At 51.7% G+C, this 112,505-nt stretch overlaps 3 protein-coding genes across 3 annotated transcripts; 2 read left to right on the forward strand and 1 right to left on the reverse strand.

The window, feature by feature from the left end:
* Positions 1–11,066: 11,066 nt before the first annotated feature.
* MIS18A (MIS18 kinetochore protein A) lies at positions 11,067–22,746 on the forward strand. The gene is made up of 5 exons (XM_038766285.1): positions 11,067–11,631; positions 16,612–16,678; positions 18,331–18,453; positions 20,984–21,083; positions 22,214–22,746. The coding sequence occupies exons 1-5, from the start codon at positions 11,289–11,291 to the stop codon at positions 22,280–22,282; spliced, it is 702 nt and encodes a 233-aa protein (XP_038622213.1). The 5' UTR covers positions 11,067–11,288; the 3' UTR covers positions 22,283–22,746.
* Positions 22,747–35,270: 12,524 nt separating this feature from the next.
* Positions 35,271–84,161, forward strand: SCAF4 (SR-related CTD associated factor 4). The gene is made up of 20 exons (XM_038766218.1): positions 35,271–35,398; positions 53,258–53,341; positions 53,833–53,877; positions 54,643–54,804; positions 56,979–57,114; positions 58,571–58,710; positions 60,531–60,704; positions 61,221–61,321; positions 62,422–62,530; positions 64,009–64,176; positions 64,631–64,716; positions 65,353–65,543; positions 67,179–67,279; positions 67,876–67,989; positions 71,488–71,644; positions 72,756–72,913; positions 74,251–74,413; positions 74,715–74,801; positions 75,025–75,159; positions 82,944–84,161. The coding sequence occupies exons 1-20, from the start codon at positions 35,369–35,371 to the stop codon at positions 83,894–83,896; spliced, it is 3,294 nt and encodes a 1,097-aa protein (XP_038622146.1). The 5' UTR covers positions 35,271–35,368; the 3' UTR covers positions 83,897–84,161.
* Positions 84,162–86,710: 2,549 nt separating this feature from the next.
* SOD1 (superoxide dismutase 1) lies at positions 86,711–93,909 on the reverse strand. Its single transcript, XM_038766284.1, has 5 exons — positions 93,804–93,909; positions 88,597–88,690; positions 88,024–88,093; positions 87,735–87,852; positions 86,711–86,957 (listed from the first exon to the last, which is right to left on the reverse strand). The coding sequence occupies exons 1-5, from the start codon at positions 93,876–93,878 to the stop codon at positions 86,850–86,852; spliced, it is 465 nt and encodes a 154-aa protein (XP_038622212.1). The 5' UTR covers positions 93,879–93,909; the 3' UTR covers positions 86,711–86,849.
* Positions 93,910–112,505: the final 18,596 nt, after the last annotated feature.

The raw sequence follows: 112,505 nt of genomic DNA on the forward strand, positions 1-112,505 counted from the left end.
TGCTCTGCACACAGTAAGCGCTCAATAAATACGATTGAATGAATGGATGCCGGGGGTCCGAGCCCAGGCCAGCCTCTCTGTGGAACCGAAGCCCAGTGGCCCCGCTTAATCAAGGCTGAGGGGATTCTGGCCATGTAGACCCCACAAACAACTCGGCCCTCCAGCTCGCCCCAAACTGTGCGGGACATGGATTGTGTCCAAACTGATTAACTTGTATCAGAGAAGTTGTTAGGGAAGCTGCGTGGCTGGGAGTCAGAGGTCGTGGGTTCTAATCCCGGCTCCACCGCTTATCAGCTGTGTGACTTTGGGCAAGTCACTTGACTTCTCAGTGCCTCAGTGACCTCATCTGTAGGAGGCCTTCCCAGACTGAGCCCCTTCCTTCATCTCCCCCTCGTCCCCCTTTCCATCCCCCTCATCTTACCTCCCTCCCTTCCCCACAGCACCTGTATATATGTATATATGTTTGTACATATTTATTACTCTATTTATTTTACCTGTACATATCTATTCTATTTATTTTATTTTGTTAGTACGTTTGGTTTTGTTCTCCGTCTCCCCCTTTTAGACTGTGAGCCCACTGTTGGGTAGGGACTGTCTCTATATGTTGCCAACTTGGACTTCCCAAGCGCTTAGTACAGTGCTCTGCACACAGTAAGCACTCAATAAATACGATTGATTGATTGATATTGATCTGTAAAATGGGGATTAAGAATCTGATCCCCACGTGGAACAACCTGATTACCTTGTATCTACCCCAGCGCTTAGAACGGTGCTCGGCACATAGTAAGTGCTTAACAAATTCACTCATTCAATCGTATTTATTGAGTGCTTACTGTGTGCAGAGCACTGTAGTAAGCGCTTGGGAAGTACCAGTTGGCAATTTATAGAGGCGGTCCCCACCCAACAGTGGGCTCACAGTCTAGAAGGGACTAGAAATGCCATCGTTGTTTATTATTTATTGTATCTACCTCAGTGCTTAATGCAGTGCCTGGACACAGTAAGCGCTTAACAAATGCCATTAAAAAAAAAATCGGGCAGGCCTACTGCTTAGAGGGAAGCATCAGGCTCCAGAAGTCTCTTTACTAGCTAGTTTACACTAAAACCCCCTTACGACAAAGTAGCCCACGGGCTCTGGACGTCCCCTGAGCAATTTCATACATTTTTGAACCCCCACATACGATAGCCAAGTCCCCTAAAGTCCACCCCTCAAGGGTGTTATCAGAGGTTTTACCATGTTCACGTTCATTCTAGTCTTGTTTCACCTCTGCAGTTTGTCAGTCCTCGGATTTTCTTTTTTCTCCCTGTGCCAACTGCGCTGACATTGAAGTCCTTTATCAAGGCTAGCCGACTTGTCCGGGCCAGAAATGATTTAGGCAAATGGGGTAAGCCAACTGCCCTTTTTGCTCGTTTGTTTTCCCTGTGGGGCTTGGAGGAGCGGGGGTGGTGGGGGAGTGCTCAGGGAACCCTGGGTGGGCTGGCCAATTTCACGTTCTCATTGGCGTGGCTGCCCTAGAAGCCGCAACCTCCTGTCCTTCGGCCCATTTTCTGGGAATCCTCGCTGAGGCGGCGATTCCGTTAGCCTTCAGGGTGTGTTCATGAAAGTAAATAATAATAATAATAATAATGATGGCATTTGTTAAGTACTTACTATGTGCAAAGCACTGTTCTAAGCACTGGGGAGGATACAAGGTGATTAATTTGTCCCACGTGGGCTGCCCGGAGTTTGAGCAGGCCACAAAATGGCAGCCGAGAGCCGCCTTCCTTCTCTGAGTCACGCCTGCAATCTCTTGCGAACAATGTCCCCAGGCCGAGCCCGCCTTCAGGGAGGCCTTTGGCAGTTCCATCAGGAGGGACTCGTCAGGGGAATGTCACTTCTGGCCCTGGCGCTCTGATCCTCACGGCCCTTGGAGCGAGAAAGACCCGAGCCTTGCCAATAGGAAGTGGACATCTTCCTTACTTGGCTCCCGTCAAGCGCTGGGCCTGCAGTCTCTTCCTGGAGAGGATGCCGAACGCCTGGCCCTTTGGGGGCAGAAGGATTTGACTCCCATCCCCGCTGGCCCTCCCCAAGCGGTGACTTCCCTCAGACACGGCTTCGTAGAAACACCAGTTGTGAAATCAAAGAATCCCAAGAGCTAGAAGGATCCTCGGGAGTCACCTGGTCTTCATCATCATCATCAATCGTATTTATTGAGCGCTTACTGTGTGCAGAGCACTGTACTAAGCGCTTGGGAAGTACAAGTTGGCAACATATAGAGACAGTCCCTACCCAACAGTGGGCTGGTCCAACCTCCTGCCCCCAGGCAGGTGAATGCCTAAGCCACCCTGAGCGAGGAGCAGGGAATCATTTCCTCCGTTTTAAGGCTTCCAGGACCCCAAGGGTCAAGTCCTCATCTCTGCCAACCTTCCCCTCCCATTGTCACCATCTCTTCTAACTCGTCGTGGCCCAGTGGCCCGTGGGCCAGCATTTTCCTCTGAAAATCCTCACTGCCGCCGAGTCACCCCCTCCTCTCCAGGCCGGATGAGCCCTATTCCTCGGCCTTCCTCGTGGCATCCGTTTTCCACACCTCCTGTCCATTCCGTGCCAATTCTGCCCTTTCTCTCACGTTCCTTTGTACTCAACAAACATGCCACTAGACAAAGGAAAAAATGCTCCTGGCCTCCCACAGGCATTAGGAGGCCTGGGCAAAATCGCCAAGCCACTCCCTGTACTCGGTGCTGTGGGGAGGGACTGAAGAACAAGGGCAGGCCCCTGCTCCATCTCCCTCCAGACCCGGCCCTGGGCCCTCCAGTACTCTTTCCCGTCTTAAAACGCAACTTCATAGACATTTACTCCCTTCTCCCGGGAAGGGAGTGGCTGTTTCGAACACAGAACGAGTCCCGAGAAGCTTGGGGCACCGTGCTGTGGGATCAACCCCAATTTCTGCCCTTCCCGTGTCAGCCCTGCTTTGCTCACGCAGAGGCAGGGTGTCTGCCGGGGCAGAAGGGGCTGCTGCCGATCCGTGGAGGGGGTCCCTTTCCGATCATTCATTCATTTGGCCGTATTTATTGAGTGCCTACTGTGTGCCGAGCTCTTGAGAGAGTACAATACAACAATAAACGGACAGAGTCCCTGCCGAGAATAAGCTTACAATCTAGAGACGAGTTTACGGTCTAGGGCGCTTACAACCTGCGACCTTCCTTGTCACCCGGTGTGACATTCCTTGCTCTCCCGGAGTCACCCGGTGTCCCAACATCGGCCCTTTCCAGGAAAGGATCTGCCTTTCCAGGCAGAGGAGGGGGCCCAATCTACGTCCTCTTCTCACCAGGGCAACGGGCCTCTTTTCAACCTCTATCCAAAGGCTGGCCTTGCTAGGAAGTGTCCCTGAGCCGCCACTTCAGATGATTAACGTCTGTCGGTGTCTCCGTTCTCGGAGGTCGTGAGCTACATATGGGCAGGGAACGTGTCGTATGCTCCTGTGGTACAGTCCCAAGGGTCTACACCGCGGGAACGTGTCTACCGACTCTGTTGTATTATACTCTCCCCGGTGATCAATTCATTCATTCATTCATTCAATCGTATTTATTGAGCGCTTACTGCGTACAAGTCGGCAACATATAGAGATGGTCCCTACTCAACAACGGGCCCACATACAGTCCTTTGCAAGCAGTAAGTGCTCAATGAATGCCACTGACTGGATCGATTGATCGATATAGTGCAGCATGGAATTGCACTCAATAGCTGTTCAAAATCAATCGTATTTATTGAGCGCTTACTGTGTGCAGAGCACTGTACTAAGCACTTGGGAAGTACAAGTTGGCAACATATAGAGACAGTCCCTACCCAACAGTGGGCTCACAGTCTAAAAGTTCAAAAATACCATTACTACTCTTACTATTGTGCCAGGCCCGAGATAAAGCTCCAGGAAGCAGCGTGGCTCAGTGGAAAGAGCCCGGGTTTTGGAGTCAGAGGTCATGGGTTCAAATCCCGGCTCTGCCAATTGTCAGCTGTGTGACTTTGGGCAAGTCACTTAACTTCTCTGGGCCTCAGTGACCTCATCTGTAAAATGGGGATTAAGACTGAGCCCCCCGTGGGACAACCTGATCACCTTGTAACCTCCCCAGCGCTTAGAACAGCGCTTTGCACATAGTAAGCGCTTAACAAATACCATCATTATTATTATTGCGTGGCTTAGTGGAAAGAGCACGGGCTTTGGAGTCAGAGGTCATGGGTTTGAATCCCAGCTCCGCCACATGTCTACTGTGTGACCTTGGGCAAGTCACTTAACTTCTCTGAGCCTCAGTAACCTCATCTGTAAAATGGGGATTAAGACTGTGAGCCCCACATGGGACAACCTCATCACCTTGTATCCCCCCCCCAGAGCTTAGAACAGTACTTTGCACATAGTAAGCGCTTAACAAATACCATTATTATTATTATTATTATAAATGCCATTATTATTATTATAAAGCCGAACCAACTTGTTCCTGTCCCCCACCGTCCCTCGCACCCCCAAAGTTTTTGCCCTCTGCTTCTGCAGGGGACTCCATCCCTCCTCATCCTCTTTAACCAAACCACATCGCGACTCTTCTTTAAGATACATCTGAAAGTCTTCCCAGAAACACTAAATCCTTCTGCTCACTCCAGCCTCCCCTTGCCCTTACGTATTATTTCTGTTTCTCTAATTTAAGGTTAGAGTAGCAGTGATAGCATTTTATTTACAGAGCACCTGCTGAATGCAGTGCAGTGAATTGAATGCTCGGGAGCGGCAACAGAAACATAATACATTTCCTGTTCAGCAGGAATTAGACAAAGCAATATCAAGTATGCGTAGATTGAAGGCCTTTCCAGACTGAGCCCCCTCCTTCCCCTCCCCATCCCCCCCGCCGTACCTCCTTCCCGTCCCCACAGCACCTGTATATATGGATCTATGTTTGTACGGATTTATTACTCTTTTTTTATTTTATTTGTACATATTTATTTATTTTATTTTGTTAATATGTTTTGTTTTGTTCTCTGTCTCCCCCTTCTAGACCGTGAGCCCACTGTTGGGTAGGGACCGTCTCTATATGTTGCCAACTTGGACTTCCCAAGTGCTTAGTACAGTGCTCTGCACACAGTAAGCGCTCAATAAATACGATTGAATGAATGAATGAATGAATGAATGGAGCCCCCTCCTTCCTCTCCCCCTCCTTCCCCTCCCCATCCCCCCCCACCTTACCTCCTTCCCTTCCCCACAGCACCTGTATAATATGGATACATGTTTGTACGGATTTATTACTCTATTTATTTTATTTGTACATATTTATTTTATTTTGTTAAATAATTTTGTTTTGTTCTCTGTCTCCCTCTTCTAGACTGTGAGCCCACTGTTGGGTAGGGACCGTCTCTATCTGTTGCCAACTTGGACTTCCCAAGCGCTTAGTCCAGTGCTCTGCACCCAGTAAGTGCTCAAAAACCATCTCTATATGCTGCCAACTTGTACTTCCCAAGCGCTTAGTACAGTGTTCTGCACACCGTAAGCGCTCAATAAATACGATTGAATGAATGAATGAATAAATAAATACGATTGAATGAATGAATGAATTCACCAGTTCAGCAGACAGCTGAAGGGGGGCTGTATTGTCATATATTATTATATGGTACTCTCCCAAGCGCTTAGTACAGTGTTCTGGCACACAGTAAGGGCTCAATAAATGTGATTGATTGAATGAATGAATGAATAAATGAATGAATCATCAATCGTATTTATTGAGCGCTTACTGTGTGCAGAGCACTGTACTAAGCGCTTATAACGAATGAATGAATAAGAATGAGGAAGGTTGGTAGAAGAAGGTAAGATTCAGGGCTGCTCGGCAAGGCTCTTTCATTCATTCATTCATTCAATTGTATTTATTGAGCGCTTACTGTTTGCAGAGCACTGGACTAAGCGCTTGGGAAGTCCAAGTTGGCAACATAGAGAGACGGTCCCTACCCAACAGTGGGCTCACAGTCTAGAAGGGGGAGACAGACAACAAAAGAGAGAACTCTTCTTTATAGCTGTAAGTTTCTATTACAGGTACTTTCAGATAAGACTGTGAGCCCACTGTTGGGTAGGGACTGTCTCTATATGTTGCCAATTTGTACTTCCCAAGCGCTTAGTACAGTGCTCTGCACACAGTAAGCGCTCAATAAATACGATTGATGATGATTAATGCTATGTGTGAGTGTTTTTATCTGCTTTGTCTCCCCCAGGTGACTTTAAAGCACTCAATCCCTTTGCCCCTTCCTACCTCGCTTTGCTTACTCTCCTACTACAACCACCCCCCGACCCCGGCTGCCATACTTTGGTCCTTTAATAATAATAATGATTATTATTATTATTGCGGTATTCGTTAAGCGCTTAGAGAAGCAGCGTGGCTCGGTGGAAGGAGCACGGCCTTGGGAGTCAGAGGTCAAGGGTTCATATCCCAGCTCCGCCAACTGTCAGCTGTGTGACTTTGGGCAAGTCACTTCACTTCTCTGGGCCTCAGTTACCTCATCTGTAAAATGGGGATTAAGACTGTGAGCCCCCCGTGGGACCACCTGATTACCTTGTAACCTCCCCAGCGCTTAGAACAGTGCTTGGCACATGCTAGGTGCTTAATAAATGCCATCATTACTATGTGCCAGGCACTGTACTAAGCACTGTGGCTCAGTGGAAAGAGCCCGGGCTTTGGAGACTGTGGTCATGGGTTCAAATCCCGGCTCCGCCACTAGTCGGCTGTGTGACTTTGGGGAGGTCACTTGACTTCTCTGTGCTTCAGTTGCCTCATCTGTAAAATGGGGGTTGGCTGTGAGCCCCTGTGGGACAACCTGATCACCTTGTAACCTCCCCAGCGCTTGGAACAGTGCTTTGCACGTAGTAAGTGCTTAACAAATGCCATCGTTATTATTATTATTATAAGCAAATCGGGTTTGAGGCAGTCTCTGTCCCACATGGGGCTCACAGTCTCAATCCCCATTTTACAGAAGAGGGAACTGAGGCCTAGAGAAGTGAAATGACCTGCCCAAGGTCACACACTAGACAAGTGGCGGAGCTGGGATTAGAACCCGTGACCTTCTGATTCCCAGCCCGGGCTCTAGCCACTACGCCATGTCACTCCTTTAATGCCAACCTCCTCACTTTACTTCAATCAATCAATCAATCAATCAATCAATCGTATTTATTGAGCACTTACTGTGTGCAGAGCACTGTACTAAGCGCTTGAATCTCATCTATCTCACCACCAACCCCTTGGCCACGACCTGCCTCTGGCCTGGCACGCCGACCTCCTCAAATCCAAGAGACAATTACTCTTTGCCGTGTGGCTCAGTGGAAAGAGCGCAGTATTGGGAGGCAGAGATCATGGGTTCGGATCCCTCCCCCCCATATGCCTGCTGTGTGACCTTGGGCAAGTCACTTAACTTCTCTGCGCCTCAGTTCCCTCATCCGTAAAATGGGGATTAAGACTGTGAGCCCCACGTGGGACAACCTCATCACCTTGTATTCCCCCCATTTTAGAACAGTGCTTTGCACATAGTAAGCACTTAACAAATACCAACATTATTATTATTATTTGCCCTTCAAAGCATTATTGAAGGCCCATCTCCTCCAAGAGGCCTTCCCTGTCTAAGTCTTCCTTTTCTCTTCTCCTTCTACCTTCTGCGTCGCCCTGACTTGATCCCTTCTTTCACACACCCTGCCCAGCGCCACAGCACTTATGTCCGTATATGTAATTTATTTATTTTAATGTCTGTTTCCTCCTCTAGACGGTAAGCTTTTGTGGGCATGGAATGTGTCTGCTTACCGTTCTAGTGTACTCTCCCAAGTGCTCAGTACAGTTTCGTGCACACAGTAATTGCTCAATAAATACGACTGAATGAATGAGAAGGTTTCTGTCCAAACATTATCACCTGGCCCACTCTGGGACAAGGGAGGAGAGCGGGGGACCGGCGCCCGCTCTAGACTTGTTGGGCTCGTTGTGGGCAGGGATTGTCACTCTTTATTGCAGTATTGTAGTCTTCTAGACTGTGAGCCCACTGTTGGGTAGGGACTGTCTCTATATATTGCCATCTTGTACTTCCCAAGCGCTTAGTAGAGTGCTCTGCACACAGTCAGCGCTCAATAAATATGATTGATTGATTATTGTACTTTCCCAAGAGCTTAGTAATAATGATGGCAATAATGAAGCAGCGTGGCTCAGTGGAAAGAGCCCGGGCTTTGGAGTCAGAGGTCAATCAATCAATCAATCAATCGTATTTATTGAGCGCTTACTGTGTGCAGAGCACTGGACTAAGCACTTGGGAAGTACAAGTTGGCAACACATAGAGACAGTCCCTACACAACAGTGGGCTCACAGTCTAAAAGGGGGAGCCGTGGGTTCAAATCCCGGCTCCGCCACTTGGCAGCTGTGTGACTTTGGGCAAGTCACTTCACTTCTCTGGGCCTCAGTTCCCTCATTTGTAAAATGGGGATGAAGACTGTGAGCCCCTCGTGGGACAACCTGATTGCCTTGTATCTACCCCAGCGCTTAAAACAGTGCTTTGCACGTACTGGGCGCTTAACAAATACCATTATTATTATTATTATTATGGCAGTTATTAAGCGCTTACTATGTGCAAAGCACTGTTGTAGTACAGAGCTCTGCTCCCACTATGGGGTTAATAAACTTTTCCTTCTCCTTCTCCTCCCCGATAGCCCACAGGAGGGCGCTGCAGGACCAGCCGTCCTCTCGCCGCTCGTCTGCGCAGGCGCCGAGCGCGAGCGCGGGGCCGCCGAGTCAGCGCGGGCGGTGTTCGTCTGCGCAGGCGCGGAGCCGCCGAGAAAGCCCGGTGGTGGCGTTCGTCTGCGCAGGCGCCGAGGCGCGAGCGCGGGGGCCGCCGAGAAAGCCCGGGCGCCTTTCGTCTGCGCAGGCGCGGAGCCGCCGAGAAAGTTACGCGACCCCCCGAGCAGGCCCTGCTGAGAGCTCACCTCCTCCAGGAGGCCTTCCCAGACTGAACCCCTTCCTTCCTCTCCCCCTCGTCCCCCTCTCCATCCCCCCATCTTACCTCCATCCCTTCCCCACAGCACCTGTGTATCATCATCATCATCAATCGTATTTATTGAGCGCTTACTGTGTGCAGAGCACTGTACTAAGCGCTTGGGAAGTACAAGTTGGCAACATATAGAGACGGTCCCTACCCAACAGTGGGCTCACAGTCTAAAAGGGGGAGACAGAGAACAAAACCGAACATACTAACAAAATAAAATAAATAGAATAGATATGTACAAGTAAAATAAATGAATAAATAAATAAATAAATAAATAAATAAATAGAGAAATAAATAAATGAATAGAGTAATAAATATGTACAAACATATATACATATATACAGGTGCTGTGGGGAAGGGAAGGAGGTAAGATGGGGGATGGAAAGGGGGATGAGGGGGAGAGGAAGGAAGGGGCTCAGTCTGGGAAGGCCTCCTGGAGGAGGTGAGCTCTCAGTAGGGCCTTGAAGGGAGGAAGAGAGCTAGCTTGGCGGAGGGGCAGAGGGAGGGCATTCCAGGCCCGGGGGATAACGTGGGCCGGGGGTCGATGGCGGGACAGGCGAGAACGAGGTACGGTGAGGAGATTAGCGGCAGAGGAGCGAAGGGTGCGGGCTGGGCTGAAGAAGGAGAGAAGGGAGGTGAGGTCGGAGGGGGCGAGGGGATGGACAGCCTTGAATCCCAGGGTGAGGAGTTTCTGCCTGATGCGCAGATTGATTGGTAGCCACTGGAGATTTTTGAGGAGGGGAGTAATATGCCCAGAGCGTTTCTGGACAAAGATAATCCGGGCAGCAGCATGAAGTATGGATTGAAGTGGAGAGAGACACGAGGATGGGAGATCAGAGAGAAGGCTGGTGCAGTAGTCCAGACGGGATAGGATGAAAGCTTGAATGAGCAGGGTAGCGGTTTGGATGGAGAGGAAAGGGCAGATCTTGGCAATGTTGCGGAGCTGAGACCGGCAGGTTTTGGTGACGGCTTGGATGTGAGGGGTGAATGAGAGAGCCGAGTCCAGGATGACACCAAGGTTGCGGGCTTGTGAGACGGGAAGGATGGTAGTGCCGTCAACAGAGATGGGAAAGTCAGGGAGAGGGCAGGGTTTGGGAGGGAAGACAAGGAGTTCCGTCTTGGACATGTTGAGTTTTAGGTGGCGGGCAGACATCCAAATGGAGATGTCCTGAAGGCAGGAGGAGATGCGAGCCTAGAGGGAGGGGGAGAGAGCAGGGGCAGAGATGTAGATCTGGGTGTCATCAGCGTAGAGATGATAGTTGAAGCCGTGGGAGCGAATGAGGTCACCAAGGGAGTGCGTGTGGATCGAGAACAGAAGGGGACCAAGCACTGAACCTTGGGGAACCCCCACAGTAAGAGGATGGGAGGGGGAGGAGGAGCCTGCAAAAGGGACTGAGAATGAACGACCGGAGATATAAGAGGAGAACCGGGAGAGGACGGAGTCTGTGAAGCCAAGGTCAGATAGCGTGTTGAGGAGAAGGGGGTGGTCCACAGTGTCGAACGCAGCTGAGAGGTATATATGTATATATGCTTGTACGGATTTATTACTCTATTGATTTATTTTACTTGTACCTATCTATTCTATTTATTTTATTTTGTCAGTATGTTTGGTTTTGTTCTCGTCTCCCCCTTCTAGACTGTGAGCCCGCCGTTGGGTAGGGACTGTCTCTAGATGTTGCCAGCTTGTACTTCCCAAGCGCTTAGTACAGTGCTCTGCACACAGTAAGAGCTCAATAAATACGACTGATTGATTGATTGATTGATTGACTGAAAGCCCGGGCGGCGTTCGTCTGCGCAGGCGCCGAGGCGCGGGGGTGGGGCCGCCGAGGAAGCCCGGGCGGTGGCGTTTATCTGCGCAGGCGCCGAGGCAGTCCGGGCGGTGTTCGTTTGCGCAGGCGCCGAGGCGCGAGCGCGGGGGCCGCTGAGAAAGCTCGTGCGGCGTTTGTCTGCGCAGGCGCGGCGCCGCCGAGAAAGCCCGGGCGGTGTTCGTCTGCGCAGGCGCCGAGGCCGTCCGGGCGGCGTTCGTCTGCGCAGGCGCCGAGCAAGCCCGGGCGGCGTTCGTCTGCGCAGGCGCCGAGGCGCGAGCGCGGAATCAGCCGAGAAAGCCCGGGCGGTGGCGTCCGTCTGCGCAGGCGCCGAGCCGCCGAGAAAGCCCGGGTGGCGTTCGTCTGCGCCGGCGCCGAGGCGCGAGCGCGGAGTCAGCCGAGAAAGCCCGGGCGGTGGCGTCCGTCTGCGCAGGCGCGGTGAAGAGGGGCGGCCGGTTTGGAGCGGTTTGAAGGGGATGGCGGGAGCGCCGAGCCTCAGGTCGCTTCGTGGCGGCGGCGGGGAGGAGGATGAGGAGAACGGAGAGGAGGCGGTGGGGGCGACCGCGCTGGAGGAGGCGCTGGCCCTCCTGGAGGACAGCTGCCACCTGCTGAGGGGGCAAGGCTGGGAGGCCCACCTAAGGGCGAAGGAGGAGGGAGGCGGCGGAGGCGGCGGAGGCGGAGGCGGCGGAGGCGGCGGCGGGGACGGGGCGGCCCCCGAGCTGCCCATGGTGTTCCTCTGCGCCCGCTGCAAGAGGCCCGTCGGCGACTCCCTCGCCTGGGTGGCCAGCGACGAGGAGGGCAGCGGCATCCTCCTACGCTGTCAGTAATCATCATCATCATCATCATAGTAACCATGGCATTTATTAAGCGCTCACGCTGTGCACAGCACTGTTCTAAGCGCTGGGGAGGTTACAAGGCGATGAGGTGGTCCCACGGGGGGCTCACAGTCTCCCTTTTTTCCAGATGAGGGAACTGAGGCCCAGAGAAGTGAAGCGACTCGCCCAAAGTCCCACAGCTGACAGTTGGCGGCGCCGGGATTTGAACCCATGACCTCGGACTCCAAAGCCCGGGCTCTTTCCACTGAGCCACGCTGCTTCTCTAATAATAATGATGGCATTTATTAAGCGCTTACTCTGTGCCAAGCGCTGTTCTAAGCGCTGGGGAGGTTACAAGGCGATCAGGTGGTCCCACGGGGGGCTCACAGTCTTCGTCCCCATTTTACAGAAGAGGGAACTGAGGCACAGAGAAGTGAAGTGACTCGCCCAAAGTCACCCAGCTGACAATTGGCGGAGCCGGGATTTGAACCCATGACCTCTGACTCCAAAGCCCGGGCTCTTTCCACTGAGCCACGCTTCTTCTCTAATAATAATAATGGCATTTATTAAGCGCTTACTATGTGCACAGCGCCGTTCTAAGCGCTGGGGAGGTTACAAGGCGATCAGGTGGTCCCACGGGGGGCTCACAGTCTCCATCCCCATTTTTCCAGATGAGGTCACTGAGGCCCAGAGAAGTGAAGTGACTCGCCCAAAGTCCCACAGCTGACAGTTGGCGGCGCCGGGATTTGAACCCATGACCTTGGACTCCAAAGTCCGGGCTCTTTCCACTGAGCCACGCTGCTTCTCTAATAATAATAATGGCATTTATTAAGCGCTTACTCTGTGCCAAGCGCTGTTCTAAGCGCTGGGGAGGTTACAAGGCGATCAGGTGGTCCCACAGGGGGGCTCACAGTCTTCATCCCCATTTTACAGAAGAGGTAACTGAGGCGCAGAGAAGTGAAGTGACTCGCCCAAAGTCACCCAGCTGACAATTGGCGGAGCCGGGATTTGAACCCATGACCTCTGACTCCAAAGCCCGGGCTCTTTCCACTGAGCCACGCTGCTTCTCTAATAATAATAATGGCATTTATTAAGCGCTTACTATGTGCACAGCGCCGTTCTAAGCGCTGGGGAGGTTACAAGGCGATCAGGTGGTCCCACGGGGGGCTCACAGTCTCCCTTTTTTCCAGATGAGGGAACTGAGGCCCAGAGAACTGAAGCGACTGGCCCAAAGTCCCACAGCTGACAGTTGGCAGAGCCGGGATTTGAACCCATGACCTCGGACTCCAAAGCCCGGGCTCTTTCCACTGAGCCACGCTGCTTCTCTAATAATAATGATGGCATTTATTAAGCGCTTACTATGTGCACAGCGCTGTTCTAAGCGCTGGGGAGGTTACAGGGCGATCAGGTGGTCCCACGGGGGGCTCACAGTTTTAATCCCCATTTTACAGAAGAGGGAACTGAGGCACAGAGAAGTGAAGTGACTCGCCCAAAGTCACCCGGCTGACAGTTGGCGGCGCCGGGTTTTGAACTCATGACCTCGGACTCCAAAGCCCGGGCTCTTTCCACTGAGCCACGCTGCTTCTCTAATAATAATAATGGCATTTATTAAGCGCTTACTCTGTGCAAAGCGCTGTTCTAAGCGCTGGGGAGGTTACAAGGCGATCAGGTGGTCCCACAGGGGGGCTCACAGTCTTCATCCCCATTTTACAGAAGAGGGAACTGAGGCCCAGAGAAGTGAAGCGACTGGCCCAAAGTCCCACGGCTGACAGTTGGCGGAGCCGGGATTTGAACCCATGACCTCCGACTCCAAAGCCCAGGCTCTTTTCCACTGAGCCACGCTGCTTCTCTAATACGCATTCATTCATTCCATCGCATTGGCTGAGCGCTCACTGCGTACTGAGCGCCGGGGAAGTCCTTTTAAGCGCTCGCCCCGTGATGATGATGGTATTTGTGAAGCGCTTACTATAATAATAATAATAGTGGCATTTGTTAAGCGCTTACTATGTGCAAAGCACTGTTCTAAGCGCCGGGGGTGGGGGTTACAAGGTAATCAGGTTGTCCCAGGGGGGGCTCACAGTCTTAATCCCCATTTTACAGATGAGGGAACTGAGGCCCAGAGAAGTGAAGTGAGTTGCCCAAAGTCACACAGCTGAGACTTGGCAGAGCTGGGATTTGAACCCATGACCCCTGACTCCAAAGCCCGGGCACTCTCCATCGAGCCACGCTGCTTCTCTGATGTCAGCAAGCCTTGACCGACACCCAGAGACATTGGGGCGGCACTTGATTAGAAGCAGCGTGGCTCAGTGGAAAGAGCCCGGGCTTTGGAGTCAGAGTTCATGGGTTCAAATCCCGGCTCCGCCAATTGTCAGCTGCGTTGCTTTGGGTAAGTCACTTCGCTTTTCTGTGCCTCAGTTACCTCATCTGTAAAATGGGGATTAAGACTGTGAGCCCCATGTGGAACAACCCGATCACCTTGGAATCGCCCCAGCACTTAGAACAGTGCTTTGCACATAGTAAGCGCTTAATAAATACCATCATTATTATTATTAATTGAGACTATTTAACACTTATTTTGGGCAGAACCCTATTCTTAATTCCCAATCCTTTAGAATTCCCAAGAAGTCTAAGGAACTCTGTGCCAAGTACTGTGCAGAATGCTAGAGCGTAGATGATAGAATAATCAGGTCGGACGCAGACCCTGGCCCCTCAGGGGTCATGATTTTTTTTTTAATGGCATTTGTTAAGCGCTTACTATGTGCAAAGCACTGTTCTAAGCGCTGATCCCAGATGCCCCATGATCTCAGAGGGCAGGCGGGTGAAGGGGTATCTTATCCCCATTTGACAGATGAGCAAAATGACGGCCCTAGCAGTGAAGAGACTTGTCCAGGGTCTCACATAGGCGGACGGGAGGGCTGGGATTCGAACCTAGGTTACACCAAACTCAAGGTGCATTAAAGCATTCACGTGAGAGAACTTAGAAAGTCAGTTGATTCTTGTGGGAGCACTACTGCTGGCCTGGAGCCCTGCTGATCCCTCCCTCAGGGCCGGCCCGTAGCTCCGGGAAGCCGGGGGTTACCGCCACCGTCCCAAGCCAAACTGCAGCTTGGTTCCCCCCCCACCTCAACAGTGGGAGCAGGTGAACTGCCCTGAGATAGGGAAGGAAGTCGTGGGTTGGGAAAGGAGACAGGGATCGGGGGAGAAGCAGCAGAAGTTGTCTTCCAGTCCTGGCCTGTCCTGAATTGTTTAAAAATAAGAGGGAAAATACAAAGCTCTGGCAACCAACCACCTCTGTTCTGCTGACTCAGTGATTCATAAGACTCAACTTCATAAGATTCATAAGATAAGATATTTCATAAGATAAGATTTTTTTACTCTATTTATTTATTTAATTTATTTGTACGTATCTATTCTATTTATTTTATTTTGTTAGTATGGTTTTGGTCTCTGTCTCCCCCTTTTAGACTGTGAGCCCACCGTTGGATAGGGACTGTCTCTATATGTTGCCAATTTGTACTTCCCAAGCGCTTAGTACAGTGCTCTGCACATAGTAAGCACTCAATAAATACGATTGATGATGATGATGATAAGATTCAAGGTTTTCTCACAAATGCAGCTCCAATGGTCCGTGCCAAGATTCACTGTACACGGGGCGTGCTCAGCTATCATAGGTCGTGCCTTTACGTGTGGGAACCTGGGGACAACCCGACTGGGTCCGTGAGCCTGGCTGTGTCTGGGAGTGGACATCAGGAGTCAGAGGCACTGGGTTCTAATCCCGACACTGCCGTGTGACCTTAACATCTGTGTGCCTCGGTTACCTCGTTTGTAAAATGGCGATTAAGTCCTCCTTTCAACTTAGAGTGTGAGTCCCATCTGGGACAGGGACTGCCCAACCGAAATATCTTGTATCAACCCCAGCACAAAGTGTGGTGCCTGGCACATAGTAAGCACTTAAGTACCATTAAAAAAAAAAAAGTACATGTTTGTGGGCGGCTCTGAGGCTATTGCAAGACTCGGGCCCAAGGCTACTCTGGCTTTCGCAGCGGGAGATTCAGATGTCGTTGCCGGCTGGTTTGGATTCGAACGGGCTTTTGGTCCAGAAACCAGGCCCGAGCTGTCTTTGTCCAGGGCAGGGTTCACTTTGAAACAGGAGGGGGGTCTTAAGCAGGACACCTGGGTGATGTCGTTACCGGCTGGTTTGGATTCGAACGGGCTTTTGGTCCAGGAAGCAGGCCCGAGCTGTCTTTGTCCAGGGCAGGGTTCACTTTGAAACAGGAGGGGGGTCTTAAGTAGGACCAGGAACCAGGCCCGAGCCGTCTTTGTCCAGGGCAGGGTTCACTTTGAAACAGGATGGGGGTCTTAAGTAGGACACCTGGGTGATGTTGTTGCCGGCTGGTTTGGATTCGAACGGGCTTTTGGTCCAGGAAGCAGTCCCAAGCTGTCTTTGTCCAGGGCAGGGTTCACTTTGAAACAGGTGGGGGGTCTTAAGTAGGACACCTGGGTGATGTTTGACAGGGGAGCGCCTGAGCAGGTGTCCGGGCGGAGCAGGGGGGCCTGTTGGACGGGGACCTCGAGTCACCGACATAGAGGGGTACGTCTTGGAGCGGGTTCCAGAGGTGGCCGTCTCCCCCCACCGCACCCCGGCAGCAGCTCTGACAGAGTCTGTGGGGCTGGAAACTGTCCATTGCTGACCCTGGAAAAGGAGCCTCACTTTCCAGCCCGTGGACCGAGCAGTTCCAATTGGCAGATCTCTCAAGGAGCTTCAAGTGCTGTAAATTACTGCTCAGGACACATCACAATTTTTTTTTTTAATGGCACCTGTTAAGCATCTACTACGTGCCACGCACACAAGCTTAAAGTTTGGACACGGTCCCTGTCCCACATGGGGCTCACAGTCTTAATCCCCATTTCCCAGGTGAGGTAAGTGAGGCACAGAGAAGTGAAGTGTCTTGCCTGAGGTCACTTCCAACTCTTTCTCTCTTAGGTGTCTCCCCAAATGTGTCTGTGGACAAGGAGCAAAAGCTCTCTAGTCGCGCAAACGAATATGGTTGGTAAGTAACTCTGTAGAAAATGAGACGATCTTAACATCATAGTAATTGTGGTATTTGTTAAGCATTTACTCTGTGCCAGGCACTGTACTAAGCACTAGGGTGGAAACAAGCAAAACACAGTTCTGACCCTGACTGAGGTCATGTGGTCAGCCAAAATGGAACAGTCAGCCAAACAGTGGTATTTATTGAGCGCTTCTTGTGTGCAGAGCACAGTACTGTCACATCCAAGGAGGTATTACTTGTATATATCTATTCTATTTATTTAATTTTGTTAATATGTTTGGTTTTGTTTTCTGTCTCCCCCTTCTAGACTGTGAGCCCACTGTTGGGCAGGGACTGTCTCTATATGTTGCCAACTTGTACTTCCCAAGCGCTTAGTACAGTGCTGTGCACACAGTAAGCGCTCAATAAATACGATTGATTGATTACTGTGTGCTTGGGAGGGTACAATGCAATTGTGTAGACAGACACCTTTAATAGAATATTGTAACTGTAAATTATTCAGCTGCAGATGGTTGAACATCAAGCCTAGAGGTGAGCAGCAAGCTGGGAGAACCTGATGGTTTTTGTCAGTGACTCTTGACTGCCCTCAGATTTTTGGGTGGGCAGGCACCTTGTTGCCCAGTTTGTCTGGGCTTTTCTGGGGTCCTGTAGGCCCAGCCTCGCCTCAAGAAAGCCGCTGTCCGGTGGCCACGCAGCTGAGCGCCGCAGCACTCGTGCTCTCTTGTTGTGGTTGGGTTTTTTAATTGTATTTCAGTGCTAGGGTAGATTCGTGTTTATCAAGTGGTGCACAGTCCCTGTATCACATGGGGCTCACACTCCAAGTTCCACATCTGTGGATGGCCACCGGTGCTGGGTGCCAGGAGGCTTTCTAGCGTCGCCATCCGTCCACGGCTGCTGAGTCTCTCCTGCGTTCCCCCGGGCTCTGCTGAGCCTCTCTCGCGGGCCCAGGGACCCCGCGGGAAGACCCGGGACCCGTTTTGGGGGTGCTGGCCTATTGCTCCGATGCAGAATTGCCATTTGAAAACAAAAAAGACCCTTCTCACTCAATCAGTGGTATTTACTGAGCGCTTACAGGTGCAGAGCACTCTGCTAAGTGCTTGGGAGAGGCCAATACAGCAGAGTCGGTAGCCACGATCCCTGCCCACAACAAGCTCACATTCTAGAGTGTTCTACTAGAGCGCAGTCACTCTCCCCGTGGAAAGTGACACATGGAGAAGTTGATTGTTTTTGATCTTGTCCTGCCTCTGGGTATGGAGTCTGGCCCTTAAGTGTCCCTTAAGGAGAGTGATTTGAGGAATAAATACACCCTCCAAGCCCCCATGAGACCCCAGGGCAGCAACCGGGCAGCCCCCTCAAGAGCCCCTACAGACCGAGCCCCCCAGGGCACCCCAACACTTACGTGGAGCGGCCCCTCTAAATCCCGTGAGGTTCCCGCCTTCACCTGTGTAAGCCCCATGGGCTGACTTTGTTCCACTTCATCTGACCACGCAACCTCCGCCAGGGTCAGCTCTGTGTTTGTAGGAATTTTGGTGTGGGGAAAGTGTGATCTGTGGTGCCGCAGGTCGTTTTCCGGCCTCGCCCCGTTGCTGGCGACGTACAGGACTCGGTCCCTCAAGGGTGTCCGCCGGCTGTCGTCTTGTCTCCCGTAGCTTGATCGAGACTCTGTTCTGCGTCGGCTGCTCCCTGAACCTCGGCAGCATCTTCAGGTGCACGCCCCGACACCTCGACTTCAAGCGCGACTTATTCTGCCTGAGCGTCGATGCCATCGAGAGGTAAGTTGGCTTTGTCTCAGGCTAATAACTGCGGCATCTATTAATCGCTTACCACGTACCGGACGCCGTTCCGAGTGCCGGGGTGGATACAGGCCAATTGGGCTGGATACACAGTCCCTGTTGGACGTGGTTTCAGTCTTAACCCCCATTTTACAGCTGAGGTAACCGAGGCCCAGAGAAGTGAAGTGACTTACCCAAGGTGGTTCACCAGACAGCGGTGGAGTCGAAATTAGAACCCAGGTCCTTCTGACTTCCAGGGCCATGCTTGATCCATTAGGCCACGCTGCCATGCTAAGCGAAATGGGGTTTTACAGACAGAGAGGGCCTGCGGGATGCCCAAAGGAGAAAACCGCTGCGCTTTATGAGCAGTTCTTGGCCATTTTCTCTTAAATATTCATTCAGGGCAGCCAATTCAGTCTTGCCTGTTTCCTCCACGACCCGAAAGACTCATATAATTCCCCCTTTTAGACTGTGAGCCCACTGTTGGGTAGGGACTGTCTCTATATGTTGCCAATTTGTACTTCCCAAGCGCTTAGTACAGTGCTCTGCACATAGTAAGCGCTCAATAAATACGATTGATGATGATGATGATGATGATGATATAATTGGGGAAGTTGGCAAACGCGTGACATTTACACCGACTACTAGGGAAGATTACGGAAAGCCTTCCATCATTTTCCACTTTGGGTCCTGTTCACTGTGATTATCTTGTATTCATTCGATCGTAGTTATTGAGCGCTTACTGTGTGCGGAGCACTGTACTGGGCGCTTGGGAAGTACAAGTTGGCATCATCTTGAGACGGTCCCTACCCAACAACGGGCTCACGGTCTAGAAGGGGGAGACAGACAACAAAACAAAACGTGTTGTATCTTGTATCTACCCCAGCGCTTAGTACAGTGCCAGGCTTATAGTAGCGCTCGACAGATACCATGCAGAAAGAATAAATAGACGCACTGGGTAGTAGCCAACAGAAGGAATTGCAGTCAGCCGTTGAAGAACGTGGAGATGAAGGACTCGCTGTGGTACGCGAGTGAGTATCCCTGTGAGTATACAGTACTACAGTGTTGTTGTATTGTACTTTCCCAAGCACTTAGTCCAGTGCTCTGTACACAGTAAGGGCTTAATAAAATATGACTGAGTGAATGAATGAATTATATTTATTTTATTTGTACATATTTATTCTATTTTATTTTGTTAATATGTTTTGACTGAATGAATGAATTATATTTATTTATTTTATTTGTACATATTCTATTTTATTTTGTTAATATGTTTTGTTTTGTTCTCTGTCTCCCCCTTCTAGACTGTGAGCCCACTGTTGGGTAGGGACCGTCTCTCTACGTTGCCAACTTGTACTTCCCAAGCGCTTAGTACAGTGCTCTGCACACAGTAAGCGTTCAATAAATACGATTGAATGAATGAATGAATGAATAAACGAATACTCCCTTGGTGGCTTCCACATGCATGCACTTGACCAGACCACATCTTCTGTGGTCCCCGGAATTAGAACCCGGGTCCCCTGGCTTTCAGGTTCATGCTCTGTCCCTTAGGCCACGCAGCTTCTTGGTGAGCTTGCCGAGAACCACCGGGGATGAGGCGCTTCTCGTCCGTCCGAGGAAGCAGTGATAGGGCTGCCTCCGCCGCCTGTCTGCTGTGTGACCCTGGGCAAGTCACTTAATTCCTCTGTGCCTCAGTTCCCTCATCTGTAAAATGGGACTTAAGAATGTGAGCCCCACATGGGACAACTTGATTACCTTGTAACTACCCCGGTGCTTAGAACAGTGCTCGGCACAGAGTAAGCGCTTAACAAATACCATAATTATTATCATTATGGGCCCCAAACTCATTCGAGGGGCTGGCAGTTGATGACCGGTACCTCACAATCAATCAATCAATCAATCGTATTTATTGAGCGCTTACTATGTGCAGAGCACTGTACTAAGCGCTTGGGAAGTACAAATTGGCAACATATAGAGACAGTCCCTACCCAACAGTGGGCTCACAGTCTAAAAGGGGGAGACAGAGAACAGAACCAAATATACCAACAGAATAAAATAAATAGGATAGAAATGTACAAGTAAAATAAATAAATAAATAAATAAATGAATAGAGTAATAAATATGTACAACCATATATACATATATACAGGTGCTGTGGGGAAGGGAAGGAGGTAAGATGGGGGGATGGAGAGGGGGACGAGGGGGAGAGGAAGGAAGGGGCTCAGTCTGGGAAGGCCTCCTGGAGGAGGTGAGCTCTCAGCAGGGGTCGCCGGGGTTGCCTTCGCGACTCGCTGATGAAACTCTTGCATTTGGCACAAGTCGTGATGTTCGGGCCGATGGAAATTGTCTGTTTCCAGGATTGGGTTTCATGGTGTTTTGGCGTCGGAGCGCCTGCCTGCTCAGGGGGTCCCCGAGAGCTGATGCAGGAGGGTCTCCCCTACCCCCCCACTCCTCTCCGACATAAAACAGGAGGTCCAAGGTGTTCTTTGAGAACCCCCGGTCGTGGGCTCTGTCCCTTCGTGTCTTGCAGTTACATTCTGGGTTCCTCGGAGAAGCCAGCGGTGCCCGAGACAGACGGGCCTTTATTGACTCTGCAGAGCCGGGCTGTATTGGAAGAAGCTCTGGAACGGGTAAATAGGCATTTTATTTTATTTTATTTTTTTATAATGGTATTTGTTAAGCGCTTACTATGTGCAAAGCACTGTTCTAAGCGCTGGGGAGGTTTCAAGGTGATCAGGTTGTCCCATGGGGGGCTCGCAGTTTTGTAATCCCCACTGTACAGATGCGGTAACGGAGGCACAGAGAAGTGAAGTGACTTCCCCAAGGTCACCCAGCTGACAGTTGGTGGAGATGGGATTTGAACCCATGACCTCTGACCCCAAAGCCCGCTCTTTCGCACTGCTTCTCATTTAGCTCCACGCACTCCACAGGCGAGCACGCGTCACACTGGCCGGGGCCACCCGAAGATTCCCGGCTTCTGCAAAGTGCCCTTTGTGACCCACATCAGATTTGAACAAAGTTGTGGTGACCGTGACTTTCAAGGCAGGCGTTGAGGAAAAGCCACAGTCGTCTTGGCAAGGTGCTGGCCCCTGGAGTCAGTTGACGGCTGCCGAGCGGGAGGAGGCAGTGGAGGGGATCGACCGCTCGGTCGTATTTATTGAGAGCTCACTATGTGCGGAGCACTGTACTGAGCACTTGGGAGAGAGAGTACAGCGGAACAGTTGGTAGACGTGTTCCCTGCCCACAACAAGCTTACAGTCCAGGTGGGGTGGAAGTGCGTTGGCCCAGGGCGAGGCTTGTAGCCCGTGGAGATTGGCGGGACCCAAAGGAGGTCGGGCGGCTGCTGACACCCGCCAGGAGCTGGGCTGTATTCCTCTTTGGCCGGGAGACCCCGTGTAGCAATAGAAGCAGTGCGGCCTAGTGACTAGAGCACAGGCCTGAGAGTCAAAAAGTCATGGGTTCGCATACCGGCTCCACCACTTGTCTCCTCTGTGACCTTGGGCAAGTCACTTAACTTCCTTGTGCCTCAGTTCCCGCCTCTGTAAAGTGGGGATTAAGACTGTGAGCCCTATTTGGGACAGGAACCGTGTCCAACCCAATTATCTTGTATCTAGTTTAGCGCTTAGAACAGTGCTTGCTAGTAAGCGCTTAACAAATACCACAATTATCATTATTATTATTACAAAGTGGGGCCTGCTGGAGGGCGGTGGGCTGGCCGGACTGCCCACGGCTGACGGGCCTCCTTCCGTTGTGTTCACAGGCAGCCGTGGTCCTGAAGGAGATGGGGATGAGGCTGTCCGTGGTGGAGTCGAAACTTGCTTCTTTATAGCCAGCGGAGAGGACACCCTCCCTCTTCTCCTTGCCCTGTGCCCTCCCGGGGATTGTCGGGCTTGGGGGGGTTGCATCCTCTACTGGGCGACGGTGCCACCCGACTCCCTTCTCGGGCCGCCCGGTTTAAGCGTCGGGCTCGGACAGGGCCGGAGGGACGCTGTTGGAGACGGGGCTGCCGAGTCAGATGTGAAATTTGTTTCTCGGCCAGTTATGTCGGGAGAGAATTCCCTGTCTTCTAAACTCTTTGTTCGACATGCTTTAGTCCCCCGCCCGCCCGAAGGAAAGAACTGAAAATGTGGAGAAGTTTAGGATTTGAGGGTTGTTTGTCCCCTCTAGGAAACTGTTTTCTTCAACTGTTCCTTTGTTCCCCTGGTGCCGTTGGCTAGTCTCTCTTAGGGCTTATTTGCCCCAGAGCCCTGAGGGCCGGGAGGAGAGGGCTGAGAGGGGAGCGTCCAGGGCCTGGGGGGCCAGGAGGAGAGCACTGGGGGGCACTCGGACCAAAGCATTTGCCTCTGTCTCCCCTGGCCCCCGTTCTTTCTGGCGCTATGCCAGGATCACTGGCATTTCAGTTAGTGGGGAGATGTGGGGGGGGCCTTTGGGTTTTTTTTTCCCCTATTAGCTGCTTTCGTAAAGAATATTAAAGCTAAGAATTTCTGGAAAGACTCGTATTTGAATTATTAAAATACAATTTGTGTCTGTCATGTCTCATGTCACTGACCCTGGGATACTAGCAGACGCATCTGATCTTCAGGTTAGAATGACATTGTATTTTCCTTCCCTCTTTGTAAAAAAAAAAAATGAAAACAAAGGAAACCATATAACAATCAGGCAACTTCTTTTTCTTTTCTTTTGTTCCTGAAAGTCGTCTCTTCCTGCCCCTCTTCTCTTTCCGTGACCCTCAACCTTTACATTGTTTCATTACTCTGTGCATCTTTCCCTTCCTCTCCTTTTTAGGGTCTCCAAAATATCCTGACCCAGTCCTCTTTTGTCTCTTGTCTTCGCCTGGCCGCCCTCTCTCCCTCTTCCCTTTGTCTGCCCTCGCTGTGGCTTCCCAGGCTCCCTTTGTCCCCAGCCCTCTCCCCCTCTCTTTCTCCTCTTCCCTCCATGCTGCCTCCCCTGAGCCCGGGCTCTGCTGGAATCCGGTGCTTCGGATATCTGGAGGTGTATCGCTCCCGATGGTCCCGGAGAAAGGACAGCACATCTTTCTCCAGAGCAAATCACCCAAGTAGGCAGTTGCGTGCCAGCGTCTGCTTGTTGGGAGGAGACAAACCTTTCTCGGTGCCGGTTCACATGAAGTTCTGTTGGGTTTTATGATTTTGTTGTTAAATGAGCCATTTGGGCCCACTCTTGGACGCTGGTGTCCCCTGTAAGGCCGTGGTGAGAGCAGAAGGAGTGCAGTTTAAACGGGTTTCATATCGGAAGCCCCTAAGGAGACCTAGGAGGAAGAGACCCATAGAGCCCAGTCCCATCCCTGGACTGCTGGCTGACCTCGGGCAAGTCCCTAAACTTCTCTGGGCCTCAGATATCCTATGTAAAATAATAACAGTAGTAATAATGGTATTTAAGTACTTATTACGTGCCAGGCACTGTCCTAAACCCGGAGGTAGATAATAATAATAATAATAATAATGATGGCATTTGTTAAGCGCTTACTATGTGCAAGGCACTGTTCTAAGCGCTGGGGGGATACAAGGTGATCAGGTTGTCCCACGTGGGGCTCACAGTCTTAATCCCCATTTTACAGATGGGGTAACTGAGGCTCAGAGAAGTTAAGTGACTTGCCCAAGGTCACACAGCAGACATGTGGCGGAGTCGGAATTCGAACCCATGACCAATGACTCCAAAGCCCGGGCTCTTTCCACTGAGCCACGCTGCTTCTCTGTTAGCCACGCTGCTTCTCTGTAGATCCAAGGTAATTGAGTTGGATTCAGTCCCTGTCCCATTTTGGGCTCACAATCCTAATCTCCATTTTACAGATGAGGTAACTGAGGCACAGAGAAGTTAAGTGACTTGCCCAAGGGCACACGGCAAACCAACGGCGGAGCCAGGATTAGAACCCATCCCAGGCTTGGGCTCAATCCACTAGGCCGAGCTGCTCACTAATGGCGAAAACAGGAATGTTGCGGGAGATGGTGAAATCCCTGATACGAGCGGACTTGGCCGAAGTAAGTGATCAGTGGAGTCAAGGTGGGATGGGTCCATTCCACAAGCCCTCTCCCTTCCCTGTGGCTACCAGGATTGGGTCTTTTGAGCCTTCGCTCGGCCCTTCTCCCCACATGGAGAAAGGAGTGGCTGAGCAGGCCTAATTTATTTCAGAAGTCGGCGGACCCCTTTGTGGCCATGCTGGGGAACGGACGGAAGCTGATGACGCCGTGAAGTTGCGGGCTCTCTTCTTCACTTATCCAGACGGGCTCGTCTCTGTCCCCCCATCGACATCGGTACGGGAGACCACAGAGAAACTGTTGCCCCGTGGAGATAGGAGCGTCCTTGGGCCAGGTTCTCCGTCCAAATTGGAATTCCAGCGGCCAGTTCCTTGCGGCACGGAGCCCGTGGGAAGGCCGGGGCCACCAGTCCTCTGGGGCGCTGTAGACGGGACGGGACAGGACAGGCGAACAATAGTCCGTGTCCAAGGAGAGCGAGTCAAAAGGGGCAATACGAATCCCTCAAGGGCCCGCAAGCCCGAGGACTGTTCGAAACCGGGGTGGAGGGGGGATGCGAGGTAGGTAGGGAGGCCTGGAGGGGAGCCGGGAAGGCTATTCCAACTCAGAGACGCTATTCCTTGGCATTCCGGGCAGCTCGCTTCCTGCACTCAGCCCCACCTCGGCCCACCCCATGTGCCGTCCCAAGGAAACCCCCGCAGGAGGAGGGGCGACCGACGGAAGGGAAGATCTGCCGCAGGGGGATGGATCCTTTGAGTAGCAGCTTGGCTCCGTGGAAAGATCCCGGGCTTGGGAGCCAGAGGTTGTGGGTTCTGGTCCCGCCTCCCCCATGTGTCACCTTGGGCATCTCACTTCTCTGAGCCTCAGTGACCTGTCTATACGTATATCTGTTTGTACATATTTATTACTCTATTTTATTTATTTTATTTTGTTAATATGTTTTGTTTTGCTGTCTGTCACCTGTGTAAATGTATATATGTTTGTATTTATTACTCTATTTTATTTGTACATATTTTATTTTGGGCATCTCACTTCTCTGAGCCTCAGTGACCTGTCTATACGTATATATGTTTGTACATATTTATTACTCCATTTATTTTACTTATATATTTATTCTATTTATTTTATTTTGTTAATATCTTTTGTTTTGCTGTCTGTCACCTGTGTAAATGCATATATGTTTGTATGTATTTATTACTCATCTATTTTATTTGTACATATTTATTTTATTTTGGGCATCTCACTTCTCTGGGCCTCAGTGACCTGTCTATACGTATATCTGTTTGTACATATTTATTACTCTATTTATCTTACTTGTACATATTTATTCTATTTTATTTTGTTAATATGTTTTGGTTTGCTGTCTGTCACCTGTGTAAATGTATATATGTTTGTATGTATTTATTACTCTATTCACCCGTAATCGGCGGAGGGCCGGCGGTTCAGTCTCCTTCCCGTCCGGTCGCGACCTCTTCGGCTCGCGAAGCCTCTGCGGAAATCATTTCCCTGCTGCGTAAGCACAGACCATCCAACCCCCCTGACTCTTCCCTGTGTATAGGTACCTCACCGTACCTCGTTCTCGCCTGTCCCGCCATCGACCCCCGGCCCACGTCATCCCCCGGGCCTGGAATGCCCCCAATCCCTCTGCCCATCCGCCAAGCTAGCTCTCTTCCTCCCTTCAAGGCCCTGCTGAGAGCTCACCTCCTCCAGGAGGCCTTCCCAGACTCAGCCCCTTCCTTCCTCTCCCCCTCGTCCCCCTCTCCATCCCCCCATCTTACCTCCTTCCCTTCCCCACAGCACCTGTATATATGTATATATGTTTGTACATATTTATTACTCTATTTATTTTACTTGTACATATCTATTCTATTTATTTTATTTTGTTAGTATGTTTGGTTTTGTTCTCTGTCTCCCCCTCTTAGACTGTGAGCCCACTGTTGGGTAGGGACTGTCTCTATATGTTGCCAATTTGTACTTCCCAAGCGCTTAGTACAGTGCTCTGCACATAGTAAGCGCTCAATAAATAAGATTGATGATGATATATGTATATATGTTTGTACATATTTATTACTCTATTTATTTTACTTGTACATATCTATTCTATTTATTTTATTTTGTTAATGTGTTTTGTTGTCTGTCTCCCCCTTCTAGACTGTGAGCCCACTGTTGGGTTGGGACCGTCTCTATATGTTGCCAACTTGTACTTCCCAAGCGCTTATTACTGTGCTCTGCACACAGTAAGCACTCAATAAATATGATTGATTGATTGATTGATTCCCTCTCCATCCCTAACTCTTCCCCAGTGACCCAGCACGGACCCTCCCACACCCGACTCTCCCCTCACCATCACTGCCTCTCCCCCAGTGACCCAGCGTGGACCATTCACCAGTGGGTCTATCACAGCACTCTGGATCTCAATCAATCAATCGCATTTATTGAGCGCTTACTGTGTGCAGAGCACTGTACTAAGAGCTTGGGAAGTACAAGTTGGCAACATATAGAGCAGTCCCTACCCAACAGTGGGCTCACAGTCTAGAAGGGGGAGGCAGAACAAAACCAAACATACTAACAAAATAAAATAAATAGAATAGATATGTACAAGTAAAATAAATAAATAAATTGAGTAATAAATATGTACAAACATATATATACAATATATACAGGTGCTGTGGGGAAGGGAAGGAGGTAAGATGGGGGGGATGGAGAGGAGGACGAGGGGGAGAGGAAGGGGAACGGAGTTCATATGCTCACCCCTCCCTATACTTTCTCCCCTGGGAGAGAACACGTGGCGTATCTGAACAGTAGCTTGAAGGGACCCGGGGTCTCGTCTAACTTGCCCGTCGTACAGTAAGGAGAAGTAATTTTAAACATCGCTACCCTGTTTTCACCTCGGATTTCTCCAGGTCCTCTCTTCCAGTGAACTCAAGGCACTGTCCCATCCCCATCCTTCATGTCTGGATGGTAGGGATAGGCCAGGATGACTATCCCTGCTATACAGATGGGGAAACTGAGGCCCAATCAATCATACTTAGCGCTTACTGGGCGCAGAACACCGTACTGAGTGCTTGGGAGAGGACAATACAATAGAGATGGTAGACATAATCTCTGCCCACAAGAAGCTTGTGGTCTAGAGGGAGACAGATGTGAAAATGATTTACAGATAGGGGAAAGGGCAGGGAATAAGGATCTATCTGTACAGAAGTGGGTCTGGGGGTGGGGTGAATATCAAAACGCTTAAGGCACCCCTCCCAAATGCAGAGGCGATGCAGAAGGGAGGGCAAGTAGGGGAAAAGAGGACTTAGGCAGGGAAAGCTTCTTGGAAGAGTTGTGATTTTATTAGGACTTTGAAGGTGCAGAGATTTGGCAGTGTGTCTGATACGAAGGGGGAGAGAGTTCCAAATCCAAGGGAGTTTATATGTGGGCAAGGGGTTGGGAGAGAGATAGATGAGATCGAGGTATAGAGAGGAAATTGGTGTTAGGGGAGAGAACTGTGTGGACTGGGTTGTACTAGGAGATCGGCAAGGTAAGGTAGGTGGCGGAGAGCCGATTGAATGCCTTCAAGTCGATGTTGAGGAGTTTGTTTGCCGCCGGTGGGCAACCGCTGGAGGGTTTTGAGGATTAGAGAGATGTGGACTGGACATTTTTTTAAGAAAAATGATCAGGGCGGCAGAGTGAAGTATGGACTGGAGTGGGGAGAGAAAGGATGGCCTAATGGAAAGAGCACAGACGTAAGAATCGCCCCGATTTGCTCCCTTTATTCACCCCTCCCTCAGCCCCATGGCCCTTATAATAACAATGATGGCATTTATTAAGCACTTAATATGTGCACAGCACTGTTCTAAGCGCTGGGGAGGTTACAAGGTGATCAGGTTGTCCCACGGGGGACTCAGTCTTAATCCCCATTTTGCAGATGAGGTAAGTGAGGCCCAGAGAAGCGAAGTGACTTGCCCAAAGTCACACAGCTGACAATTGGCGGAGCTGGGATTTGAACCCGTGACCTCTGACTCCAAAGCCCGGGCTCTTTCCACTGAGTCACGCTGCTTCTCTATGTCCATATTTATGTCCACATTTGTAATTTATTCATTTCTATTCATGTCCATCTCCCCTTCTAGACTGTGAGCCCACTGTTGGGTAGGGACCGTCTCTATATGTTGCCAACTTGTACTTCCCAAGCGCTTAGTCCAGTGCTCTGCACACAGTAAGCGCTCAATAAATACGATTGATTGATTGATCGAGGGCTGAAGGTGGCGGGTCGGGATGGGGCTCTTCTCCCGGGCAGGTTGGCCAGCTGCACTGTGCCAGCTGCCCTTGGCTTAGGCGGTGGATGCCGGGAGAGCCCCCTCACCTCGGCAGCCCCCGCCACCGGGCCAATAATAATAATCATCATCATCATCATCAATTGTATTTATTGAGCGCTTACTGTGTGCAGAGCACTGTACTAAGCGCTTGGGAAGTACAAATTGGCAACATATAGAGACGGTCCCTACCCAACAGTGGGCTCACAGTCTAAAAGGGGGAGACAGAGAACAAAACCAAACATACTAACAAAATAAAATAAATAGGATAGATATGTACAAGTAAAATAAATAAATAAATAAATAGAGTAATAAATATGTACAAACATATATACATAATGGCATTTGTTAAGCGCTTACTATGTGCAAAGCGCTGTTCTAAGCGCTGGGGGGGGATACAATGTGATCAAGTTGTCCCACGTGGGGCTCACAGTCTTAATCCCCATTATTACAGATGAGGGAACTGAGGCTCAGAGAAGTTAAGTGACTTGCCCAAGGTCACACAGCAGACTTGTGGTGGAGCCGGGATTCAAACCCATGACCTCTGACTCCAAAGCCCGGGCTCTTTCCACTGAACCACGAGATTGCCTCGAAGGTTGCCCCTCTTGGGGGAGATCGGGGGTCCCGGCACCGAGGGTCCCCGGAGGGTCGGCCGGCGGGATGAGTGGAGGCTGCCGTGGGAATCGGCACCGGGCTCGCCTCACTGGGGTGGTGCTGGCGTGGGAAGAGAGGGTGGAAACTTTTAGACTGTGAGCCCACTGTTGGGTAGGGACCGTCTCTATGTGTTGCCAACTTGGACTTCCCAAGCGCTTAGTACAGTGCTCTGCACACAGTAAGCGCTCAATAAATACGATTGATTGATTGATTGATTGATTGGAGGGCCACTTCCTGGGTCTCCACCCGAGGGTGGGAGCCAACTCAGCATCTCCTTTATGGAAGAGGCCAAACTCTATCCCCGGGGAATGGCGGGCAGAGCCCAGCCAGGCCCCGGGCAGCGTTTATCTTAGTGCAGAAGCGCTTGTTGCCCTCCTCTTTGTACTGCTGGGCATCCCGCAGCTGCCTCTTCATGGCGCTTCGGATGTCCCGGGGACCCTGTGGAAACGGAGAAAGTCGGGGAAGTCGAGATGGCTGCACCTGAGGGACTGGAGAAAAAGCAGTCCCTTTGGGCCAGGGAATTGTCAAGCTGCTTCTCTTTTGCCCAGTGTGGTGGTTTTTACGGGTTCATCTTCCCCTTCCCGCAGCTCTTCTCACTTTAAAAATAATAATAATAATGATGATGATGGCATTTGTTGATCGCTTGCTATGTACGAAGCACTGTTCTAAGCGCTGGGGGGGGATACCTCCTTCCCCTCCCCACAGCACCTGTATATATGTATATATGTTTGTATGCATTTATTACTCTATTTATTTATTTGTACATATTTATTTTATTTGGTTAATATGTCTTGTTTTGTTGTCTGTCTCCCCCTTCTAGACTGTGAGCCCGCTGTTGGGTAAGGACCGTCTCTATATGTTGCTGACTTGTACTTCCCAAGCGCTTAGTACAGCGCTTTGCACACAGTAAGCGCTTAGTCCAGTGCTCTGCACACAGTAAGCGCTCAATAAATACGATTGAATGAATCACCCGGGGAGCGTGGGCATCATGGGAGTCTGCCAGGGCTGGACCGAGTGAGGTGGGCAGAGCGGAGAGGGTGGGCGGACAGCTGGGCAGCTGCCCAGAACCCTGTTCTCAGTGAACTGCCAATTAACCACGACTGATGCGTCACAATGCAAACCAGCGCTGCCCCCGCCTGCAATCAATCAATCAATCGTATTTATTGAGCGCTTACTGTGTGCAGAGCACTGTACTAAGCGCTTGGGAAGTCCAAGTTGGCAACATATAGAGACAGTCCCTACCCAACAGTGGGCTCACAGTCTAAAAGCCTGCAGGGAGCCCAGGCCCGGGCAGCGCCCACCCCCGCCCTCCCTAGCCCCCCTCCCCAAAGGTCGAAACCCTGGGCATTTCTTCTCCTGCTCTTCCGCAGGAAGGATTGATTGATTCCGCTCCTCTCCCCTCCCTGAGATTCATTCATTCAATCGTATTTATTGAGCGCTTACTGTGTGCAGAGCACTGGACTAAGCGCTTGGGAAGTCCAGGTTGGCAACAGATAGAGACGGTCCCTACCCAACAGCGGGCTCACAGTCTAGAAGGGGGAGACAGACAACAAAACAAAACGTAGTAACAAAATAAAAGAAATAGAATATGTAAATATGTACAAGTAAAATAAATAGAGTCATAAATCTGTACCAACCTCTATACAGGTGCTGTGGGGAGGGGAAGGAGGTAGGGCGGGGGGGATGGGGAGAGGAAGGAGGGGGCTGAGTGTGGGAAGGCCTCCTGGAGGAGGCGAGCTCTCAGTATTCATTCATTCAATCGTATTTATTGAGCGCTTACTGTGTGCAGAACAATGTACTAAGCGCTTGGGAAGTACAACTTGGCAACATATAGAGACAGTCCCTAACCAACAACAGGTTCTAATCCCGGCTTCACCACATACCAGCTGTGTGACCTTGGGCAGATCACTTAGCTTCTCTGTGCCTCAGTTTCCTCATCCACAAAGTGGGGATTCAATCAATGCATTTTCTCCATCCTCCTTAGACTGTGAGCCCCATGTGGGACCTGATTATCTTGTATCTATCTCAGTGTTTAGTACAATGCTTGGCACATACTAGGCGCTTAAGAAACATCACAATTATTATTGCCGCTGATTGACTGCTTGGAGTTAGAATTGGGTTGAAAAGACACAATTTCTCTCTGGAATTCTGAACGGAAACATCTTCCTCACATCTTTACTGAGACGGGTTTGCCCAAGATAGAAGGATTGAGACTTCTGTTCAGTCCCAGGGGAGGGAGAAAGCAGAAGGGTTGATCATCTCACATGTCTGTCTAATTGCTTCCGTTACACTATCGCTTAGCTGGTCTCTCCGGACACCGATACCTTAGGGCCTTTGGAGATTGAGTATCGGTGTCCCAGTGTGTGATGATCCCTGGGGGTTGCAGAGCAAGGCCCTGGACATGGAGGGGGGAGACGTGCGCTTTCCCTGCCCTAGAGAAACGGACCTGATAGAGAAACTGGGAATGAGAGTAGGGAGAGAAGTGATTCAAAAAGCTGGAGACTAGATATAATTGCTAAAGTCAAGCGGGTAAATCAGTAACACGTAAATGCCAGTGTAGATGAGACGGCATGACAGGGAAGGAGGGGCATTAATCAGGGAAGGCCTCCTGAAGGACCAGGCTTTTTAGGAGGCTTTGAAGGATGGGAGAGGGGTGGTTTGGTGGCTCTTAAGGGGGAAAGAATTCCAGGCAGAGGGAAAGTTGGGAGCACTGATCAAAAACTCCTTACCATCGGCTTTAATCAATCAATCAATCAATCGTATTTATTGAGCGCTTACTGTGTGCAGAACACTGTACCAACCTCTTGGGAAGTACAAGTTGGCAACATATAGAGACAGTCCCTACCCAACAGTGGGCTCACAGTCTTTAAGGCACTCAATCACCTTGCCCCTTCCTAATTGACCTCACTGATTTCTGATTCCAACCCAGCCTGCACACTTTGCTCTTCTAAGGCCACCTACTCGCTGTACCTCAATCTCATCTATTCATTCATTCATTCAATCGTATTTATTGAGCGCTTTCTGTGTGCACAGCACTGTACAAAGCGCTTGGAAAGAACAATTCAGCAATAGAGAGAGTCCCTACCCAACAACGGGCTCACAGCAAATCGGGTTGGACACGGTCCCTGTCCCACGTGGGGCTCGCAGTCTCAATCCCCAGTTTACAGGTGAGGAAACTGAGGCGAAGTGAAGCACCTTGCCCAAGGTCACACAGTAGACAAGTGGCAGATGTGAGATTCAAACCCATACCATGCTGCTTCCTTTCGCTGCCCGCCTTCTGCCAATCCTCAACGCCACTGACCCCCTGTTCCACCCCAACTCACCCACTCACCAACTTGGACATACGCTCAATCTTATCTCTAGCCACTGCCTTATCTCTACCTTCTCTAATTCTGAAATCCCTCTGACCACAACCTCCTCGCTTTCCTTCTCTCCCACGCACCTCCTCCCCGTAAATCTGTACTCTTCCCCCGCCAAGAGACCTCCGATTTTTTGACCTCATCCAATTTTCTTAACTCATCATGCCCCATTTACCCTCCATACCCATCTACCGTCCCTCGATGATCAAATTAACGCTCTCGACAGCACCCTCTCTACTGTACTCAACTCACTCACTCCCCTCATCGATCTTGTGAGCCTGTGCTAGACTGTGAGCCCACTGTTGGGTAGGGACTGTCTCTATATGTTGCCAACTTGTACTTCCCAAGCGCTTAGTACAGTGCTCTGCACATAGTAAGTGCTCAATAAATACGATTGATGATGATGATGATGATCTTGTCCTCTAGCCCAAAGCCCTGGATCACCGCCACAATCTGCCTCCTCTGCTCTTGTGCACGAGCCGCAGAGAGCTGCTGGAGGAAATCTAGATATCAGGCCCAATTTGTCCACTTCAAGTTTATCCTAGCATGCTTTAACTATGCCCTCTCCTCTGCCCAGCAAAATCATTTCTCCACTCCTATGGACACACCCCTGCCCCTCGCCCTCACCAGTTGTTCTAGCCAATTAACTCCCTCCTCAAACCCCCTGCCCCCAGCGCTTAGAACAGTGCTTTGCACATAGTGAGCGCTTAACAAATGCCATCATTATTATTATTATCCCTTGCCCCCAGTGACCTGGCCACCTACTTTCTTGAGAAAATTGACATTATCAGGTGTGATCTCCCTAAAATCTCCCCTGCCCCTCCCCAGTTCCTCTGCGCTCCTGTCCCTTCTTTGAGTCTCCCATCTTTCCCAGCAATATCTCTAGAGGAGATCTCCTACCTTCTCTCAAAATCCACCCCTTCCACCTGCACATCCAACCCTATTCTTTTTCCTCAAAAATCTCCGGTGGCTACCAATCAATCTGCGCATCAGGCAGAAACTCCTCACCCTGGGCTTCGAGGCTGTCCATCCCCTCGCCCCCTCCTACCTCACCTCCCTTCTCTCCTTCTTCATCCCGGCCCGCACCCTCCGCTCCTCCACCGCTAATCTCCTCACCGTACCTCGTTCTCGCCTGTCCCGCCATCGACCCCCGGCCCACGTCCTCCCCTGGGCCCGGAATGCCCCCAATCCCTCTGCCCATCCGCCAAGCTCGCTCTCTTCCTCCCTTCAAGGCCCTACTGAGAGCTCACCTCCTCCAGGAGGCCTTCCCACACTGAGCCCTTCCTTCCTCTCCCCCTCGTCCCCCTCTCCATCCCCCCACCTTACCTCCTTCCCTTCCCCACAGCACCTGTATATATGTATATACGTTTGTACATATTTATTACTCTATTTATTCATTTTACTTGTACATATCTATTCTATTTATTTTATTTTGTTAGTATGTTTGGTTTTGTTCTCTGTCTCCCCCCTTTCAGACTGTGAGCCCACTGTGGGGTAGGGACTGTCTCTAGATGTTGCCAATTTGTACTTCCCAAGCGCTTAGTACAGTGCTCTGCACACAGTAAGCGCTCAATAAATACGATGGATGACCACCTGATCACTTGGTAACCTCCCCAGCGCTCAGACCAGTGCTTTGCACAGAGTGAGCGCTTACCAAATACCATCATTATTATTATTATTATTAGTCTAGAAGGGGGGAGAGCAGTCTTCGAGACTGTGGTGGGCCACCGTTGCCACGTGACCCGCGCCGCTGGCGGGCGGGAGGGGGCGCGCATGCGCGCGCGCGGGGGGGGGGGCAGGCCGGGGCGCGCGGCGGCGAGCATGCGCGCTGGGGGGAAGGCCGGGGCGCGCGGGAGGGGGGGCAGGCCGGGGCGCGAGGAGGCGCGCCTGTGCGTGCGGGGGGGGGGCAGGCCGGGGCGCGCGGAGGCGCGCATGCGCGCTGGGGGGCAGGCTGGGGCGCGCGGCGGCGCGCGTGTGCGCTGGTGGGGGCAGGCCGGGGCGCGCGGCGGAGCGCCTGTGTGTGTGTGTGGGGGGGGGGCGCGCATGCGCACTGGGGGGCAGGCCGGGGCGCGCGGCGGCGCGCCTGTGCGTGTGGGGGGGGCATGCCGGGGCGCGCGGCGGCGCGCATGCGCGCTGGTGGGGGCAGGCCGGGGCGCGCATGCGTGCTGGGGGGGAGCCGGGGCGCGCGGCGGCGCGCATGCGCGCTGGGGGGCAGGCCGGGGCGCGCGGCGGCGCGCATGCGCGCTGGTGGGGGCAGGCCGGGGCGCGCGGCGGGCCGGAAGCGGCCGGGAGGGCTGGGCGATCCCAGGGTGCCCCGCGCGGCGTGGACTGGGCCGCCGCCATCGCGCCTGAGGGGACGGGACGGACCGGGATCGGGACGGGACGGGACGGGAGACGACCGGGAGGGAAGGAAGGGAGGGAGGGAGGGAGGGAGGCCCGACCGCCGTGTGCGACGGGGCCGGGACAGCCGGACCAACGGCGCCGCACGACGGACATGTTAGCGGCCTCCTCCTCCTCCTCCTCCTCCTCCGTCACCTCCCACTGAGGACCCGCCGCCGCCCCCCGCCCCGCGAGGCCTATGTGACCGGCGGCGCCGCCGGGACAGCCCAGCGCCATCATGGACGCCGTCAACGCTTTCAACCAGGAGGTGAGGCCCGGCCGGCCGACCGACCGCCCGCCCACGGGGCCTTCCCCGCCTCCTCCTCCTCCTCCTCCTCCATTCATTCAGTCGTATTGACCGAGCGCGTGGGGAAGTCCAAGTCGGCCCCATCAATCAATCAATCGTATTTATTGAGCGCTTACGGTGTTTATTTATTTTACTTGTACATATCTATTCTATTTATTTCATTTTGTTAGTGTGTTTGGTTTTGTCTCCCCCTTTTAGACGGTGAGCCCGCTGTTGGGTAGGGACCGGCTCTAGATGTCGCCAGTTTGCCCTTCCCAAGCGCTTAGTCCAGTGCTCTGCACACAGTAAGCGCCCAATCAATACGATTGATGATGATGGTGATAAAGAGCACTGGACTAAGCGCTTGGGAAGTCCAAGTCGGCCATATCCGTCCCCACCCAACGGCGGGCTCACAGTCTCGAAGGGGAGACAGAGAACAAAACCAAACATATTAACAAAATAAATAGAGTAGATACGTACAAGTAAAATAGAGTAATAAATACGAACAATCAATCAATCGTATTTATTGAGCGCTTACGGTGTGCAGAGCACTGGACTAAGCGCTTGGGAAGGCCAAGTTGGCCACATCTAGAGACGGTCCCCACCCAACGGTGGGCTCACAGTCTAGAAGGGGGAGACAGAACAAAACCAAACATATTAATAAAGTAAATAGAGTAGATATGTACAAGTAAAATAGAGTAATAAATACGAACAATCAATCAGTCAATCGTATTTATTGAGCGCTTACGGTGTGCAGAGCAGTGGACTAAGTGCTTGGGAAGTCCAAGTTGGCCACATCTAGAGACGGTCCCTACCCAACGGCGGGCTCACAGACTCGAAGGGGGAGACAGAGAACAAAACCAAACATATTAACAAAGTAAAATAAATAGAGTAGATATGTACACGTAAAATAAATAGAGTAATAAATACGAACAATCAATCAATCGTATTTATTGAACGCTTACGGTGTGCAGAGCACTGGACTAAGCGCTTGGGAAGTCCAAGTTGGCCACATCTAGAGACGGTCCCTACCCAACGGTGGGCTCACAGTCTAGAAGGGGGAGACAGAGAACAAAACCAAACATATTAGCAAAATAAAATAGAGTAGATATGTACAAGTAAAGTAAATAGAGCAATAAATACGAACAATCAATCAATCAATCGTATTTATTGAGCGCTTACTGTGTGCAGAGCAGTGGACTAAGCGCTTGGGGACTGTCTATGTGTTGCCGACTTGGCCTTCCCAAGCGCTTAGTGCAGTGCTCTGCACACAGCGCTCAATAAATACGATTGATTGATTGGGAAGTACAAGTTGGCAACATAGAGAGACAGTCCCTACCCAGCAGTGGGTTCACAGTCTAAAAGGGCCCATATAGACACCCCGCCTGGAGGCCAATCCAGTCGGGCTCCCGGGAGGAGGAGGCTCCTCCTCCGTCTAGACTGTGAGCCCACTGTTGGGAAGGGACCGTCTCTATATGTTGCCAACTTGGACTTCCTAAGCGCTTAGTACAGTGCTCTGCACATTCGTACAGAATTGAATGGTACATTCAATACGATTGAATGCGCTTAGTCCGGTGCCCTGCCCACGGTAAGCGCTCAGTAAATACGATTGAATGCGCCTAGTCCAGTGCCCTGCCCACGGTAAGCGCTCAGTAAATACGATTGAATGCGCTTAGGCCAGTGCTCTGCACATGGTAAGCGCTCAACAAATACGATTGAATTTTAGACTGTGAGCCCACTGTTGGGTAGGGACTGTCTCTGTATGTTGCCAACTTGTACTTCCCAAGCGCGTAGTACAGTGCTCCGCACACAGTAAGCGCTCAATAAATACGATTGATGATGATGAATGCGCTTAGGCCCGTGCTCTGCACACGGTAAGCGCTCAATAAATCCGATTGAATGCGCTTAGGCCAGTGCTCTGCACACGGTAAGCGCTCAGTAAATACGAATAAATGATTGAACTTGGACTTCCCAAGCGCCTAGTCCAGTGCTGTGCACACAGTAAGCGCCCAATAAATGCGATTGAATGAATGAGAAGGCCTCCCGGCCTGGGCCCGGGAGCTTCCAGGGGCGGCTCCCACCGGCCCTTCCCCCTCCCCCGCCCCTCCCCCTCCTCAGGAACCCCGGTGGGCGGGAGCCGGACAGGCATTCATTCATTCATTCAATCGTATTTATTGAGCGCTTACTGTGTGCAGAGCGCTGGACTAAGCGCTCGGGAAGTCCAAGTCGGCAGCATCTAGAGACGGTCCCTACCCAACAGCGGGCTCGCAGTCGAGAAGGGGGAGACAGAGAACGAAACAAAACATATTAACCAAATAAAATAAATAGAATAAATATGTACAAATAAATAAATAAAGTAATAAATACGTACGAACGTATGGGCATATATACAGGTGCTGTGGGGAGGGGAAGGGGGGGCTCAGTCTGGGAAGGCCTCCTGGAGGAGGTGAGCTTTCAGTAGGGCTTTGAAGGGAGGACGAGAGCTAGAGACAGACAGACAGACAGCCGCGGCCTGCCTGCTTTTCTCTGTGTGTGTGTGTATGGGTATATGTTTGTACATATTTATTACTCTATTTATTTTACTTGTACATATTTATTCTGTTTATTTTCCTTGTACTTATTTATTCTATTTATTTTACTTTGTTAATTTGCTTTGTTAATAATGGCATTTATTAAGCGCTTACTACGTGCCAAGCACTGTTCTAAGCCCTGGAGGAGGTTAGAAGGTGATGAAGTTGTCCCCCGGGGGGGCGGGGGGCCTCCCAGCCTTCACCCCCATTTTCCAGATGAGGGAACTGAGGCCCAGAGAAGTGAAGTGACTCGCCCAAAGTCACCCAGCTGACAATTGGCGGAACCGGGATCTGAACCCATGACCTCCGACTCGAAAGCCCGGGCTCCTTCCACGGGGCCACGCCGCTTTTGTTGTCCGTCTCCCCCTTCTAGACTGGGAGCCCGCTGCTGGGTCTCTAGATGTTGCCGACTTGGACTTCCCAAGCGCTTAGTACGGTGCTGTGCACACAGTAAGCGCTCAATAAATACGATTGAATGAATGTGTGTGTGCGCGCGCGCCCGGAGGGACCCTGCTCCCTCCCCATTCCTAATGATGATACTAATAACGATGGTATTTGCTAAGCGCTTACTCTGTGCGAAGCACTGCCCCGGGGCTCACGGCCTTCATCCCCATTTTCCAGATGAGGTCCCCGAGGGTCAGAGAAGGGAAGCGAGTTTCCCAAGGTGACCGGGCAGACATGTGGGGGAGGCGGGAGGAGAACCCGCGAGCTCGGCCTTCGCAGCCCGGCCTGTTTCAATCAATCAATCAATCAATCAATCGTATTTATTGAGCGCTTACTGTGTGCAGAGCACTGTACTAAGCGCTTGGGAAGTACAAGTTGCGGCGGAGCCCCGAGGCCCGGCGGTTTTCGGGAGGGCCCACAAGGGGGTCCCGGCACGGAGGAGGGCATTGAGGCACGGCGGGGGGGGGGGGGGGGGGGGGGGGGCGGTGTCGGGATTAGAACCCACGGCCCCCTGCTCCTAAACCACACTGCCGGACCTTACCCGCGGCCCCCTTGGACTCGGAGCGAAGGGGGCGGGGGGCACAGCCATCCCCCCATCCTGCCCCCCCCGTGCCCCGCCCATCCCGTAGGAACAGCAGCGTGGCTCAGTGGAAAGAGCCCGGGTTTTGGAGTCAGAGGTCGTGGGTTCAAATCCCGGCTCCGCCAATTGTCGGCTGGGTGACTTTGGGCAAGTCAGTTCACTTCTCTGGGCCTCAGTTACCTCATCTCTAAAATAGGGATTAAGTCTGTGAGACCCATGTGGGATAACTTAATTACTTTGTCTCTACCCCAGCGCTTAGAACAGTGCTTTGCACATAGTAAGCACTTAATAAATTCCATCATTTTTTTTTTAATGGGGATTAAGCCTGTGAGCCCCCCCAATGGGACAACCTGATCCCCTTGTAACCTCCCCAGCGCTTAGAACAGTGCTTTGCACATAGTAAGCGCTCAATAAATGCCATTATTATTATCCCGTGCCACTGCGCCACCCGGGACCCACTTTGCCCAGGTCAGACGGCCCCAAGTGACCCCCGAGAGCCCGGCCGGGGGTGGGTGGGGGTGGGGGGCATCCTCCCCGCTCCAGCCACCAGGCCCGGGGGCCTTCACGGGTCACCGTGCCTTCCCAACCCACCCGAGGGCCCCGGGCCCCTGGACTGGACCATCATACCATTGTTCCACTGGCTCCCCCTTAGTCCCTCGGGCAGGGACGCTTTGGTTTAATAATAATAGTGATGGCATTTATTAAGCGCTTACTATGTGCCAAGCACTGTTCTAAGCACTGGGGCAGGATACAAGGTGGTCAGGTTGTCCCCAGTGGGGCTCCCAGTCTTCACCCCCATTTTACAGATGAGGTAACTGAGGCACAGAGAAGTGAAGTGACTTGCCCAAAGCCACACAGCTAAGTGGCAGAATCGGAATTAGAACCCATGACCTCTGGTTCCCGAGCCCGTGCTCTTTCCACTGAGCCACGCTGCTTCTCTGGTTTCAGATGCCCCGCTTCGGTTCCAAGCAACTGCACACCGAAGGGGGTTTGGATCACCCCACACGGTTTTGCCGTTGGGTTTCCCCACCCCTTTTAGAAAGGGTTCCGTCCGATCCGTACCCACCCCCCACCCCACAAAAGATGAGGATTTAGAGGTAGGTACAGCTTGGCTCACGGAACACTTCTTCCAGTAATTTCTCACAGAGCCAAATCCACAGGGGCCGAAAAAGCTCCCTCTGTAGCTCCGAACCATCGCACAGTGCGGCCAGTTACTTCTACGTTCTTTGATAATCATCATCATCATCAATCGTATTTATTGAGCGCTTACTATGTGCAGAGCACTGTACTAAGCGCTTGGGAAGTACAAATTGGCAACATATAGAGACAGCCCCTACCCAACAGTGGGCTCACAGTCTAAAATGATAATGACCGCTTCCTAACTCTGTCCTGGGAGCAGATCGTCTCTTACAGTCGACGAGTAGTGTAATAGTCGGTAATTTAATATTTAAGTAAGGGCTCCGGACCCTTTTAAAGCTGATGGCACCGTCCGGGCCAAATCCAGCCCATGAAAGAGCGACCCAGTAAGGGGTTGGGGAATATCTGAAACGCCGCTCCGAAAGAGACTAGACCCGAACGTGGCCGGTTAGAGGTAATGCCTAACCTGTCTTCTGTTACTTGTAGGCCATCGTCTAAAACTAGTTTTAAATGCATCCCTGAAGGAATAAAACTTTACAAGTTGCTTAACTGGACTGTTTCCAACCCCTGTTTCTGTGAGGATGTGGATTTGGATGGGGCGTATCAATTGCATTTATTCAGCTAGCATATCAGTCGCATTTAATGAGCTCTACCGTGTGCAGACCACTGTGCTAAGTGCTTTGGAGAGCAGTGTAGCAGATTTCGTAGTCAAATTGGTGGCCCAGAGCGAGCTTTGAACTTAAATGGTGAATTCTTCCTGTAGTCTTTTTGAAATTGACGTTTGAGTGTTGCAACCCTCTTGTTCGATCCCACTGAAAAGTCTACATCGGAATTTTGTACTTTGAAGATAGCGAATTAAACTTGTTATGAACTTGCTTAGGTAGTGATTTTTAAACCCTATTTCCTTGAAATACTCAAGGAAATCTTAAAACATTGAGCTGTGAATTACATTTCATATTTTTAGAGGCTTAGAGGACATTTAGTCTGTAAATTAGACTGGAGGAATTAGTAAAGAACATGACCGTAAAATCCATAAACCACTCTCAGGGGCACATAAAAGTTAACTTTTAAGTGTATTTCAGGATTGTACCAAAGGAAAAATGGAGTTTAATCCTAGTGGGGCCCCATTTTGAAAATGTTTGAAATTAGAAACCCAAAATATTGGTTAGAAACTTGGGCAGTGTGAACATTTTTGTTGCATGTTGTTTCTGTCATATGCTGGGGGTCCTAGATAGGCCCAAGCAAGCTCATTTTGGGGTCCTGCGGCTTTCTCTGCAAATTTTGCTATCAGTCATCACACCTAAAAAAAAAATACCATTTAGGTCATTTAAAGTTGAATAAGTCTTGTACCCTTCAAGAATCTAGCGTTAAGAGTAATGGTCCGTTAGAATTTACCAGTGAAAGTCACTTGGTTATAAAGCGGCCCGGGGAACGGGTATTTTACCCAGCATAAAATATTTTAAGACTTTCTAGAAGCGTTCCGACGTTTCACTGTAAATCGGGTTTTATTTAACCTCTTCATTACCCTGTTAATTGATCTCCGTGTGCCGGCATTATCCCCATAAAGTGAGCTAATGCGCTTCACCACCACTTTAGATTTTTCCCTCCCACTTCTGGAAGCCAGAGAGGAGCGTCCTTTCCCTTAGCCGCCTCGGGCTCAGGGCTCTCCGGTGAGCCGAAAACGGCGCCGGGCTCTGACTTGGGGGTCTGGTTGGCCTCCGGGGCTCGCGGGCACCCGTCTCCGAATGGAGGGGATTAGCGGGGAAGTTGGTCCTTGAGATCGGCGGTCACTCACCCAGTGCGATTTTCAAGTCTCCATGGGTCCGTGTTGTGATGTGCTCCTGTCATCCTAGAAACAGAGTGCCCATTAGAGAGAGCGGCGTCGGGAGCCGCAAAGGCACTGCCTCACATGGGGAGAGGAAGAGGGCGAGCACAGTCTCCGCTCCCCTCCTCCTTACCTGTGTAAGAGTGCAAAAAGCGCCAAAAAGTTTTTTCCGCCCGGCCCACCATTGGCGTCGGGTCCGGCTTCCAGAAGGTGGGCATCCCCGAGAAGGGACGGATGCGGAGAAGGTGGGACCGGGCAACAGACAGCCTGGGAGTCTAGCCTGGCCGTAGACTGTGGGACGAAGCTCACCTACAATGTTGCTCCCTTTCATCCAAGGAAATGTTATTTCCTTCACTACCACGAAGGATGCATTCCTTACTGGAAATCCTGCCGGGCGCTTCCTTTCTGTTGGCTTGGCCGAGGAGTTGACTTGAGCCATCCGTTCCGAGTCAGCTTGAAGGTGTCCAGGGAACCTTCTATAGGCCTCCAAATGCGTGAAGCGGGTTTCCTTACAGACCGTTCCTTTTGCGTGTTTTAAATTCATTCATTCAGTCGTATTTATTGAGCGCTTACTGTGTGCAGAGCACTGTACTGAGCGCTTGGGAAGTACAAGTCGGCAACATGTAGAGACGGTCCCTACCCAACAGCGGGCTCACAGTCTAGAAGGGGGAGACAGACAACAAAACAAAACATGGAGACGGGCGTCAAAATCGTCAGAACAAATAGAATTATAGCTGTAGACTTACCATAGCTAACCCTTGAGTCCTGCAGTTCGTGTTCATCATTTAGTCTGTTCACAGTGCTTAAGTTTTCAAGCAGCGATGCCCCGGGCCTCTTTTTGGTAGAGTTGAAAACGATAACAAGTGGCACTGAATCGAAAGCCCCAGCATAGCAGGAAGAAACAGGTGGGTAATGGAGGTGACTAGTGGGACAGGGTCCATGCTAGCTTAAGTTTTGCAGCAGCACAGTGCCTTTGAGTAGATAAGTAATGCAAATGGGGCTCCCGCCCTCTCTCCCAAACCCTCCCGCCTTAAAGGGAAAGCTTTGTCCCCAACTAAATTTGTAACGGGGTCGGACCTTTGACCATGTTAGCAGAACAGCCGGCCTCTAATAGGGACGAGTCGCTCCACGGTTCGTTTACCGGTATGAGACGGTCATTTCTAGGTTTACCGTAGCAAGATTTCACACTTCCACGTAAAGCCTCATTCCACTCTAGATTTTAAAAGAGGATTTTCGTTAGAAACTGGCAAAAACGAATTCCAGAATGGGCCCAAAGCCCTACTGTAAGGGATCTGGGCGTAGGTCGTGTCAGCGCTAGAGGTTAGTCTCCGGGAGCAGGTGTTGTTTGCTCCCGGTTGGGTCGGGGCCCGTGTAAGGAGGAGGCCGGGGGGCGAGACTGCCAAAACAGAGCCCTGAAGTGGAGAGACCCAAGTGCGAAGCTATATTCGTATGTCCGGGATTTCCTTTGGTAGCTTGCCTAACCCTCGGAGTGCCGAGCTGGCCAAGTGGAGGGTTTCATCTCTGCTTTGTTTCTCAGCTAAGGAGGGGAGTAGCAAGGTTTATCGGGCTCGCTTCAAAGTTATTGAGACGAAGTCCTGTAGAAGAGCAAAATGTCCATCGCTCTGTGGACTTGGAAAAGGTTTCCCTTTTCCTTGGCTTTTCTTTATTCTTAAGAAAATGAGCCAAGGAAACAGTCCCCTTGAATAATTATTGCTCAGGAAGCGCGTCACCTCTGCTCCTCTTCTCTGCTTTCAGGTGGATTGCAATGAGGTTGAGAGCTGGGGTTTTATAGAGGAACTTTATATAAAAGGATTATGATTGCCCTTGCGGGAAGTGGAATGTGTTCCATCGCCTGTGGGATTTTTAACCTGAGAAACACAGGGCGAAAGTTCAGAGTGTCCGGGAAGAAGTTAGGCTTAGGTTAAGGCTGGTATTCTCAGTGACTTAATGCGATGGAGGCTAAGGTTGGCAGCTCTGGAAATACGGTCCCGTGGGCCAGGAGATGGGGAAATGAAGCAGCTCTTGGTGGGGGAAGGAGTTGATCGAAAGGCGCTGGCTTGAGTATTTGTTGCAGGGTGCTCCCCGCACGCCCGGAGTAGGACGAGCCGGCAGAAGGAGGGAAAGCTCTTCCCGCCACGTGCATCTGTCCGGATGCAGTGTGACGTGCCCTCGGAGATGGCATGGTTGTGAGCGTGTACAACCCGGGGCCGCTGCCCTGCCAGAACAGAGTCTCCGGCCTCGTCGGAGATCCGGGTGTTGTCGCTTTGGGTTGGCCCGGATTTTTGGCTGTGGGTTTTTTGGGTTTTTACCCCATTTGGCCCTGATTTCTCCTGAACGCAGGTTAAAACTTGATTTTTTTTTTTTTAATGACACTGTTAACTATCGGGTTGTTTTTCTTAATGCTCACCCTGCCAAAATAGGCTTCCGTCGACCGGCGGAATCTGTGCTCGTGCTGCCATGGTAAACTAAGTTGAGCTACTGTGTTTGCGGGAGCTCTGCTGTCTCCAATAGATGCGATCTGTGTTCTGAAATGGGACACCCAGGGGGTTTGGCCACTTAAAAAGGTGTCCTGCAGTTTTTTTTTCCGGGAAGGTTTTCCTTCCCACTTGGGCAAGAGCGTGAGGTTTCCTGGGGAACTGGCCCTGCGGGTCAGTGTTTGAGTACTCTGTGTGTGAGTGAGTGAGTGTGTGTGTGTGTTATTTTGGGTGTGTGTCCATCGGTCCATCTGTCCCCAGGCCTGTCACGAATGTAGATGGAGCCCCCACCTCCAAACCAAGAAATGGACATTGTTCAAATTGACATCGGATTGGGGGGGTAGTCTGGGGGTGGAGATCCAGGCCCTGAAGCTGCTTCTACACCGTTACTGGTGCTAAGGGGCAGTCTTTGCATGGCTGGTGTTTCTGTCACTCCCAACTACCAGAAAGGAGTGCTGTCACTGGGGGAGGGAGGGATGTGCCCCATGCACAGTATTAAAAAACCCCCACAAAAAACCAAACACCCCACTTTCTTTACATATATCCAGCAATTACCCATATATGTATGCACTTGAGCTCCATTCCTCCTTCCTCCCCTGAGAAGTTAGGAGCAGGGTTTATTAAAAAAACCCAAACCATGGCTTTTGCTTTAATGAACCTTTTTGAATATTTGGTTTACACTGAGTGTATTATGATTGTTAGAGGGTCTGCAATTTAGCTATGGTCTTTCCTAAACTGATGGTCTGGAACTATTGGGACCCAGAAGAGAGATTCCGTTACGCGTGGACCCGTTGCCCGACGGCTTTAAGGTCTCGAACCACGTGTCCTGCGGTGTCGTTGATTCGAGTCAGATTACCGAATGGCGGCTGTGCGGTTGGCAAGAAATATTAATTAGACAGGCTCTCGGAGTGGGTCCGCATTTATCCTTCATTTACCTCGTCACTGCACGCTAGCGTCTGTCACTCGGTTTATCGGTCACCACATTCGAGCCTGTCGGTACCCTGCTTGAGTCTGCTCCTCTATTTGGGAAGAACTTGTAGCTCTCACCCTCCGCCGTGTGACATGACTTTTCATGGGTTATCTGATCTGCGAAAGAGTAATCCTTAATTTAGTTACGTACCGTTCGTCCCCTCCTGGTACCTTCCACCTACCCCTCTCTGCACGATCGGAAAAGCACGAGGACGTAAAGGTGACCGCATGATCCGGGCAACCTGGGGACGTTCCCAGCTGTATTTGTTGACCGAGCCCAGCGTCCGTAAGCCCTTCCCCCACCTTAGATCCCAGTTACCAGAGATACACCAGTTTCCCTCTCGTGTCCTCATCCCGTCCTTTCCCCTGTTCTCAGTTGCTTTCCTGCGCCCCCACCCTCCTCCTTCTCTTCCTCCTGTCTCCCTGATCTCCCCGTCCCCACAACTCCTGCGCTCCAGCACTTTGATTTCTTTTTTAAAGTTAACCATGGTGACGGCAGCGGCTGCCTCCTCAAGCACAGCTGCCGCCATCCTTTTCCTTCGCTCCTGCAGATCTGCGCACCCCTCTTCCCCCCCCGCCCCGACTAAGCTGCTGGACAGATGGGGCACAGAGACCCACCGGGGTGGGATCGGCGGGAGTAGAGCGATTCCGTCTCCTCCCGAGCCAGCTCCTCCTGTCCCTCTGTCCGTGTCCCTGTTGCCAGAGCAAAGTTAGTCAAAGACAAACAACTCGAGGATGTGGAGGATCTGGGGAGACGGTAAGGGGGCACAGCGAAGCCGCTGGGAACCGATGAGGTGGGGAGGGGAGTTTGCCATGTATTTTTACTTCAGTCGATGGTACCTACTGAACATTTATTATGTGCAGAGCACTATACTAAGAGCACGGGAAAGTACGGAACCACAGAGTAGGTGGACGCGATGGCTGTCCACATGGAGCTAACAATCTACAGCGGGAGACAGACAGACGGCGATGTGCGTGGGCAGGCGGGCTTCATTATGCAGCCATTCACACAGCTCCCCCTCACCTGAAATGGGACACGGTTGTGCCGGGGGTGTACGTTTTACTTAAAATCTTGTCCAGTTGAGTTTAGGTCAGTGGCCTGGTTTCATCTGTGTCCGGGGCCCGCCGATATGCCCGGGTGTTGGCGTTCGGTAATGAAGTTCAATAAACTGATACGGATAATCCCGTGTGCGCTGTAGAATTAGATGCTGTGTCTGCCCCGGGGGTCTCCCCTAGAATGAGTCTACACAGAACCATATCAATTCCCTCAGCAGGGTTCAAGGGAATAGACAGTGAGTTCACGTCCTCACAGACAGGGAAAAAAATCTCACCGAGATGATACGATACTTCAGAGATCTTAATACGTCTTCCGCCATCCAGGAAGAAATCCCACCAAGGGTAGAAAACTCGCTAGCAGGTGTGAAGCCTTGGCTTTTCTCTCAACTTCTGGAGTCGTTCGCCGCCAAAGATCGACTGAGCCGTGGAGAGTGATAAAACTCCTGGGTCTGGTGGCTTACTTGCTGAGAATTAGAAGAAGGGAGTTGTGCCGCTCAGATATCCACGTAGGCTTCTCCTAACTTTGTAGCTGGGGGAGCCGACTTTTCATTTTGAGTCTGGGTGGGGCCTTGAGGAATCGAGAGAAACAAAGAAGGGGAGAAGGAAGAGGTCGGGGTCAGGGAGAGGATGGGGAGAGGTGGTTTTTGAGGCCACGTCTCTTCTGTTGTTTTCTCGTGACGAGTGCCCGCTACGGTGCTCTGAAGACAGCCACTCCGAGAGTTGGCATCCCCCCTCTGCCGTGATTCCGTCTTCCGGCACCTCTGCTGTTTTTCCTCGCCAGGCCGTGGGGCCGGCCCAGCGGCTCCTCCGGCTTTTGGACCGGGAACCCTCGAGGACCCGCCGTCCGAAGTCGGTCCGCTGTCCTCCTTGAGCGGCGTCCCCGAGGACACGGCGGCCAAGCCGGAGCCGAGCCACCCCGGGCCGAAGGTTGGGTGGCGGGAAGTCTCTCCGTCTCGGCCTCCCTGGCCCGAGTTGGCACCGCCAAGGCGCCACCGCGAGAGACGCGATGAGACGGCCTGGAGACGACACTGACACCCCTCAGCTCTCTACCGTGGGCGAGATCGTAGCCCGAGCCCTGGGCCGAGTACTGAGCAGCGATCACCGTGAGGTCCGGAACCCCTCGGGTGTTTTACACCGCTGAGGGGCACTGCTGAAGTTCTCCCTGCTGCACGTCACAATCCAGGAGCAGTGCAGGGAACAATGCTTCCCACGCCAAGTCTGTCTCTGAATCCTGCCTGTTTTCCTCCACATATTTCCCAGGTCCGCCCACCACCCTGCTTCCAGCGCTTGCCATCTCCCACATTAACTTTCTCCCGAATCTCCCCGTCTCCAGCCTCTCCCTTCTTGGCTCTCCTCTCAGGTGTGCAGCTTACCTGCCGAAAAGAGCACATGCAACTGCGCTTGTCAGAACTCTCTGGTGGCTGCTTGATTTTGGGCCTGCGATTATTTGATTGGGTTCAAGCCACCCCACTGCCTTCCTTTTCTTCTCTGCTCTTTACTGCTCCTCCGCATGCAAGAAGGGCGATAAACGGCGATGAACATCTGCGGAGCCCTGGCCAAGGTGGCCAACGGAGGCCCGGAGAAAGCCGAGCGACTGCGTCGGCTTGTGCTGGGTAATCCTCACGCCCCAGAGGTGGATGGATTTCCCTTGGTGATTGGCCTGCCAAAAGCTGGCCCCAAATAGTGGTTCCCGGGTGGTGCATTGCCCGATGATGCCAGGCCAAGCAGGAAAACCTATTGGATAAGGCCTGTGTCATTCGACCCCACCACTCTTGCCACCCTGGAAGCTCACAAATGGGTGTCGTCCTCAACTCTCATGTTCGTTCTGCCACCACATCTTGCCGGTTCTCCCTTCACAACGTGTCCTGGATCAGCTGCTTCCCCTCTGCCCAAACCGCCACTTCCCCCGTACTGGCTCTGGTCTTGCCTTAGCTAGACTTTTGTGTTAGCCTCTTTTTCCAGCCTCCCTCCACCACCCCGACCCCTCTGCTATTAACTATGCCACACACTGCTGCACAGATTGTCTTACTGAAAAATTGCTCGGCCCTCATCTCTCCTTTCAACAAAACCCTCTGCTGACTGTTCTTGTTACCCTACGTCAAAAAAAAGCCCAACAACCACCCCCCCAAAACAAGCAAAAAACCTCAACAAAGCAAACAACCCCCCCCCCCCCCAACCTTTCTCAGATTCCACCGTCTGTCCCATTTGCTGTGTTTGCACCCCTCAAGCCAACCTGTTAGGTGTACCTCATTTTTGACTGTCCTGTCTCCATCGTTTCGTTTTTACTGTTCACCTGGCTTAAACCCCCCTCATACCCCATTAGGTCACAGCTCTCCCTCCCCTCCTTCAAATCCCTTCTAACATTCTACCTTCTCTGACAACCTTTTCCCAATCAACCAGTCGCGTTAGTGAGTGCTTACCGTGTGCAGAACACTGTACCGAGTTCATTCAGTCATTTATTGAGCATTTACTGTGCACAGAGTGCTGCACTGAGCGCTTGGGAGAGCACCAAACAACAGTACACGGACACATTCCCTGCCCACAACGAGCTTACAGTCTAGAGAGGGGGAGAAAGACATTTAAAGAATTTACAGCTATGTACATAAGTGCTGTGGGGCTGGGAGAGTACAATATCACACAATTGGAAGACACATTCCCTTCCCACAACAGTAGTTTCCCCGTAGTCTAGAGCGGGAGAGAGACGTGAATATAAATGAATAAATTACAGATATGGCCATGAGTGTTGCGTGGGGGTCGGGGCGGGTGAATAAAGAGTGCAAATCCAAATGAGTGGGAGAAGAGGACATGAGGGCTTAATTGGGAAAGGCCTCTTGGAAGAGATGCACTTTTAATTAGGTTTTGAAAATGGGGAGAGAGGTGCTCTGTTGGATGTGAAGGGGGAGGGCATTCCAGGCCAGAGGCAGGATGTGGTCAAGGCGAGATAGAAGAGATCGAGTGAGAAGAGACTGAGACCAGTAAGTAGAGTGGAATTAGAGGAGCAAAGAATGCAGGCTGGTTTGCAGTAAGAGGAGGGGGCGAGGTGATTGAGTGCTTTAAACCAACGGTCAGGGGTTTCAGTTTGATGCAGTGGTGGATGCTCAACCACCGGAGGTTCTGGACCAGTGGGGAGACATGGATCGAACGTTTGTGTAGAGAAATGATGAGGCCAGCGGAGTGAATTATGGACTAGAGTGGCGAGAGACGGGAGGCAGGGACGTCAGCAAGGAGGCTGATGCAGTAATCAAGGTGGGGTAGCATGAGTGCTTGGATTAATGCGATAACAGTTTGGATGGGGGAGGAAATGGCGGATTTTAGCAGTGTTGTGAAGGCTGAACCAACAGGATTTAGTGGTTATGTGAGTCGAATGAGAGATGATTTGGGGATAATGCCAAGGTTTTGGACTTGTGAGATAGGGAGGGTGGTGGTGCTGTCTACAGGGAGGGGAAAATCAGGGCGAGGACAGGACTCGAGTGGGAAGATGAGGAGCTTTGTTTTGGACATTTTGAGTTGGAAGGGTTGGCGGGACCTCCAAGTAGAGGTGTCCTGAAAGTGGAAGGAAATATGGGACTGCAGAGAAGGAGAGTGATGAGGGTTGGAGATGTAGAATTGGGAATCTTCCTCAAAGAGATTTCCCAGCACCCTGAACCTTGGCCTTTCAGCCATTTGTAATAATAATAATAATAATAGCATTTATTAAGCGCTTACTATGTGCAAGGCACTGTTCTAAGCGCTAGGGAGGTTACAAGGTGATCAGGTTGTCCCATGGGGGGGTCACAGTCTTCATCCCCATTTTACAGATGAGGTAACTGAGGCCCAGAGAAGTGAAGTGACTTGCCCAAAGGCACACAGTTGACAAGTGGTGGAGCTGGGATTTGAACCCATGACCTCTGACTCCAAAGCCCAGGCTCTTTCCACTGAGCCACGCTGCTTCTCCAAGCAGCACTTGTAGCACTTAAGAACTTGTTTACACCCTCCTTAGCAAAATAAGTTGCTTATTTGCCACATTGTTGTCACATTCACAGTTTAAAATGTCACGTGCCGTGACGTTCACGCACTTTTTCATTGGTGCCGTGCAAGATTATCCCCTTCCCAGAGACAAAGAAAAATGGCCCAGATTTGGAGGTGAACTTGGTTTTTGGTCCAGTCTGTTTGGACAGTGCATCTGCAGTAAACTTGCCCCTCAGTTCCTGGAGGTTTCCTCAGCGGGACAGAGAGGCACAATCATTCATTCAGTCGTATTTATTGAGCGCTTACTGTGTGCAGAGCACTGTACTAAGCTCTTGGGAAGTCCAAGTTGGCAACATCTAGAGACTGTCCTTACCCAACAGTGGGCTCACAGTCTAGAAGGGAACAGAGAAGAAAACATAGTAACAAAATAAAATAAATAGAATAAATATGTACAAATAAAATAGAGTAATAAATACGTACAAACATATATACATACGTACATGTCCTTCTTTTCCGTCTTCCTATCTGCAAATAACTCAGCACCCATCTTCCCTGCTCAACTATAAACTCCGTAAGGGCAAGGATCATGCCTAATTGGTTGTGCTCTCCCTAGTGCTTTGAATTTTGCTTCGTTAATTGTGCTCTCCCTGGTGCTTATTAATAGTGCTCTGCACTCAATGGATTGATTGAGAGCTCTCAATCATTCACTCATTCAATCGTGATTATTGAGCGCTTACTGCGTGCAGGGCACTGTACTAAGCGCTTGGAAAGTACAATTCGGCAACAAATAGAGACAATCCCTACCCAACAACAGGCTCACAGTCTACAAGGGGTAAAAATGAAGCACTTACTATGTGCCAAGCACCCTTCCAAGTCCTGGGGGAGAGACAAGGTTATCGGGTACAATCATTAGTCACGTCCTTTGATCTGCCGGATGCCTGCGACAGTGTGGTTTCCTGGGTATCTTGGGTTGTGCGTTTAATTTATCCGGGCTCTTCCCAACGTGGCACCGGGCACCCGGCACCCTCACCGTCACCCATCCGGGTCGCCCGCCCACGGGTCTGGGGAAGGGTGGGAGTGTCCGTCTCCAACTTTCCTCGTGGTAGCCGCCTCTAGCCGTCTCGGGGGTTTCGAAAACTCCTCATCTCCACGCTTGCCGAAACTGCTCATTATGGCTTTTGGGTAGGAAAAGAGTCCGTGTTGAGCGAATGGGGTGAGTGGACACACCAAAAAAGGAGCCCCGAGGGATCACAAAAACGCTTCAGAAGACGTGGTTTAAGCTGAACGACTGAAGATCAGTCCCCCAGACTCTCATTTTTTACAAGCCTTAGTGGAGGTCACATTGATCAATCTGAAAAATTGTAATCCACTAGTCCCTAGTATTAATCAAGATCCTGAACAGAATGGGATGTAGCGCATCCAGCTTCCTTTTACGGGGGATATATATCTTCGTGCCTATCTCCCCAGGTACCTGCCTGTCCATATCCAACCATGTCCTCTGACTTGAAAGCACTCACCCCCCCTAAATCTGCCTTGCCTTAAATTTCTCAGAGTCGGGAGTTACTGTTCTCAGTCAATCGTATTTATTGAGCGCTTACTGTGTGCAGAGCACTGTACTAAGCGCTTAGTACAGCAACAGAGAGGCCCGAATGGCCCCATGGAGGTTTGCCGGTCACTGATGTCAGCCTTTAGTTTCTTTAGCGGCCATATGCCACTTTGGAAAAAAAGGTTGCTCTGAGACTAGACTGTCCCTTTTGGTTTTCTACCCCAATCAGGCTTCCAATTGATAACGGAGGGTCAGGGGCCCTCTTTCTCCAGGTTTCTGATGATGGTGAACAAAATTTGTAATAATAATAATAATAATTAGGGTACTTGCTAAGCATTTACCATGTTCCAAGTGCTGGGGTAGAAACTAGATAATGAGGTTGGTTACAGACCCCCGCCCCACCTGGGCTCTAATCTGAGAAGTGGGGAACAGAGGGGCTTAATCCCCATTTTACTGCAGGTGAGGAAACAGGCCTAGAGAAGGTAAATGACTTAGCCAAGGTCACCCAGCAGGCAAATGGCAGAGCCAGAATTAGGACCCAGGTCCCCCGCCTCTCAGGCCCGGGCCCTTCCCACTAGGCTGCCAGGCTGCTTCTCCAATTCTTCTAGGTAGCGTGTCTTCGTACAGGGTGAAATCCTCCGGCAGACCATAAAATGTGCTTTTGGTTTTTAGAGATGGCTTTTGTAAAAAAAAAATAAAAAAGAAAGAAAGAAAAAAAAGAAAAAAAAAGGAAAGAAAGAAAAATTGTCCATTTTGGAGCCGTCAGTAGCTAGTGTGAGGCTCCTGTCATGATTACTGCCGTGGTCTCTGTGGAGGGCATGGAAGTGTAAATCTTCGGAAGAGCGTGCCCCATCAGGAATTGTGGGTTGGGAACAAGTGGACTTAAACATTGGATTGTTCCTAGGCTTTTGGACTCCCACATGTGGCCAGTAGTTCAACAGGTGGTAGCAGCTTTTCACTCTCTAGTTGCATTCTGGTTCCTGCTCAGACAAGTTAGGACACATCCATGCAGAGAAACCATCAGGGAAGGAGGGTTTTCCATCGTTGTGGCAGTTTTCAGGATGGTCATCGCTCCTTAGGAGGTCTCTCCACTTGGGCCTGGCAGCCGCTTTTGGTGGCTCACCCTCTCCCCTCTGTCTTTGGCAGTGGACCCACTGCTCTGGGCTACAGGTTCAAGTCCTCCCGGATGTTGTCGGTGTTGAGACTGTGTTGCGTCGTGCCCATCCAAAGCAACAGAGATGTCATCGCACTAACTCTGTGTCTGTTTTATTTTCGTTCTTTTTTTTTATTAGCTGTTTTCTCTCATGGATATGAAGCCCCCCATTTCTCGAGCAAAGATGATTCTGATTACAAAAGCTGCCATTAAAGCGATTAAGGTAAGAGTCAAGTAGCGATAGTTACTGTAGCAATTACTACATGTCACGCGCTGGGTTAAGTGCAAGATGATCAGGCTGGAGAAATCAAGTGACTTGCCCAAGGGCACCCAGCAGGCAAGTGGCAGAACCAGGCAATAGCCCCGAGGCCCCCTGACTTCCAAGCCCATACTATCTATTTCCACTCTGTTGTGCGACTTTTGAAAAGTATTATAGTTTAGTTTTCGGTATTTTACTTAGTAGGTGTGGTGGGCTTTTTTTGTCTGACAAGCTAGAGTTTTTAACCTGCCGCAAGTGGTTTTGTCAGTTATATATGATGCATTTAAGTAGCAATTAAAATTATATAATAACAATAATAATGGTATTTGTTAAGCACTTACTGTGTGCAAAGCACTGTTCTGAGTGCTGGGGTATACATATTGCTTATACAATAGAATGGTTTTTGTTTATTCATTAAACTGATGAGTTCAGTGATGAGTGCTATATCTTTTCAGCTTTACAAGCACGTAGTCCAGATTGTGGAAAAGTTCATCAAAAAGGTAACTGCACCTTTTCTAGTCAGTATTATTTGCTTTATAATTCAATGGTATGGGATATAATCCAAATGAAACTACATTTGTGTGTATATATCACCATCCACGCACACATTTTTGAAGTTCACGAGTTTTGGAAAAAAAAGCACATATTGGAGTTTTTTTAGCTTTGTATTTTACAAATTGGGCCGCGTGACCGCCCCGATCATTTTATTTTGATTAACAAGTCCCAGGTTACAGTGCTTGGCCCTCAGAGGGGAGTCAGAAAGGGTTGTCCCCCATCACCACCCAAAAAAAAAAGTATGTGGAGGCTTTCATTTATTTTTCGCTTACGGGAGAAGTTACGGATTGGGATGTCACGAGCTGTCATTCTTATGGGACTCATGTACCCCTCTGTATTCCTGTTGTTGGAGCACTGGGGAAGACTTGTGTTTCTAACCGAAAATGAGCACATGGCGACAAATTGACTCTGTCCTTGTCAGAGGCTCACTGACTGACCCAAAGCCGTTGTGCTCCCCGCCAAGCGTAACGTGGCCCCCTCGACACTTAGGGACAGATCCTTTTACTCTGCCATTATCCCCGTCTGTAATTTAGTTCACTGTCTGCCTTCCCTTCTAGACTGTCAGGTCCGTGGTAGACTCTCACCTACAAGATCTATTGTGGTGTTTTGTGCACATAGTAAGGGCTCAGTGAATACTACTGACTTGATCAGAGAAAATAAGCTTCTGGTCTTGTGTGTTTTCTCACGCTGTAACTCCCTTGTTATTTTAGTGTAAACCAGAATACAAGGTTCCAGGATTGTATGTAATTGACTCCATTGTGCGTCAGTCCCGTCACCAGTTTGGAACGGATAAGGATGTGTTTGGGCCAAGATTCTCTAAAAACATAACTGCCACATTCCAGTATTTATATCTCTGCCCTTCTGAAGATAAGGTATGTTCTCCATTTTCAGTATTTTACAGAAATTTGTCAGTGACATGAATTGGGAAGTGGATGTCTTACAGGAGGGCAAAAACGGAGGACCTTCTGGTTGAGTGAATGCTCCTCAACGTCTCTGTTTCTACCTACTATTTCATGCCTTAAATCTGTTTAGGTTGGGGGCTCAAGAGGAAGTTTATTTCTCTGGGAAACGAGAAAAAAAAATCTTTTCACTATTGGGTTAGGAAGGAGCAGCAAGAAAAGCAAAGTCTTGTAGTGTTTCCGTCCTCTCGAATAATTGTGTTAACTAGTTGGCTGGCATTGTCCAAACTGGACCCGCACAGCTTCCAGCGGATGTCTCCCTGGATCAGTAACCGACCTTCTTGTCCATTTCTTTCTCCTTGACTTCATCTGACAGTACTAGTAGTAGTAAGAATCATTATGTGGTGTTTACTGAGCGCAGAGCACCGTGCTCTGTGCTGGTTAAGTTTACAGGTGTGGCAATTAGGCGCAGTCCCTGATCCTCACAATCTAAGAGGATAAGCCTGGAGACGGGACTAGAGACAGAGTCGTGAAGAGAGTGGAAGCCAAATAGTAAGCCCACCTAAAGAGAAGTTAACACGGTTCTAATGGATAGAGCATGAGTCTGGGAGTCGGAAGGATCTGAGTTCTAATTCCGGCTCTGCCGCTTGTGTGCGGTCTGACCTCGGGCAGTCACTTCACTTCTCTGTGCCACAGAGCCTGGGAGCTGGTTTTAGCTTTCATTTTTCTCCATCCCTCCAGGATCAGGCCCAGGGAATCCTCTTTTCCCCTCAGAACGTTTGGGGAAATCTTCCTACTATGTGTCAAGCATCGTTCTAAGCGCTGGGGTACACATCAAGCTAATTAGGTTGGACTCAGTCCCGCATGGGGGCTCAGAGTTTGTCAGAGGAAGAACATTTTATAGTTGAGGAAATTGAGTCCCAGAGAAGGTGTGACTTGACCGAGGTCCCACAGCAAGCGATTGGTAGAGTTGGGATTAGAAACGAGGGCCTCTCAGGCCGGTTCTCTTTCTCTCTCTCTATTCTTACCTTTGCCCCTGTTGAATCCGGGACCTACACTTCCATCTGTGGCTCCCTCGGTCCGGGCTAGCCCTGCGGCTCTTACCACCTGAAGCCTAAAACCTCAGTTGGACCAAAGAAAACCCGAACGGCCGAACGATCTTCCCCTTGATGACTTTCTTCGCCCCACCTTCTCATCCCCTGCGGCACTCATCTGTCGACTCTTTTTTCCCGAGTCGGTTTGAACTCCGGTTGTCTTCTCTGAAGCCCAACGGCCAGATCCCCGGGCATCACAAAATTGGATCCAGGCCCCCTTCTTGGCGATCAGCCAGATCGCTCCCTTCATTTCAGAATGGCAGTGGGTTACTGAGGTCATCTTCCTCACCGGCCCTTAGTAGTACGGGGGGACAGCGTCTACCGATGGTATTTAGGAAACATTTGCCCTGTGCCCAGCACTGGGGTAGGAGCAAGATCCTCCAGTCGGACACGGTCTCTGTCCCTTAGGAGAGCTCACAGCGCAAGACGCAGGAAGAGCAGGGATCTTCTGCCCATTTTACAGATGGGGGGAACCGAGTCACAGGGAAATTAAGTGACTTGACCCCGTTCACACAGCAAGTAGGTTAGGGAGCCGGGATTAGAACCCAGATGTTTCGACCCCGAGGCCCTCTGCCCTGTCCACTAGACCTCGCTGCAAGAGCTGTGGAAGGACAGGGAGAGGCCCCATGTTTTCGACTGAGAGTGTTGAAGGGGATTGTGGCTCCCGTCCACCCCAGGGCTGGAGCTCTCCATTCGCTTTTCTGGTAGATGTTGATATTTTCATGTGTGTGGGGGATGGCGGTGGGGGCGGGTGCTGGTGGGAGTGCTTGGCTGGTCAAAGATTTTTACTAGAGCGCGCTGCTTTTCTCCCAAATGCACGCTTAAATACTATCAATGGTATTTACTGTCACTGTGTGCAGAGCACTGTCCTAAGTGCTTGGGAGCATAAAGTAGAACACTACTATATATCATGAAGTGAAACATTGATCTAGCAGCTCAGTTAACATTCGATGGGTTTGTTAGATTTCGGCGTTTTAAATTTGGAATGCATTGAAACGTTATTCTTTTCGATGAGTATTGTCCAGGAATGTAATTTCTCCCTTATTTCGACAGAGTAAAATAGTTCGCGTCTTGAACCTTTGGCAGAAGAATGGAGTGTTTAAAATTGAGATTATTCAGCCACTTCTGGACATGGCAGCGGGAGCTAGCAGTGCGGCTCCAGTGGCTGAAAACGCCACCAACAATGAAGGTAGTTCTCCGGTCTTAATCTGTACATTTAGCTGGCGGGTTTGAGCAAAGGGCAGCACCGTTCGTGAAATACTCTTTCCGAGCCAGAACAAATGAGCCTGAAATGGCCAAGCCTGGAGATTTCTATCAGAAGCACGAGCTAGTGGCTGAAATGGGGTTGTGAGCCAGAGGCTTAATGATTTCTTTGCAGAAGCAGGGAGACCAGGGAAGTGTCGTCAGTCAAAGCTTGCGCCTTTGACCGAGCAACGTTGTAGAGCTGGGAGCCGTCAGCTTCTCCCGCCTGTGGGTTTCTAGTTTTCTTCCCACCTGGATGAGCCATTCCCGGGCTGAGGGTATGACCGTGACCCCGCAGCAGTCACTCGTGCATTCATTGTCAGTCAGTCTTATTTGAGCGCTTACTGTCCGCGGTGCACGGTATTAAGCGCTTGGGAGAATACACTGTAACAATAAACGGACACATCCCCGGTCGTTGGGAATGGTGCGGAGCCGCCTTGTTCGACTGGCCGCCTCCTGCCACCTCCCATCGTCGAGCAAGGTATGAGGTTCCCACAGCGGCGAGAGAGGACGCCGGGATACCCGCCTACCTTTGTCTGACAGATGTTCCGGCCAAGTGTAACCAGCTTGGAGCACAGAGGAAATGGGACCCAGTGGAATGGCCAGATTGGCACCAATTTTCCCCGCCTTGCCCCTCCTTGGGGCCATGAGCACAGAAGGACTAGATGAGGCATTAGCAGGCGGCAGGGGTGTGGGGAAACATGCCAGAGTCCATGCCTTTATTAATAATAATATTAATAATAGTAACGGTATTAAGCGCTTACTGTGTGCAAAGAACTGTTCTAAGCTGGCTGGGGAGGTTACAAGGTGATCAGGTGTCCCACGGGGGGCTCACAGTTTTAATCCCCATTTTCCAGATGAGGTAACTGAGGCCCAGAGAAGTGAAGTGACTTGCCCAAAGTCACACAGCTGACAGTTGGCAGAGCCGGAATTTGAACCCATGACCTCTGACTCCACTTTCCACTGAGCCACGCTGTTTCAGCCGTTGGTCTCTGAGACATTTTCCCCGGGGCCAAAGCTCTCCATCCGTCACTTTCTTCCTCGGCTTCCTTCGCCCCTACCCCAGCAGAGGCACACGATGGATGGGGAGAGGACTGGGGGCCGGGGGCCGGAGCTCCCCGGGGCCAGGTTGGGGTGCAGAGTCTGGCGCTGCGGGAAAAGCCCTAATCTGTGGCTCTTGTACGGCGGGGCCGTCATTGCCCCTGGAGTTAAGGAAACTGTGAATGGAGAGGATAAGATGGGCTCCTTTGGAGGAGACGGTAGGTTGACGTGGGGCTGCGGGGGGCGGGGAGGGTAAGGGGCGCCTGAGTGGAGCAGGCTGGTCAAGGCAGCCCTCACGTATCCCTGTCGGGGCCGTGGACCTTCTTTTGAAAGCGGTGATCTCTAACTTGGTTTCCCCGTAGGGTCACCGCCACCACCGATCAAAGTTTCTTCAGAGCCTCCTCCGGTCACTACAAATTCGGTACCTAACGTGCCACAGTTACCTAGTTCTGATGCCTTTGCAGCCGTGGCCCAGCTGTTCCAGTCAACTCAAGGGCAGCAGGTAAGTTAATTCGAAACAGAAATGTTGGGGTTAAACCGTTTCTAGGGTTCAGTGATCCCCTGGACCTGTATCACCGTATAGGGCAGAAACCTGGGTTTGGACCACCCCCTTCTCAATCTGAAGGTGTGACTCTGTGGTAGGGTTAGTCCACGGCTTAGTAGTGTGTCCTGGGCTTATAATTCATTCAGTCAGTCAGTCGTATTTATTGAGCGCTTACTGTCTGCAGAGCACTGCACTAAGCGCTTGGGAAGTACAAGTTGGCAACATATAGAGACGGTCCCTACCCAACAACGGGCTCATGGTCTAGAAGGGGGAGACAGACAACAAAACAGAACATGTGGACAGGTGTCAGTCGTCAGAACAAATAGAATTAAAGCCAAGTTCATTCATTCATTCAGTGGTATTTATTGAGTGCTTACTGTGTGCAGAGCACTGTACTAAGCTCTTGGGAAGTACAAGCTGGCGACATATAGAGATCGTCCCTACCCGACAGTGGGCCCACAGTCTAGAAGGGGGAAACAGACAACAAAACAAAGCATGTGGACACGTGTCAAGTCATCAGAATAAATAGAATTAAAGCTAAATGCTTTAACAAAATAAATAGAATAGTAAATATGTACAAGTAAAATAAATAGAGTAATAATTCTGTGCAAACATATATACAGGTGCTGTGGGGAGCGGAAGGAGATAGGGTGAGGGGGATGGGGAGGAGGAGAGGAAAAGGGGGGCTCAGTCTGGGAAGGCCTCTTGCAGGAGGTGAGTTCTCAGTAGGGCCTTGTAGGGAGGAAGAGAGCGAGCTTGGCGGATATGTGGAGGGAGGGCATTCCGGGCCCGGGGGAGGACGTGGGCCGGGGGTCGACAGCGGGACGGGCGAAAACGAGGTACGGTGACGAGGTTAGCAGCAGAGGAGCGGAGGGTGTGGGCTGGGCTGGAGAAGGAGAGAAGGGAGGTGAGGTAGGAGGGAATTACAATGCCTGGCACATAGTAAGCGTTTAACAAAGGCCATAAAAAAAAGAAGAAAGGGGTGGGGAGGAAAGGTTTTGGGACTACAAGCAGGCCAAGACCCTGAGCTTCCGAACCTGAGGGTGGCATGAGGAGAGAAAGGGAAAAGGACCCCCTTAATAATCTCCAGGGAGCATTTTGCCCTTTTTCAGAATAAACCCTCCCTCCATCAAACAGCCAAGTGTTTTTTGAGTTGACTTTGTTGGAAATCTGTGGGCACACGGAAGATATCACTGAGAAAAATCGCTTCCTCCCTGCCCAGTCCTCAGCTAGTCCTTGCCGCTCCTCTCCTTCACTTGTCTGCTGTGTGACAGTGGACAAGCTACTTGACTTCTCTGTGCCTCAGTTCCCTTATGTGTAAAATGGGGATTAAGACTGGGAGGCCCATATGGGACAGGAACAGTGTCCAACCCGATTTGCTTGTATGTACCCTTGCACTCAGTACAGTTCCTGGCAAATGGTAAGTGCTAAACAAATACCACAGTTAGTATTCCCCACTCACGAGGGAACCCAAGGGCCTGCCAGTTCTGAATTCAAATTTCTGTGAAGATGCCCCCCCCTCCAAATCCAATGGGACATTTCCCCTTGCTTTCAATTAGTACCGTTCTTTCATTTCTCTTTATCGGTAAATCAGCTGTTGAAATGGAACAGTGCAACAGAATGTAACTTCCCTCTATACTTTAAGTTCCCTGTGGTCTGGGAACTGGCCTCCTCGCTTGGTTATATCATACTTGCCCGAGTGCTTAGTACAGTGCTCTGTACCCAGTAAGCGCTCGTTAAATGCGATTTATTGATGGACTCTCTCCGTCTTGGGTAAGCTTCAGCAGATTCTTCAGACGTTTCAGCAACCCCCAAAGCCCCAATCTCCGGCCATCGATAGTTCTGTAATGGCTCAGGTCCAAGCTATAACCGCTCAATTGAAGACCGCCACAGCTCAGCCGGAACCCAGAGCTGCTTTCCCCCAACCTGAACAGAAAACTACATTTGATAAGGTGGGTGTTGTCTACCTTCCTCACTTGAGTACCCATCTGCTGCCATGGCACTTGCGATCTTAGACTTTTCTCTCTCCTCTCTGTCTCGATCCCCTCCCGTTCCCTGTCATTCCCACCATTCCTTCTCTTGGCTCCCCCAACCCTGACCACCTGTCCTCCCCACGACATTCTGGAGTCTCCATGTCTCAGAGTCTGTAACGATTGGTGTCAGCGTGGGTCTTCCTGGATTTAACGATGTTGTACGTTTGCATTCCTTTCCCCACAAATCGGTGCCAGAGAAGTAAATCCCCATTATTCTTTGGTACAAGTGGAGTCTGTCTCGATTGAAAAAATCATTTTCTGGCCCGAGATCCGCTTCGGGAGCCCCTCTGCTAAAGACCTTCTAGATCCCTGCCTCTGCTAAAGCTGATGTCTGCCAGGATACTTGTCGAATCCACACAATTTCCCCAGAGTTTTCAAAGAATAAGTTAGTATGAAGGAGTAAGCAACGGACTGAGAGATGCTCGTATGTTTCAGAAGCTGCTTGATCGATTTGACTATGACGATGAGCCAGAAGCCACCGAAGAGTCGAAGAAGGAGGATTCTGCTCCGTCTCCTTCTCTGTCTCAGCCGCCGTTGTGAGTAATTATCTGCTGCTCTTTCAATGAGAGTTGTGTACTAGTGCATTGAAAGGCTTTTTTTTTTAAGTTTGCAAAAGAAACGATTGGCGGTATTCATTGAGTGTGCTTACTGTACCCAGAGCATGTACTGAGCTCTTAGGCATTACCGACAGAGTTAAGGCACAGTCCTTGCCTTCAAGGAGCTTACGATCTAAAGGGGATTGCCGGGGGAGCAGCGGACACATGGTAGTTTTAGTTACCGGAAGTAGGAGCGAGGGTAAGGATGCTACTGGAGTGATAGATGATTAAGCCTTCTGTCGATTATTACTGTTTATTATAAGTAATAATTAACAGTAATTGTGGTGTTTAAGTGCTGCGTGCCAAGCACTCTACTAAGCGCCGGGGTAGATAGAGGATCATATTGGACACAGTCCCTGTTCCACATGGTGCTTGTGGTCTTAATCCCCGTTTTGCAGGTGAGTTGTTATTATTATTATAAACTGAGGGCCAGCGAAGTGAAGTGATTTGCCTGCGGTCACACAGCAGGAAAATGGCAGAGCCGGAATGAAAACCCGGGTCCTCTGCATCCCAGGCCCGTGCTCTTTCCACTTGGCCACTGTGCTCCCCCTGGGGCACGTAGACGCGTAGAGGAGCGGCTCATTGTCAAGAACGGGCAAGACTTTTTCCCCCCCGCGGGACCCGTTGATTGACAGCTGGAGTGCCCGCAGCCCAGTGCCGGTTCCGTGCCCTAGACCGTCAGGCTTCCCAATTAGGCCTGTCGGTCTCAAGGAACGCCTAGGCGGTTCCTCACTCAGAAACGTGGCCGAGCGGATAGAGCCACGGGCCTGGGAATCAGAAGGACCTGAGTTCTAATCCTGGCTCCGACACTTGGCTGCTGTGTGGCCTTGGGCAAGTCACTTCAATTCTCTGTGCCTGAGTGACCTCATCTGTGAAATGGGGATGAAGACTGTGAGCCCCTTGCGGGACACGACTGTGTCCAACCTGATTACCTTGTATCTACTGCGGGGCTTAGTACGGTGCCTGGCACGTAGTGAATGCTTAACAGATACCATGCAAAAAAAAAAGTTAATCCCTCATTTTTCCAAACTCTTTCCTAGTGGATTTGCAGGAGATGGCCTGCAGCAGCCGGCATATTCCCAGCTCCCGGCTGTGGATCCTTTTCAGCAACGATTGGTGGGGATGCAGCAGGATGCTACGCGCCAACAGGCACGTTACAATCTACAGCTGCGTGTGTCCGTGTGTATTTGTGCGTGTGTTTTCCGAGTGTGCCCCTGCTTGCATGTACCTGTTTCCCCCTTCCCTAAAGCCTGCCAAAAAATGACGGTATGGAAGGTGTCGAGTGCAAGTGGACTAAATAGTCTCTCTGGGACTGACCCCAGAAGAGTTTAAGTTCTGTGGCTGAACCCCAGTTCTCAGTTGGGGACTTTCTTCTTAATTTCTTGGGCTCTGGGGTCTTGGGTCTGGAACCTTAGGTGGGGCAGGTGCGGTGGTCTTTAGTGGCTATTTCAGTGAAAGCACCATAGACCTAGCACCCGAGGTGAAAAGTAATCATGCGTCAAGGAAGTGCATTTCATCTTCTAGACTGTGAGCCCGCTGTTGGGTAGGGACCGTCTCTATATGTTGCCAACTTGTACTTCCCAAGCGCTGAGTACAGTGCTCTGCACACAGTAAGCGCTCAGTAAATACGATTGAATGAATTTATAAATGTTTTAGAAACCTGGACTCAATCAGTAAATGGTATTTACTGAGCCCTTAATCTGTGCAGCGCATGGTTCTGAGTCCTTGGGAGAGTACAGTGCAGCGGAGTTGGTAGGCACATTGGCTGCCCACAAGGAGCTTACAGTCTAGCAGGGGAGGGAGAGATTAAAATGGAGAGCTAAACTATGGCCGCGTACTTAAGCGCTATGGGGCTGAGAGTGGGTTTAATATCAAAGGTTAACGGACAGAGACCCAAGTGCTTAGGTGAAGCAAAAGGGAATTAATCATGTTGTTTGACGTAGCCTGGACGATCGAATTAGGTCTCCCTCCCCGACAATCACAGACACCGAGTCTCTTGAGCCTTAAGTTGCAGTAAAGACTCAACTTCAGTCAATCAGCTGATGGTATTGAGTGCTTACAAGTGTGCAGAGCACTGTACTAAGCGGTTGGGAGGGTACAGTATAACAGACACATTCCCGGCCCATAATGAGCTCCCAGTCTAGGCGGGGGGATAGACGTCATCAAGAAAGAAACTGCAGGTATACTTGTCACAAAGCCTTTCTCATAGCAGCCATAGAGCCTGGCTGTGCTTCGTAGACCTTTGCGGTCTGTCTCCTGGGACGGAAGCAGGCCACTCACTGGAGATGTCAAAAAATAATGGTTCTAGATCGGGCTTGCGGTGCCCAGTGAGGATTCACGTGTTCTTCTGGGCCGGCGATACCCGCCTCTCCTTCCTGTTAGGAAGTGCTTAATTTGGGCCTTGTCGGCTATCCCAAAGTTTCACTTGCTTTGTGTGTAAATAATTGCTGGCTGTTTGAAGGTGATGCCTTTGAATATTGTCGTGCAGCTTTTCTTGGTCTCGAGGTGAACTTGAAGTAAATTTGTTCACCCGAAACTACTGTAAATTTTTCACCATCTGGATTGGTTGGGTTTATGCCCTTGAGGCCCTTGGTCTGATCTGCCCGTCGTGTCTTTTTGAAACCAAGGTGCCCCTGCCCCCGAACGGACAGATGCCGGGATTTGGCCTGCTCCCTACGCCTCCGTTTCCTTCCATGGCTCAGCCTGCGGTGCCCGCGACCCCCCAGGTCCAGCAGTCGTTCCAAGCGCCATTCCAGGCACCGAGCGAACCGCAGGCGCAGAAAGCTCATCAACAGGTGAGCTCCCATCGTGTCAGGTGGTGGGCTCTGGGCAGGGATGGCTCCTGTGCTTGTTTCCAATGAACAGCCACCTGGTGTCCGTGTCTTCGATTTAAGAAAGAGTTGAATTGGATCTGTGTGTGCGTGTGCAATGTTCCGTGTCACGGATGAGGTGGATAGGTGGAAATGGTCTTTCTCAGGATGCAAAACAGACAGATTTCAGGACTTGGTTTTGGAAAGGAACCTCTTGTTAATTTCCACTCCCTGGAGCGAGTGAGGAAGAGCTTCCTAAGCTTGAAATGAGCTGAAGCGTTTTCTTCCTTGCTGACAGTTGCCAAGGAACCGGGCTCTGGGCCGATCCTGTGAGAAGTGGTTTTGGAAGGGCGGGGGGTGTTGGCCAGGCCTTGAGCACCTGTTCTCATACGGGGGGTCTTTTCCACTCCCACATCTCATTAAATTAAATACTTTTTAGGAGATGGAAGTTGAACAGCCATGTAATCAAGAAGTCAAACGTCACGTGTCTGACAGCAGGAAGTCGAGATCTAGGTCGGCGTCCAGGTGAGTAACAGATGTGTCTGGGGAGCGGTGACTGCCGTGTGAGATGAGAAAACCCAGCGGCCTCCTCTCCAGGAGGAGACCCAAGTGGTTCTCCAAATGTGGAGCATTGGCCAAGAGGATCCTCAATCTCAAATGGTTCGCTAAGAATTTCCAGTTGCGACTTGCGGGAGAGGAGTGAAGAATGAAGAATTCCATTTGAAATGGTGTTTGAATACCTGGGCAAAGCCACTATGCTCTAAACTTGGGGAGTTGGGCAAGAGAATCAGTGGACACCCACCTGTGTTAAGAGGCTGTTTTGTAGCCATTTGACGTAATGATGTTGACAGATTTTAATATAACGGGGAAGAGTCAGAAGACTTCCCCTCAACTAAGACCACCTCGTCGACCTAGTTGCTCTGATGACGAGCAGAGCGCTCAACGGCATGATGTTGGGATTCAGGACCGCCTCGTTTGAGACGCGAACCGTTATCTACCCGGGGGCTTAAATGGTCTGGGATGACTTGGAACTGACCCCCGTCCCGAAGCCTCATTGAAATGAGTTCCCGCAGCTCTGCCCTGAGGATTGGCGAGCTCACAGAGAGGAGGAAGGAACCTCGTCGTGTCTCTGTCAATATATTTTTTGTTGTTGTTGTTCAGGTCTCCAAAGAGGAGGCGATCCAGGTCGGGTTCTAGATCGCGGAGGTCCCGTCACAGACGTTCTCGCTCCCGGTCCCGGGACAGGCGCCGTCACTCTCCGAGATCTCGCTCCCAGGAGAGGCGGGAGCGAGAGAAAGAGCGTGAACGCCGGCAGAAAGGGCTTCCTCCCATCAAAGCAGAAACCGCCAGTGGTAAGCGGGTCACCACCCCCTGGTTCCCTGCAGTTAGTGGGCGGGCGATCCCTTGTGGAAGCTGCTTCAGCGTCTTCCCCCGAGAATGAGGATATTGCCTCTGTTGGTGAACCCTCACGTCCAGTCGCCAGCCAGGCCAAGATCAGTTGATGATGTGTGTCGGATCGAATTTTAGCCTTCAAATTGCCTGGTTCTGGGTCCTGTTGTGCAGAGACCCCAGATCACGAGTTGAGATGGTGGATCGGGGGGTGTGTGGGCGTGTGGTCGCCCTCCAACCCAAAAGTTAATCCCGACTCTGCCACGTGTCTGCTGTGTGACCTTGGGCGGGTCACTTCACTTCTCTGTGCCTCAGTTCCCTCATCAATCAATCAATCAATCGTATTTATTGAGCGCTTACTGTGTGCAGAGCACTGTACTAAGCGCTTGGGAAGTACAAGTTGGCAACATATAGAGACAGTCCCTACCCAACAGTGGGCTCACAGTCTAAAAGGGGGAGACAGAGAACAAAACCAAACATACTAACAAAATAAAATAAATAGAAAACAGTCCCTGCTGCTGGCCTGTCAGAAGTGTCCCTGCAAGGCCAGTGTTCCGATCGACTTCACTGGATTCCCCCGTTGCAAGAATGGGGATTAAGACTGCGCGCCTCACGCGGGACAACCCGATTACCTTGTATCTACCTCAGTGCTGAGAACAGTGCTTGGCACATAGTAAGCGCTAAACATTGGTTATTGCCATTATGCCATTATTATTATTATTCTTCTCTGTGCTTCAGTTACCTCACTTGTAAAACGAGGATTAAGGCTGTGAGCCTCATGTGGGACAGGGACTGTCCAACCTGATTACCGTGTGTCTACCGTAGTGCTTAGAACAGTGCTTGGCACATAGTAAGTGCATGACAAATACCACTATTATCATCATTATTGTTATCATTAATCATGATAATAATAAAAAATAACAACGTGTGCACGCAGTTAAGGTTGGGCTCATGGGGGCCGGGCCCAGCAAGTTGAGGGACAGCAGGGAGCAGGCCCCTGCCCGAGGTAGCATTGTAGGAAGAGGGGATGAGGTTTGGCAGGGTGGAGGCAGGGAGGTCATCCCATGCAGGCGGTACCGGCTGGCCAAGCTGAGAGTGGCGGAGGGGAAGAGGTTGGGAATGAGGAGATATGTCCTCTTCTCTGCCCATTCCTCCATGCCTCTGCTCTGCCTTCTCCCTCCCTGCCCAGCATAAGCATTCGCGTATGGAACGGTCACGGGTGTTTCCCCGGGCCATCGGAGCCGTGGCCTGGCCGGAGCCCATGACAAAGTATCGCTAGTTGGACGGGACAGGAGGTGGCAGCCACCTGGCCGAGGACTCGGACTTGAACTTGTCGGGAAGCTAGCTAGGGAGGTGGCCCCGTTCCCCTTTTTCCGGGCCGCTTTACGGGACAGCTGGGCTTCTTAGGACATCAGTGGGCTGCACACCTGCTTCCCCGTAACGCTGGGCTTCTTAAGACATCAGTGGGCTGCACACCTGCTTCCCCGTGACGCCGTTTTAGCTTACATCACTCCCCAGTCTGCCACAGGGTCTCCGAACCAAATGGCGGTTTTGTACACAGACGGCTCCGTCTAACCCTTGTCATTCTTCCCCTGTAGTTTGTAGCACTACTCTTTGGGTCGGACAGCTGGACAAAAGAACTACGCAGCAGGATGTCGCCAGCCTTTTGGAGGAGTTTGGCCCGATTGAATCCATCAATGTGAGTTCCACCCTGCTCTCTGGATACGGCCCCTGGATTTCCCACCAGTCTGAAGTGCAGTCTCGGTCGCGAGCGTCGCAGGGAAGTCATTCCCCTTGAGCCACTTTAGAAAACCGGGGCCAAAAGGGGCTAGTTGAGGAATTTAGTGGTCAAGCTGGTCGGGCTCTGACCTGACTTGGGGGGCCCTGTTGCGATTTCCCCTGCAGCCAGACTCCCCGTGCATCTTCCTGCCCCTGCCCCGGGGGCTGATGTTACCCCATCTTCTCAGATGGCCGAATTCCCCGAGGCAATCAAGGGAGCTCACAAGTGGCCCAGGCAGAGTCTGCTCCTGCCACAGAAAGAACAACTCAGCTTTGGTATTAATCTGGTCCTTTTTGAACATTTAGTGCAGGGGCTGCAAACCATTTCTGCACGGGTGAGACGTAGGAGAGTCGCTGCCGCTCTCTTTTCACTGAGGTGTGGGATTCAGAAGCTGCCTGGACCTGGTTACTGTCAACTTGTGAAGAACTGAGTACTTGGCTATCGTATTTGCTTGGAGCTTGATTATGTTATGTTTGCCTCTTTCCCGGTGCACGTGGATAAATACCGTGGAACAGATGATTCCTCCTCGAGGTTGTGCCTACATCGTGATGGTCCACAGGCAAGATGCTTACCGGGCGTTGCAGAAACTGAGCCGGGGAAACTACAAAGTCAACCAGAAATCCATAAAGGTACAAAAATGGGTTAGATCCAGTTTTCTAAGCTTGACTTAGCGAATTAATTGCCACAGTGTAAAAACAACTCCCTGAGGGACGCCGGTAGGTCCAGCGGCCACCGTGGCCCGAGCCGTCCCCTGTGTCCACGGCAGGACTTTCGCAGCTCACCTTGCAAACGAAACTGAACCGGGCGGTGACGTTTATTTGACTTAATAGCGCACCGGTGTCGGTCACATCTCGGGGGCAGGAGCCAACGTTTGACTGGGTGTGTGTGGCCGGCCTTAGTCTGTAAGACTTATTTCTCATTTCCCCACCAGTTCGCCTCCTCTCTGGGTCGACTGGGCGCTTGGGTCTGAACCCCTTGGAGACTTCCCCCCGCCCCCAGCCCCCATGGCATTTAGGTACCTATTCTTGTGCTCTGCCGTTTCCCCGATCTATAGTTTGTGTCAGTGTCTGTCTCTCCCTCTAGACTGTGAGCTCCTTCTGGGCAGGGACCGTGCCTGCCGTCTCAATAATAATAATGGCATTTATTAAGCGCTTACTATGTGCAAAGCACTGTTCTAAGCGCTGGGGAAGATTACAAGGTGATCAGATTGTCCCACGGGGGGCTCACAGTCTTCATCCCCACTTTACAGAGGAGGTAACTGAGGCTCAGAGAAGTTAAATGACTTGCCCAAGGTCGCACAGCAGACACGTGGCGGAGCTGGGATTCGAACCCATGACCTCTGACTCCAAAGCCCGAGCTCTTTCCACTGAGCCACGCTGCTTCTCCTATTATATCTCTATTATATGGTACTCCCCCAAGTCCTCAGTTTACTTTTCTGCACACAGTAAGCACCAAGTAAATATCATTGATTGCCCGATTGATAAGACCCTGCTGTTTTTCTGCCTGGTCTGTCCCTGCATTAAGCCCATTTCTCCAATATGGAGAACCGGAGAGCGGTGGGGCCTCCTGGAAAGAGCATGGGCCTAAAAGTCAGATTCTAACTTGGGTCAAGTCACTTGACTTCTCTGTGTTTCCTTGATGCTTTCCACATCAGTGAAGTGGGGACTCAATACTACTTCTTTCTCCTAGTCAGACTCAGAGCCTCACATGGGAAAGGGACTGTGCCTTGTATCTAAGTGCTTAATGCGCATCACGTATTTTATCTTTTTTATAATTACTGTTATTATAATATAGAAAGCACTGGGCTTTGGAGAGTGCTGCAAGCTTAGCAGGAAAGAGAGTGAAAGCACCCATTAGGTGCTTTGAACCCAGCAGGGATTTCACCCGACCATAAGGAACCACTCCGTGACTTGGACAGAAAGCCAACCCACAATAATAATAATAATAATAATGGTGGCATTTGTTAAGCGCTTATTGTGTGCAAAGCACTGTTCTAAGCGCTGGGGAGGATACAAGGTGATGAGGTTGTCCCACGGGAGGCTCCCAGTCTTAATCCCCATTTTACAGATGAGGAAGCTGAGGCCCAGAGAAGTTAAGTGACTTGCCCAAAGTCACACAGCTGACAAGTGGCGGAGCCGGGATTTGAACCCATGACCTCTTTCTCCCAAGCCTGGGCTCTTTCCACAAGGAAGTTGAGGGAAGAGTAGCACACCTTGGAGGCCCCAGGCAACTGTGACTGTGAGGCAGCTTCTCGACTGTGAGCCCATTGTTGGGTAGGGACCGTATCTCTATGTGTTCGACTTGTACTTCCCAAGCGCTTGTACAGTGCTCTGCACACAGTAAGCGCTCAATAAATATGATTGAATGAATGAATGAATTCCCCAGAGCTGTTGACATGGCCACCATGGCAAAGAGAGTTAGTAGAGAAGCAGCATGGCTTATTGGAAAGAGCACGGGCTTGGGATCAGAGGTCATGGGTTCCAGTCCCGGCTCCTCCACTTGTCAAGTGTGTGATTTCAGGCAAGTCACTTAGCTTGTCTGTGCCTCAGTTGCCTCATCTGTAAAATGGGGATTAAGCTCCACCTGGGATGACCCGATAACCTTGTGTCTCCCCCAGGACTTGGAAGGGAGCTTGGCAAATAGTAAGTGCTTCATTTTTATCGCCTTGTAGACTGTGAGCCTGTTGTTGGGTAGGGATTGTCTCTATTTGTTGCCGAATTGTACTTTCCAAGCGCTTAGCACAGTGCCCTGCACGCAGTAAGCACTCAATAATCACGATTGAAGAGTGAATGATTGAGAGCTCTCAATCAATCCATTGAGTACAGAGAACTATAATAAGCACTAGGGAGAGCACAATTAATGAAGCAAAATTCAAAGCACTAGGGAGAGCACAACCGATTAGGCACGATCCTTGCCCTCAAGGAGTTTACAGTTGAGCAGGGAAGATGGGTGCTGAGTTATTTGCAGGTAGGAAGATGGAAAAGAAGGACATGTACATATGTATATATGCTTGTACGTATTTATTACTCTATTTTATCTGTACATATTTATTTTATTAATTTGTTTTGTTCTCTGTCTCCCCCTTCTAGACTGTGAGCCCACTGTTGGATAGGGATCGTCTCTATATGTTGCCAACTTGTACTTCCCAAGCACTTAGTACGGTGCTGTGCACACAGTAAGCGCTCAATAAATACGATAGAATAATAATAATAATAATGATGGCATTTATTAAGTGCTTACTATGTGCAAAGCACTGTTCTAAGCGCTGAATGAATGAATGAATGAAGTTGGCACTTAGGTAGCGGTGAGATATGGTCCATATTGTTAGGTTATTGGTTAAGAGCATACTAAGCGCCAAAGCAGTGTTCTAAGTGAGAAGCAGCATGGCTCAGTGGAAAGAGCCTGGGCTTTGGCGTCGGAGGTCAGGGGTTCAAATCCCGGCTCCACCACTTGTCAGCTGGGTGACTTTGGGCAAGTCACTTAACTTCTCTGGGCCTCAGTTACCTCATCTGTAAAATGGGGATTAAGACTGTGAGCCCCTTGGGACAACCTGATCACTTTGTAACCTCCCCAGCTCTTAGAACAGTGCTTTGCACATAATAAGCGCTTAATAAATGCCATTATTATTATTATTATAAGTGCTGGGGTAGACATAAGCCAATCGGGTCTAACACAGTCTCTGTCCCACATGGGGCTCATAGTCTAAGGAGCTTAGACTTTCCGAGTTTGAGGTGCCAGGACAGACACATAGAGGTGTCCTGGACACAGGAAGAAATGTAAGAATTCAGAGGAGAGCAGGGATAAGAGCAAGAATTAGAGTTTGTCTACAGAAAACTCACTCGGGAGGTGGGATCTGGTGGAGAGTAGGGGTAGACACTGAAGATGAACCTTCCAGCCACTTGTTTCCCAGGGGCTGTGACCAGAGGGAGAGCTCCGCTGGGTCCCGTCCCGACCTCATTGGCCCCAGCTCCTCCCGCCGCACCGTGTAGCCCGACCCCTCCCTGCCCTTTCTGACAACGGGGTGGGCAGAGCTCGCGTGGGCCACAGTTACGATGTCCTTATCAGTTGCGTGGTCGTCATGGACTCTCATCTCTTTCACCTCCTTTTGGATTGTCGCCACAATACAGATTGCTTGGGCCTTAAACAAAGGAATCAAGACCGATTATAAGCAGTATTGGGATGTGGAACTCGGGGTCACCTACGTACCGTGGGACAAAGTGAAGCCCGAAGATCTCGAAAGCTTCTGTGAAGGTGGAGTGTTGGACAATGAAACCCTCAATCCAGGTACATCCATGCCTTTCCTCACGCTTATAGATCTATCGACCCACATGCACGGAAGACCTAGAGAACAAGAAGGGGAAAAATCTGTTTTACGAGGTACCCTTCCTCCTGCGGCCCCTCAGCTCAGTTTTTTTTTTTTTTTTTGATAGCATTTATTAAGCGCTTACTATGTGCAAAGCACTGTTCTAAGCTCTGGGGAGGTTAACAAGGTGATGAGTTTGTCCCACGGTGGTTCACAGTCTTCATCCCCATTTTTACAGATGAGGTAACTGAGGCCCAGAGTAGTTAAGTGACTTGCCCAAAGTCACACAGCTGATAAGTGGTGGAGCCGGAATTTGATCCCATGACCTCTGACTCCAAAGCCCGGGCTCTTTCCACTGAGCCACGCTGCTTCTCTATGTCAGTTTTTCCCGACATCGTCGTAGAATGGGATGTATTTCGGTTATCTTGGGATTCAGAATTTCCATCTCTGAGTTGCCTCTTAGTTGCCAACCATGGTTACCAAAAAAGTCACCACCGATGAACCCTGTAGCAAACTCTCCCGTTGTTTGTGCTTGGAGGTGAAAGCAGGAGTTGATAGAGAGTGTGGCTTCATTTATTCAACTTTTGGTGGGCCTTCCCTCTTGCCCGGTTGCTGTTTTGGCTGAAGGGAACCAGTAGACTCTCTGGTATCTGCCCAAAAAAGGTCCCAGATGGTTTAAAAGAAAGTAATTGGAGATCTGACAGGCTCAAAGCCTTGAATCTCCTGTCGAGCTCCTTTGGAAAGAAGCCCTTTCCCTAAGGCATTCTAAGTGCTTGTGCATACTGCCTCATTTGCTTCAGAACACCCCTCTCAGAACCACTGTTGCACTTACCAAAGTAGAAGACCCAAAGACCCATCCGTTGTTGGATGGGGCTCTTGGCTTTCGGTTGGGTCGGTGGGAAGGCCCCGCTTCCAACCGCTCTGGAATCTGTTTGGGCAGGCGAGGCCACGGGCTGCAGGCCACTCTGCCAGCCACAGGCTCTGAGGTTTGAATCCTTCCGTTGGACGGATGTTCGTGCCCGGGCTCGACTGGACTGTGGTGATCGACTTTTGTGTCTGTCAGTAACCGGGCCGATTCCCGACTCTTTGTAGATTGGAAGGGAATTCCTAAGAAATCGGAGAATGAAGTGGCTCAGAATGGAGGTGCAGAAACCACTCAGGCGGAGGCGGTGTCTCCCCTCCCTAAGGCTCTTCCTGTTCCCGTCCCCCCGATTCCAGTGCCTGCCCCTATCACCGTGCCTCCTCCTCAGGTGAGCGAGCGCTTCCTTCTCGGCTTTCTCCTGGGGCTCAGTGGGGCTGGAAAGATTCTTTGGAATTGGAAGGAAAGCCGGTGTTGCGCTGTCGTGCGTGTTGATTTCACAAGTCAGATCCGACTTGATGCGGTTGTCGTCGGCCTGTTCTGGGATTTGCGTAGACGGGTACCACGATGGTCCCAAAACCTCTTGTTGCAGCTAAGTGATCCAAGTGCTATTTAAAAAACACCCAAACCCTTAGTTTCAGTACACCCAGAGAAGAAACAGTCCTTTCCATCCTAAACCCAGCCTTTTTCCCTGGTTTCTCCTGGCTTGTCCCCCGACCCAGAAGAACTGGGGTGAGCCGGGCTTGTGATATGGGGTGGGGGTGGGCTGTTCGAGTGGAGAGGGTGGGAGGATTTAAATGATGCCCCTTACCGTACGCAGACTGGGTGTATGAATTGTTCGGCCCGTGGGCTGAACACCCGCCCCGCCCGGTCTGGGTCCCCGGGGAGTGTCCGAAGAGATAATAATAATTACGGTACTTGTTAAGCACTTACTTTGTGCCAAGCACTGTTCTAAGCGCTGGGGTAGATAGACCTTAATCAGGTTGGACACAGATCCTGTCCCACTTGGGGCTGACATTCTTATCCCCATTTTTTTAACAGTTGAGGTAGTTGAGGCACAGAGCAGCCAAGCGGCTTGCCCAAGGTCACGCAGCAGAGACGGATCCCGGGGGAACCCTGAGTTTAGGACCGGGTGGCGGGGAAACTGGGCCTCAGGGGTCTTGATGCCTGGCTCTCTCGTTGGGTTCCCTTCACACGCACAGCCTTTCTGCAAGGGGACTTCAAGGCTGACTCGAGTCTGAAAACGCCAAGGAGAAGCCCTGTTCTCACTTGCCGCTCTCCCCCATCCTCCTCCTTTCCCTTCTCTGCTTTGCCCTGTTTCATTCTCCACTTCCCCACTTCTCTCCACCTGAAGTCACTCCTCCTGGTTCCTTGGCCCCCTCCAGCTGAATTTGAGCCCGAGGGCTGTACCTAGTGTCCAGTGAAACCTCGGACGGAAGTACCACCAATCTTGAATTCGGGTGCATCTAAGATTCATGGCTGTTGGCGGTGTCTCGAGGGTAGCCGGCAGTGGGCAAAGCGATGGATACCAACTTTTCTGTCTCCTGTGTTGTCAGGCACGAGAGAAGCAGTGCCCACCTCCCCACCTCTCGGTAGTCACCTGTTAGGGGAGCAGGAGCTGTCGGAAGCGTGAGTTCTTGGGAAGTCCCGCCGCCCTGCCTGCCAGGACGTCTCCGTCGGCCGCATCCTCCTTTCGGTCGGCTCTCACTCGTTTCCTCTCCCTCCTAGGTCCCACCGCATCAGCCCGGCCCGCCGGGAGTGGGTGCCCTCCAGCCGCCCACCTTCACGCCTCCTTTAGGAATTCCCCCTCCGGGATTCGCCCACGGAGTCCCCCCTCCGCCCCCGCCGCCGTTCTTGCGTCCCGGTTTCAATCCGATGCACCTGCCTCCAGGTATGCCCACCCGGGGGGTCGATCTGCCCGGCAGCGCGACTGGAGGTGGCGTCGGCTGGACGTGAGGGAGGGTGGAGGGGCTCTTGGGTTTGGGGGCAGCGGGAGCAGCGAGGGATCCCCGTGGCCCCGGTTAGAAGGATGGGGTGACTGATGCCTGCCTTCCGACTGCCCCGCCCCGGGTCCGAGCCCGACCCCTCCCTCGCCGCCCGTCGTGGGCCGGGTTCCCCGAATCGAACTAAAAGCCCCGCTTGAGCCACCGACACGGTGCAGGTTACTGTTTTTGTGCATTTCTTTTCCCCAGGTTTTCTTCCTCCCGGACCCCCACCTCCCCTAACTCCCCCGGTGTCTATTCCTCCTCCGCACACTCCGCCCATCACCATCCCGAACTGTAAGCGTTTCTGGCTCACTTGGTCCGGGTGCCTGGGGCGGGAGGGAGCGGGGCGGGTGCAGGTTCGTAGGATGGCGGAAGCGGGCGCTCCGTGGGGAAGGCCGGAGGTAAGGCAGGAGCGGCCCGTTTCACGTGTCGATAGGATCGGATTTCTTAGCAACAATCACCGGTGTAAATGGAGACGCCACCAAAGACTTAACTCTTGGCAATCCCATTCCAACAGTGGTTTCTGGGGCTCGAGGCAGCACCGAGTCGAGTGACGGTGTGAAAATGTACGGCTCGGCTGCACCCCCCTCCGGGCCCGCGCCCCCCACCGCCGCCGCGGCCGCCACCGCCACCCAGCCCATCTCACTGCTCGGTAAGTCTCCTTTCCTTCGGTCACCTTGCTTTTCTCGGGGTCGGTGTCTCAACGGGGTAAGGGGCACACCAGCCCTAGTAGAGGAGCTCCAGAGCAGGCCAGCCCCTTCTAGAACCAAATGTTTTTGAGTAAGAGGCGGGCCCAGGTTCGGGATCCCTACCGGCGGGGGCCGAGGAGCGGCAAGGCAGCCCGCCCCCGCAGAGCCCGGGCGGGCTGTCACCCGTAATCGGCGGAGGGCCGGCGGTTCAGTCTCCTCCCCGTCCGGTCGCGACCTCTTCGGCTCGCGAAGCCTCTGCGGGAATCATTTCCCTGCTAAATAAGCTGAGGGGATTGTGAGGTTTAGGGCTTTCTGCCCTAAAACCACCGGGACTGGATAGGAGGGGAAAGATGCACTTCTGGGTTGGCTCCAATAAAGCTGCTTTGTACCGGTGTCAACATTTATTCGGATGGAAGAGGGCCCTTTTCCTAAACCAGCCGGCAAGGTCCCCCCGGCCCTGCCTCGAGCTTGGGTGAGCCCCTCCATTTATTTTATTTTGTTAGTATGTTTGGTTTTGTTCTCTGTCTCCCCCTTTTAGACTGTGAGCCCACTGTAGGGTAGGGACTGTCTCTATATGTTGCCAATTTGTACTTCCCAAGCACTTAGTACAGTGCTCTGCACATAGTAAGCGCTCAATAAATACGATTGATGATGATGATGATGATGATGATGGTCTTCGCAGAATGGGGAAAAACCCTTAGGCAGCCTCCAAGGCCTGGTCCCTCCTGGCCTGGCTTCTCCCAGCGGGGAGGGGACTAACGTGAAAGCAAGTGGACCTTGGCCCGGGCAGGCCTTATTCAGAGCATCAGGAAGCTTGTACTGGGCTCTAGAATGAAAGAGCATCCTAGCAGGGTGGGCAACGCGGCCAGAAGCAAAGGTGGGCATTTCCCCAAATCTTCTTAGAGTTAGCAGCCGGGCCTTCACCTCTGTCTGAGCCTTGCCTCTGGATCTGTCGTGCATTCGTCTCCTGGTCTGTTGCTCTGAAGAAAAGGCAGTTTCCAGTGGACTGAAATGAGGGAGGGACTTTTGCATCCCTGCTTAGGTGGTGATAATTGTAGCATTGGTGAAGTGCTTACTAGGTACCAGGCACGATATTAGGCACAGTTGTAAAAACAAGAAAATCGGATTGGACACAGTCCCTGCCCCGCACAGGGCTCCCAGTCTCAATCCTCGTTTTGCAGATGAGGTTAAGGTTATTGAGACCCAGAGAAGTGAAGCGATCTGCCCAAGGTCACACAGCAGACAAGTGGCGGAGCCGGGGGTTAGAACCCGGGTCCTTCGGACTCTCAGGGCCGTGATCCATCCACTAGGCCACGGGTTTCGGCCGCGCTGATAACTTGCCCGCCCAGGGGCAGTCCTCTCCGTTCGAAGGATGGCCTTTTTCTCCCGGGGCTTGTGGGGAGAAGACACTGGGAGTAGATTTTTGGCCATTTCCAAATTCTCCCCACCACTCGTTTTGATGGGGCAGAACATTTAGGCTTTTGTGAAAGATCGAACAACTCCCGAGGCGTGCTCCGTCTGCGTCGCCTTCCTTTGGAGAGCGAGCGGGCGACGCTGCTGGCTGGAGTGCGACGGGGACGGTGGAGACAGGGAAGGCGAGTTCTGTCGGATGAATCCTCCATCCTTCCGGGTCTCCACGTCAGAGCTGTGATGGCATTAGGCACGTGGGCCAAGTCTGGGTACGCAGCGAGCTGGGCCGGGGGGTGGGGGCAGGTCGAGCGCCATTAAAACCTCAAAGCAGGAGCGGGAGAAGAAAAGAGTGGGTATCCCGGACGCGGGGAGACGGTACCAGGATTCCAGCCCCGGTACCTTACAGTCCAGCTGCCTTAGTGGGAAGCCTTCCGTACTTTGATAAAGAATAAAAATTTCTCTCTTGGTCACATTTGTTTTTGTTGCGAAAAATAGTCCGTCCTTTAAGTTCAGGACAGAGGGGAGAGCCTTTCGGTTCTGTGTTTGGTTGCTTCCACTGCCGTTGAATGAATGGACTTGTTTCCACCGGGGGCTGATCTGCTGGTGCCCATTCTGTTCCTTCCCATCCATCCCTGTCTCAAAGCGCGGGGAGTTGAGCTAGAGTTGAGGGTGCGCTCTCCAGCGACCGGGCCCCAGTCCCCAGTCAGTCGGTCCCAGTGCCTACTGGGGTGTTAGTGCTAAGTGCTGAGGTAGAAGACGGAACGGCCAGACCCAGGCCCTCTTCCACGTGGCAAAGTTAAGTGGCTTGCCCACAGTCAAACGGCAGGTGGGTGGCCATTCTGGGATCGAAACCCTGGGGTCTTCCGACTGCCGGTCCTGGGCCCCTGCGGTCTGGCTACGCTTGGGTCCCAGGGGTGGATTGAGATTCAGCTGGAGGGGCCCAGCCCCCCACGAACCCGCTGCCGGCTGGTCGGTCCCCGCGGGCCGGAGGCATCTGGGACCGCCACTCTACTATCGAGGGGTCCCTCAAAGACGATGCCGCCGAAAGTGAGGTCGAAGTCACCGTGGGGACCGTCGCACGGACAGACTCATAGCTTCCAGCCCTTGGAAAGCCCCTTTCTGTTCTCTGGGAAGGCAGGGCCCATTCTAAACGTGCGCTCTCGTTGTCCAGAAAGAGGCCCTTAGGCCAGGGGTGCGGGGAAGAAGGGGGATCCCCAGCCCGGCTTTGGGTCAGCTGATCTTTTGAGGGGATTCTTGAACGTTTATTCTTGGTGGAACGGAACGCTGAACTCTAAACCCGTGGGAGAGTAGAGCTAGTAGGCGTGAACACAGTAAGCACTCAGGAAATACGATTGAATGAATGAATCCCTGCTCCCAGGTTAGCCGGGAAGTTCACTCAAATGTCCATTGGATGTCTCAGATTATCTAGGTGTGCATGGCCTGCACCTGACCCCTTCTCCCTCCTCTCCCCCGGCCCCCCGCCCCAGGGGCTGAATGCATCTGCCATGCGCTACTCTGTGTTGTGTTGTGTGTGTGGGAGTGTTGTGGAGTGGGTGGAGCAGTTTTCCCCTAAGGTGGGGGCTTGTCCAGCTGTTTGATGCTATTTTACCGTCTGGTTCAGAGCCCGTGATCACGGCCCACACGTTTCCAGTGACTGCTGGCCCGGGGCATGTGCCCTGCCTGGGAGACATCAGGGGGTGTTGGTTTCTTCTACCGCTGTACGTCGTCAGCATCCACTGGACCTCCTTTCGCTTTCGGGGAAGGCCAGCAGCACGGTCTAGTAAGAGGCAGAAGACCTGGGTTCTAATCTCGATCCTGCCACCTGTCTTCTCTGTGTTTGGGGCAAGTCACGTAACTTCACCGTACCTCAGTTTTACCTGTGAAGTCGGGATTAGGACTGTAAACCCAATGTGCAACACGGATTGTATCGAACCTGATTATCTTGTGTCCACACAAGCCCTTAGTACAGTGTCTGGAATATAGTGAGTGCTTAACAAATGCAACTTACAAAAAAAAAAGAGGCAGGGGGAGAAAAAACGGAGCCGGGTCGTGCCTTCTGCCCGGGCCGTTGTGGATCTTGCTGTACTGAAGCCGCTGGAGTAAGGCTTTAAAGCGCATGACTCCTTTGCCGAGCCCTCATAAATGTTAGTAATTATGGTTACCCTCCAGGCCCTGCTCTTTCCACTAAGCTTTGCAGCTCCTCGTGTGTTCTCGGGGCCTTCTGGCTTCTGGCAGGGTGGGTTTGATTTTAGTCAGATGGACTTGAATTGTCGTTAAGCCTAGTGCCTGTCATTCTATAAACAGTGCCTCCGTGGCAGGGAGAACCTCATCCGTTCTTACGATCTGGTTCAAGCAGTATGTATCTGTTATATCGTTGCGGCGCACTTTCCCAAGCGCTTAGTTTGATGGTCTGCACACTGAAAAAGGCCAAGATGTAGGATCGATTGATTGACGGTGGGTTGCGTAAAGGGTGCAAATCCAAGTGATGGGAGAGGGAGTACGGGAAAAGAGGATTTAGTTGGGGAAACTGTTATCTGTAATGTATTCATTATATCGGTATACTAATGTTTGTCTCCCCGCCCTAGATCGTAAGTTCTGTTATGGGCGGGGAACATATCTGTCAACCCTGTAATATTATAATAATAATGTAATATATAATAATATGGTAATAATCCTAAACTCTTAGTGCGGAGCTCTGCACGTAGTAAGCACTCAATAAATACGACTGATTGATCCGCACACAGTAAGCAATCAATACAATTGATTGGAAGACCTCTTGGAGGAGATGTGATTTTAATAAGCCTTTGAAGGTGGGGCTTCACTGATACTGTCCTCTCTCGGTTCTCCTCCTCTGTCTCTGCCCGTTCCTCAGTTTCTTTTGCTGGCTCCTCCTCTGCCTCCCATCCTCTGACAATGGGGGTCCCTCAAGGTTTGTCTCCCCGCCCTAGATCGTAAGTTCTGTTATGGGCGGGGAACATGTCTGTCAACCCTGTAATATTGTAATAATAATATAATATATAATAATATGGTAATAATCCTAAGCTCTTAGTGCGGAGCTCTGCACGTAGTAAGCACTCAATAAATACGACTGATTGATCCGCACACAGTAAGCAATCAATACAATTGATTGGAAGACCTCTTGGAGGAGATGTGATTTTAATAAGCCTTTGAAGGTGGGGCTTCACTGATACTGTCCTCTCTCGGTTCTCCTCCTCTGTCTCTGCCCGTTCCTCAGTTTCTTTTGCTGGCTCCTCCTCTGCCTCCCATCCTCTGACAATGGGGGGTCCCTCAAGGTTTGTCTCCCCGCCCTAGATCGTAAGTTCTGTTATGGGCGGGGAACATGTCTTGTCAACCCTGTAATATTGTAATAATAATATAATACATAATAATATGGTAATAATCCTAAACTCTTAGTGCGGAGCTCTGCACGTAGTAAGCACTCAATAAATACGATTGATTGATCCGCACACAGTAAGCAATCAATACAATTGATTGGAAGACCTCTTGGAGGAGATGTGATTTTAATAAGCCTTTGAAGGTGGGGCTTCACTGATACTGTCCTCTCTCGGTTCTCCTCCTCTGTCTCTGCCCATTCCTCAGTTTCTTTTGCTGGCCTCTCCTCTGCCTCCCATCCTCTGACAGTGGGGGTCCCTCAAGGTTCAGTTCTAGGTCCCCTTCCAAGCTCCATCTCCATCCACTCCCATGGCTTCACCTATGATCTCTATGCAGATGATTCCCGAATCTACATCTTCAGCCCAGGCCCGTCTCTTTCCCTGCAGGCTCGCATTTCTTGCTGCCCTACCTGGCTTTTCCGCTAACACCCCAAACTAAACGCATCCAAAACTGAACTCTTATCTTCCCACCCTCCCCTGTCTTTCCCATCACTGTAGTCACTACCCCCATCCTCCCTATCTCACAAGCCTGTAACCTTGGCATTGTCCTCGACTTCGCCCTCATTCCACCTTGCACATTCGATCCGTCATCAAATCCTTCACGTTGTTAAAATGCCCCTTTTCCTTTCCATCCAAACTGCTACCACGATGATCCAGGCAGTTATCCTATACTGCCTTGATCATTGCATTTGCCTCCTTGTTGACCCTCCCTGCCTCCTGTCTGCACAGCTCATTTTTCTTTGATAAAAGAAAAAATTCTGCCCATGCCTCCCCACCCCTCAAGAACTTCCGACGGCTGCCCATCCACGTCCGCGTGAAACGGAAACTCTTTAACATCACTCAGTCAGCTCACCCCGTCCTTCTTCACCTCACTCATAATAATAATGATGTCATTCGTTAAGCCATCTCTAAACAATCTCCTAGTCTCCTACTACTAGAGAAGCAGCGTGGCTTAGCGGAAAGAGCCCGGGCTTGGGAGTTAGCGGTCGTGGGTTCCAAACTTGGCTCCGCCACTTGTCAACTGTGTGAGTTTGGGCAAGTCACTTCACTTCTCTGTGCCTCGGTTACCCCGTCTGTAAAATGGGGATTAAGACTGTGAGCCCTGTGTGGAACAACCTAATTACCTTGAATCTACCCCGACACTTAGAACAGTGCTCAGCACATAGTAAGCGCTTAACAAATACTATCATTATTTTTTTTTTACGGCCCAGTCCGCACACTGCCAGCCTGCTTACCGTGTCCCAGTCTCACCTATCACCACTGACTCCTTTCCCACATCCTCCTCCCTTTCCTGGAACTCCCCCCTCCACCCCCAACCCTTCATATATGCCAGGCTATCACTTCCCCCATGCCCCTTTCAGAGCACTATCGAGGTCCCATTTCCTCGAAGAGAACTTCCCCAATTAAGCCCTCTTTTCCCCGGCCCCCTCTCCCTTCTGCATCTTCTAGGCACTTGGGTCTGTAACCTTTGGGCATTTGATATTCGCCCCACCCTCAACCCCGCAGCACTTAGGTACATATATCTAAATTATATATTATCAGTTATTTATATTAATATCCGTTTCCCCCTCCAGTTCAGAAGCTCACTGCGGGAATGTATCTGCTAATTCTGTCGTACTTCCCTACGCGCCTTGTACAGTGCTGTGCACGTAATAAGTGCTCAATAAATACCAGCGATTGATCGATTGGATGGGCAACTGCTGGGGGTTCTTGAGTTAGGAGGTGTGGACTGAACTGCGTTTAGAAAAATGATCTGGACAGCGGAATGAAATAGGGACCGGGGTGTGGGGAGAGAGGAGCAAGGAAGGTGATGTTGTAATCAAGGCGGGGGAAGATAAGCACGTGGATGAACTTGGTAGCAGTTTGGATGGAGAGGAAAGGGCAGATTTTGGCGATGCTGTGGAGGTAGAACCGACAGGATGGTAGTGCTGTCTACAGTGATGGGAAAGTCAGGATATGGTGAGGAATAGGGATTTTGGAGGGAAAACGAGCAGCTCTGTTAAATTTGAGGTGCCGGCGGGACATTCAAGTAGAGATGTCCTTGAAGGTAGGTGGAGATGTGAGGCTGTGGAGGAGAGCGGTCAAGACTGGAGGTGTAGATTTGGGAATCATCCACAGACAGATGGTAGTTGAAGTCGTTGGAATGGATGAGTTCTCCTAGGGGGTGCATGTAGTTGGAGAGTGGAAGGGGACCCAGATCTGAGCCTTGAGGGACCCCCACAGTTAGAGGATGGGGGGCGGAGGAGGAGCCCACGAAAGAGAATGAGGAGAGCACTGTGTCGATGACGCTGAGGTTGGATGATCTTTCCAGGAGGCGGAGGGTGGTTCACAGGGTCGAAGGCAGCCCGGCAGGTTGAGGAGAATTAGGATGGAGTAACGACAGATGGGTACATAGCAAGTGTTCTGCAAGTACCACGATTATTATTACTGAATGCACTTGGGGGAGCTTCCCTTGCCTACCCCAGCAGTGGTCTTGAAGCGCCATTGATCAGAGGGGATGGTTTGTAGGCTTGAAATCTTACCCTTTGGAGGGGAGGGGAGGGTGAGGGGAAGGAATATCTTTCACGAAAGGCACTGCCCCATGTTGAACATCATGATTTGTGTCTCATCACTTTGGCCAGAGACGTTTTCTTGTTTTAGAGGGAAACATATGTTTAGATTGAGACAGAACCGGCACATGGAAACGTGCCCCGGCCCCCGGTGCTTTTTCCCCGGTCCTGTCGTGGCCGGGCGGGCTGTGGGGGGACGGTCCGGCTCGCCGTGGCCCGGCGGGGGGGGGAAACGGTCCCTCCCGGAGCCCGGTCGGACTCAGGTCAGAGCCCTCCCCGATCCCGGGCCGTGGAGGGCAACGACGGCTGGCAGCGGGCGCCCCGGGCCGGTGGTGAGGGTGGAGAGGGTGTCCGGTCCCGGGGCCCGGGGCTGACCGTGTTCTCCTGTTGTTTCAGGCACCCAAGGAGTGGCCCCCGGCCCCGTAATGGGCCTGCAGGCGCCATCGACCGGGCTCCTGGGCGCCCGCCCTGGGCTGATCCCGCTGCAGCGGCCCCCGGGCATGCCTCCCCCGCACCTGCCGCGGTTCCCGCTCATGCCGCCCCGCCCTATGCCGCCGCACATGCTGCACCGCGGGCCCCCGCCGGGCCCCGGGGGCTACGGGATGCCCCCGCCTCATGGCATGAAAGGCCCCTTCCCCCCCCACGGCCCCTTCGTCCGGCCGGGAGGGATGCCCGGCCTTGGGGGGCCGGGGCCGGGCCCCGGTGGCCCTGAAGAGCGAGAGGGGCGGCAGCAGCAGCCGCAGCAGCAACCACCCTCGCAGCAGCCGCAACAGCCGCAGCAACAGCAGCCGCAACAGCAGCAGCAGCAGCCGCAGCCTCCGCAGCAGCCGCCGCAAGGATTTCGGAACGACAGCCGGCACCAGTTCAACTCCGGTAGAGACCAAGAACGGTTTGGCCGGAGATCCTACGGCTCTCGGGCGGACAACGACCGGGAGCGCTACGGGAGCCGCGCGGATGACAGGGAGAGTGGCGGGAGCCGGGAGAGGAGGGAGTGGGGCAGGAGGAGCCCCGAGCGGGACAGGTCCCGGGACACGGAGGAGAGGAACAGGCGGTCCGGCGGGCACCGGGACCGAGACCGGGATTCCCGGGACAGGGAGCCGCGGAAAGAGAAGGAGGAGACGAGCCGAGGCAAGGAGAAGACGGAGGCGGCGGACCGGGCCGGGGGGGACAAAGCCCTGGAACCCGTCGGTGGGCCCACGGGGTCCGCGGCCCCGGCCACGGACCTGGGGAAAGGGGAGGGCGAGCCCCCCGCCCCCGCCCCCGCCGCCGAAGAGTTCCCACCTCAGGCTACCTCATCCGGCGGCGATCCCAAGAAGGATCCGGGCCCGGCCCCGGAGGCCGCCCGCTAGACACTGGGGGCGGAGGCGGAGGCGGCGGCGGAGGGCGGAGGGCGGAGGCGGCCGCCGCCGCGGGAGAGGCAGCGGAGGAGGGCTCGGGTGTCGAGGCGTGTACAGATGCTGTATTATATTTCTGCTTCTGCTAGGTCCCAGTCCAGCCCCTCGGTAGTCGGTGAGAATTGGAAGCAATTTGATTGCTTCCCTTCTATTTAAAATAGCCACAAAATAACAAAAAATCCTGAAGGTATGAATAAAATATTACCCCTTTTGGCTGTAACTTTTTAAAAGCTTTGACTTTTAAAAGTTTACGAATCGGAATTAGAAGTGCTTTCTATTTTTTTTTAATTTAAACAAAGGTAACGGTGAAAGCTCCTCAAGACCATAGGGATGTTTTTAATAAACTCTATTTTCGTAACAAACCTCAACGTGTGCTATTCTTCCTACCCCGGCCCGGAGTGGAAAAGCAGCGCCCGGCGTCCCAAAAGTCGGAGCCGTTCCTGCGGTTTGGAGTCGGAATTGGGCGTTCTTGTCGATGCTGGTTAGAAAACTCTCCCATCTCTGAGTAGGGATGAGCAGGAGCGGGTTTTGTTTGTCGCGGTCAAGGTGGCGGCGATGGGTCGGACGCCTTCCGATGGCCTGGCCCCGGCGGCTCTGCAGAGAGCTCGTGGTGAACGTGGACGGCGCAGGGCGTCTTTTGGGCGCGGGATCCGGGGCGGCCGGCGTCGTGGGGGACCCCGGCCGGTTTTAGCCAGTTTTAACCAGGAGAAGTTAAAGGCCGCCTTCCCGTTCTCCCGTTCTCCCAGTCCCGGCCCACCCCTCTTTTCCGACTGCCTTTCGGGCAGGTGCTGTTGGAGACCACCCGGGAACACGGGAGCCTCCGGCCTTGTGGAGCGCGTTCTAATTCTTCCACCCCATTTTGTGTCCTGGTTTCGATGTGCTTCTGCAGTCAGACTTCGTTTCCCCTGTATGGGAGAGGCGGCTGTTTGGTTACTTGGCTTTTTCTATGCTGCTTGGCAGCAGCTTCATCTGGTGCGGCGAAAGAGAGGAAAGGAAGATGCAAGCGGACGTGGGTTTTTACGTTCTCGCATCCGCAGAATAAAAACATAATCCCTTTTACTCCTGTGAGCTCCAATTGCATGGGTTAAATGTGTCCTTGCCGTGTTGCTCGTCGGGCCACCGTGCCCGCTTCCAGGCCGGAGGGTGACCGGGTCCACACTGGAAGCATCTTTTGGGGCGGGGAGAACGGTCCCCATCCGGAGGCGATGGAAGGACTCGTGGAGGGGGACAAATGATTACACACCACCAGCGGCTGGTTGGTGCCTTCTCTGTGCTCAGTTAGCTCAGCTGTAAAATGGGGATTATGATTGCGAACCCGAGGTGGTCCGTATTCAATCTGATTAGTTTGAATCTACCCCAGTGCTTAGGACAGGGCTGGGCACCTAAGCACTTTTTAACAGATACCTTAAAAAAATAAAATTTTTTTTACATAGCTGCTGAGCCAAAACAGCGCTAACCCCAAAAGGCCACTGGCTGTCCGGTGACCCCAAAAGGTGGTCTGCGTGTGCGGCGACCGGGTGTTGCGGTGAGGCCTGGGGTAAGCTGGCGGGAGGTGGGTGATCTAAGCCCTGCCCATTCAGTCTGTCACGTCGGCCTTCCGAGACCATCGAGCCCAAACTGTGCTTGGTTAACACGTAATCCCCTCCCGGCTCTAGGCGTGTCTCTGTGCTCTGACCGGTAGCCAACCACTCCATGGTATCTACCGAGCGCTTACTGTGGGCTGGGCACCGTACTCAGTACTAGGGAGGGAGAGGTTCTAGACTGTGAGCCCACTGTGGGGTAGGGACCGTCTCTTTATGTTGCCAACTTGTACTTCCCAAGCGCTTAGTACAGTGCTCTGCACACAGTAAGCGCTCACTAAGTACGATTGATTGGGGAGTCGGGTCCACCCTCCGAACTAGTGGTGGTTTGGGGCAACGGTGTGGAATGCGTAGTGACGCTGTACCACCCCTCCCGCTCTCCCCGTGCTTTTTCCCTTTCAACAATCCCATTCGGTTTTGGCCAATTAAGAATGAAAGGCTTGGTTTCTCCTAGATCAGGAGAACCGACGACTTGGAGTTGTGTTATCCGAGGTGGGATGGGCCCGGGCGGCGCTCGGGCACCACTGGCCTGTTCACCTTCCACCCCCTGCAGTCCTTCTACAGCTCCTAAGTCTCTCGAGCACCGCCAGAACTGTTCCTCCCCGCAGGCAGAGGTAAGAGCTTTCAGGCCCGGGGCTCCATTCCCGTACCGCCACCCGCCCATCCACCCCGCACAGCAGCCGTTAACAGCCAGTGGACAAAGCGGACTCTTGTGCCAGGTAAGATGCCGTCTCGTGCCCAGCCCCCACCCCCTCACCTTTTCCTGCTCAACCGGGGAGGGAAGGGGTAAGGCAGATAACAGGCAGGGCCTACTTGGACTCTGTGCCTCCCATGAGCTGCGTAGGGGAATTAAGGAAAGGCCTGGAGCCCTACCCCCATGAAGGAAGCAGGAAGTTGGCTCCACACTTGGGCCCCTAAGCCGGCAATCCCTTCTAGTGGGGATGGATTTCAGCCTCTCGGGCCAGGCCGGGCAAGGCGCAGGGCATCAGCATGGTCAACGGGGCTGCTGATTTTTCAGCCTTGGGCTGGGGCTGCGGGGTTGAGCGGGCATCCTGGCTGACTCCCGTCGGACAGATGAATTCCTTCAGGGCCTGGCCCACGGGTGAGGGGCTCCCTTCCGCCCTTGCCCTGGAGACAGCCAAGACCCCACTCCTCTCCCAACCCCCCAACAAAAAGCATCGAGGACGGGTTTAAGGTGGATTACAACAACGTGTTTAATGTTTCTGCCCAATCCCATTCCTTGCTCTGTCAGCATCTTGTGAGTCGAATTCCCGAGGCCACCCGTGAGGTCTGGGCTGAGGCCGGGGCGACAGCCGGGGCCCGTGGGTTCACTTAGATAGTCCGATCACACCGCATGCCTGGCGGCTGCCCGCGTTCCCCGTTTTGGTGCTCTCCTCGTTTCCCCCTTTGCCCAAGTCGTCCTTCTTCTCGTGGATCTGGGGTGGGGACAGGAGGGAGATAGGAGGGTGGAAATTCAGGACAACTTGGCTTGTGGGTATCTAGTTTCCTCTCTAAGAGCTTTGGGCCGCCCCTTCCCGGGGGGGCTTCCAGATCACAGGACCAGCGGGGCCCAGACCGGACCACCAGGAGGAAGGGGAAAGGGGTTCGGAGAAACTCCGAGATCTCTCTCTCAGGTCCTCGGCAAACGGCCAAGGCCGGGGGGCTCATTCCCACCTAGTGGGGCAACCTGTTAGGGATGGTTTGGGGGCAAATCCCACTGCTCGGTGGGAGAGGCAGGAGAATGGGGCCGGGTGGGAATCATACACTCAGCCAGCTGCTTGTCCTGGACCTAGAGTCGCCTGGGGTCAGGGAGGAGTGTGCCAGCTTGCGTGCACACACAAGCACACCCCACCCCACCCCCGTGCTGCCAAAAACCTCTGCAGTGGGCCACCCTGAGCTTCCTTCCCCGACATGGCACTGCTCCAGGTGCAAACAGGTCACCCGAGGCGCCGTTTGTCCCGGGGAGACCTGGGCAGGAAACTGGGAGCCCCTGGCTCAATCCTACCCTCACCGCCGCCACCCCATCCTACTTGGGGCTCAGGCTCTGGAAAATGTTGCAGGCTTTTGGAGGGAAACCGGACAAGTCGGCTGTTCTGCTCCCGCCAGGTACAGAGCTCCATCCTGGGGGCAGAGCCCCAACCCGGCAGCACAGGTACGAAGGGAGGGTGGGAGGGCTGGGCCAGGGGACCCCGCGCCTGCCCTAACCCACTCACCACCATCGTGCGTCCAATGATGGAGTTTGGTCCAGACAGGGAGATGACGGAGTCCTGGATGGAAACGGTGGCCACGCCTTCCTTGTCGGCAAGCACGTTGCCCAAGTCTCCAACGTGCCTGCAGGCCAAAAGGCCGCAAGGAGAGAAGCGTGAGCGGGACGGGCCCCCCGGGTGACCCCGCGTGGGACCAGTGGCCTTCCTCCTCCCACCTGCCCAACGCGAGGCCTCTGGCCTCTTCCAGGGTCCCCGGCTCCCGGGGTAGGGCATCCCCGGGCCCTCGGGCACTCACCTCTCCTGGTCTTTCGGGCCACCGTGTTTCTTGGACTCGGGGTTGAAGTGGGGGCCGGCGCTGGTACAGCCTGTCAGAGCAAGCAGGACAGTTCACGGGCGCGAGGTCTACCTCCGGGACGCCGGCCCCGTGACAGGGCAGCCTGCTGGCCTCCGGCAGCCCGCTGGGCCAGCAAGCACCCATCCCCGATTCCCACCCTCACGGTGCCAAGACGGAGCAGCCGTCCCAAGGCTGGCATCCGGCGCTCCGGGCACCCAAGGCTCCCACCTCGCACGGACCATCTCTAGAAGCGACGTTTTTGAACCCTGGTAAGTGTCAGAGCCATGGGCGTGGGAGGTGTGTTGGTTTCTGTGTACGTGCCCTGGCCTGGGGCAGCCCACCTCCTCCCTCAGCCCCCCAGGCCCAGAAGTAATGGGGCTGCTCAGATGGAGTTCAGTGATCTTGAGCCCCTGCACCCTGGCAGACGGGAGCAGTGAAGTTCAAAGGGGGCACTGGGCCCTCAGCCCCGATGGCCACTTTCCGCAGCCAAAACCCGCCGGAGCTGCAGCCCCACCCCCCACTGTGGCCGGCTACCGTCGGTGTTGTCTCCAAACTCATGGACGTGGAAGCCGTGCTCTCCTTCGGCCAATCCTTCGATCTTTCCCGAGACCTTCACGGGCTCGTCATCCTTGGGGGAGAGGACAGAGGGTCTAGGTCAAGGAGAAAGGTTGGCCCGGGACTCCTCGCACCCACCCGCTGCCGGTGGCTCCCAGGTGCCCCTCTCCCCGGACTCCGCTGCCAACCGGCTCAGGGTCTGCTGCTGCCTACAGGGACGGCTTTTCCGCACCACCGGCCCCGGGCCTCCGGGCCTCCGACGGCGGCGGTTTGGCCTTGGCTGGAAGGGGATAAGCCCTCGGCCCCTACGGTCAGCATCCGAAGGCGACAGACCGGCTCTCCCCACCAGCCACGCTCCTCCGTCCCCCGGTTCTGGCCAGCACCGGTGAGTTGTTGCGCGGCAAAGCCCGGCAGAGCGAGCTGCCCAACCCCAGCAATCTGACAAAGGAGACCTAAGGGAGAAAAGTTAGACACAGCGAGGCCTAATGGATAGAGCTCGGGCCTGGGTTCTAATTCTGACTCTGCTGTGTGATCACGGGCAAGTCACCTCACTTCCCCTGTGCCTCGGTTACCTCCTCCGTAAAATGGGGATTCAGTCCTACACCTGACTCAAACTATGAGCTTCGTGTGGGACAATCTGATTAGCTTGTATCTGCCTTTGCAACGGTGCTGGGCACGTATTAAGGACTTAGAGCCAGGGAGGGGTTTTATAAGACTTCTCCGGCCCCACGGGGATCTGCCCCGTGAGAGTTGCTTTGGCCGGGCTGGCAGGTGGCACCACCAGGAGATGAGGATAGCTTCAGATGAGAGCAATTAATCATTTATTGCGCACTTACTGTGTGCAGAGCACTGTACTAAGCACTTGGGAAGTCCAAGTTGGCAACATATAGAGACGGTCCCTACCCAACAGTGGGCTCACAATCTAGAAGAGGCTGACTGCAGTGGGCAGGGCCCCGTGCTCGGTCAACGGGCTGCCTGGAGAGAGGGCACTGCCAGGGCAGGGAGGACTTGGCCAAGATGGGTGGGTCTTCCTGGAGAGGAAGCAGCTGGGGCTGCCTCCAACTGTGTGTGTACAGATAAAGCGGGCAATGCTGTGGGGCCCAACCTGTGCCCAGGCCAGGGCACTGAGCCACGGCCCCCCGCCATTGGCAGTGAGGGCCAGGCAGGTGTGGAGTCAGTTCGGGGAGGCTGAGCGCTTCTGGTTCTGCCCGAGCCGGTTACCGGGCCCAGGGGCAGGAGCTCCCTTGCCTGGATGGGCCAGAGACAAGCCCTAAGCTCCCGGTTTGGGGGTCAGGGCTGTGATGACCATCCCCCCGGGGCCATCAGGTCCGCCCCGCTCCGGCTCAGAGAGGCGGCCCGCTTCCCCTGACCAGGATGGTCTGAGCTGGCGCCTGCCCAGCGCAGGGGGACAGTGACAGTGGTCGACAAAGACTACAGAAAGGGTATCCAGTCCTCTTGGCCTGACCCAAAAAGGAGGCTTTGCGTGGGTGGGGGGTACTGGGGAGCAATGCTTTGAGGACACAGTGGTGAGGGGGCTTGCAGATTCACCTGTACCTCCCCTCTCCAATGCCCCACTCTCAGGCACTCTGGGCTTTAGGGCAGGGCAAAGTCTTCTCTGAAACTTGCGTCACGCTCTGGAGCCGTGCTGGGATCCCCTGGTGGCTCGGAGGGCAGAGGCCGAGCTCAAGGGCACCGTATCAAACCTCCTGCCCGGCCCCACGTGGCGTGCCGGCTCCGCTCCCCTGCCCCCAGCCAGCTCTCCGAGGCAGGCCCGTGCTGGGGCGGGGGAAGACTGCTCCCCTCCACCGTTCCCCAAACAGCTTCCCGGCCCGAGGCCCAACTGAAGCAGCCTGAGAGGGAGAGAGGGCGGGCGGCCGGCCTGGCCTGCCTTGCCCCGCCGGCCTGTGGGCCCAGTCTGTAGCCCTGCAGGAAACTAGACTGGAAACTGGGCCCCGCCCAGGCTCCTGTCACCTTTGTATCTGCGGCTCAGCCTGGGCCTCGGGGAGGGTGGACACCACCTTGGGCGGCTGCAGCTGCAGTCAGGCAACCGCATTTACTGAGCATTTACTGCTTACAGAACACGTTATAAGCCCTTGGCTTTGTCCACAACTAGACTGGAAACTGGGCCCCGCCCAGGCTCCTGTCACCTTTGTATCCGCGGCTCAGCCTGGGCCTCGGGGAGGGTGGACACCACCTTGGGCGGCTGCAGCTGCAGTCAGGCAACCGCATTTACTGCTTGCAGAACACTGTTGTAAGCCCTTAGCTTTGTCCACAACTAGACTGGAAACTGGGCCCCACCCAGGCTCCTGTCACCTTTGTATCCGCGGCTCAGCCTGGGCCTCGGGGAGGGTGGACACCACCTTGGGCGGCTGCAGCTGCAGTCAGGCAACCGCATTTACTGCTTGCAGAACACTGTTGTAAGCCCTTAGCTTTGTCCACAACTAGACTGGAAACTGGGCCCCGCTCAGGCTCCTGTCACCTTTGTATCTGCGGCTCAGCCTGGGCCTCGGGGAGGGTGGACACCACCTTGGGCGGCTGCAGCTGCAGTCAGGCAACCGCATTTACCGAGCATTTACTGCTTACAGAACATGTTATAAGCCCTTGGCTTTGTCCACAACTAGACTGGAAACTGGGCCTCGCCCAGGCTCCTGTCACCTTTGTATCTGCGGCTCAGCCTGGGCCTCGGGGAGGGTGGACACCACCTTGGGCGGCTGCAGCTGCAGTCAGGCAACCGCATTCACTGAGCGTTTACTGCTTGCAGAACACCGTTGTAAGCCTTTGGCTTTGTCCACAAATGCGCGGGGAGCAAGGAAGCTTCCGGCCCTCAGGTTGAAAGATTCCTCTCCCCGACCGCTCCTCCTCAGACCAGGACCAAGAAGCAGCGTGGCTCAGTGGAAAAAGCATGTGCTTGGGAGACAGAGGACGTAAATTCTAATCCCTGCTCTGCCACTTGTCTGCTGCGTGACCCCGGGCAAGCTGCTTAACCCCTGTCCGCCTCAGTGACCTCATCTGGAAAATGGGGAATACCGACTGTAAGCCCCATGGGGGACCACCTGATTACCCTGTATCTATTCCAGCGCTTACAACGGTGCATGGCCCATAATGAAAATAATAACCAATACCCCTATCCGGTCGAGGCTGTGGGTCCGGTTCCGTGCGGTACCGGCAAGGGAATCTGCCCTTACCCGACTAGTGGGTGCGGGTCGGCGTGAGCCGGGCTCCGTGACCCGTGCCGTGAGGTGACTCCCGAGGGCTTCCTTCACCCACCACCTGCAGGCTTGCTCTCTACCAAGTGGCCACCTGTTCCCCCCGGCCCGCTTTGGACGGCATCGACTGAATGCCCGCCTGCAAGACCGAGGCCGCCAAAAGAGTCACACTCCAGGGGCTTCCAGGGTCAACGCCCAGGAACAAGAGTCCAAGGTTAGTCACTTTCTGACGAGGTAACTCGGTTTCTCTCAGCGGGTGGGTCTCTGCAGCTTAGCCTCTTTAGTGCTCTCCCCCCCTCCCCTTTTAGTTCCTGCCCCCCACCCCCATCTGTGTGTGTGTGTGTCTCACTTTCCCCCTTGCCGTGTCTCCTTCCCCCTTTGCGTGTCTCCCCCTTGCCGTGTCTCTTGTCTTCCCCCTTGCCGTGTCTGTCTCCCCCCTTGCGTGTCCCTCCCCCCAGGCTGTGTGTCTCCCCCCTTGCATGTCCCTCCCCCCAGGCTGTGTGTCTCCCCCCTTGCATGTCCCTCCCCTCCAGGCTGTGTGTCTCCCCCCTTGCATGTCCCTCCCCCCAGGCTGTGTCTGTCTCCCCCCTTGCGTGTCCCTCCCCCCAGGCTGTGTGTCTCCCCCCTTGCATGTCCCTCCCCCCAGGCTGTGTCTGTCTCCCCCTTTGCGTGTCCCCCCAGGCTGTCTCTCTCTCCCCCCTTGCGTGTCCCTCCCCCCAGGCTGTCTCTCTCTCTCCCCCCCCCCTTGCGTGTCCCTCCCCCCAGGCTGTGTCTCTCCCCCCCTTGCGTGTCCCCCCTGGCTGAGTCTCTCTCCCCCCTTGTGTGTCCCCCCTGGCTGAGTCTCTCTCCCCCCTTGCGTGTCCCCCCTGGCTGTGTCGCTCCCCCCCCTTTGCGTGTCCCCCCTTGCTGTGTCGTTCCCCCCCCCTTTGTGTTTCCCCCCTGGCTGTGTCTTGCCCCCCCCCCCATTTGCGTTTCCCCCCTGGCTGTGTCTTGTCTCCCCCCCCCCATTTGCGTTTCCCCCCTGGCTGTGACTTGTCTCCCCCCCTCCTTTGCGTGTCCCCCCTGGCTGGGTCTCGTTCCCCCCTCCTTGTGTGCCCCCCTGGCAGTGTCTCGTTCCCCCCTCCTTGTGTGCCCCCCTGGCTGTGTCTCGTCGTCCCCCCCCGCGTGTCCCCCCCGGCTGGGTCTCATCCTCCCTGGGTGCATCTCCCCCACCCCCACCCTGTCTCTTTCCCCCTGGCCGTCTCTTCTCCCCCCCCCGCCCTGTCTCTCCCCCCCTTTGCCATCTCTCTCTCTCCCTCCCCCCCTTGCCGTCTCTCTCCCTCCCCCCCTTGCCGTCTCTCTCTCTCTCTCTCTCCCCCCCTTGCCGTCTCTCTCTCTCTCTCTCCCTTCCCCCTTGCCGTCTCTCTCTCTCTCTCCCCCCTTGCCTTCTCTCTCTCTCTCCCCCCCTTGCCGTCTCCCCCCCTTGCCGTGTCTCTCTCTCTCTCTGTCTCCCTCCCCCCCCTTGCCGTCTCTCTCCCTCCCCCCCTTGCCGTCTCTCTCTCTCTCTCTCTCTCTCCCCCCCTTGCCGTCTCTCTCTCTCCCTCCCCCCCTTGCCGTCTCTCTCTCTCTCTCTCTCCCCCCCCTTGCCGTCTCTCTCTCTCTCTCTCTCCCCCCCTTGCCCTCTCCCTCTCTCTCTCTCTCCCCCCCCCTTGCCCTCTCTCTCTCTCTCTCTCTCTCTCTCTCCCCCCCCCCCCTTGCCGTGTCTCTCCCCCCCCACCCCCCGCCCCCCGGGTCCCCCCGTCGGCGGCTCCGTTCCGCCGATCCGGTCCGGTGATCCCGCGATCGGGTCCGGGGCATCCTCGGGCCGCATCCCTCCCTCCCTCCCTCCCGGCCGAGCCCCGCCCCGCGCCCCCCCCGCCCCGTGACTCAGCGATTCCCCGGGCCCCCCGGGCGCGCGGGCCCCCCTCCCCTCCCCTCCGGCGGCGGCGGCGGCGGCCTTGCCTGCTGCTCGAAGCGGACGATTCCGTGGACGGGGCCGTCGCCCTTGAGCACGCACACGGCCTTCAGCAGCACCATCCTAACGGGAAACACCGAGCGAGGGACCGAGAGAGAGAGCGCGAGAGAGAGAGCGGCGGCGAGGAGGAGGAGGAGGCTGCGGACGCCGTTGGGCGGGCGGGCGGTCGGCCGACGGGAGCCGATGCTGCGCCACCACCGCACCTCGGGGGGGGATGTCTTATAGGCCCCGCCCCCTCCCCGCCCCACCCAATGGCGGCCGCCGCCCGGGCCCGCCCCCCGCCCCGGGGCCAATCGCGGCGGCCCCCCCGGCTCCTCCCCCCCGAGGGCAGCCAATCAGACGCTGCGCCCTCGCCGGCCCCGCCCCCCGCGGCCTCCCGCCCGCCAGCATTCACCCATCCATCCATCCATCCATCCATCCATTCACGCCCCCAGTTGTACGTATTGAGCGCTTACTGCGTGCAGAGCACTGGACTGAGCGCTTGGGAAGTCCAAGTTGGCAACAGACGGAGACGGTCCCTACCCAACGGCGGGCTCACGGTCTAGAAGGGGGAGACGGTCTAGAAGAAACATAGTAACAAAATAAAATAAATAGAATAAATATGTACAAGTAAAATAAATAGAGTAATAAATCCGTCCAAACATCTATACGTAGATACAGGTGCCGTGGGGAGGGGAAGGAGGTGAGGCGGGGGGGAGGGGAGAGGAAGGAGGGGGCTCCTCTTCCTCTGCCCCAGCGCCCACTCCCTACGGCTCTTAATAATAATAATGATGATGATGGCATTTATTAAGCACTATGTGCAAATCAATCAATCAATCATATTTATTGAGGGCTTACTGTGTGCAGAGCACTGTACTAAGCGCTTGGGAAGTACAAGTTGGCCACATCTAGAGACGGTCCCTACCCAACAGTGGGCTCACAGTCTTGAAGGGGGAGACAGAGAACAAAACGAAACATACTAACAAAATAAAATAAATAGAATAGATATGTACAAGAAAGCAATGTTCTAAGCGCTGGGGAGGTTACAAGGTGATCAGGTTGTCCCACGGGGGGGGCTCACTGTCTTAATCCCCATTTTACAGATGAGGGAAGTGAGGCCCAGAGAAGCAAAGTGATTTGCCCAAGCTCACACAGCTGACAATTGGCGGAGCCGGGATTTGAACCCATGACCTCTGACTCCAAAGTCCGTGCTCTTTCCACTGAGCCACGCCGCTTCTCCAAGTCTCTTCTGGGACTTGTGAGGCGCTTACTAGGCGCCAAGCACTGTATGGCTAGAGCCAGGGCCTGGGAGTTAAAAGGTCACGAGTTCTAATCCCGACCCCGCCATTTGTCTTCCGCGTGACCTTGGGCGAGTCACTTCACTTCTCTGGGCCTCAGTGACCTCATCTGGAGAATGGGGTTTGAGACTGGGAGCCCCATGGGGGACAGGGAACTGGATCCAAACCTGCTTGCTTGGATCCACCCTAGCGCTTAGTACAGGGCATAGTAAGCAGTTAACAGATACCATTATTATTATTATTATTGTTATTATTACTAAGCGCCGAGGTTGACGCAAGCCAATCAGGTTGGACGCGGCCCCAAGTGGGCCTCGAGGTCCCAACCCCCGTTTTACAGACGAGGTCACTGAGGCCCAGAGAAGGGAAGTGACTTGCCCAAGGTCACACATCTGACAAGTGGCGGAGCCGGAATAATAATAATAATAATAATATGATAATAGTATTAAACACTTACTTTGTGCCAAGCACTGGTCTAAGCGCTGGAGGGATACAATAATAATCAATCAATCAATCAATCAATCAATCGTATTTATTGAGCGCTTACTATGTGCAGAGCACTGTACTAAGCGCTTGGGAAGTACAAATTGGCATCACATAGAGACAGTCCCTACCCGATAGTGGGCTCACAGTCTAAAAGGGGGAGACAGAGAACAGAACCAAACATACCAACAAAATAAAATAAGTAGGATAGAAATGTACAAGTAAAATAAATAAATAAACAGAGTAATAAATATGTAATATTTGTAATATGTAATAATAATGATAATAATGATAATAATGATGGTATTTGGTAAGAGCTTACTATGTGCAAAGCACTGTTCTGGGATACAAGGTGATCACGTTGTCCCACGTGGGGCTCACAGTCTTCCTCCCCATTTTACAGATGAGGGAACTGAGGCACAGAGAAGTGACTTGCCCAAAGTCACACAGATGTCAAGTGGCGGAGCTGAGATTAGAACCCACGACCTCCGACTCTCAAGCCCGTGCCATTTCCACTGAGCCACGCTGCTTAAAACCCATGACCGCCTGACTCAGGCCCACGTGCTAACCGCTAGGCCATACTGCTTCGATTCCAGTGCTCTGCGCATAGTGAGCACTCAGTACATACCGCAGGTTGATGAGAGTTGCTCAGCCAGGCGTGTGTTCCTTGCGATTAATTCAATGGACACATTCTCTGCCCACAACGAGTTTATATTCTAGGGGGGAGACGGACATTAATATTAATAAATAAACTGTGGATATGGACGTTAGTGCTGTGGGGCTGTGAGGAGGCATGGGGGATTAAAAGAAACAAGTCAGGGCAGCGCAGAAGGGAGTGGAAGAAAAGGAAAATGAGGGCTTAGTGGGGAAAGGCCTCTTGCAGATATACCTTTAATAAGGCTTTGAAGGTGTGGAGAGAAATTGCTGAATATGAAGAGGGAGGGGGTTCCAGACCAGATGTGGGACGAGGGTGAGAGGTCAGCAGCGAGACGGACGAGATTTATTAATCTATTTATTTATTTATTTGTTTGTTTGTTTGTTTGTTTATTTATTTATTTATTTTACTTGTACATATCTATTCTATTTATTTCATTTTGTTAGTATGTTTGGTTTCGTTCTCTGTCTCCCCCTTCTAGACTGTGAGCCCACTGTTGGGTAGGGACCATCTTGATATGTTGCCGACTTGTACTTCCCAAGTGCTTAGTCCAGTGCTCTGCACCCAGTAAGTGCTCAATAAATACGATTGATTGATTGACTGAGATCGAGGTACAGCGAGGAGCTCGGCATCCAGAATGCTCAGTACAGTGCTCTGCTCGCGGGAATCGCTCAAATAAATACCGTTGATTGATTGGAGGTGGGGGCAGGAGGCACTGCACACAGTAAGCGCTCAATAAATACGATTGATTGATTGATTTATTGATTGAGGCACCAACCAACCCCCTTGGCCGGGATAGCTTCTTCCCTGCCGCACCAGCTCATTTCCTCACTGTGAAGGTGTGACTACCCCCAGGTCCTGCTGGTTTAGTGAGAAGGTGGGAGAGAGGCAGCCCGAAACTTCCCAGCTGGGCAGAGGGGTGCCAAGCACACAGTAAGCGCTCAATAAATACGATTGAATGAATGAATGAATGAATGAATGAATGAATGAATGAAGCAGCACCAGAAAAATCAGGCTCTTTCTCTTCCCCTTGGGGAGCCTGGTTTTAATCGCCTCCTTCTTCTCCTCGCTCCTTGGAGCTGCCGGAGCCTGATTCCCTTCGAACCCCTACTCCCTTCAAAGCCCTACTGAGAGCTCACCTCCTCCAGGAGGCCTTCCCAGATTGAGCCCCCTCCTTCCTCTCCCCCTCCTCCCGCTCTCCATCCCCCACGTCTTACCTCCTTCCCTTCCCCACAGCACCTGTATATATGTATATATGTTTGTGCATATTTATTACTCTATTTTACTTGTACATATCTATTCTATTTATTTTATTTTGTTAATATGTTTGGTTTTGTTCTCTGTCTCCCCCTTCTAGACTGTGAGCCCACTGTTGGGTAGGTATCTATTACTCTATTTATTTATTTTATTTATATATATATATTTATTCTATTTATTTTATTTTGTTAATATGTTTGGTTTTGTTCTCTGCCTCCCCCTTCTAGACTGTGAGCCCGCTGTTGGGTAGGTATCTATTACTCTATTTATTAATTTTATTTATATATATATTTATTCTATTTATTTTATTTTGTTAATATGTTTGGTTTTGTTCTCTGCCTCCCCCTTCTAGACTGTGAGCCCGCTGTTGGGTAGGTATCTATTACTCTATTTATTTATTTTATTTATATATATATTTATTCTATTCATTTTATTTTGTTAATATGTTTGGTTTTGTTCTCTGTCTCCCCCTTCTAGACTGTGAGCCCGCTGTTGGGTAGGGACCGTCTCTAGATGTTAAGCGCTCAATAAATACGATTGAATGAATGAATGAACAATATGCTGGACACATTCCCTGCCCACGTTGAGTGAACTCCCCCATCCTGCCAGACCGAGTGAATGAGTATTCATTCACTCAGTCAGTCATATTTATTGAGCGCTTACTTTGTGCAGAGCACTGTACTAAGCGCTTGGGAAGTACAAGTTGGCAACATATAGAGACGGTCCCTACCCAACAGCGGGCTCACAGTCTAGAAGGGGGAGACAGACAACAAAACCAAACATACTAACAAAATAAAACAAATAGAATAGTAAATATGTACAAGTAAAATAGAGTAATAAATCTGTACAAACATATATACAGGGGCTGTGGGGAGCGGAAGGAGGTAAGATGGGGGGATGGGGAGGGGGAGGAGGGGGAGAGGAAGGAGGGGGCTCAGTCTGGGAAGGCCTCCTGGAGGAGGTGAGCTCTCAGTAGGGCTTTGAAGGGAGCCCTGATATAATAATAATAATAATAATAATAATTCATTCAATCGTATTTATTGAGTGCTTACTTTGTGCTGAGCACTGTACTAAGCGCTTGGAAAGTACAAGCTGGCAACATATAGAGATGGTCCCTAGCCACAACAGCCTCACAATCATCTCCTATGACGGTCTCCCAGGTCGACGTGGGACCTCTGGAAGCGCTATCCGAATATTCTCCCACTTATTTAACCATCTAAGCTTATGATGCTACCGAAAGGATTTTTAATACAAAATAAATCTGCTCGGAGGAAGATTGTTCTAAAATGACAGGCAGATAAATCCGATTCTTAAGAAGGCTGCTTAAGAATCGACAAGTGGGGGGAAAATAAGTTAACCGGTGTAAATAGGCCGCAGGGTCCGAGAATCCAAGGTGGTGACGCAGATAGGAAAAATCAATCGTATTTATTGAGCGCTTACTGTGTGCAGAGCACTGTACTAAGCGCTTGGGAAGTACAAGTTGAAAAATGACTCCGAGATGTGAGTTCAGATCGAGAAGTAGAGTTAGGAAAGCTGACTGCTTGCCCGTTCACCTCCCGTGAGGTACGAGGGACGAACAGCTCTGATTCCAGCCGCTCTGATTCCAGAATATTCCCTTTTATTTGGTTCCCCATCCGAGCTACACAAAGGATTCCCAGGCCCGCGAAACTTTGGCACCCTTTTGTGAGGAGCTGTTAGCAGGAGACATGCCAACACAGGATGGGGACGTTTTAGACAGGGCATAGCTGCTTTGATCAGTGTCAGCCTTCCTCGATTACAGAATCTTCCTCGAGGCTGATGCCTATTCCTCACATAAATCAAATCAAATCAAATCAAATCAATCGTATTTATTGCGCACTTACTGTGTGCAGAGCACTGTACCAAGTGCTTGGGAAGTACAAGTTGGCAACATCTAGAGACAGTCCCTACCCAACAGTGGGGTCACAGCCTAGAAGGGGGAGACAGACAACAAAACAAAATATATTAACAGAATAAAATAAATAGAATAAAATGCAAGTTGGGGATGAATTGAGGGAAGGCACGCGGGCCTCAGGGCCAGTCCGGTCCGGTCACATACCCTGTTGAGCTCTGCATACAATGGAATCGGTTATGCTAAGCCTTTAGGAAAAATGCAGTCAATGCCGCTTCTGCTGGACTACTCAGTTAGGGTGGGCAACAATAGCCAATATAGAAATAAATGATATTTCAAGGGCTAAATGAAAATGCCACACTGAAGGAACAGAAATTTCCACCTTTCACATCAGAGCCAAAAAAAAAAACCAAACCATATATTCCAAAATGATTTTTAATACAAAATAAATCTGTTTGGAGGAAGACTGTTCTAAAATGACAGGCATATAAATCGGATTCTTAATCAATCAATCATATTTATTGAGCGCTTACTGTGTGCAAAGCACTGTACTAAGTGCTTGGGAAGTACAAGTTGGCAACATATAGAGACAGTCCCTACCCAACAGTGGGCTCACAGTTTAAAAAGAAGGCTGCTAAATATCCAATACAGAAATAAATGATTTTTCAAGGGCTAAATGAAAATGCCACACTGAAGGACCGGAAATTTCTATCTTTCACATCAGAGCAAAAAATAAAAAACATTCCAAAATGATTTTTAATACAAAATAAATCTGTTTGGCGGAAGACTGTTCTAAAATGACAGGCATATAAAACTGATTCTTAAGAAGGCTGCTAAATATCCAGCACAGAAATAAATGATTTTTCAAGGGCTAAATGAAAATGCCACACTGAAGGAACGGAAATTTCTATCTTTCACATCAGAGCAAAAAAAAATTCCAAAATGATTTTTAATACAAAATAAATCTATTTGGCGGAAGACTGTTCTAAAATGACAGGCATATAAGTCTGATTCTTAAGAAGACTGCTAAATATCCAACACAGAAATAAATGATCTTTCAAGGGTTAAATGAAAATGCCACATTGAAAGGAACAGAAATTTCTATCACATCAGAGCCAAAAAACCCCATGTATATATTTTTAAATTAGAGAATTCTTTAGCATCTTCCCAGGCCGGACCCACAGGGCCCTCGCCAACTTTTGGGCGGCGTTCAGAGCCGCGGCCTAAACCGGCCACCGACCTCGGTTGCGTTATCCCGGCCCTTCCTTCGCAGAAGCTTGCCACCACGATGGGCTTGGGAAATGGAGCGGGAAAAAGCCGGAGGAAAAGCCGGAGCCACCAGGAGCCGGGGACCGAGGAGGAGAAGGAGCAGCTGCATCTGGAGGCTGACGCAGGTGAATCTTTACCGGAGAGATCGGGGCTGGGCTGACTCATTCATTTATTCATTCATGCAGTCGTATTTATTGAGCGCTTACTGTGTGCAGAGCACTGTACTGAGCGTTTGGGAAGTACAAGTCGGCAACGTATAGAGACGGTCCCTACCCAACAACTCCAGGGGCCAATCGCACGGCTGGTGTTTCAGCTACTGACTTTCTAGTGTTTGTTAAGCACTTACTATGTGCCAAGTGCCGGGGTAATAATAATGATTATGGTATTTGCTAAGCGCTTAAATATGTGCCAGGAACTATTCTAAGCACTGGGGTGGATACAAGCAAATCGGGGTGGACACAGTCCCTGTCCCACGTTGGGCTCACAGTCTCAATCCCCGTTTTACAGATGAGGTAAGTGAAGCACGGACAAATGAAGTGACTTGCCCAGGGTCGCGCAGCGGACACGAGGCAGAGCGGGAAGCGGCGTGGCTCAGTGGAAAGAGCCCGGGCTTTGGAGTCTAGAGGTCATGGGTTCAAATCCCGGCTCCGCCGCTTGTCAGCTGTGTGACTTTGGGCAAGCCACTTAACTTCTTTGTGCCTCAGTTCCCCCATCTGTAAAATGGGGATTAAGACTGTGAGCCCCACTTGGGACAACCTGATCACCTTGTATCCTCCCCAGCGCTTAGAACAGTGCTCTGCACGTAGTAAGCGCTTAACAAATGCCATAAATTTTTTTCAGGCCCATGCTCTATCCACTACACCATGCTGCTTCTTAGAACAAGGTAATAATAATAGTGATAATAATGATGGCATCTATTAAGCGCTTACTATGTGCAGAGCAGTGTTCTAAGCGCTGGGGGGATACAAGGTGATCAGGTTGTCCCACGGGGGGCTCACAGCCAATCCCCATTTTACAGATGAGGGAACTGAGGCACAGAGAAGTGAAGTGACTTGCCCAAAGCCACACAGCTGACAATAATAATGTTGGCATTTGTTAAGTGCTTACTATGTGACAAGCACTGTTCTAAGCGCTGGGGTAAATACAAGGTAATCAGGTTGTCCCACGTGGGGCTCACAGTCTTAATCCCCATTTTACAGATGAGGGAAGAGAAGCGAAGTGACTTGCCCAAAGTTACACAGCTGACAGTTGGCAGAGCCGGGATTTGAACCCATGCCCACTGACTCCAAAGCCCAGGCTCTTTTCCACTGAGCCACGCTGCTTCTCAGTGTAATCAGTTGGACACAGTCCCTTTTTCACACGGGGCTCGCAGTCTGAATCCCCATTTTACAGATGAGGTCCCTGTGGCCCAGAGAAGTGAAGCGATTTGCCCAAGGTCACACAGCAGACATAGGGCAGAGCCAGAATTAGAACCCACAACTTTCCCACTCAGCTGGCCGAGGGGAGCGACCGAGGGTCTCCCAATGCCGTTCGCTGCCCTGTGGCGGGGAGGTGGTCCCCGATAGGGCTCGAGGGAGACGGCCCCTCCTCACTGGGCATCTATCGAGGTCATATTTATTGAATCCTTACTGTGTGCGCAGCACTGTGCTAAGAACTTGGGAGAGTACAACGCAACAGAGGTGGCACAGCCTCAGAGCGGGCCGGGCCCCGTCCCTTACTGGACTCCCATCAGAGACTGGCTCTGGCAGGACAAGGCCGGGGCCTCGGTGGGCCGGCCCGGGCTGGCACCAACAGGGCCCGAGACACATCATCATCATCATCATCAATCGTATTTATTGAGCACTTACTATGTGCAGAGCACTGTACTAAGCGCTTGGGAAGTACAAATTGGCAACATATAGAGACAGTCCCTACCCAACAGTGGGCTCACAGTCTAAAAGGGGGAGACAGAGAACAAAACCAAACATACTAACAAAATAAAATAAATAGAATAGATATGTACAAATAAAATAAATAAATAGAGTAAAAAAAATATGTACAAACATATATACATATATACAGGTGCTGTGGGGAAGGGAAGGAGGTAAGATGGGGGGGATGGAGAGGGGGAGGAGGGGGAGAGGAAGGAAGGGGGACACAGAGACGGACGAGCAGCGTGGCCCAGTGGATAGTGCACGGGCCTAGCAGTCAGAAGGACATGGGTTCGAATCCCAGCTCCGCCACTTGTCTGCTGGACGATGAGGGGCCAGTTGCTTCATTTTAGTGGCTAGAGCCCGGGCCTGGGACTCAGAAGGACTGTGAGCCCACTGTTGGGTAGGGACTGTCTCTATATGTTGCCAACTTGGACTTCCCAAGTGCTTAGTACAGTGCTCTGCACACAGTAAGCGCTCAGTAAATGCGATTGATTGATTGATCCCAGCTCTACCACTTGTTTGCTGCGTGACCTTGGGCAAGTCACTTCACTTCTCTGGGCCTCATCATCATCATCAATCATATTTATTGAGCGCTTACTGTGTGCAGAGCACTGTACTAAGCGCTTGGGAAGTACAAGTTGGCCTCAGTTACCTCCTCTGTGAAATGGGGATTAAGACTGTGAGCCCAGTGTGGGACAGGGACTGTATCCAACTTGATTTGCTTGTATTTTCCCCACCCTCACTCCCAGTGCTCATTACAGTGCCTGGCACATAGCAAGCACTTAACAAATATTATGATTATTTCTATTTCTATTAGACACGAAGGCAGCAGTCTATCAGTCGGCCAATCAATCGTATTTATTAATAATAATAATACTGGCATTTATTAAGCGCTTACTATGTGCAAAGCACTGTTCTAAGCGCTGGGGAGGTTACAAGGTGATCAGTCAATCAATCAATCGTATTTATTGAGCGCTTACTGTGTGCAGAGCACTGTACTAAGCGCTTGGGAAGTCCAAGTTGCCAACATCTAGAGACGGTCCCTACCCAACAGCGGGCTCACAGTCTAGAAGGGGGAGACAGACAACAAAACCAAACATATTAACAAAATAAAATAGAATAGATATGTACATGTTTTGTTTTGTTGTCTGCCTCCCCCTTCTAGACTGTGAGCCCGTTGTCGGGGAGGGACCGTCTCTATATGTTGCCGACTTGGATTTCCCAAGCGCTTAGTACAGTGCTCTGCACACAGTAAGCGTTCAATAAATACGATTGAATGAATGGCAGAGGAGGAGAGGTCCTGGAGGCTGAAGGAAATGGGAGATGGCGGAGGCCAGAGGTCAGAGATGGAGAGGCTATCTGGGAGTCGGCTATGTCACCGAACCCATGGCAATGCCTCAGTGTGTGCCTGTCCCAAGGGAATGGGTGTAGCTGGCATCGTGGATAGACACTTGGTCTGTCAGTCACAAGGTCATGGGTTCTAATCCCGGCTCTGCCTCTTGTCCGCTCTGTGACCTTGGACAAGTCACTTCACTGGCCCTCAGTTCCCTCATCTGTAAAACGGGGATGGAGACTGTGAGCCCCACGTGGGACAGGGATTGTGTCCAACCCAATTTGCTTGTATCCCACCCAGTGCTTCAAACAGTGCCTTGCACATAGTAAGCGCTTAATAAATACCATAATAATTATTATTATTTTCAGAGCTGAGCCTTGAGGGATCCCCACCGTTCGGGGGGGAGGGGAGCAGAGGAGGAACTCGCAAAGGAGACCTAGAAGGACTATCCCGAGAGAAAGAGAAGAGGAGAACGTCAGTAAAACCAAAAAGGCCTTCCCCGACTAGGCGGCCCTCATTTCCTCTTCCCCTGCTCCTTGTGCATCGCCCTTGCACTTGGATTTGTTCCTATTTTCACCTCTCCCTCCGCCCCACACATCCAAGATGTCTGAATTCCCCTCTGGATTATAAACTCATTTTGAGCAGGGAACACATCTACCAACTGTGTCGTGATGTATTTTTCCAAGAGCTCAGGACAGTGCTCTGCACAGAGTAAGCGCTCAATGAATACGATTGAAGGGTTAGATAGTGTTTCCAGGAAAAGGGGGAAGCCCACAGGTTCAAAGACCGCTTAGTGCTTTCAGGGGAGTCGGGATGGCGTAGGATCCCTTAGGTCTGTCGAGGAGGAGGTCATTAGAACGGTTTCTGTGGAGCGGAGGGGGCGGAAGCCGGATGGCCCGGGAGATCCAGGAGGGAGGTGGAGGAGTGGAAGCGGAGGTGGTGGGAGTAAACATTTCATTCAAGGAGTTTGAACAAGAGTGGTAAGAGGGAGATGGGGCAATAAATAGCCACGGGGTGGAGGGTTTTATTTTAGGGTAGGAGCTGCGTGGGTGCGTTTCAAAGCGGAGGTGAAGGAGCCGTGGGAGAGTGAGCAGTTGAAGATGGCCGTCAGGGAGGAAAGAAGCACGGCCATGAGAGATCTTCTCTCCAGCCGTGGCCCGGAAGGATGAGAAACAGCGGGAAGTAGCGTGGCCTGGTGGAAAGAGCAAGGGCCTTGGATTTGGAGGCCCTTTTAGACTGTCCCCCTTTTAGACTGTCCCCCCCACCCCCCTTTTAGACTGTGAGCCCACTGTTGGGTAGGGACTGTCTCTATATGTTGCCAGTTTGTACTTCCCAAGCGCTTAGTACAGTGCTCTGCACACAGTAAGCGCTCAATAAATACGATTGATGATGATGATGATGGAGAATATGGGTCCTAATCCCAACTCTCCCATTTGTTTGCTGTACGTCCCCGGGCAAGTCATTTCACTTCTCTGTGACTCAATTACCTCACCTGTAAAATGGGGATTAAATCCTCTGCCCTCTAAGTAGAATCCTCTTCCCTCCTACTCAGACTGCGAGCCCCATGTGGAAAAGGGGACTGTGTTCAATCTGATTATCTTGTACCTACCATAGCACTTGGTGTAGTGCTTGGCACATAGTAAGCACTTAACAAATATACTATTACTACTACTACTAATATTAATAATAATAATTGTATTTGTTAAGCGCTTACTATGTGCCAGGCACTGTACAAAGTGCTGGGGTGGATAGAGCACGGGCTTGGGAGCCAGCAGGTTGTGGGTTCTAATCCCAGCTCCACCACTTGTCTGCTGTGTGACCTTGGGCAAGTCACTTCACTTCTCTGGGCCTCAGTGACCTCATCTGTAAAATGGGGAGGGAGACACTGGGACTGTGTCCAACCCGATTTGCTTGTATCCACCCCAGCATTTAGGACAGTACCTGACACACAGTAGGTGCTTAACAAAATACCACAATTATTATATAAGCAAATTGGGTTGGACACAATCCAATAGTACCACTGCTGCCACTGCTACTATGAGAAACAGCATGGCTCAGTGGAAAGAGCCCAGGCTTGGGAGTCAGAGGTCGTGGGTTCTAATCTCGGCTCTGCCACTTGTCAGCCGTGTGACTTGGAGCAAGTCACTTCACTTTTCTGTGCCTCTGTTCCCTCATCTGTAAAATGGGGATTAAGACTGTAAGCTCCACGTGGGACAACCTGATCACCTTGTAATAATAATAATGATGGCATTTGTTAAGCGCTTACTATGTGCAAAGCACTGTTCTAAGCACTGGGGAGGATACAAGGTGATCAGGTTGTCCCACAGGGGGCTCACGGTCTTAATCCCCATTTTACAGATGAGGTAACTGAGGCATAGAGAAGTTAAATGACTTGTCCATTCACCCAGCTGACAAGCGGCTGAGTCGGGATTAGAACTTATGACCTCCGACTCCCAAGCCCGGGCTCTTTCCACTGAGCCATGCTGCTTCCCGTATCCTCCCCAGCGCTTAGAACAGTGCATTGCACATAATAAGCGTTTAACAAATGTCATCATTATTATTAGTAACAGTGCTTTGCATATAATCATTAATAATAATGATGGCATTTGTTAAGCGCTTACTATGTGCAACGCACTGTTCTAAGCGCTGGGGAGGTTACAAGGTGATCAAGTTGTCCCACGGGGGGCTCACGGTCTTAATCCTCATTTTCCAGATGAGGGAACTGAGGCCCAGAGAATAACAATAATAATAATAATAATAATGGTGGCATTTATTAAGCTCTTCCTATGTGCAACCTGATCACCTTGTAATAATAATAATAATGGCATTTGTTAAGCACTTCCTATGTGCAAAGCACTGTTCTAAGCGCTAGGGAGGTTACAAGGTGATCAGGTTGTCCCGAGGGGGCTCATAGTTTTAATCCCCATTTTACAGATGAGGTAACTGAGGCCCAGAGAAGTGAAGTGACTTGCCCAAAGTCACACAGCTGACAAGTGGCGGAGCCGAGATTTGAACCCATCGACCCCTGGCCCACGTCATCCCCCGGGCCTGGAATGCCCTCCCTCTGCCCACCTGCCAAGCTAGCTCTCTTCCTCTCTTCAAGGCCCTACTGAGAGCTCACCTCCTCCAGGAGGCCTTCCCACACTGAGCCCCTTCCTTCCTCTCCCCCTCGTCCCCCTCTCCATCTTTCCTCCTTCCCTTCCCCACAGCACCTGTATATATGTATATATGGTTGTACATATTTATTACTCTATTTATTTATTTATTTTGCTTGTACCTATCTATTCTATTTACTTTATTTTGTTAGTATGTTTGGTTTTGTTCTCTGTCTCCCTCTTCTAGACTGTGAGCCCGCTGTTGGGTAGGGACTGTCTCTATGTGTTGCCGACTTGGACTTCCCAAGCGCTTAGTACAGTGCTCTGCACACAGTAAGTGCTCAATAAATACGATTGATTGATTGATTGATGACCTCTGACTCTAAAGCCCGGGCTCTTTCCACTGAGCCACGCTGCTTCTCATTACTTATTATTACTACTACTACTACCACTACTACTATTATTTTTACTACTACTACTACTACTATTATTATTACTACTACTACTACTACTACTACTTGTAGTGATGAGAGCAGGCCGTCCGTCCCATCTTGGCCGAATGTTTCCCTCTTTCCCGTGAGCAGCATCAAGGGGGCTGGGGAAGGGAGGGAGGGAGGGAGGGAGGCGGCGTGGGACGTGAGCCGGGCCCGCCGGCAGGTGGCGCCGCAGCCCAAGCCCGGGACCACGGGCTCCTTTTTGGCAGCCCAGAGGGGCGGGGCCTCGAGGAGGGGCGGGGCCAAGGGGTGGGCCGAGCCACCGGATTGGACGAGGTGGCGGGGACGGGGCGGGGCCTCAGACTGGGCGGAGTCCCCGGATTGGGCGAAATCGCAGGGATGGAGCGGAGCCGCCGGGTGGGCGGAGCTACGGGATGGGGCGGGGCCTCGGGTCGGGCGGAGTCCCGGGATTGGACGAGGGGCGGGGCCTCAGGTTGGGCGGAGTCACGGGATTGGACGGGGGGCGGGGCCTCGAGGTGGGCCCTGCCCCCCCCTCCCCGCTCTCTTTCTCCCTTCAAAGCCCTACTGAGAGCTCCCCTCCTCCAGGAGGCCTTCCCAGACTGAGCCCCTTCCTTCCTCTCCCCCTCGTCCCCCTCTCCATCCCCCCCACCTTACCTCCTTCCCCTCCCCACAGCACCTGTATAGATGTATGTATGTTTGTACGGATTTATTACTCTATGTATTTTTTTATTTTATTTGTATATCAATCAATCGTATTTATTGAGCACTTGCAGAGCACTGTACTAAGCGCTTGGGAAGTCCAAGTTGGCAACATATAGAGACAGTCCCTACCCAACAGTGGGCTCACAGTCTAGGATAATAATAATAATAATGATGATGATGGCATTTATTAAGTGCTTACTATGTGCAAAGCACTGTTCTAAGCGCTGGGGAGTTTACAAGGTGATCAGGTTGTCCCATGGGGGGGCTCATAGTCTTAATCCCCATTTTACAGATGAGGGAACTGAGGCCCAGAGAGGTGAAGTGACTTGCCCAAAGTCACACAGCTGACAAGTGGCGGAGCCGGGATTTGAACCCATGAACTCTGACTCCAAAGCCCGGGCTCTTTCCACTGAGCCACGCTGCTTCTCCGAGGGGGAGAGAGAGAACAAAACCAAACATATTAACAAAATAAAATAAATAGAATAGATAGGTACAAGTAAAATAAATAAATAAATAGAGTAATAAATACGTACAAACATATATACATATATACAGGTGCTGTGGGGAAGGGAAGGACGTAAGACGGGGGGGATGGATGGAGATATATATTTATTCTATTTTGTTAATATGTTTTGTTTTGTTGTCTGTCTCCCCATTCTAGACTGTGAGCCCGCTGTTGGGTAGGGACCGACTCTATATGTTGCCAACTTGTACTTCCCAAGCGTTTAGTACAGTGCTCTGCACACAGGAAGCGCTCAATAAATTTGAATGAATGAATGAATGGGCGGAGTCATGGGATTGGACGAGGTGGCGGGGATGGGGCGGGGTCTCGCGTTGGGCGGAGTCACGGGATCATATATGTTTGTACGTATTTATTACTCTATTTTATTTGTACATATTTATTCTATTTATTTCATTTTGTTAATATGTTTTGTTTTGTTCTCTGTCTCCCCCTTCTAGACTGTGAGCCCGCTGTGGGGTAGGGACCGTATCTAGATGTTGCCAACTTGGACTTCCCGAGCGCTTAGTACAGTGCTCTGCACACAGTAAGTGCTCAATAAATACGATTGAATGAATGAATGAATGGATTGGAGGGGCGGGGCCTCGGGGTTGGGGGCTGGGCGGTCTGGCCGAGTGGCTTACTGTGTGCCACTCACTGTACTAAGAGCTGGGGCCGGGTCAGGGGCATAGCAGCGTAGTAATAATAATAATAACAATGGTATTTGTTAAGCACTTACTATGTGCCAAGCACTGGGGTAAATACAAGGTGATCAGCTTGTCCCACAGGGGGCTCACAGGCTTCATCCCCATTTTACAGATGAGGGAACTGAGGCCCAGAGAATAATAATAATAACGATGTTGGTATCTGTTAAGCGCTTACTATGTGCCAAGCACTGTACTAAGCGCTGGGGGGGGATAAAAGGTCATCAGGTTATAGTAATAATAATAATAATGTTGGCATTTGTTAAGCACTTACTATGTGCAGAGCACTGTTCTAAGCACTGGGGGGGGGGGATACGAGCTGATCAAGTTCTCCCACGTGGGGCTCACAGTCTTCATCCCCATTTTACAGATGAGGTCACTGAGGCCCAGAGAAGTGAAGTGACTTGCCCAAGGTCACACAGCAGACCGGTGGAGGAGCCGGAATTAGAATCCAGAATCCGGAATTAGAAGGATCTGGGTTCGAATCCCATCTCTGCCACCTGTCTGCCGTGTGACCTGGGGCAAATCACTTCACTTCTCTGGGCCTCAGTTCCCTCATCTGTAAAATGAGGATGAAGTCTGCGAGCCCTCATGTGGGGCACAGACTGTGTCCAGCCCAATCACCTTGTAGTCATCCCAGCGCTCGAGCCCGTTGTTAGGTAGGGACCGTCTCTATATTTTGCCGATTTGTACTTCCCAAGCGTTTAGTACAGTGCTCTGCACACCATAAGCGCTCAATAAATACAATTGAATGAATGAATGAACAAATACCACAATTACTATTATTATTATCATTACAAGCAAATCAGGGGGGACAGAACCCCTGTCCCTCATAGGGTTCACAGTCTTAGTCCCCATTTTACAGATGAGGTAACAGAGGCACAGAGAAATGAAGTGACTTGCCCAAGGTCACACAGCAGAAAAGTGGCTTCTCTAATGCCAACGTATTCACCGTACCTCGAGGTCATCTATCGCTTACCTTCTTCCCTTCCCCACAGCACCTGTATATATGTATATATGTTTGTACGTATTTATTACTCTATTTTTTATTTGTACATATTTATCACTCTATTTATTTATTTCTTTTACTTGTACATATCTATTCTATTTATTTCATTTTGTTAATATGTTTGGTTTTGTTCTCTGTCTCCCCCTTCTAGACCGTGAGCCCGCTGTTGGGTAGGGACCGTCTCTAGATGTTGCCAGCTTGGACTTCCCAAGCGCTTAGTACAGTGCTCTGCACACAGTAAGCGCTCAATAAATAGGATTGATTGATTACCTACATCCTCCGGCCTGGAAGGCCCTCCCTCTTTGTATCCGATAAACAACGACTCTCTCCGCCTTCAAAGCCTTATTTTAGGCCCACCTCCTCCAAGAGGTCTTCCCCGACTAAGCCCTCCTTTCCTCTCCTCCCGCTCCCTTCTGCGTCACCCTGACTTGCTCCCTTTATTAACCCCCTGCCCCCCGGCCCCATGGCACTTAAGTCCGTATCCGTAATTAATTCATTTATACGAATGTCAGTCTCCTCCTCTGGACTGTGAGCCCACTCTTGGGTAGGGACTGTCTCTCTGTGTTGCCAACTTGTACTTCCCAAGCGCTCAGTACAGTGCTCTGCACACAGTAAGCGCTCAATAAATACGATTGATTGATTGACTGTGTGGTCGTTGTGGGCAGGGAATGTGCCTGCTACATTGTTATATTGTAGTCTCCCAAGCGCTTAGTACAGTGCTCTGCGAACAGTAAACTCTCAACAAATACGATCGACTGATTGACTGCCATCTCCACCTGGATGTCCCACCAACACCTCAAATTAAATGTGTCCAAAACAGAATTCCTTAACTGCCCACCCAAATCCTGTCCCTCCCCCCGCCAGCCATCCTTTCCCTGACTGTATACAATTCCACTATCCTCCCTTTCTCACAAGCCCATAACCTTGGCATTATCCTCAACTCATTTCTCTCACACAACCCACATATTCAATCTGTCACAAAATCCGGTAGATTCTACCTTCACAACAGCACTAAAATCCATCCTTTCCTCTCCATCCAAACTGTTACTATACTGATCCGGGCATTTATTCCCTCGTCCCCCTCTCCATCCCCCCCATCTCACCTCTTTCCCTTCCCCACAGCACCTGTTTATATGTATATATGTTTGTACACATTTGTTATTCTATTTATTATTTATTTTACTTGTACATATTTATTTATTTTATTTTGTGAGTATGTTTGGTTTTGTTCTCTGTCTCCCCCTTTTAGACTGTGAGCCCACTGTTGGGTAGGGACTGTCTCTAGATGTTGCCAACTTGTACTTCCCAAACGCTTAGTACAGTGCTCCGCACACAGTAAGCGCTCAATAAATATAATTGATGATGATGATGAAGTACTATAATAATAATATAATAATAATAATTATTATTACTCTATTTATTTTACTTGTACATATCTATTTTATTTATTTTATTTTGTTAGTATGTTTGGTTTTGTTCTCTGTCTCCCCCTTTTAGACTGTGAGCCCACTGTTGGGTAGGGACTGTCTCTAGATGTTGCCAACTTGTACTTCCCAAACGCTTAGTACAGTGCTCTGCACACAGTAAGCGCTCAATAAATACAATTGATGATGATGATGAAGTACTATAATAATAATATAATAATAATTATTATTATTACTCTATTTATTTTACTTGTACATATCTATTTTATTTATTTTATTTTGTTAGTATGTTTGGTTTTGTTCTCTGTCTCCCCCTTTTAGACTGTGAGCCCACTGTTGGGTAGGGACTGTCTCTAGATGTTGCCAACTTGTACTTCCCAAGCGTGTAGTACAGTGCTCTGCACACAGTAAGCGCTCAATAAATATGATTGATGATGATGATGAAGTACTATAATAATAATATAATAATAATAATAATAATTATTACTCTATTTTACTTGTGCATATCTATTCTATTTATTTTATTTTGTTAGTATGTTGGGTTTTGTTCTCTGTCTCCCCCTTTTAGACTGTGAGCCCACTGTTGGGTAGGGACTGTCTTTATATGTTGCCAACTTGTACTTCCCAAGCACGTAGTACAGTGCTCTGCACACAGTAAGCGCTCAATAAATACGATTGATTGATTGATTATTATTATTAGGTAGGTGGTGGGAGACCTGGGATTTGAACCCAGGTGCTCTGACTCCC

The sequence above is a fragment of the Tachyglossus aculeatus genome, chromosome 24, assembly GCF_015852505.1.
Source record: "Tachyglossus aculeatus isolate mTacAcu1 chromosome 24, mTacAcu1.pri, whole genome shotgun sequence".
NCBI lineage: Eukaryota > Metazoa > Chordata > Mammalia > Monotremata > Tachyglossidae > Tachyglossus > Tachyglossus aculeatus.

Coding starts and splice junctions, on each gene's coding strand:
- MIS18A (XM_038766285.1), top strand. CDS start 11,289: ATGGCGGGAGCGCCGAGCCTCAGGTCGCTTCGTGGCGGCGGCGGGGAG. Junction 11,632..16,611: donor CAGCGGCATCCTCCTACGCT/GTCAGTAATCAT, acceptor TTTCTCTCTTAG/GTGTCTCCCCAAATGTGTCT. Junction 16,679..18,330: donor CGCGCAAACGAATATGGTTG/GTAAGTAACTCT, acceptor TGTCTCCCGTAG/CTTGATCGAGACTCTGTTCT.
- SCAF4 (XM_038766218.1), top strand. CDS start 35,369: ATGGACGCCGTCAACGCTTTCAACCAGGAG. Junction 65,544..67,178: donor CAAAGCAGAAACCGCCAGTG/GTAAGCGGGTCA, acceptor CTTCCCCTGTAG/TTTGTAGCACTACTCTTTGG. Junction 74,414..74,714: donor TCCGATGCACCTGCCTCCAG/GTATGCCCACCC, acceptor TCTTTTCCCCAG/GTTTTCTTCCTCCCGGACCC.
- SOD1 (XM_038766284.1), bottom strand. CDS start 93,878: ATGGTGCTGCTGAAGGCCGTGTGCGTGCTCAAGGGCGACGGCCCCGTC. Junction 88,094..88,596: donor GTTTGGAGACAACACCGACG/GTAGCCGGCCAC, acceptor TTGCTCTGACAG/GCTGTACCAGCGCCGGCCCC. Junction 87,853..88,023: donor GGCCCGAAAGACCAGGAGAG/GTGAGTGCCCGA, acceptor TTTGGCCTGCAG/GCACGTTGGAGACTTGGGCA.